This window comes from Rhinatrema bivittatum, chromosome 9, assembly GCF_901001135.1.
Source record: "Rhinatrema bivittatum chromosome 9, aRhiBiv1.1, whole genome shotgun sequence".
Lineage (NCBI taxonomy): Eukaryota > Metazoa > Chordata > Amphibia > Gymnophiona > Rhinatrematidae > Rhinatrema > Rhinatrema bivittatum.
The window spans coordinates 59835927-59980105 of record NC_042623.1 but is presented as its reverse complement, the minus strand read 5'-3'; the positions used below and the strand labels follow the sequence as shown (position 1 = coordinate 59980105).

The following is a 144179-nucleotide window of genomic DNA, read 5'->3' as shown; positions in this document are numbered from 1 at the left end:
CAAATATTCAACACCAATCAGAGGGAAGTGCACTTCCCTCTGTTTGATGGTGAACAAGTCAAACTTTGCCATAATATTATAAGATCAATCTACCTTTGAATAGTTTGTTTTGCTTCCCTTCTTGTTTACACTGTTGTATATCTGGGATTCAGTAGCTCTTCTGTGTTGTTAAGAATTATTTACACCATCTGTATAGGGTATAACATTTGCGGTAGAATGAACATTTTAACTAGATGAATTCTATTCAGCAAGGATATAGGTAGGTTTCTCCAGGATAAGTTCTTTTTTGATATTTCTAAACATGGGAAGCATATTCAGCTTATATAGCTTGTTTACATTACTGGGAATAAGACAAGACTTAAGTATTTAAATGTATGAGGGGTCCATTTCAGTGGAAATCCCTCAGCCAGTCTACCTTTACAGGCTTACTAATAGGACTTCTGATTTAGCCAAGTTAATCTAAAAGCTGAAAAAGTACAAATCTTTGATTATCATCAAGAATACTGAAGATCAATCTTTGGGGGTCATTTATCAAAGTGCTATATGGCGTTTTTCATGCATTAAGGCGAACTCTCTACCTGGGTAACATCAAGCTAGGTTGAGAGAGCATTGCACAAATCTCATCTTTGGGTGAGTTTCCTCATTCCGAAGGTCATCAAATCTTCATAAGAAAGCACTGTTTTATTTGTATGTCTCACTCTGAATGTCAAAGTGGCCCCTAACCCCTACACTACTACCTAAATCTCACCTCGAGTAACAAGGTGGGCCTCATATAGAGGTATAAATACCTTCCTAGTATGAGGGCCTTATAGCTAGTCTCTCTCTCTCTCTCTCTCTCTCTCTCTCTCTCTCCTCTCTCTCTCTCTCTCTCTCTCTCTCTCTCTCTCAATAATTTAAGCTATCTAGTGCAACTTCTGTTATGAGTTATGTTTTCTTCTTCCCAATAGGGATAAAGAAATACTACTATAAGTTACTCTGCTCTGAATATATCACAGTATACAGCCAGCAAAGCTGCAATAGATAAGATATAGAGAAATACAAAATAGTAAAAAATGGCAGATAAAACCCAAAATGGCCCATCCAGTCCTTTTATAGATGTGGATATAAAATTACCAAATGCAGCCCAACACCAACTTTGTCCTTGGGTTTTCCATCCAATCTCTCAACCCTCCTCATACCTTTCCCACACATGACCAAAGGGCATCACACTGTTAGCCTTCCCATGCTTTCTTGGAACCACAGTGCAGTCATACTGTTGTTTAGGCTTTGAACTGTTGCCGAGTGCAAGTTGCTGTCATGTTTTCTTTTTTTAATGCACTTCTACCACTGCTTTCTGAGCTGCAACTGCCACTTTGTGCAGGTTACCCCAATTTACAACATTTTTCATTCTCTTGCCACTATAGATCCTCTGTACTTATCCCATATGTTTTTTAAATCACACTACGGTTTGTTTTCACCACCTCCTACAGATGAGCATTCCAAACATCCCACCACTCTTTCTGTAAAAGCATATTTCCTGACATTCCTGAGTCTTCCTCCTCAGAGCTTCATAACATAACCCCTAGTTCTATAACTTCCCTTCTGTTGAAAAATGTTTGCCTTTTGTGAACCATTTTGTAGGAATTTAAAAGTCCTATCATTTATTTATTTATTTTTATTTTTTTCTATACGACATTCCTGTAAAAAATACAAATCATATCGGTTTACAATGAAACTTCAACATTCGCTCAAGGGCGGTACAAGGAACATTGGTGCCAGTTAAAAGTGAACAGGTCAAAAATTCGTCTAAACATAAACCTGAAAATCATATAACTCATCTTAACATGACTTAAGATAAAGTCCTCTCTAATCATCTCTGAAACAGAAGAGATGGTAGCTGGAGTAAGCAGAAGAACCGAGGAGTGCACTGAGGTGTCAAGCCGGAGTATTCGCTTGAGAGGGTGAGGATGAAGGGAGTCTAGGTGTCTTGAAAGGCTTGGCTAAAAAGCCATGTTTTTAGTCTTTTTTTGAAGACAGAAGGGCAGGGTTCTTGTCTGAGGTCGGGGGGTAACGCATTTCATTGATGTGGTCCAGCTGTCGATAAGGCGCGTTTTGTAAGTGATGTTTTGGCTTGGGGGCATATAAGGTATCTTTGTAGGAAGTCCTGATTGGTCTGGACGAAGTTTGTGGTTTTAGTTGAGTGGAAGTGTTGAGGGCGGTGAGGTTATGGATAGCTTTATGGATAATCGTGAGTACCTTGAAGAGGATCCTAAATTTGATGGGGAACCAATGTAAGTTCTGAAGGGTAGGGGTGATGTGTTCCCTTTTTTTGGTATTGGTAAGTAGCCTGGCTGCGGAGTTCTGAACCATCTGAAGGGGTTTTAGTGAGTTGGCTGGGAGACCGAGTAGAAGGGAATTGCAGTAGTCTAGTTTCGACAATATAATCGATTGAAGTACCAGCCTGAAATCTTGGAAGTGAAGGAGTGGTTTTAGGTTTCTGAGGACTTGGAGTTTGAAGAAGCACTCCTTGGTAGTGGTGTTCATGAACTTCTTAAGGTTCAGTTGGTTATCCAGAGTGACCCCTAGGTCTCTGACGAATTGAGAGGGTTTAAAGGTTGGATTGGCTGGTTGAGAGGCCGGCGGTAAAGTGGGGTGTGTGGCATGGTTGTCTTGGGAGATGACGAGAATCTCCATCTTGTTGGTGTTCAAAACTAGGTTGAGAGAGGAGAGTAGGTGGTTGATTGCTTGAAGGCATTTGTTCCAGTGGTTTAGGGTTTTTTGTAGGGATTCTGTGATAGGGATGATTATTTGGACGCATTTGCTTAAAGATAATGTGATAGCTTTAGTTTTGTAAGTAGGTGGCATAGAGGGAGCAGGTAAATGTTGAAGAGAGTTGGTGAGAGGGAGGATCCCTGGGGAACACCCATGTTGGAGCAGACATCGGGGGATTCTTTGTTGTTAATCCTGACTTTATAACACCTGTTAGACAGGAAGGATCTGAACCAGCTGAGCGCTGATCCCTTGATGCCTATATCTTTTAATCGATCTAAGAGAATAGCATGATAAACCGTATCGAAGGCGGCAGATAAGTCGAGAAGCACGAGTATGTAAGTTTGACCTTTTTCCATGTTTATTAGGATGTTGTCCACAAGGGATATCAGGAGGGTTTCTATGCTTAGTCTTCCGAAATCCATGTTGGGCGGGTGATAGAATGTGATGTCCCTCAAGGTAATCCGATAACTGTTTGACAATTTTTTCCATGATTTTGGCTATCATAGGAAGGTTGGCTATTGGGCGAAAGCTAGCTGGGTCCGTGGGGGACAGGTTGGGCTTTTTTAGTATGGGTTTGAGGATAGCCAGCTTAAGTTGGTCTGGAACTAGGCCTTGGGTTAAGGAGAGGTTGATAATTTCAGAGATTGGCTTTGAAATAGTGTTTGGGATGTTAAGGAGTAGGTTGGACGGAATAGGGTCGGCGGGGTGCATTGCTGGTTTCAGCTTTTTGATGATGTTTTCAATTTCTATCGAAGATGTTGGTTCGAAAGCTTCTAGCGTTGAGTTTAGTTGAAGAGGGGGGTGAGAGTGAGGGAAGAGGGAGATGAGGTATGAGAGGTGAGAGCGTTGGTTAGGTCGGAGATTTTTTTCGCAAAGTAGATTGAAAGCTCTGTGGCTATGTCGAGCACTAAGTCATCTGGGATGATGATGGGGGGGGGGGGGGGGGGTAAGGTTTGGTGAGTGCTGAGACATAAGAGAATAAGGCTTTAGAGTCGAAGATGGAGTGGTGAATTTTCTTAGCGAAGAAGTCTTTCTTCATTCTAAGGATGGTGGTTCTATAGGTGTTAAGCAGATTTTTGTAGTCCACTAATGAAGTGGTGGTCGGTTTTTTCCTCCAAGTATGCTCCTTCTTTCTGAGGTCTTGTTTAAGTGCCTTAAGTTCTGGGGTGAACCATGGTTTCCTGTTGTGTGACGGGTGGCGTAGAATTTAGGTGGAAGTAGGACATGTTTGCTCTGCGACTTTTGTGGAGACGTTGATCCATGAAGTTATGGCTGCATCTGCGTCTGAAAGGTTGAGGTGGGGTAGTTCCTTGACGAGGTGGGAGTTGAGGAGGTCAGAGGAGCAGGGTTTTCTGAATTGTATTGTGGTTTTAGGGAATGAGAGGGGAGAATGATCCTTGACCTGAAGCCTGGTAGAGATGATTCGGTGGTCCGACCATGGGACAGGTGAGCTTGTGGGCTTGGCAGAGAGAGAGATACCATCGTTGATGAAAATGAGGTCTAAGGTGTGTCCGGCTTTGTGAGTCGGGCCATTTACTATTTGAGAGAAACCTAGATAGTTAAGCGAGGATAGTAGAGTTTCGCAGTTATGTGATCGAGGGGAGGCGTCAACGTGCAAGTTAAAGTCGCCTAGTATAATAGTGGGTTTGGCTGCGTTAATGTGTTTCGCTGTGAGTTCTATGATGGGGGAGGGGTTGGATTCCAGGGTTCCGGGCGGGGCGTAGATTAAACAGATTTGGTTAGAATTGAAGAAGGCAGCTTCAATGTTGTGATAGGCGTAGGTAGATTGAAGGGTAAGGCCTAAGCCTTTTTTTGCTGCTAAGAGGAGGCCTCCTCCTCTTTTTTTAGGTCTAGGTATGGAGAAAAAGTCAAAGAGATGTGTAGGAAGTTGATTAGTGATCACCGTGTCCGAGGGTTTCAGCCATGTTTCCGTGATAGTGCATATGTCCGGGCTGGCTTCAGAGAGGTAGTCGTTGAGGATGTCTGTTTTTTTGGTGAGTGATTGGGCATTGAAGAGAGATAGCGTGAAGAGCGAGAGACCAAGCATCTGAGTGAATGGGGAGATAATTATTGGTATTAATCTCTGATGGCGAATGTAGTGAAGAGAGGAAGTACTGGCGTAGTTTTTGTAGGTTCTCGGGTGATATTTGATCACCGGTATGGTGAGGGTTCCCATCTGTGAGGAGGCTGGAGAGCGGGTCTCTTGATAGGGGGCTGAGCTGCTCGGGACTCTGTCACAAGGGAAAGGCAGGTCCTTGCTGGAAAGGCGTAGGAGATTACGGTTCTTGTGCTGTGAAGGGGGTATCGAGGGGCCTGGCTTCGGGGGGTAAGGGCTGCACGAAGGGGCGCACAAAGGGGCGGGCCCCTTTGTCACGCTCCTTCGGCGCGCGGCACTCATATCCCCCTATCTCTCCTCTCCTATCCCCCTATCTCTCCTCTCCTATCCCCCTATCTCTCCTCTCAGGTATACATATTTAGATACTTCAGTCTCACCTCATTCAATCCACACACCATTTTAGTTACCTTTCTTTGAACTGGCCTCCAGAACTGAACACAGTATTCCAAGTGAGGCCTCAATGACGACCTGTACAGAGGAATCACCACGTCTGTTTTACTTTTGGATGTGTCTCTTGCTATACACTCAAGCATCCTCCTGGCTCTTGCCACTACCCTGAAATATCAGTCCGAGGTATGGTCATTGCACATCAGCTGTTCACCTCCGACATGTATCATTACCTCCGATTTCTGCATCCTAAATGCACATGACTGCATTTTTTCACATTGAATGTTAACTGCCAAGCATTTTTAGATCATTTCTATTATGTTTACTCCCTCAGGGTTGTCCACTCTGTTGCAGATCATCCACATAAATACAAACTTTTCCTTCTAACCCCTCTGCAGTGTGCCTTACAAAGATCATTAACAGAAACAGTCCTTGGACCATTTCCTGAAGTAATCCATTAAACACTTTTTTCTCCTTAGTGTGAGTTCCATTTATCACTATCTTCTCCCAGGACAAGCAGGATGGTAGTCTTCACATGTCGGTGACATCATCAATGGAGCCCTATCACAGAACACTTTTGTCAAAGTTTCTAGAACTTTGACTGACACACTGAGCATGCCCAGCATGCCACTAACCATGCATCCAGCAGGTATCCCCCTTCATTCTCTTTTTTTCCACGCAGCAGTAGCTTCGCAGGTTTCAGGAGCTCTGTGAGAATTCCTCAACTTTTTCCTCATGAAAACTTACTTTAAAAATTTCAAAATTTTTCCACATCCCGGGGTCTCTCATCAACCACCGACCTCCATCGACACCGGTAAGTTTACCTCGTCCTTTGCGGTCAGTTCCCGGCGGTGCTTTCATCAGTGCTTGAAGGCCACAGATTGCGCGCCGCCCTTCTTTTTTCAAACAAAATGGTGACCGAGTTCCGAAAATGCCCCGAGTGCCCTAGGACCATTACGGACCCTCATGACATATGTGTTTTGTGCTTGGGGCCCACTCACGACCTCCAACGGTGCACTAGCTGTGCCCAGATGATGCCAAAAGGCCGCAGAGCCCGCTTGGAAAAGATGGAACATATTTTTTTAAGTGAGTGTCTCCATCGACTCCAGCCAAGACTACATCGGGTCAAAAGCCTTTGTCTTCATTGACTCTGTCGCCATCGATGACTCAATGCCCTCGAGACACCATTGATCGTCCTTCACCAGTTTCTTCATGTTCAAGGGCATCGACATCTTCATCCTTGGTGCCAGAGAAGGACCGGACTGAGCACTGCAAAAAACACCATCACCGCCATCGACGTGAGCCTTCTTCCGATGCTGGCACCAGCAAGCCATCAGCATTGACAGAACCACTGGCCAAGAAGTCCTGGGAAGAAGGGGTCCCCATCCCCTTCTGGACCCGGGACACCGAGGCGTTCCCCACCGGCACTGATGCTGGGAGCCGAGACTCCACTAATACATATGGACCCTCCAGCAACGCCTTCTGAGCCTCCAACACTGGTGGCTATGCTGCCAACACTAGCCTTCCAGGAGGAATTGGACTGGATGGTCCAAGAGACAGTACTTCAGGCACTTCGGGGATTCCAATCACCACCGGCACCGGCTCCCATGCCGACACCCGATCCAATGCCTACCATGCTGGCTCCGCCCCTCGAGCACCTGGATACCTTAATCTATGCGTTACCATCAGTGCCCGTTCCTTCTATGCCATCAGCACCTCCAAGACCACCAACACAGATTCCTATTCCATTGTCCTCGGATGAGCAATAGATTTTACCGGAGCCTCTTCCAGGACCATTGGATCTATTGCCACCCCAATGTCCATCAAAAGTCCTGATGCCATCACCATCCTCTGTGCCTGCATCGGTACCTCCATCCTTCCCATTGGTGCCATCTCCAGATCCGGCTGGATTTGGACCCTTACCTCCATCTGAATGCCCGCATGGTGCTGGAGATTCACCATATGATCCCTGGGGTGATGATTCTTATGACACGCAGGACTCGGATGAACTCCTGTCAGAACCTTCACCCTCAGAAGAGTGCCGCCACGACCCTCCTGAAGACCTCACATTTGCCAATTTCATTAAAAAGATGTCTGAAACCATCCATTTACAAATGAAGGAGAATGACAGGCACAAGATGCTTGAGGTATTGCAATTTGTTGATGCTCCTAAGGAAGTGATGGCAGTTCCAGTACATGAAGTGCTCCCTGATTTGTTACAACACACCTGGGAGCAACCTGGCACAGTTCCACCAGTGAACAGAAAAAATGATGCCACCTGTCTGGTCCAGTCAGCTCTGGGGTTTCACAAAAGCCAACTACCCCATCAATCTGTAGTAGTTGAGTCTGCCCAGAAGAAAGCCAAGTGGTCCTGGCCTCATTCTTCTGCCCCTCCAGGTAAAGAACAGAAATCCTTGGATGCCTTCGGATGAAGAGTGTTCCATGGTTCTATGCTAATGGCACGAATAGCAGCCTACTAGCTATACATGACTCGGTACTCAGACTTTGGAAGAAAGTCCAAGAATTATCTGACACCCTATCAGAGGAATATCAAGAAGGACTCACTGCAATCCTTCAAAAAGGACTCGATACTGGAAAGCATGAGGTGAGAGCAGCATACGACATCTTTGAAACTGCCTCAAGAGTATCAGCAATAAAAAAAAAATCCACAAATGGGGATAACTCACCACAAATCACAACAACCAACCCACATCAAATATTATTATTCTTTATTTCTTTTTTATATCTCATAAAACCTGAAAAAAATCCCCCCAAAAGAGGTAATTCATTGATTCTGATTGCAACCAAGAATCCCTTTTCACAAAAAATATTTCATAAAAGATTTATCACAAAAAATTTAATTCGGAGGGGGCTAGTTGTTTCATAAATTTACCAAGGAACCATCCAGGTAATCCTCGTTAAAGTTTTTAATCATGAACAAACCGCCAACCCTACACACCTAAAAAGTCAATCCTTGTCAAGAATGGAAACAGTTCGCCTCCAAAAAATTCCAAAACTGAATCCGTTTCTTATATTTTCATTAACCAGCCGCAAGATACTTAGCTTGGTTCAGACGCTGCGACCTCAGTTCGCAATAGCGTTTTTTTTACCCAACAAAGCCGAATTTCGAATCGATTCTTCATCGGGGGAAACCACTTGACCACCACACATCTCAGCTCTCTCCAGTTGTTCCTTTGTAATCCTGTGCTTGCATTTTTAGAAATTTCAAATCAGCTCACAGCGCACTGCCTATATCTTTCAAGCAAAATGGCGAACCTAAGTTCCCATTCACTGCATCCTCTTTTAAAGGGACCACATCATGTGACACCTAAATGACATCAATAGAAATCAGCCTCTCTTTTAAACAGCGACTCAACTTAAAGCAATGAAAACCAGTCCACTTGTTCATTTAATCCCAACGGGGCTTCTGATTTTAATTTTGAAGATCCAAAATTGCTCCCTGTAATTCAGCAATGATCCCAGATCACTTAATGCTGTAGTACTCTCCACTTTCTCAGTCACAGTCCACTTAAGTGCAAAAAAAGTATGCCCCTGTTCAATGCAGTGTCCCATCAGGGGTGCCGATAATACTCTGTTATTAATTCTGGACCTATGCTCCATTAAACGCACCTTGATGGTTCTTTTTGTTCGTCCCACATAAATTTTCGGACAACCACATATGATTGCATAGACTATATTGTTCATTGTATAATCTGTCATATGCTTGCGTCTTACTGTATATCCTGTATTACCGTCCACCTAAGATGCTCCTTCAATGGTACTGTTGCATAATGAACAAGACCCACATTTATAATGACCCCCTGCTTCTTCAGGCTTGTTGGCTTTATACATCAAACTGGCCCGAACAACCTTGTCCCGAATGTTAGGATCCCTACTGGTTGCAAATATAGGTTTCTCTTGGAATACACTGTGCAATTCCAACACATGCCAGTGTTTCTTTACTGCAGTGATTACCACTGAAGCTGAAGTGCTCTGTTGAAGAACATACACCAAACGGTCCTGTTCCTTACGGGCCCGGTATTGTAAAAGCTGCCCACGTTCACTGTACTTTGCTCTTTTGTACACTTTTCGAATCACTTTAAATGGATACCTCCGATCCTTGAAACATTTCATCAACAACCCTGCTTGAACTTCAAATTCATCCTTTGAGGAACAGATACGTTTAATCCTAAAGAATTGTGAAACAGGCAACCCCTTCTTAAATGCTGTGGAATGATGTATGTGAAACCTCAACAAATTGTTTTTGTCTGTGGCTTTCCTGTTCACTGTAGTGATGATCTGGGATCCCTGGATTTTTACTAATACATCAAAGTATGCAATACTAGAATCACTGTATTGATGGGTAAAACCCAATTCTCATCCAGGGAATTAATCCATCCGAGGAACTGATTCAGTGATTCTGTGGACTCCTTCCAAATTACAAAAATGTCATCTATGTAACGGTACCAGATGGCGATCTGAGACCACCATTGGGACCTATAGATGTATTTCCCTTCAAAATCTGAAACGTATAAATTTGCCACAGAAAGAGCAAGAGATGAACCCATTGGTATTCAATGGTCTTGGTGGTAATGCTGTTCCTTAAAGCTGAAATAGTTGTTGAACAAAACTAACTCTGTTAAAGAGATCAACAATTCGGTCTTGATTCTAATGGGACCTTGATGATGCTCCAACACCACACTGGCAATGTTCAAGGCTGCTGTTGTGGGATACAAGTGAGAGCGAAGCTATGTCCATCGTGACTAAAAGTACCGGATCTTCCCCCAGTTGGATCTCTGCCAAATTGTTCAAAAATTGTATAGTGTCCTTGAGGTATGAAGGCTTAGATTTCACCACCGGCTGAAGAAACTGGTCAACCAATATTGCTGGAGGTTCCAAAACAGAACCCTTCAATAACATGATTGGACAAATTGGTGGATTGCTCAGGTCTTTGTGTATTTTCGGAAGACCACATATTACCGGAATCTTAGGATGATCAACAATTAAAAAATGTTTTTCTTTCTCTGTTAAACATTTGGCAGACTCCACTAGCTCCCTCACTCTATCTCTTAAGTTAATCGTTGGATCACCTTGTATTTTGCTGTACACTGCAGTGTTGTTCAGATGTTCCAACATTACTGATTCATATTTTGATCTGTCTTGGATGACAATCGCCCCCCCCCCTTTATCAGCGGGTTTGATCACCAACTCATCACAATTTGCCAATGAATGTAATGCTTCACGTTGCATAACTGGTAAATTACAAAAAATGTTTTTGTTATTGGAATTTATGTTTGCAACCAATAGGGGTCCTAACATTCGGGACAGGGTTGTTCGGGCCAGTTTGATGTATAAAGCCAACAAGCCTGAAGGAGCAGGGAGTCATTATAAATGTGGGTCTTGTTCATTACTACAATTGTCTCTGCCCCCCACTACAATTGTCTCTGCCCCCCACTCCTTCCTCGCATATCCACTAGATCCACACGTCCTGCCCTCCAAGGAACACTCCGTTCCCCCTCTATCAAACCCTTCAAGCTCATCTATACAATGAACAGAGCTTTCTCCCTTGCCACCCCCACTCTTTGGAACTCTCTCCCTCCAGATCTCCGCACAGAAACATCCACACCAAAATTCAAAAAGAAACTAAAAACTCTGCTCGTTCAACAAGCCTACCCTTCCGCTACTCCATCCACATGATGCATTAAAACCCTTTGTTCCATAGGACTGTTTGATTCTCTTGTAAATATTTCGTACATTTAGTTCATATCTATTATAAAACCTATGTTTTCTGTATTGTTGTATACCATTATCTCTAATTTTATAGTTACTGTTCTATGAAATGCTCTACCTACCATTTGTTTCTTGTAATACCTTTTAATTTTAATTTTATAGTTAATTTTATTTATTTATTTTTATTTATTTAAAACATTTTATATACCGACTTTCACAGACAAAGTCTGACCAAGACTGTTCACAACTTCAAAATATAAGAAATACTAAAAAAGATAATTAAACCAAAAAACTACATAACAAAAAACAGAATCAGTAGATAAAAATAAATAAAGTAAAAAGGTGGAAAAAAAATACAATGTATAATTATAATCCCTAATTCTTTAACATAACTTATACTAAAATTTATAACTAAAACAAGAAAAGTCAGAAAAGGTTAAACCAGAGACCAGTGTTATCACATGGTTAGCAAAAACAAGCTATTAAGCTCTATGTATGTATAATATACATACACTAATATTATAAAGATCTTTGAGGAAAGATATTCGTTTCCTCAATTCCTGCAAAGGCCATTTTAAATAGGTAGGTTTTCAAAACCTTCTTGAATTCATTGTGATCAGTAATTAATCTTAATGTATTTGGAATGTTCCATGTAAAGGCTCTGCCTAACTTTTTTAGTTAAATGTACACCGATACGATGTGCAAACTGTTGTCGGTATATAAAAAACATTAAATAAAATAAATTATGCGACAGTATCATTGAAGGAGCATCTTAGGTGGACGGCAATACAGGATATTTCAATTTTCTATGCATAAACCCACTATTTCTTTTTCAGTATGCAAAGTCACTCACATGATGTCAGCAACATCTAGAATACCTGCTCAGACTTTATTCCTCACACAACCTTATTTGCAAATTCTCTGAAACACTTATTAGCCGAAGTCCCTCAGCAATGAAAGAGGAAAACACCAGCAGTTAAACACTCTAAAACCAGAAAGCTACTTCAGAAATCTCTTGTGGATCAAGATTTAACACAGCAGTGTTTTAAGGAGAGGTGAACTCAAACCTATAGATAAGAAATAGCAAATGTTGCTTACCTGTAACAGGGGTTCTCACAGGGCAGCAGGATGTTAGTCCTCACATATGGGTGACGTCAGTGGACGGAGCCCTGTTACGAAAAACCTTTCTGTCAAAGTTTCTATAAAGCTTTGACTGACACTGGCACACTGAGTGCACTGAGCATGCTCAGCCTACAATTATCCCTGTGACCATAGGTGTCTCCCCTCAGTCTCGTCTTATAGCAAAAAGCGCAAGCGAAACTAAAATAATAAAACGTATGTAGACCCAATTCCGTGGGGTGGCGGGTGGGTTTTGTGAGGACTAACATCCTGTTGTCCTGTGAGAACACCTGTTACAGGTAAGCAACATTTGCTTTCTCACAGGACAAGCAGGATGGTATTCCTCACATATGGGTGAGTACCGAGCTGAGGATGCCCGAGAGTGCACCAAATGCACCCAAAGACGTGCAAAAGGCGCAATGATGGGGGTGGAATTTGGTAAGGAGGGCATCCTGAAACCCTTAACTGGTTGGTGGAAAGATGTTGGGTAGTTAAACCGAAAAGAAGATGAGTAGACGGACTGGCCAAATATGGAAGCATGCCGCCCAGTCTTATCTAAGCGATAATGGGCTGCGAAGGTATGGAGAGAGCTCCAGGTCACAGCCTTACAAATATGTACAAGCGGCACTGGCCGAAGGTGAGCTATTGAGGCTGGTATGGCCCTAACAGAGTGTGGTTACACAGGATGTTGTAGTGAAATGCCTGCTTGTTGGTAGGAAAAAGAGATACAGACCGTCAATTAGGAGGAAAAGGTCTGTTTGCCCACTGGAACTCGCAGCTTGGCTTTTGCCACAGAAGGAAAGAGTTAGGTGTAATTCCTATGGAGTGTAGTGCAGTCTAGATAGAATGCAAGTGCACTTTTACAGTCCAAGGAGTGGAAAACCCTCTCGCCCTGGTAAGAGAGAGGTGTTGGGAAAAAGTGGGCAGAGTCTATTCTGAGTAAGGTGAGATGTTGCGTCTACTTTAAGGATATGAAGTTGAATATGTAAGACCACTCGGTCACGGGGAACGCAGGATCGAGTGAGTATGTAACAAGGTGTGGAACTCACTGACCCTGTTGGCAGAAGTGATGACTACGAGGGAAAGAATTTCCCATGCCAGACTGTAAAGTGAGAGGAATGGAAAGGCTCGAACGGGGAACGTATGAGTCTTGTAAGCACTAAATATAGGCCCCATTCCGTAACCAATAAAAATAGAGGCAGCTTAATCAGTGGACAACCCATGGTAAGATGACTCAGAAGGGGTTGAACCGTTAATCGGGTATCCCCACTCCCAAGTGGTACACCAATTGGAACTGAGGTGTACCCATGTGGAGGATGTCTGGGGAGCAGAATCCAAGGGAGTAAGAGAAGAGTGGTGTAGAAAAAAAAGTGGGTAATACCCTTTTGTATGCGCTATGTGGTAAATCATGCCATTTTGAATGATAAGATTTATGTGTGGAAGGTTTTTGTGACACTACCAGTACCTAAGAACATCAGTGACTCCATGATATGAGATTGACCTGTGAGAAGGCGAATTGGTTACTGGTGTAATAGATTGAGAAGAATGGTAAAGCATACTGGTCTCGGCCAGGACGTGGGTCTGAGAAACAGTGAACCCCGTCCCGGTGCAGCAAAATAAGAGTTTTGGCTATGAGAGGCATCAAAATGGGCATCAAAATGGCAGATGAAATTTAATGTGGATAAGTGCAAGGTGATGCATATAGGGAAAAATAACCCATGCTATAGTTACACAATATTAGGTTCCATATTAGGTACTACAACCCAAGAAAGAGATCTAGGCGTCATAGTGGATAACACATTGAAATTGTCGGTTCAGTGTGCTGCGGCAGTCAAAAAAGCAAACAGAATGTTGGAAATTATTAGAAAGGGAATGGTGAATAAAACGGAAAATGTCATAATGCCTCTGTATCGCTCCATGGTGAGACCACACCTTGAATACTGTGTACAATTCTGGTCGCCGCATTTCAAAAAAGATATAATTGCAATGGAGAAGATACAGAGAAGGGCTACCAAAACGATAAGGGGAATGGAACAGCTCCCCTATGAGGAAAGACTAAAGAGGTTAGGACTTTTCAGCTTGGAGAAGAGATGGCTGAGGGGGGATATTATAGAGGTGTTTAAAATCATGAGAGGTCTAGAACGGGTAGATGTGAATCGGTTATTTACTCTTTCGGATAATAGACTAGGGGGCACTCCATGAAGTTAGCATGTGGCACATTTAAAACTAATCGGAGAAAGTTCTTTTTTACTCAATGCACAATTAAACTCCGGAATTTGTTGCCAGAGGATGTGATTAGTGCAGTTAGTATAGCCGTGTTTAAAAAAGGATTGGATAAGTTCTTGGAGGAGAAGTCCATTACCTGCTATTAATTAAGTTGACTTAGAAAATAGCCACTGCTATTACTAGCAACAGTAACATGGAATAGACTTAGTTTTTGGGTACTTGCCAGGTTCTTATGGCCTGGATTGGCCACTGTTGGAAACAGGATGCTGGGCTTGATGGACCCTTGGTCTGACCCAGTATGGCATGTTCTTATGTTCTTTGTTGCAGCAAAGGCGTCCATGGGAACGCATTTGAGACATGTGTAGGGAGTAGAATCTGTCCACCGTATGGTTCGATTCAGATGCAGAGGGCAAGGTCGGTTGACCTCAGTGCTAGAAGATTTTTCTCGCTACACATGTAGTCCGAGACCATCCAAGAGGATGGAAACCTATATGGAGAAGGTCTGCTAGTGCGTTCAGTAAGTCTGTTAGATAAGTGGCCCCTGGATACATGGAGTGAGCAAGGGCCACGGGTAGAGCTGCACAGCTTCCTAGCAGAGCAGCTAATAGGTTGTGCATGCTTGTGTGTTGGAAATACCACATTGTCACTATGCTGTCTGTCTGTATGCACAAAGGTTTGTTGCAAAGGCAGTATTGTAAGGCATAAAGGTATAATTCATGGCTTGAAGCTCCAGGAAGTTGATGTGAAACTCTGTATGGAGCGGAATAGACGCATATTGGGTTGAGAAGATGTTAGTTCGAACGCTGCGAGCATGAGCAGGACCAGCCTAGGTTTTGGTTCTAGATTTGCAATATGGATCAGGGACGAAAGCGGTTGAACAGCTTAGATCCACTGATAATTGAAATTCACTGAATCTTACTCATAGCAAATCTGGACCTAGTAAAGTGTATGGTGAAAAAATCCCGTGGCTCAGCAATGAAAGAATTGAGGGGCTGAGGTTATGTTGTATGCGCGCAGAGACATATAGGAATTTGTCAGATTGTCTGTGCGGTTGTTGGACAGGAAGTTTGTTGTGACTGTGGTGTCCAGAAGTGTTCTATATGGAATTTATGGTAGTTAACAGCAATCCCAGGTAGTAGATTTATAGTGAGTCGTGAAGAAGATAGAACTCCTTGCTTGGATTGACTGTTGTTATGCAACTGTCCATGCAAGGAAAAGCGTGAATGATGTTTTACTCCGTAGAGAAACAGCAGTCACTGCTAGTGATTTAATGAAATACCCAAGTTGCCGATGCTGGAGCAACCGGCAGAGCTTGGGATTGTAATATTGTTGACTCACCATGAAGCACATAGAAAGATTAGAGGAGAGAGGCAACCTACTTACTGCGGTATGGAAGTATGGTGATGAGAGATACCATTTTCCCTGTCCCTTCTGAAGAAAATTGATATTTCTGAGGTCCAGGATGGGCAGAGAGTAACTACTTTCTGTTGAAAGAAAGAATAGTGAGATTAACCACCGCCCCCCCCCCCCCCCCTGCACTTTGTAGCGTCTGGGGGACTGTACCCTGAACCTTGGTACTGAGTGGGGTGGCCACTCTGATATCCGGCAAGTTGAGAGACCAGGAGGTGTCCAACTGGCGGGGCTGATGTAATCTGGATATCATGTAATCTCCCACAGGAGCATGAGCGGTAAAAGTTTTACCCGCATTTCTGTGTGCTGTACAAGAAAACGTCGAGACCTTTCGCCAGGCCTCAAGATGGATTTGGAATTGAGGCAGTGTTTTCTGGATCTTGTGTTTAGCAGATCAGCAAATGCATCTGGGATTTCGGTCTTTAATTAGGAACCAGAAGCCAGAGTATTAATCAGTACAGAGTCCCGTTGCTGACAACGGGATGATGTCCTGATGCAATCCCAAATGATTGGTAGAGAGGTTCTCTTGGTATTGTGTCTGACATAGCTGGCAATAGCGATATGTGACACTAATATGGTTCTTGGAAGGCCAGACGACCTAGAACCTTTTGAACCATATGGCCCGATTTAGAGAACAGGTCTCAATGGGATTGTCGCTGAAGCGGGATTAGAGTACTTACCATCTGTCGTGGATCGCAGAAAGATGAGCCAGTGAAGATTGATGGCTCCATGGATTTCAGGAGGCATCGAGGGACAGCCTGAAGGACATAAACGTCCGACTCAACTCTATAACCTGGTATGGTAGCGCAGGTACAGAGGAGACAGGCTGAGCATGTCTGGCACTACCACAGTAGTTTGTGGAGGGTCAGAACCCCGCACCGGTGTTGGTGGGGAATGCCTTGGGTACAGGGGCGCCATTATTTATTTATTTATTTATTTAATTAATTTATTTATTTATTTCACTTTATATACCGACTTTCAAGTTCATTTCAAGGCGGTTTACATTAAATTGAGTTGCAGTAGCAACACTCAAATACATATAAAACAATCCTTACACATTTTAGATAACATAAAATTAAACTAAACCATTTTAAATCCCATTCTCAATACAACCATACAGTAGAACCCCCGCTTCTACCCCTTTCCTCATACCGTTAATCGTCCAACCCATCCTCATATCTATTTACTCTTCTCTCTATTGAGCCTCCTTCCCGTCATCACACATCTAATCTTCTCACTATTACCCTACTTCACCCTTCTTGTCTCTCCTCAACCTATAAAATATAATAGGGAAGATCCATTAATTAACATAAGCCTGTTCAAATAGCCAGGTTTTAATTTGCTTCCTGAAACTACTAATATTCTCCTCTAACCGAATCTCAACAGGCAAGGAGTTCCACATCTTTGGGCCTGCTAAGGACAAAGACCTTTCCCTCACTGAGCTCAAATGAGCCAGTTTGGGTGATGGTATAGTCAGCAAGGCCTGCCCCAGAGATCTCAGATTCCGTACTGGGGCATGGATGCGCAGTGAAGCATTTAGCCATTCAGAATTCCTACCATAAATGGCCTTGTGAATTAAAGTTAAGCATTTGTACTGTATACGGGCATGGACCGGCAGCCAATGCAAACCCATCAATACTGGGGAAACATGATCAAATTTCTTAGTATCAGTTAGAAGTCGCGCCGCAGCATTCTGCAACAATTGCAGCTGGCGAATAGTAGATAATGGCACACCTAGCCATAATGCATTACAATAATCCAATTTGGGCAAAATCAATGCCTGAACCACAATTCGAAAATCATTTGAATGTAGTAATGGTTTTAATCTCCTCAGCACTCGTAATTTATAAAAACCATCTTTTATGATGGTCCTCACTGAAGTTTTCATACTGAGCTCTGAGTCAAGAATACATCCTAGATTTCTAACATCCTGTTGAATCTTATATGTGGGAGAACAATTTGCAATATCAATCTCTATTTTCTCTGTTATTTTGTTACTAACCAACAGAATTTCAGTTTTGGAGTTATTTAATGCCAATGACATATGGTTAAGGAGTTGTTTTATTGATTTATAATACACCTCCCATAATTTCAGTGTAGCTGCCAAAGAATCTTTTATAGGCAACAGTATCTGAATATCGTCTGCAAACAAATAATGTACCAATCCCATGCCCGCTAAGAATCGACATAATGGCGCCATATAGACGTTAAACAGTGTTGGTGAAAGGGACGAACCCTGAGGGACTCCGGTATGTAAGTTGACTACATCAGATTCTGCTGTTCCCAACTTAACTACATACGATCTATTGGTAAGAAAAGATCTAAACCAGTCAAGAGTTTTTTCTTGAAGCCCGATTTCACTTAGTCTTAAAATGAGTGCTTCATGACTGACGGTATCAAATGCTGCCGATACGTCCAACAAAATAAGTAGATAAGAAGTATTTTGATCAAAGCCTCTCTGAATAGTGTCAATTAAAGAAATTAACAGGGTCTCGGTATTATGAGATTTCCGAAAGCCATACTGCGATGGAAAAAGCAGTTGATGTTCTTCTAAATGATCCATAAGTTGTCGGTTGACCACTTTTTCAATTAATGTAGCCAAAAAGGGCAAAATAGAGATTGGTCTATAATTTGCAAGAACTTCTGGGTCCAAATTGGCTTTTTTCAAAATGGGCTTTACTACTGCGCGTTTCAAATCGTCTGGAACTATCCCTTCTTCTAATGATAGATTAATCAAATCAGCCAATGGTTTAGCTATGATGTCTTGAACCACCTTCAAACGGTTAATAGGCATTTTATCCATAGGATGGTTAGCAGGTGTCATTTTTTTTATTAGATTTACTATTTCTAGTGATGAGACTAGATCAAAAGTCGCCCAATTAACCGAAGGGTTGCTGGGTAAACTAATATTTTGTGGGTCCAGTGAATTTAAATCTTTTAATACTGCTTGAATTTTATCTTTAAAAAAGGAAGCAAATTCATTACATTTATTCTTTGGATTATTACCCCAGGTAGACAAATTGCCTATAGGATTGGTAAGTTCTGAGACATATTGAAACAGAATTCTTGGGTTGAACTGGAATTTATGAATTCTCTCAGAGTAGAAGTTACGTTTGGTCATATTAATTGATTCTCTATATTCATTTAAGGCTATTCTGTAATTTGCTTGTGATATATCATCCCTAGATTTCCTCCAGTTTCGTTCCGCTTTCCTTACTCCTTTTTTAAGCTCTTTTAAATGAGAGGAAAACCAAGGGGCTCGATATTTACCTTGAAGAGGAATCCATTTTTTAATAATAGGACATAACTTATTTGCTAACTCTGTCATAGCTGAATTCCATGAATTCACTGCATCCAAAACGTTAGATCTATCTAATGATGTAATGGCATCAGGAAAATTAGCAATTAGATCTTCACTAGTACATGTCTTTTTAACTTCAATCTCTATTTTCTGATTTAATATAATTTTAGTCTGGGGCTTTTTTAGAGAAAGAGCTACAGTAATTAAATAATGATCTGACCATGGAACAGGCAGAATGCTAGGTATCACATTAGCCTTAAAGGCCTCATTTATGAACACCAAGTCCAGCGTATGTCCCGCTCTATGGGTGGGAGCATTAATCAGTTGTACAAAGCCTATTGCTTCTAGCATATTTAAAAATAAATCACAACTGACTGAACGTGGCATCGAATCCACATGAACATTGAAATCACCCATTATAATTGTCGGAACCTTGCTATCTATTCTAGATGACAGCAACTCTATAAGTGGGGAACAATTATGTTCTAATAACCCTGGTGGTGTATATACCAAGCAAATTTGTAACAAACTTGATTTGAATATCGCAACTTCATACCGTACAGCAATATCGATCTTTTGCTGAATTACATGATACTTTTTATTAACTAGTAATAGTAGCCCTCCCCCTTTTTTATCTACCCTCGGACAGGAAAAAATGTCATAGACATCATGGGGTAACTGATTAGTAAGCACTATATCCGAAGAACGTAACCACGTCTCAGTAATCCCACAGATATCAGGTTTATAATCTCTAAGATGATCGAGAACAACAGGGATCTTTTTACTAATAGATTGGATATTGACCAGAGACAACGATAACATTGTTAATGTTATAAGCTTCTGATTAGGAATAACAGAAACTTTAGTCAAATAACGCTGCGTAGGTTTTAATCGTTTCTGATCTTGATAAACAGAATCTCGATAACTAATCTTAACTGGGATCGGAAGTCCAGCCATCATACACATTAATACTCAGAGTTATAATAATAACTTCCAGGTATCTATAACAGTTGGCGTCAAGCTCCACTAGCCTACATCTAGGAGGGGGCACCAAAGGGAGTCCCCTTTCGCTCTCACCTTCCGCTCGCAGCACCTAGTTATTCAGCTCTTAAGCCCGCGCTGATTACTCAGGTATCACTCAGGATTCGCGAAGGGGCTCGCAAAGGGGCAAACCCCTTTGTCTCGCTCCTTCGTCGTGCGACGCCTATGGCGCCTAGTGCGATTTAAACCGCGTCTCCTGTTGATGACGTATGAGGTGGGGGCGTGTCCAGCCGAAACCGGAACGCTGTAGTGCAAACAAGGTTCAAGGTTAACCCAATAGAAATTAAAAGTCTAAAATCGCTGTAAAATGTCCTGCGGCTGAACTGTTGCGGAGGACACAGACAAGCTCCAAAACTTGTCCCTCCGGCCCTTTTTGCAGCAGCTTGATGTATCGTGATGCCAGTGCAGAATTCCTCGGAACTCGGTCCGGTCATTCTGAAGCACCGAGGACTGCCAGCACTGTGTGGAACAGTGGCGGTGGCAGTAGTGATGTTGCTTGGCCCGGGCATTCCTCAGCACCGGTCTTGGATGGCGTTGGTGGCGGACGGTCACCGTGCCGGTGACAATGAGTGCCATGGTGCTCGGCCCGTTCTTTCCCCAGCGCCGAGGTGGATGCTCTCGCTGTCTTGGATGGCGAATGATGATGGACTATCAGCATGCCTGCACTGCTCCTGGCACTATGTAGTGTCGTAGCTGATACAGGGCTTTAGTTAAGAATCCAAAGCATGGAGCACTGCGTTTAGGCGAGGGCATTGCGTGTAGGTGCTATATCAGTATTGACAGTATCGATGGCTGCATAGAAGTGACCTCGAGGGTATCGTCAAAAATATAGATAAAAAAACGTCGATGGCCCGGGCAGAGCAACGATAACAGTGATGGAGGCACCGACAGCATCGGCGTAGGTATCGATGGAAACGATGTGGCATCTAAGAATCGAATAGACATCAATGGCATCGGGAAATTGATACCGGCATCGACGGAATCGATGGCCGCATTGATAGGAACGACGAGGACACGATGGAAACGATGTGAGCGTCGACGGCATCGATGGATGGAGATGGGCGCTGACGGCATCGATGGCACCGACCCAGGCGTCGATGGCTCAATGGCATCAACGATGGCATCTATGGCACCGACGACACCAAGGTGTGCATCGATGGCATCCACCCGGGCATTGATGACATCAATGGAAAAATCAGTTCCATGGATGAAAACATTGATGGCACTGAAAGGGTCGATGCGGGGATCGATGGCATCGACGGACTGCGAGGGGAGGGGTGTCGGCATCGAAAAAGGCAGGACGGCCTGGATGGGGGTACCGACGGTAGCGATGGGGGCATTGACTGCATGAAGGTACCTAGGTATGAAGTTGACAGAGGCCCTGGAGGCAACGGTAACCGTGGAAGTCCCTATCCCACTAGCGCTAATAACCAGGCAGAGGGTCACAGGAGGACACTCGCAGGCTATGTGGGGCTAACTGTGAAAATATAGGGAGAGGGAAGGCCGCAATTCGGTTGGTAGGTCGGGGAACCGTAGTGATGTGACATGAACCGACCAAAAAACAGGGCATAGTACTCACCGAGTGTCGATTAAATATACGCGAAGGGAGACCCGTGCAGGGAAAAAGCGTTTGTGAAATAAAAGTTTAAGTGTTTCTGTGTGGAAAAATTGTGAGAATTTCTCACAGAGCTCCTAACCACTATGCTTACTGCAGAGCGGAAAAGAAAAGACTGAGGGGAGACACCTGTGGTCACAGGGATAATTGCAGGCTGAGCATGCTCAGTGCACTCAGTGTGCCAGTGTCAGTCAAAGCTTTATAGAAACTTTGACAGAAAAGTTTTCCGTAACAGGGCTCCGTCCACTGACGTCACCCATATGTGAGGGCTACCATCCTGCTTGTCCTGTGAGAATGATAACTACAGCACAGGTTAGTGGACTACGGACAAGATGGTTCACAGCCAGATAGAAAAGAATGGTAAAACAGACAGACAAATGCAGATTCACTGGAACGGATCTGGAAACTGTTGCACATCTCATTACTGGCTGTGATGTGCTGATGTCAGAAGGCCCGTATACCAAAAAGTACAACAAGGTGGCATGGCTTATTCGTTGGAAACTGTGTAAATGTTATTATATTGATGTACTAAAAAAACACTAGGAACACAATGCTAATAGAATACAAGAGAATAAAGAAGTTGTGATCACCTGGGACATTCCTATTCCAACCCACAGGAAGATTGATGCTAGAAAATTGGACATTGTGGTGAAGGAGAAAAACATAAGAATAGCATTGTTGATAGGTGTCGCAGTACCCAGGGACTATTCTGTAGAGATGTGAATCGGAACCGGAATCGGTTCCGATTCCGATTCTGATTCACATCGTTAATTTTTTTTTTTTGTGCGGCCCGATCGCGGTTTTGTTTATTGGCTGTGCCCGAGCCGATAAACAAAAAACCCCACCCAACCCTTTAAAACTGATCCCTTAGCTTCGCCCACCCTCCCAACCCCCCCAAACCTTTTACAAGTAACTGGTGGTCCAGTGGGAGTCCCGGGAGCGATCTCCCGCTCTCGGGCCTTCGGCTGCCACTAATCAAAATGGCGCCGATGGCCCTTTGCCCTTACCATGTGACAGGGTATCCGTGCCATTGGCCGGCCCCCGTCACATGGTAGGAGCACTGGATGGCCCGCGCCATTTTTAAAGATGGCACCGGCTGTCCATTACTCCTACCATGTGACAGGGGCCGGAGTGGACAGTGGAGTGCCTCAGGGATCTGTATTGGGACCCTTACTGTTCAATATATTTATAAATGATCTGGAAAGAAATACGACGAGTGAGATAATCAAATTTGCAGATGACACAAAATTGTTCAGAGTAGTTAAATCACAAGCAGATTGTGATAAATTGCAGGAAGACCTTGTGAGACTGGAAAATTGGGCATCCAAATGGCAGATGAAATTTAATGTGGATAAGTGCAAGGTGATGCATATAGGGAAAAATAACCCATGCTATAATTACACAATGTTGGGTTCCATATTAGGTGCTACAACCCAAGAAAGAGATCTAGGTGTCATAGTGGACAACACATTGAAATCGTCGGTGCAGTGTGCTGCGGCAGTCAAAAAAGCAAACAGAATGTTGGGAATTATTAGAAAAGGAATGATGAATAAAACGGAAAATGTCATAATGCCTCTGTATCGCTCCATGGTGAGACCGCACCTTGAATACTGTGTACAATTCTGGTCGCCGCATCTCAAAAAAGATATAATTGCGATGGAGAAGGTACAGAGAAGGGCTACCAAAATGATAAAGGGAATGGAACAACTCCCCTATGAGGAAAGACTAAAGAGGTTAGGACTTTTCAGCTTGGAGAAGAGACGACTGAGGGGGGATATGATAGAGGTGTTTAAAATCATGAGAGGTCTAGAACGGGTAGATGTGAATCGGTTATTTACTCTTTCGGATAGTAGAAAGACTAGGGGGCACTCCATGAAGTTAGCATGGGGCACATTTAAAACTAATCGGAGAAAGTTCTTTTTTACTCAACGCACAATTAAACTCTGGATTTGTTGCCAGAGAATGTGGTTCGTGCAGTTAGTATAGCTGTGTTTAAAAAAAGATTGGATAAGTTATTGGAGGAGAAGTCCATTACCTGCTATTAAGTTCCCTTAGAGAATAGCAACTGCCATTAGCAATGGTTACATGGAATAGACTTAGTTTTTGGGTACTTGCCAGGTTCTTGTGTCCTGGATTGGCCACTGTTGGAAACAGGATGCTGGGCTTGATGGACCCTTGGTCTGACCCAGTATGGCATTTTCTTATGTTCTTATGTTCCTACTATCAACAAGGGTGCATGCCACTACTCAAAGGCAACCATGCATCCCCTGAGATTTGATGTAGAGATGAAGAAATGTTTGTTACTGGAGGTGTGTATGTACAGTATGTGCAAGCTTCTTTTCAGCTTTGTATTTGCTGCTTCATGTTGTCTGGCTGGTATCCCGATTTGATATTTTTTTCTTTCAGCCAAACCTCAACATGCTATTGTTCCATCCCTGGGAGCAGCAACAGATGGTGGATTCCATGAAAATGGAAAAAGGATGAGCAAGAGAAGTGATGCCAGAAGACTGGTACTATGTTGTCTGACTACTCCCTGGAATGGAGAATTCTTCATATATATGATTTTTTCAACTCATTTTTTTCTTTGTTCTTTATTTAAAATATATTTTTGGCTGATGTATTGTGCTCTTTATGGTTCTTGTTAAGTCTAGTAGTGTGCAATTGTTTGTATGCTGATGTCTGTGTGGGAATGTAAGTCACTGTGCAAGATGTAAGTCCCAGAAGTGTATACTGGTGATAATGGGCCAGATTTTTAAAAAGTTACGCGTGCTGGGCCTAAAGCCCCGGGATGTGTGTAAGTACCGGGGCTTTACTAAAGGGGTGGGGGCAGGACTAGAGGCCTCTGACAGAGTGGGCATTTGCCGCTGTTGGAGGATAGCATGCCGGAGGCAGGCGCAAAAGGTAAGACAAAGGTCAGGGGGGGTTAGAGTAGGGCTGGGGGGGGGAAGGGAATGGGGGAAGGCAGCTCGGCGCGCGCAAGGTGCACAATTGTGCACCTCCTTGCGTGCACTGATTCCCGATTTTGTAACACGCGTGCGCCTGTGCGTATGTTATAAAATCGGGCATGCATGTGTGCGCACTGGGTAGTGCGCTCACATGTACGCCCGCACGCACCTTTTAAAATCTACCCCAATGTGAGCAACATGTGAGAGGAAAGATGTGTGAATAGTGTTGAGATGATTGTACAGGAGGTAAGGACAGAAGCAAGTGCAGTGATGTTTTGTGGTGATCATGGGGCTGTCTTTCAAATCAGTGAGAAATGGCAAAGAGATGGAGAGATTTTTTTCATATTTTTCTTAAGACTTTTTTGACTTTGATTTCAGTGTTATAAGAGAGTAGACATGAAAAGAGTAAGGGTCTTAATCTGCCAGGGCTTTCTATGGAGGGAAAAGAAAACATTCATTTTTCCTCCCATATGAAACAATGGTAGATACTATCTCCTATTCAGCTTCTTGAGTCCAAAACCGCCAGAGTGACTTGATCCCCCATGTAAATAAAATTAGTCTCCCAAAATGTAATATAGGAATTTGCTATTTCATAATAAAGTCTGTTTTCGGCTAGTATTATTTTTTTCTAGGAAAACAAGTTTATTGATTATTGATACTACTATTAGCAAAACTAAACAGCAAAAAGCATCTGAATGGCTAATCAAGTGGTAGAAATTACATTAAAAAGCAACACATAACTTCTCTTCATTGGATTCTTCAGATCAGAATCCTTAAATCTTTGCAGAGATTCAAAAGTGTTTGTCTAATATAATGCAGACCTGCTTATCAGAAAAATTTGGGAGAATTCAAGATGGAGCGGGAGGGTTTAGCTGCATTTTGCAAAAGCTCCTGCCCATCCACTTTTTTTTTCTTATTATCTTAATATAATTGCCTGTCTGGCATGGTGAGGAAAAGGAATGGGAGGCCCAAAATTTATCCTGTGTTTCTAAGTGCCCAACGGCTGTCCCATTTGACTTTTTGTGGTGCAAATACCAGCACAACCTGGGATGGGTTGCTGAGGAATTTGGTGTGGGGAGGGGGAGAGGAAAACACCCAAGTGTTTCTCTTAGTCTGAAATGGAGAGCTCTTGATGGATTCTGCTTTAGACTGCGCCTCCCGTGTTTCACTCAAGCAGGCACCGGCAGATGACACCATTTGGCCTGAAATTAGTACAGGGAGAGCTGTGGGAGAACAGCATATCTTGACATTAGGCAGTAATATTATCCGAGATCCCAGAATATTGAGAAGAAAGCTGGCAGCAGTTGGAGCACATAGATGGAATGCCATGGTTGAGCATATACTCTTGCATAATGCTGTAACACAGCAAAGGTGGTAGGGGGCTTCGGTTGGAGAGACCTCCTCAGTTCATCGGGGAAGAGACATGAAAGGTAATTATGGGGCTTGGCAGGGTTCTTACTGCCCAGATTGTCTTAGCAGTAAAGAAAAACATGGTTCTGGAAAATAAGGGAACTTTGTATGACAAGTTTAAAGATATTAAGAAGCAAGTAGTAGTTCTAGAGAACAAAGCTGAAAAATTGGTGGGAGTGCAGAAAGCTGCTGTTAAGGACTATGGGGTAGTTCCCTGTACGTACCAGGATCAGTCCAGACGGTGGGTTATGTCCCCCGTCCAGCAGATGGAGTCAGAACAAAAAAGCTAGGGGGGAGGTCCTATATTACTTCACCTCCCTTGCCTCAATCCCCAGTATCTTCTGACTCCAGCAGATGTGAGCAGGGGACTGGCAGTCCCCAGCACAGGAGTTTAGGTTTCTAGGCCTCCTTTTCTGTCTTCTGAGGGATCAAGTTAAAAAAAAAAAAAAAAGGAAATAATAAAAACAAAGTTAAGCTACAGTGGTTTGTGTATGGGTTAGAGCAGGAAGGCCTTGCTGGCAGGTCTGCTCTCTTGCTCCTTTCCTTCTGTTCTCTTTCCCTCTCCTTTGCCGTCAGGTATTGGGGTAAGTGTATGCTTTTGTTTTTAGGGTTTGTTTTCCTCTAGCTGTACTCACCAGCGCTGGAGACCGCACCGGATCGCAGGGGTGCACGTCAGTGGTGCTGATCTCTCTCCCCCCCCTCCTTCCACTCGTTGCTGCCGACCCGCAGCCCTGCAACGTACCATTCCCCGGGGCCGCCAGCCACTGGGAAGTTCGATTCCCCGGCGGCTCCTTCTAGTCGGTGGGGGGGTAATCTGCGAGCCTTGGTCCGGCGGACGCCGGGGTTTTTTGCCGCTCCTCTTGGTTCCTGCCTCCCCCGGGGTCTCATTATGCCGCACGCGGTGGCCTGTGCTTCTTGCGGTCGGCAGGGGAGCCGGCTGTCGTGGGAGGGGCTCTGTGTGAGCTGTCTCCCCGCAGGGGAAGACAGCTCTCTTCAGGGGGACGGCACAGGAGACTGCGGTGAGGACTGCGCGGCTCGGAAGCGGCAGGCCCCGTTCCCGCTGAGCGTGGGAACGGTGGTCATCTTGTTTTCAGACGAGGATGCCGGCATTTCAGAAGAGGAGGCAGGGGACCCGATATCGGCGACGCCTCCAGTTTTAGCTCCATTTGGGGAGCAGGAACAGAGTTTGACGGGTAGGGAGTCTCCGGTTTGCCCCCTCCCGGGGGTGCCCTCATTTTCACCAGAGTTTGTGGTCTTGATGCACAGGGCCTTCCTGCAGAGCAGCAGCCAGGCTCTGGGATTTCCCATGGGACCTCTCCCCCCTAAACTGGCACACACGGCCCCCTCCTTGGGAGGGTCCCACCACAGGGCAGTGCCCAGCCATCAGGGAAAGCGCCGAGTCCCTCCCGTGATCCCGCTGTGCCCTCGCGAGCCTTGCACGCCACTTCGGAGAGGGACCCCCTTCCGGATCCAGCCGGGGATGATCCCACCTTGGCAGCCCAGGTGGAGGGTGACGATCCAAGGGTCCTACGCATTTTTCAGTCCGATGAACTGGATGACCTGATTCCTCATATTCTACAGGAGATGGACATCAATGCCCCTCCGGAGCCTGTCGGACCAGATCCCAAGGTGAGGAAGGGGGACCCTCTCCTGGAGGGCCTCCAGCCCCTGTCTAAAGCTTTTCCGACACATCCCACCTTTTTGCAATTAATTTCCAGGGAGTGGGACGCGCCGGAGGCTACGCTCAGGGTCAGTAGAGCTATGGAGAAGCTCTATCCCCTCCCTGAGGAGTTCCTCGAGCTGCTCAAGGTTCTGGCAGTGGATTCAGCTGTCTCAGCAGTTACGAAGCGTACCACCATCCTGGTCACGGGCGGCATGGCATTAAAGGACCTACAGGACAGGAAGTTGGAGGTATATCTCAAGAGAGTCTTTGAGGTTTCGGCGCTCGGGGTTCGAGCGGACATCTGTAGTTTTTTGGCACAGAGAGTGGGACTCCGTTGGGTGCAACAACTGCTCACCTCACAAGACTTACCGACTGCCGAGGCTCAGCAGGTGGATAGATTGGAGGCCGTGGTGGTCTATGGGGCGGACGCCCTATATGACCTCCTCCGGGTCCTGGCTTGGTCAATGGTGGTGGCGGTCTCGGCCCGTCATCTTCTGTGGCTCCGCAACCCGTCGGCAGATTCCTCGTCTAAGACCCGACTGGGGTCGCTTCCTTTCAAAGGCAAATTCTTATTCGGGGAAGATCTGGACCAAATCATCAAGTCCCTCAATGAGAATGCGGTGCATAGACTTCCGGAGGATAGGCCCCACTCCACAAGATCGTTCAGTTCCTCTAGGAACCGGTCCCGGAACCAGCGCCGGTCTCGGACTGCAAGGCAGCAGCAACCACCCCGGGATCCGTCGTCTTGCCCCCATACCTGGAACCGGTCCTTTCGAGGGCACAGGCCTGGCAAGGAGGGCCAAGGTTCGGGCACCGCCTCGAAATCAGCACAATGATGCCAGGCAGACCCACGAGTTGACACCGCAGGTAGGAGGCCGGCTTGCTCTCTTCTACAAAGAGTGGGTCCGCATCACGTCGGATCAGTGGGTCCTGGATATTCTAAAACACGGCTATGTATTGGATTTTGTCCACGCGCCCAGGGACAGGTTTCTCTTCTCCCCATGCGGGTCTCTACACAAGCAAACGGCTATTTGTCAGACCCTTGATCGCCTACTAGCACTAGGGGCGATAGTGCCGGTTTCCGCCTCCGGGTACTGCGCTTTCACATAGAAACTCTCCGCTCGGTGCTGGCTGCGGTCCATCAAGGGGAATTCCTCACTTCTCTGGATCTCACGGAGGCGTACCTTCATATCCCGATCCATCGGGATTATCAACGCTATCTTCGCTTCAAGATTCTGGGACAACATTTCCAATTCCGAGCCCTTCTCTTCGGCTTGGCAACAGCTCCACGCGTCTTTACGAAGGTGATGGTAGTAGTAGCGGCGGCACTACGTCGGGAAGGGATCCTGGTTCACTCCTACCTGGATGACTAGCTCATTCGGGCGAAGTCTCTGACTCAGGGTCTTCAAGCGGTGGACCGGGTGGTGCGACTGCTTCGGTCTCTGGGCTGGATCATCAACTACGGCAAGAGCAACCTGACTCCATCTCAGTCGTTGAATTTTCTGGGCGCACACTTCGACACAAAGGAGGGCAAGGTGTTCTTGCGGCCGGAGCGGGTGCAAGCGTTGCGCACGCAGATTCTTCGTTTCACGGCACTCCCGACCCCCACAGCGTGGGATTATCTACAGGTTCTGGGTACCATGGCTTCCACTGTCGACTTGGTGCCGTGGGCCTTTGTGCACCTGCGTCCTCTCCAGAAGGCATTGCTGTCCCGGTGGAAGCCGGTGTCACGGGATTTCCAGGCGGTCCTACCGGTCCCAGCACCAGCTCGTCTCAGTCTCCACTGGTGGCTGGAGCCCCATCACTTGGCACAAGGGGTGTCCCTGGAAGTTCCGGACTGGGTGGTGGTCACCATGGACGCCAGCCTCTCCGGCTGGGGAGCGGTCTGTCGGTCGAGCTCCATCCAGGGCCGGTGGACGACGGAACAAACTCAGAGGTCCATCAACCACTTGGAGACCAGAGCGGTTCGCTTAGCATTGAAGGGCTTCCTGCCCCTGGTTCATCATCAGGCGGTCAGGATCCTCTCGGACAATGCGACCACGGTGGCATACATCAATCGCCAGGGAGGCACGAGGAGCCGACACGTCTCGTGGGAGGCAGAAAAGCTGATGCAGTGGGTGGAACTCCATTTGCTCCACCTGGCAGCCTCCCACATCGCAGGCGTGGACAATGTACAGGCGGACTTCCTCAGCCGTCAACATCTAGATCCCGGGGAGTGGGAGCTCTCAGGGGAGGCGATGAGTCTGATCGTACGTCACTGGGGGATTCCTCACATGGATCTCATGGCCACGGCCAGCAATACAAAGGCACCTCGCTTCTTCAGCCGCAGAAGAGAACATGGCACGGAAGGGGTAGATGCTCTGGTTCTTCTGTGGCCCAGACAGTTCCTGTTGTATGTCTTCCCGCCGTGGCCCCTGGTGGGGAAGGTGATTCGGCGGATAGAGTGTCATCAGGGCCCGGTTATCCTGGTGGCACCGGAGTGGCCCTGACGGCCGTGGTTTGTGGACCTTCTCAACCTGGCACAGGAGGGGCCGGTACGTCTCGGTCACTTTCTGTGTCTTCTCCAAGGTCCCATATTTTTCGAGGAGGCAGATCGCTTCTGTCTTGCGGCTTGGCTTTTGAGAGGCGTAAGCTGAGGTGTCGCGGCTATCCGGAGGCGGTGATTTCGACACTCTTGCGGGCACATAAGATGTCCACCTCTGTTACGTATATGAGGGTGTAGAAGGTTTTTGAGACATGGTGTGGGTCGCGGACCATTCCTCCGTCTCACGCCTCGGTGGCTAAGATTCTCTTTTTTCTGCAGGACGGTCTGGACTTGGGCCTCGCATATAACTCCATCAGGGTCCAGGTGGTGGCTTTCCTTCACAACAGAAAGGATTTGTTACTCTCAACCCATCCGGATATACTGCGTTTCCTCAAGGGGGTAAAGCATCTGAAGCCGCCGGCTAGACCACCTTGTCCTTCTTGGAGTCTCAACCTGATCCTCCGCGTTCTCAGCAGTCCACCGGGCCGCTCCGGGCTGCCACACTCAAGGATCTCACGTTCAAGACTATTTTTCTGGTAGCGATCAGTTTGGCGCGTCGCATTTCCGAGCTCCAAGCTCTGTCCTGTCTAGAGCCATACCTCCGTTTCACTGAGGAGGGGGTCTCCTTACGCACGGTACCCTCTTTTCTACCTAAGGTAGTCTCTGCCTTTCATCTCAACCAGTCAGTGGAATTGCCTTCTTTTTCCTCGTCGGACTCCAGAGATCTTCGCAATTTAGATGTCAAGCAATGTCTGATGCAATATTTGGCGTTCACCAATGATTTCTGGCTTTCGGATCATTTGTTTGTTCTCTGGTCAGGACCTAGGAAGGGTTGTATGGCTTCCAAGGCCACCATCGCCCGGTGGCTGAAGGGAGCGATTTCCTCTGCATATCTCAGTGCTGGACGGCACCCGCCGCTGGGGGTTAAGGCACACTCCCTTCGGTCTCAAGCTACGTCTTGGGCGGAAAGCACGTCGGTGTCCTCGCAAGAAATCTGCAGGCGGCCACTTGGAAGTCGCTCTATACTTTTTCAAGGCACTATCATTTGGATGTACGGGCTCCAGTTTTTGGATCCTTCGGGGATAGTGTCATTCGAGCAGGGCTGTCTTCGGCCCACCCAGAGTAGGGAAGCTTTGGTACAACCCACCATCTGGACTGATCCTGGTACGTACAGGGAAAAGAAAATTATTCCTTACCTGCTAATTTTCGTTCCTGTAGTACCATGGATCAGTCCAGACGCCCTCCCTGTTGACTGTTGGGGGGTTTGTGTTGGGGTACGCCTCTGCTCGACTGTCCTTTCTGATTCTCCTTTGAGCTCCCTGGAGACCCAGGGTCTGTTTTTGTCTCATAGTTCTGTTTGCAAGTTCCTTTTGGGGCTGGGTGTTCTGCAGTTATGAATTTATTAAAGTTGCCTTGAGGGCATTTATTTCCTTGATCCCTCCGTCTCTTCTCTTCTTGGCTTTGATAGTCTAGTTACTGAGGATTGAGGCAATGGAGGTGAGGTTATATAGGACCCCCCCCCCCGAGCTTTTTTGTTCTGACTCTATCTGCTGGACGGGGGACATAACCCACCGTCTGGACTGATCCATGGTACTACAGGAACGAAAATTAGCAGGTAAGGAATAATTTTCTTATTTTCAGAGGGTTACGCACATACGTTATGCGCATAACCCCCGAAAACCTACCCCAAACCCCCCCTGCGCGCACCGAGCCTATCTTGCATAGGCTTCCGGAGCGCACAAAACCCCGGGACGTTCGTAAGTCCCGGTGCTTTCCTGGGGGGAGGGGGGGGGCGTGTCGCGACTGTCGTGTCATCTGGGGGCGTTCTGGGGGCGTGGCCGCAACCTCCAGACCAGGCCCCGGACCGGAACATGGCGCGCGGCAGCCGGCCCAGCGCGTGCAATGTTATGCCTGCCTCGAGCAGGCGTAACTTGTTCAACAAAGGTGGGGGGGGGGTGGATGGAAAGTTCCCTGCAAGGCTGCTCCGATTTCGGAGCGGCCTCGGAGGGAATGGAGGCAGGCTGCGCGCCGACCCCGGATTTTAATGGATACGCGCGGCTATGCAAGTATCTATTGAAATCCCACGTACTCTTGTTCGCGCTTGGTGAGCGAACAAATGTACGCGTGTGCACAAATTTATAAAATCTACCCCAATATTTATTTATCATCCAAAGTGGGGAATCTAGAAAACTTGGTGAGATACTTAAATTTAAAGTTTATAAATTTTCCAAACATGCCTACAGTGTCTGCTTCAGAGATGTTTAAAAGAAATTTGGTAGAAATTCTGAATGTCTCAGCACAGGCTATCACTGCAGCCCCCTCCCCACTCCCAATCAAGGATAATTTATCTACCTCCATTTAGGAAGAAAGACTGAAGTGTCTATGACTAATAAATCTCTGATAACTGATTTTTTATTTTTTTTTGGGAAAAGACAGGAATTTGGCAAAGCCTTTAACCTTAAGAGTGTCCCTGGCATTGGATCCTGATATTGGTGGCTACTTAAAGATTTATTTTTTTTTTAGTCACAGGGAAGAGTTATTTCTCCAAATGAAAGTCAAGAGTATTTCCTGATGTAGCTAAGGCTACTTAGAAAAGGTGAAGGCCTAGGGCAATCTAATTAGGAATATTGTTATTCTTAAAATTTCCCTGTAAATATTTAGTTAAATATAATAACGTCTATTTATTATTTGAACCAGATCAATTAACTAATTTTCTAAGTGATAAAATGGTGCAGTAGAGGCAGCTTTTGGCCCCTTCACCCATGGTTTTACCTAAGTCTCAATCTCTTCCTTTACACTTTTAAGAACATTTGTTTTTTCTGCTCCTCTGGTTTTCTATTTCTTTTTTAGCTTTAGCTAATTATTTTTTGAAGTGTGGAACACTGACAGGAGAGGATCACCTTGCTGGTGGCTGAAAAGAATCAGTAAGTTTTTGCTTGGGACATTGTCTTTCTTAATAGTATTGGGGCAAAGTTAACTATTTGGGAATATTATTTAGTGTGTGTGTGTTTGTGCTTTTAATAGTCAGTAAGTCAGTGAATAAACAAGTTAGACTGTTTGTATTTTTAAACAGTCAATAAGGCAGCTAGAAAGCAGTAGGTAGTGTGTTTATTTTTAAAAGTCTGTAAGGCAGCTAGTAAGCAGAACTGAGTGTTTGTATTAAAAAAAACAACAACAAAAAAGTAGCCAGGAGCTATGTATACCTAAGTAAAAAGGTTGAAAAGTTCAGTCCAGTTACTCACCTTTGAAAAGTGTTGAGGTAGTGTGACTTGGTTTGAATAGGTACCAACATTTGTTAATCAAGAGAGCAGTGAGTCAGTCTGGCTGACTAACTGAAGTTAGAGGCATTCCAGTGGGAACACTGAGAGGAGAGGATCACCTTGCTGGTGGCTGAAAAGAATCAGTAAGTTTTTGCTTGGGACATTGTCTTTCTTAATAGTACTGGGACAAATTTAACTATTTATTTATTTATTTTATTTATTTAACAGCTTTTAATATACCGGTGTTCGTGCAAGCACATCACGCCGGTTTACAATAAACTTGAGAAAGGAGGAAATTACAAAAAACAGGGAGTGGGGGAATGGAGCAGGAGCGAAAAAAGGGGGGGGGGAGAGGGGGGAGAGAGGTAAAGGAGGAAAGACAGCAGCTGAGAAAGGTACAAGGAACGTATCAGTATTTACAAAAAAGGTTGCTTAACGAGGTTAGAACATGGTTGGTTATTACAGCGGTTAATGCAGGATAAATAGATTATATAATGATATATATTAAAGCTTAATTACAGCAGTTATGGTGGATTATATTGATAACTTATTAAACAATTAAACACATATATATAAAATATTAGCTTATTTACAGCAGTTATAGCAGGTAATAACGGTATCTTGATTTAAAACATAAAGGTTGTAAGTTTTAACTGGGGTTACAGAGGAGCACGGTAGATAGGTGGGGATGGGGTGAGAGGTGGGCGGGGGTATAGGGAAAGGGTGAGGGGAGGGAGGGTGGGTAAGGGTGGGTTGAAGGGTGAGACTAGGGTGGTTTCAGGGTGGTGAGACAGGGGGGAGCGACTAGGGGGGTTTCAGGGGGGTAGACTACAAGGGGCTGGAACAGTGGTAAGCCTGTCTGAAAAGCCAGGTCTTAATGCCTTTTTTGAAGATGGTTAGGGAGGGTTCAAGACGGAGGTGTGTGGGGAGGGAATTCCAGAGGGCGGGGCCTGCGATGGTGAAGGCTCTTTCTCTGGTGGTGGATAGGCGGGCAGTTTTGAGGGGGGGAGTGTGGAGGGTGCCTGTGGAGGTGGATCTAGTCTGTCGGGTTGAGAGGTGGAAGTGGGGCATTTCTTTAAGCCAGGGGGAGTTGTTTTTGTAGAGGGTGTTGTGAAGAATAGTAAGGGTTTTGTATTGGGAGCGGAACTGGATGGGCAGCCAATGTAGGTCTACTAAGATGGGTGTGATATGCTCTCTTTTACGTGTGTTAGTAAGAATACGAGCCATGGTGTTTTGAAGAGTTTGTAGGGGTTTGATGGTGGAGAATGGGAGGCCTAGTAGGAGGGCGTTGCAGTAGTCCACTTTGGAGAAAATGGTGGACTGTAGGATTAATCTGAAGTCTTGAGTATGGAGTAAGGGCTTAAGCTTTTTGAGGATCTGGAGTTTGTAGAAACCTGCTTTGAGGAGGGACTTGATGTGTGGCTTGAAATTCAGGTGTTGGTCAAGAGTGACTCCCAGGTCTCTCACGGAGGGGGGTAGTGTAGGGGAGATGTAGGGGTGCGGTGGTGTGGTGGATGTGTCGTGTTCAGGTTGCTTGGATATAAAGAGTAGTTCGGTTTTGGTTGTGTTGAGAGCAAGGTGTAGGTCGGTTAGTAGGGAGTTGATGGAGACTAGGCAGGATTCCCTGAAAAGGATGGTTTCATTGAGGGTTTTTTGAATGGGTATGAGTATTTGTACGTCATCGGCGTATAGGAAGAAGTCCAGGCCTAGGTTTGAGAGTAAGTTGCAGAGGGGGAGGAGGTATATATTGAAGAGGGTGGAGGAAAGGGATGATCCTTGCTACAGGATCCTTTCCTCCTACACCAGGTTGAAGCTTTCCAATCATGGGAATATTATTTAGTGTGTGTGTGTGTGTGTGTGTGTGTGTGTGTGTTTGTCTTTTAATGGTCAGTAAGACAGTGAATAAAAAAGTCAGACTGTTTGTATTTTTAAATAGTCGGTCAATAAGGCAGCTAGAAAGCAGTAGGTAGTGTGTTTATTTTTAAAAGTATGTAAGGCAGCTAGTAAGCAGAACTGAGTGTTTGTATTTAAAAAACAACAACAAAAAAAAAGTAGCCAGGAGCAGTGTATACCTAAGTAAAAAGGTTGAAAAGTTCAGTCCAGTTACTCACCTTTGAAAGGTGTTGAGGTAGTGTGACTTGGTTTGAATAGGTACCAACATTTGTTAATCAAGAGAGCAGTGAGTCACTCTGACTAACTGAAGTTAGACTGTTTGTATTTCCCAACTCGCCCACCCACCCCTAGCTCATCCTTTAATTTATAGGCAGGTGCCACTTTCATAAAAAAAAACCCAACCCAACAACAACAACAAAAACTTTATTGAGAATTTGATCAGACCCCTGAAGGTCACTACCAGACATATAGTGAATTCACTAATGCATTTGAAGAACATTAATTAGACACATTCCTACTCCCATAGCAACCTAAAACTTAACTAGGAACTGATTAAAATTGAGATGAAGGCAGCAGTCCAGCAGCAAGACGGGGGCTTCCCAGTCTTTTGCATTGAGTGTCACATGTATGAATTTTTACTCACCGGTGAGAAGTTGTATATGTGCATGCAATGCAAAGAGCTCTTGGCTCTCAGAGAAAGAGTCTGATCTCTGGAGGCTAGAGTGGCAGACCTGGAGGAGCTGAGGCAGACAGAGAGGTATATAGATGAGACCTTCAGGGACATAGTAGCCAAGTCCTAACTTCAGACTGGCAGCCCTGGTGCTGCCTTGGAGGAAGAAGGTCTCATGATTGGAAAGCTTCAACCTGGTGTAGCAGGAAAGGATCCTGTAGCAAGGACCTGCTCTCCAGGTGATGCACTATCCTTTCGTACCGAGGATATCTCCCCAAGGCCTACTGCCCAGGAGGGAAGGGTTAGGTCGGCCATCATAGTTGGTGATTCGATTATTAGGAATGTAGATAGCTGGGTGGCTGGTGGGCGTGAGGATCGCCTGGTAACATGCCTACCTGGTGCGAAGGTGGTGGACCTCACGCATCACCTAGATAGGATTTTAGACAGTGCTGGGGAGGAGCCGGCTGTTGTGGTACATGTGGGCACCAACGACATAGGAAAATGTGGGAGGGAGGTTCTGGAAGCCAAATTTAGGCTCTTAGGTAGAAAGCTTAAATCCAGAACTTCCAGGGTAGCATTCTCTGAAATCCTCCCTGTTCCACGCGCAGATCACCAGAGGCAGGCAGAGCTCTGGAGTCTCAATGCGGGGATGAGACGATGGTGCAAGGAAGAGGGATTCAGTTTTGTTAGGAACTGGGGAACTTTTTGGGGAAGGGGGAGTCTCTTCCGAAGGGATGGGCTCCACCTTAACCAGGGTGGAACCAGGCTGCTGGCGCTAACCTTTAAAAAGGAGATAGAGCAGCTTTTAAACTAGAACAAAGGGGAAAGCCGACAGTCGCTCAGCAGCGCATGGTTCGGAGAGAGGTATCTTCAAAGGATACTAATGATGCATTAGAATTAGGGCATCCCAACAGTGAGGTTCCAATAATAAGAAAAGTAGTCCAAGTGCCTACTTGATTGATTGATAAACTGAAGAGTAGTAAATCACCTGGACCAGATGGTATACACCCCAGAGTTCTTAAGGAACTAAAAAATGAAATTTCAGACCTATTAGTAAAAATTTGTAACCTATCATTAAAATTATCCATTGTACCTGAAGATTGGAGGATAGCTAATGTAACCCCCATATTTAAAAACAGCTCCAAGGGAGATCTGGGAAATTACAGACCGGTTAGCCTGACATCAGTGCCAGGAAAAATAATAGAAAGTGTTCTAAACATCAAAATCACAGAACATATAGAAAGACATGGTTTAATGGAACAAAGTCAGCATGGCTTTACCCAAGGGAAGTCTTGCCTCACAAATCTGCTTCACTTTTTTGAAGGAGTTAATAAACAGGTGGATAAAGGTGAACCGGTAGATATAGTATACTTGGATTTTCAGAAGGCATTTGACAAAGTTCCTCATGAGAGGCTTCTAGGCAAAGGAAAAAGTCATGGGATAGGTGGCGATGTCCTTTCTTGGATTACAAACTGGCTAAAAGACAGGAAACAGAGAGTAGAATTAAATGGACAATTTTCTCAGTGGAAGGGAGTGGGCAGTGGAGTGCCTTAGGGATCTGTACTGGAACCCTTACTTTTCAATATATCTATAAATGACCTGGAAAGAAATACGACGAGTGAGGTAATCAAATTTGCAGATACAAAATTGTTCAGAGTAGTTAAATCACAAGCAGATTGTGATAAATTGTAGGAAGACCTTGTGAGGCTGGAAAATTGGGCATCTAAATGGCAGATGAAATTTAATGTGGACAAGTGCAAGGTGATGAATATAGGGAAAAATAACCCATGCTATCGTTACACAATGTTGGGTTCCATATTAGGTGCTACAACCCAAGAAAGAGATCTAGGCGTCATAGTGGATAACACATTGAAATCGTCGGTTCAGTGTGCTGCGGCAGTCAAAAAAGCAAACAGAATGTTGGGAACTATTAGAAAGGGAATGGTGAATAAAATGGAAAATGTCATAATGCCTCTGTATCGCTCCATGGTGAGACCGCACCTTGAATACTGTGTACAATTCTGGTTGCCGCATCTCAAAAAAACATATAATTGCGATGGAGAAGGTACAGTGAAGGGCTACCAAAATGATAAAGGGAATGGAACAGCTCCCCTATGAGGAAAGACTAAAGAGGTTAGGACTTTTCAGCTTGGAGAAGAGACCGCTGAGGGGGGATATGATAGAGGTGTTTAAAATCATGAGAGGTCTAGAACGGGTAGATGTGAATCGGTTTTATATTCTTTCAGATAATAGAAAGACTAGGTGGCACTCCATGAAGTTAGCATGTGGCACATTTAAAACTAATTGGAGAAAGTTCTTTTTCACTCAATGCACAATTAAACTCTGGAATTTGTTGCCAGAGGATGTGGTTAGTGCAGTTAGTATAGCTGTGTTTAAAAAAGGATTGGATAAGTTCTTGGACGAGAAGTCCATTACCTGCTATTAATTAAGTTGACTTACATAATAACCACCGCTATTATTAGCAACGGTAACATGGAATAGACTTAGTTTTTGGGTACTTGCCAGATTCTTATGGCCTGGATTGGCCACTGTTGGAAACAGGATGCTGGGCTTGATGGACCCTTGGTCTGATCCAGTATGGCATATTCTTATGTTCTTATATTGGGGGACTCGAATGAGTTACTGTTTTTAAAAATTTTTATTTTTTTGCTGTAATTTTGCTGCTTTTCTTCATAACGTGTACTTCCTTCTCAAGATGTTCATAAAGTTTTATTAAAAATGTTATAAAATAAAATTCGAAACCCTAAATATGGTACTTGCATACCTATGTCTGTACCTCCTTAGCCTAATAAATAAAGCTTAAATCAGCCAGTCAGGTTCATCTATTTATGACTTAAACATTTTTGGATCTGCTCAAGTGGTAAGTTGTTTTTTGAATAAATCACTAATGAAAGAAAACTAGTCATATTCTTTCATGACATCCCTGAATTAGAAAACAAATGAATTGGGGGAGTAGGCTTTAAATTTAATCTCATACAATATTTGATTTTCTTTAAGATTCCTATTGCAGAAGAGGAAATCCGAGATTCTGAAATGCATTTAGAGGTTTCAAAGAAAACCAATTGTGAGTATTCACATTTCACAGAATTTATCAAATGCAAATATTAATTTTATCTATAGGTTTAGGTTCTTTTTTTATAGTGTATTTTTCTGAATAAAATTAGTTTAGGGTATTGTAATGCAGGAGATGAGTTTGAATTTCCTATTTATTATGGCCAGCATGGCTAGGTGATGCACTTATCTAGGGAGAAGGGGAAGGGATGACTGCCTCTCAAGTATTGACCCCTGCTAATCAAAGGAGGCATTGTGAGTTAAGTCTCCAAGGAGACTTGCCTGTAGCCCCCAAGGCTGGTGAAATGTTCCTTTGCATCTGGGGTAGGGGAATTATAAAGAGTAAAAAAAAAAAAAACCAGGGAGGATGAAATTAGTTATGTTCTGATCATTATTAAGGCAGTGGCATTTCATTATATTCCACATATCAGAATGATTCAGTGGTTGCACAACTGATAAAAAAAAATAATTCCAGAAAGTAATAAAGGTCTTCAATCCAGGATGGACAGGAATATATAACCCAAAGCTTAACCCATTAAACAACATATCTGAACTTTGGCTGTAACATACTGCTACCAGTTATCAAAATAAGGGGTTTCTCCCCTCAAATTAGCACAGAATTAGAAATGTAGCTTAGCTGACATCCAATGTTTTTACAAATGAGAATGTTATACAGGATTATAGAAACATTGAGAACACTTCTGCTGCATCTTTAATTTAGTAATCATTTCTGCAGTAAGTTCAGAGTTCTAGATGATAATCACAGACTTGTGAAATTGCTATCTCTGTAACTAATCCAGTTTTCTCTTGTAAAAGTCACTAATAAAGAAAAATGACATTGAACGCCTTAAGCTGCAAAAATGAGAAGACATTTTATTGCATTCTAGTCACATTCAAAATTGTTATAGTAGTTTTATTTATTTATTTATATTATAGTATATGTAGTTTAATAAATGGAAAGGACTTTTTTTCAGGTTTGGTGTTCCTGAAATTTTAGGGACACCACTGATTTGTTTTTATACCGCTTGCATGTATACCATTTTAATTTTGATGCTCCAAGCCAGGAATGAGCAAACATTTCGGGCTGCGCCTTGCTTCCATCCATACAATTGGTTGGGTCCTCCCACCTCAAATTTAATCCAAAATTTGTTTTATTTATTATTTTTCTTATTCATCTATTTCAGAGATTTATATGCTGTTTCTTCACAACCCTAGGTGACATATAATGCTTAATTACAAAGAAGATAAAAACATTAAATAAAACAGCAATCATGCTAACAGACATGATACTGTCCCATCAAATCAGGGCTTTCCAAACTTGTCCTGGGGTCTTCACAGCTAGTCGGGTTTTCAGGATATCCACAATGAATATGTATGAGATAAGTTTGAATATACTGAGTCGATGAGATGCAAATCAATCTCATGCATATTCACTGTGGATATTCTGAAAACTCAACTGATTGTGGTGTCCCCATGACAAATTTGGGAAGCCCTAATCTCTTAACCATCAAATAACTGACAAGATAGTTGTCATATACCATGAAATCAAACCATCTATATACATCGAATATCAGTACATAAGAACATAAGATCATAAGAAATTGCCATGCTGGGTCAGACCAAGGGTCCATCAAGCCCAGCATCCTGTTTCCAACAGAGGCCAAAACCAGGCCACAAGAACCTGGCAATTACCCAAACACTAAGAAGATCCCATGCTACTGATGCAATTAATAGCAGTGGCTATTCCCTAAGTAAAATTGATTAATAGCCATTAACCTTTTAGATCCCAACGTTCCACAAGTGGAACATTTTTTTAAATGATTTTAATTACTCCAAACCTAAAGAAAATCAAATTTTCAACCATTTAGCTTGAGAGTATAGAACTTGAACAGTCTAAATCCAAAAATGTGATGTTCCTAGATGAATACTCTTAAAGATATGAATATGCAAAGTAGGTCAAAAACTGAAGTTTTGACATAGTTTGACCTTTTCTCCTTTTGGTATGATACTGAGTGTCAATAAAGGACTTGTGTGATATATTCAAGTTCCCAAGGGTTTTCTGATCATGTTGGCATAAATCTTTCTTTTGTAGGTAAGATACAAATTGATCAGCACCAATTTATGTTTGCATGTTCCACATGTGGAACGTTGGGATCTTTGTGGTTCAAAATATACACATTTTTGAAAAATGAATAAAATGCAAAAAAACGGTTCACAAATATTTTAAAAAATGGTAAATTACATATAATCCCATGCTCTCTCTCATGCATAAACATACACACAGACTTCTCATTCTCATGCTGTCTCTCAAGCACATACACAGGCTTCACTCCCATGCTCTCTCTCTCTCTCAAACATACATACACACAGGCTTATCACTCCCATACACCATATGAGGAATCTTACTGTCTCCTGGGCCTCCATCTCAGGATGCAAGGACTGAGCAAGGTCCTCTTCTCGGGCCGCGGGAGACTAGCTCCGCGACAGCGTCTTCTTCTCGGGCCCCGCGAGACTAGCTCCGCACGAGCGAGACTAGCTCCGAGACGCCGTCCTCTTCTCGGGCCCCGCGAGACTAGCTCCGCACGAGCGAGACTAGCTCCGAGACGCCGTCCTCTTCTCGGGCCCCGCGAGACTAGCTCCGCACGAGCGAGACTAGCTCCGAGACGCCGTCCTCTTCTCGGGCCGCGCAAGACTAGCTCCGAGACGCCGTCCTCTTTTCGGGCCGCGCGAGCGAGACTAGCTCCGCGACGGTCCTGTTCATTTCCTAATTTGGAATACAATGAAAACTCAGAAGTACTTGACTGTTGAAGAAGCAGTTGAACAAGTTTTGGGCGATTCTGAAGCTACAGAAGCTGATATTGTGATTTTACCACCATCAGATAATTTAGAAGACTCAGATATCGAAGATATCAATGACGAAGACCTAGCACCAGAAGTACCAGCAGATGTGTGTGGTGAAGTGGAAGTTGCAGTTGAGTCACACGATGAGGAAGTGGATGAGGATGACAAATTGCTATCAACCTATTGTCAAGAATCAGGAGATACCAAAAGAAAACGAAACTCAGAGAAGCCAAAGCCAAGATGGATCAAGACAGATGATTTCACGACCACAATGGAAGAGCATGCCCCAACAAAGTTGGCTGATATTCGTCCAGATCTTCTTCAAAACACACCATTTGAACTTTTCATAGAAATTATGGGTGAAGATTATTTAGAAGAATTAGCATACATGACAAATATATATGCCAGGCAGAAATTGGCAAGCATTGACACAAATGCTGACGAAATCACTCGTTTCTTCGGAATACTCTTGCACAGTGGCTATCACCATGTTCCAAAAGAAAAGCATTACTGGTCAACTGCAGAAGATTTGAGCAACCAAATTGTGCCAAAAACCATGTCAAGAAAACGCTTTGAGGACCTGAAAATCTATTTTCATATTGTTGACAATTTGCAACTACCACCTGGAAAAGCTGCAAAAGTTGAGCCATTTTATACCCATTTATCTGCTCAGTTTTTGAAGATTGGAGGTGTTTTTAGTGAAAGCCTGAGCATTGATGAATCAATGGTACCATATTATGGTCATCATAGCTGCAAAATGTTCATTCGAGGAAAACCAATTCGATTTGGATACAAAATATGGATGATGTGCAGTCCAGATGGTTTTCCATTTTCAATGCAGATTTATACAAGTGCCAAATATCAGCCAGAAGAATCAGGCACTGATAAAACTGAAAAAGTTCCACTTGGTACAAGAGTAATTTCGGATTTGATTTCAGTCATTCAAGAGCCAAGAAATCATTGCCTTTTCTTTGATAATTTCTTCACATCACACAACTTGATGGTGGAACTGAAAGAAAAGGGATTTCGAGCAATTGGCACTGTCAGAGAAAACAGAACTGGGAAATGTCCCCTAATGGCACCTAAAGAACTGCGCAAGAAAGATCGTGGGGAATTTGATTATCGTGGTGATGGAGACATCATCTGTGTCCGCTGGAATGACAGCAGTGTGGTCACAGTCATGTCCAACTGGATGAAGCCATTTCCACTTCAAAAAGCCAGCCGCTATTCTCTCAAAGAAAAGAAAAAAGTTCTAATAAAGCAACCAAAAATAATTGGTGCTTACAATCAAGGCATGGGTGGTGTTGATCTACTTGACCGGATTTTATCAGCTTACCGCCCAACACTTCGCTCCAAAAAGTGGTGGTGGAATTTATTTTCAAATGGCTTGAACATGGCTGTTGTGGCAGCTTGGAAAATTCACTGCCATCTGCTTGGAAAAGAAGCAATGAGCCACTTGGACTTCCTACGTGAAGTATCTACCGTAGCAATGAAATGTGGCCTTTCAAGCTACCGCATCTGGAAAGGAGGTCCTACAGCATCCATAAGTGCTGATGTAAAGGCATCACAGCCTCACTTCTTGTCCACAACTTCCCAAGGCCGATGTGCTGTCTGCTCCAAAAATACTAAAAAGTGGTGTAAATTTTGTGGTAAACGTTTACATGAAAAATGTTTTCCAGATTATCATGCTTGATTTTTTTGACTAATTTTCATTCTTATGTATGATATCAGCTGTAGTATTGCAGTATGTTACAAGAATTACCTAAAATAAAGAAATGTTACAAGAATTACCTAAAATAAAGAATTTTTGAAAAAGTACTTTTTGACTCCTGAAGATCCCAACGTTCCACTAGTGGACATGCGTTTTTCTCAAAAACCCATAGTCCGATTTCCTTGAAAATTGTTTTATACCATATTTGGGTCTAGTTAACTAAGATATGTAAAAAGGGGCATCAGGAAATAAGTCCTTCAATGAGCGGGATCTAAAAGGTTAATGGCCTTCTCCTCCAAGAACTTATCCAAACCTTTTTTGAACCCAGCTACACTAACTGCACTAACCACATCCTCTGGCAACAAATTCCAGAGCTTTATTGTGCGTTGAGTGAAAAAGAATTTTCTCTGATTAGTCTTAAATGTGCTACTTGCTAACTTCATGGAATGCCCCCTAGTCCTTCTATTATTCAAAAGTGAAAATAATCAAGTCACATCTACTCGTTCAAGACCTCTCATGATCTTAAAGACCTCTATCATATTCCCCCTCAGCCATCTCTTCTCCAAGCTGAACAGCCCTAATCTCTTCAGCCTATCCTCATAGGGGAGCTGTTCCATCCCCTTTATCATTTTGGTTGCCCTTCTCTGTACCTTCTCCATCGCAACTATATCTTTTTTGAGATGCAGCGACCAGAATTGTACACAGTATTCCAGGTGCGGTCTCACCATGGAGCGATACAGAGGCATTATGACATTTTCCGTTCTATTAACCATTCCCTTCCTAATAATTCTTAACATTCTATTTGCTTTTTTGACTGCTGCAGCACACTGAGCCGACGATTTTAAAGTATTATCCACTATGATGCCTAGATCTTTTTCCTGGGTGGTAGCTCCTAATATGGAACCTAACATCGTGTAACTACAGCAAGGGTTATTTTTCCCTATATGCAACACCTTGCACTTGTCCACATTAAATTTCATCTGCCATTTGGATGTCCAATCTTCCAGTCTTGCAAGGTCCTCCTGTAATGTATCACAGTCTGCTTGTGATTTAACTACTCTGAATAATTTTGTATCATCCGCAAATTTGATAACCTCACTCGTCGTATTCCTTTCCAGATCATTTATATATATATATTGAAAAGCACCAGTCCAAGTACAGATCCCTGAGGTACTCCACTATTTACCCTTTTCCACTGAGAAAATTGACCATTTAATCCTTCTCTCTGTTTCCTGTCTTTTAACCAGTTTGTAATCCACGAAAGAACATCGCCTCTTATCCCATGACTTTTTAGTTTTTGTAGAAGCCTCTCATGAGGGACTTTGTCGAACGCCTTATGAAAATCCAAATACACATCTACCGGTTCATCTTTATCCACATGTTTATTAACCCCTTCAAAAAAATGAAGCAGATTTGTTAGGCAAGACTTCCCTTGGGTAAATCCATATTGACTGTGTTCCATTAAACCATGTCTTTCTATATGCTCTACGATTTTGATCTTGAGAATAGTTTCCACTATTTTTCCCGGCACTGAAGTCAGGCTCACTGGTCTATAGTTACCCGGATCGCCCTTGGAGCCTTTTTTAAATATTGGGGTTACATTGGCCACCCTCCAGTCTTCAGGTACAATGGATGATTTTAATGATAGGTTACACATTTTAACTAATAGATCAGAAATTTAATTGTTTAGTTCCTTCGGAACCCTAGGATGCATAGCATCCGGTCCAGGTGATTTGCTACTCTTTAGTTTGTCAATCTGGCCTACCTCATCTTCCAGGTTCACAGTGATTTTGTTCAGTTCGTCTGACTCATCACCCCTGAAAACCATCTCCAGAACTGGTATCTCCCCAACATCCTCATTAGTAAACACGGAGGCAAAGAATTAATTTAGTCTTTTTGCAATTGCCTTATCTTCCCTAAGAGCCCCTTTAACCCCTCTGTCATCTAATGGTCCAACCGACTCCCTCACAGGTTTCTTGCTTTGGATATATTTAAAAAAGTTTTTATTATGAGTTTTTACCTCTATGGCCAACTTCATTTCAAATTCTCTCTTCGCCTGTCTTATCAATGTTTTACATTTACCTTGACAATGCTTATGTTTTATGCAATTTTCTTCAGATGGATCCTTCTTCCAATTTTTGAAGGATGTTTTTTTGGCTAAAATAGCCTCTTTCACCTCACCTTTTAACCATGATGGTAATCGTTTTGCCTTCCTTCCACCTTTCTTAATGCGTGGAATACATATGGACTGCGCCTCTAGGATTGTATTTTTAAACGATGTCCAAGCCTGTTGAACACTTTTAACCTTTGCAGCTGCACCTTTCATTTTTTTCTAACTATTTTCCTCATTTTATCAAAGTTTCCCTTTTTAAAATTTAGTGTTGGAGCTGCAGATTTACTTATTGTCCCCCTTCCAGTTATTAGTTTAAATTTGATCATGTTATGATCACTGTTGCCAAGTGGCCCCACCACCGTTACTTCTCTCATCAAATCTTTGAAGTAGACATAAATGTGTTTTCAGCATCTTTTTAAAAATCTGCGTACATTCGGTCATTTGTAAAGCCAAAGGTAATGAGTTCCATAATGTAGGGCCAGTGACCAAAAAGTCTCTCTTAATTCAATAAGGTGTGCCTGTTGAATCGAAGACTGGAAATTTGATTGGGTATGAGTGTGTTTTTTTGTTAGATTGATTGACAGCTCTAATTTTAGAGTGGGGTATTTAAATAGTGGATATCCGGCGTCCTATACCGGTTGAGGAGACGTTGAACCTCGGCGGTATGAAGATATGTTGAGTGATGGCGATGTGAGGAGAAGTCGAACCATGGTTGCAATAGGAAATAGTGAGTTGTTTCGCTTTCTGAATTATATTTTTTTTATATAGGTGGGACGGGTTTTCCGTTCCTCAATTGCTTTAAGTCTGTGGATAACAGGGGATATATATTAGTTGAATTTTGGGATATGGTGTTGGGCTTAGGATAAAGCTATATGCCGTTGCAAAAAATTTGTTTCTTTGATGGTAATTCTGGTTTTGTGTTTAGGACAATAATACATGCCGTTGGAGAAAGATCCTGGTTGACGGAGTTTATACCATGGTGTAGCCATGTTGGAGATTAGTGCTTAATGATTTTATTTGAAACATCTGTGAAAATTCTCCTTGTATAACGTAAGTTATGTCTGGTGACACTAAAAAAAATGGTGTTGATGGTAAGGTGGTGTTAGTAGTAATGCTTTCTTTAAATTATCATACATTCACTTATACATCAAATAGGTAATCCCCGACAAGGACCTTGTTTCGCACATTAGCTTCTTCAGGGGTTGTCCTTCACACTATTATTCATATATCTTGCAACCCTCATAAGGGGAACTTAGTATCCCGTAGTACCGAATCTTCCAACAGTTGTAATGGTATCCACACCAACCTATAATATAGATGCTATTAATAACAAATATTAAAGTATAAACAAGCCCATTAACTATTTAACATAATTACTTACAATCAACCTTCCCATGACTATTCAATCATCTCATATATATGAACAATATCTTCAACCGGCTTCACATTAATTCTAAAAAACAACAATAATAATATTTCCCGCTTAGTGCGGGGTGATAATTAAAAAGTTGATATTGAAAATATCTTGCATGTAAAAACAGTATCTCAGTATCCCTGTGTGCTGAACTTGTGTTTGTTACATCAGGTTGTAATTTATGGTTTTGGGATAAGTGCAATATTGTGGGGAATTTTAGGTAATAGGGTGAATGTGTGAATGAATGTTAGTATATTTTAAATTTGGGGTACTTATTGTTATATTATGTGAGAAATTGGGTAGTTTGGGTATCCACATATGTTAAGAAAAATTATACATATGTTTTAATAATATTGTTCTTGAAATTATTGATGCTATATTTAAATTTTGTATGTGCCTAGATTGTGGAAACAATGTATGCTTGAGAATAAAAAATTCATGTACTATATAAAAAAATATTATTCATGTAGTTAAGTGTTTGAAATATATGTTTATATAAAAAAATATTATTCATGTAGTTAAGTGTTTGAAATATATGTTTCACATAATATTTGATGAATAAGTATATATACTCATGTCCTTTTGATGATATATGAATCGAAGATATAGCCAGCAAGCCCTTTTGTGCTGAGCGAAGTGAGTATATGAAATTATATAGGATGAAAACCCTGCTCAGCATCAACAGTTTAATATACTGTTAATTACACAGAAAAACATGCACATATATTGGACACATGGTAACAGACACAAAAAAGGGGTAACTGGGAGATGCAAGAATCACTAACAGATTTCATCCACCCCCCCCCCCCCCGCGTCTCACTCCCCCTTTTCTTCCTCCCACTTCGTTGCTTTTGTCTTCCCCATAGAATACACGGACATCTTGTTTGGGTAATAAAAAGGCCGCAGTTTATTATAAAGACCCGAGCCCTCAAACCTTTGATACAATACAACAATTCCCCCCTTTTCTTCTGGTCACCTATTGATGCTCCCCACCTCTTCCAGTGGTAGAGCTCCAGGTGCCTTAACCTCTGAGCATCAGCCCCCCTCTTGCTCATTGTCCATCTTGTGCAACAGCCCCCCCGCGCTGCACGAGATCCCCCCTCTTTTCCGATTTTACTAGTACAATCAAATGCAATAACATTTCTGGGCTCGGGTTTCCCCCTCTGCGACAAATACACACAACTTGTAAACATATAACCTCAACATTCGTAGGGCGGGAGGGCGGGCAATCTTCACTTTCTGCCTCAGCCGTTCCTCACCCACTGACCGCCAAACGGTCCCCCAGCAACTCTCCATAACTTCATCCACCAATCCCCGTGCTTATTTTAAATATCTCCTCTCCTATTGGCTGACCTATCCCTCACCTCTCTGCCCTTCTTTTCCCTCCCCCCCACAGCCAATCTCCCGTTCCCTTGTCTCTAGTTATCCTTGCAGCGCGAGACAAGCTCACACTGCTTCCACTAACTGGGAGATGCAAGAATCACTAACAGGTTTCTTCCTCCCACTTCGTTGCTTTTGTCTTCCCCATAGAATACACGGACATCTTGTTTTGGTAATAAAAAGGCCGCAGTTTATTATAAAGACCCGAGCCCTCAAACCTTTGATACAATACAACAATTCCCCCCTTTTCTTCTGGTCACCTATTGATGCTCCCCACCTCTTCTAATGGTAGAGCTCCAGGTGCCTTAACCTCTGAGCATCAGCCCCCCTCTTGCTCATTGTCCATCTTGTGCAACAGCCCCCCCGCGCTGCACGAGATCCCCCCTCTTTTCCGATTTTACCAGTACAATCAAATGCAATAACATTTCTGGGCTCGGGTTTCCCGCCATAGAACAATAACAACTCCGTTGTCATTGTTCCCCCCCACTGCGGCCCTTAACCTGAACGATTACTCGTTCCAAACCTTCCTGAATTGTGTTATTGAACAAGTCAATACCCACATCAGATAAATGTATTCCATCTGATCTGAAGTATCCTGGAATGACCTCCCAAGCCCACTCACGTTGCACCCAAAACCCTCCTTGTTTCACCAACCACTTTCCTATTTGCTTATTTAACTTTTTCACCCCTTTATACCATATCGGCCATCCCAGAAATTTTAACCTTATTATGATATCGGACCACCCCAACCGAGTGACTGGTATCACGTTCAGCAGTCTGCTAAAATCCTTCTTGATTTTAACCAATAACTCCTTACAAGAGCCATCTCCCACATCGTTCCCACCCAAGTGAATCAGCAAAACTGCTGGGAGATCGTATTGCAAAACGCATGTCTGCAAGAAAGGTAACAGTCCGTCCCATTTCATTCCACGATGACTCAGCCATCTGATGGTCCAATTCTGTTTGTCCAACTCCAGATTCGATCCATACGGCCTTCTCTCCGCTCTAATTGCAGCCCAGTGTATGAACGAATGGCCCACAACCCAGACACATTCTCGTTCCCCCTGCAACTTTCGTCTTTCTGTAAAAACAAACAACAATTAATATCTGTTCCCCAACTCAAACTCCCCTAAACAGGAACCGCTACCTATCTCCTCCCATCCTTTTTGCAAAGAATCTTTTTTTTTTTTTTTTATCGCCTCACATAAGACGTAAATGCCTTGGACTTCCAACGTCCTATATATTGTATCTCTCCACTCGACAGACCGCTCTCCGCTGCCGAAGTCGCGGCCCCAATCCGAAAAGAATGTGAAGTAAAGCGATTTGTATCCCAACCCAATAATCGTACAGCTTTCTTCAAAACTTGCACAAACTGAAACACCGTCAATGGCGACCCATCCCTATGCAACAAAAATAAACCTCTTAGCTTAGGTCTCCGTTCCGCAAAATGTTGCACATTCAGCACATTCAGCTATCCAAAGAACTCTCCAACCTAGACCTAGCTAATCCTGACTCAGCTCTATCCTCTTGGCAAAAGATTACAGAAACAGTCGCAAACAAATGGTGTCCAATAATCTCCAAATCAATCAACCCAACAAAAAAGGGAAACCAACCTTGGTTCTGCTCAGAACTGAAACAAATGAAACAGGACTTACGCCAGAAAGAAAATAGATGGCGCAAAACCCCAAACAAAACAACCCTCTCATCATACAAGGGACTCTTAAATCACTACAGGACCACCATTCTACAGAAAAAGAAGGAATACTATGCAAACAAAATACACCATTTTCAATATGATGCTCAGGCCCTTTTCGCTTACGTATCACAAATCACTAAATCAACCTCACCACCTATTCCAGATGAACAAGCTCTCTCAAAAGCTATCGAACTCGCTTCCTACTTCCAACAGAAGATCTTAAATTCCCTCGCCCTCCTTCCTACTAATACAACTCCCATCAAGTCAGGTGAGAAATCCAATTCTCTAAATAGACCCAGATTTGACTGTTTCGAATCAATCTCCACCAAAGAGATTGAATCCCTTCTAAAAAAACTGAAACCTGCTAGCCATCCAGCTGACAATATCCCATCGAGATTCCTGCTTCTCATCCCAAACTTGATCTCAGGACCTCTGACCAGCATAATAAACAGCCTCCTATCCCAAGGAAGCTACCCAGACATCTTAAAAACCGCTTCACTCAAGCCCCTCCTCAAGAAACACAATTTGGACCCAAATGTACCAGCAAATTTCAGACCCATCTCTAACCTCCCTTTCGTCACTAAACTAACGGAGAAACTGGTAAACACACAGCTTTCTGACTACCTGGAAGACCACAAGATCTTATACCCTTCGCAATATGGTTTCCGTAAATCACGCAACACTGAAACCCTCCTCATCTCACTAACAGACCATATTATTATGGGGTTAGATAAAGGACACTCCTTCTTACTAGTCTTGTTAGATATTTCGGCGGCTTTCGACACCGTCAATCACACCATCCTGTTGGATCGCCTAGCAGATATCGGCATCTCTGGATCTGCGTACAATTGGTTCAAGTCCTTCCTCAGCAATAGGACTTACAAAGTCAAAATCAATAATAAAGAGTCACCCCTAACAAAATCTAATCTTGGCGTACCACAAGGATCTTCTTTATCCCCAACCCTCTTCAACATATACCTCCTCCCCCTCTGCCAAATGTTAACAGATCTCAACCTAATTCATTATCTGTACGCAGACGACGTACAGATTCTAATCCCCATAACAGAATCAATCTCAAAAGCGCTCACCCATTGGAATAACTGCCTACTTTCCATCACCAATCTACTCAACAGTTTAAACTTGGTCCTTAACGCTTCTAAGACAGAGCTTCTCCTCATCTCCTCAAATGACAACAATATCCACCAACCTACACCACTCAACTCTCACATCACATGTAAGCAGGTTAGAGATCTTGGGGTGATTCTAGATAACCGACTAAACCTAAGGAAAATGGTCAATACTACAACGAAAGACTGCTTTTACAGATTACAGGTTCTAAAACGACTTAAACCTCTCTTATTCTTCCACGACTTCAGGACAGTCCTCCAAGCGCTACTGTTCGCCAAAATAGACTACTGCAGCGCACTTCTACTAAGACTTCCCAAATCCTCTACTAAACCTCTGCAGATGATTCAAAATGTGGCAGCAAGATTGTTAACCAGTACCAGCCGCTACGATCACATATCACCAATTCTCAGGAAACTACACTGGTTACCAGTAAATTACAGAATTCTATACAAATCGATTACCTTAATCCATAAAACCATCCATCATCAACTTCAACTTGACCTGGAAATACCTTTCAAACTCTACTCTTCTATCAGACCAACTAGAGACATTTACAAAGGCACTCTTAATGTTCCCCCTACTAAAGCCACACGCCTCGCTATAACCAAAGACAGAGCCTTTTCGATAGCAGGCCCATCGATCTGGAACAGTATCCCATCAAACCTCAGACTGGAGCCATGCCTTTTATCTTTCAGAAAAAGTCTTAAAACCTGGCTCTTTCAACAAGCCTTCCCTGAACCACCAGACAATCACTAGTTGGCCTTCATTCCTACCCGGTCTGGCACTCCGTTTCTCAAAGAAAAAATAAATGGACTCTGAGACATTCAGGTTAAAGCACCGTCCTTAAGTTTTTAACTTGTACACTCTATGGTAAAATTTTTTACCGGCCTATCTTCTTTCCAGCTTGTTACAAGCTTCCAAGTTCTCTCCCCCTTGTTGATTGTAACTTTGACTTATTACTACTTATTGTTATCTTTCGTTTACGTGAATCTGTTACTCTAGTTTTTTCCCTTTGTTAAATTGTAAACCGATCTGATATGGTAAATTTATTATGAAGGTCGGTATAAAAAACTGTTAAATAAATAAATAAATAAATACTGGACACACCTCCGGGTCCACCGCGGGCACTAAAGTAACAAAATGTCCTTTACCCTGCTGATCAGTCTTGGAGCGATGTATACAAATCGTCACCACGCTGCTGCAAACCTGTATGTTTTCAGCTTTCAAACCTGAACTCTCAGTATTTATTCTAGAAGAAGCAACAAGCTCTCTCACCCTCATTGCCCTGAAAAATGCCAGCACAAACGCAGTCTGAAACAAAACCGCTTCATACTCGGACCAGCATACCCTCTGCAAACAACTTACTATCCTCCGCAGGTCCTCATACCGTATCGGTAACCTCCTATCCTGTAATAAACCATTATCCCTTCTCCATCCTCCTAGAATTTGTTTAACTACAAAACTCGATACCGAAGACCCCCATCCCTTCAGTTTCTGGAAGAAGGAAAACCCCGCCAAATAAGAACGCACCGCGGTTAACGAATATCCCGTACCCTTTGCCCACAAAATGAAGCGCACTATACCGTCGACATTTGTATCACCCCCCGTCCAACCTTCACCCTCCAAATACTGAACTACCACTTTGTAACCTCTAATGTAAGAGTTCCAAGTGGATGGAGCCAACGATTTTAATCAGCGACCATGCTTCGCCCAACCCAGCTGCCACAGATGCTTCGGAAACCGCTCTCCTTCCAAATTCGCTTCCGGCGCCAAGTCTCGAAATTCCTGCCACTTGAAACAAGAAAGTGCATCAGCTATTACATTCAATTCCCCTGGCACATGTCTCGCTCTAATGGTTACATTCAACTCCAAACACCTAAAAACCAATTCCCTCAACAACTCGGACACTCGTGCACATTTAGCGGATAGTTTGTTAATAACCTGCACTACCCCCAAGTTGTCGCACCAAAACAATACTTTCTTATTCTCTAACTGTCTCCCCCATAAACACAACGCCACCACTATTGGGAATAGTTCCAAAAAGTTAATATTCTTAGTTAATCCTTCCGCTTCCCACTCTTCTGGCCACCGTTCGGCGCACCACCTTCCTTGCAAATACGCTCCGAAACGAATCCCCCCTGCCGCATCCGTATATAATTCCAACTCTCTATTTGATACTTCTGCTGTTTGCATGACGCACACTCCATTAAAAGACTCCAAAAATGCCTCCCACAGTCCCAGCTCTTCTTTTACTCTATATGTCACTCTAATGAAGTGATGCCCTGCCCGAACTCCCACCGTCGTACTAGACAACCTTCGAATGAAAGCCCGCCCCATTGGGATCACCCTACACGCAAAGTTCAGGGCCCCTATGAGGGACTGCATCTGCCTCAATGTCATTTTCACAGCTCTTCTCACTGCCCTCACCAATTCTTTCAACCAACCGACCTTGTCTTCTGGTAGACGCGCCTCCATTGTCACCGAATCGAGTTCTATACCCAAGAATACTAAGCAGGGTGCCGGGCCTTCCGTCTTCTGACCTGCCACCGATACTCCAAATTCGGCTGCCACCTGCAAAAATCCATCTAATTGCCTTTGACATAAATCTGACCTAGCAGGCCCTACAAACAAAAAATCATCCAAATAATGTAAAACCCCTCTGCCTCCCGTCTTTTGCTCAACATCCCAATGCAAAAATGTGCTAAACGTCTCAAAAAAGGTGCACGACACCGCACAGCCCATCGGCAAACACTTGTCAAAATAAAACCCTCCTTCGAAAGAGAAATCTAACAAAGGGAAACAATTCGGATGGATGGGCAATAACCGAAAAGCAGATTCAATATCTGCTTTCGCTAACAATGCCCCCCACCCTGCTGACTGCACTAGACTAACTGCCTCATCAAATGAAGCATAACGAACTGAACAGAATTCTCGGGGAATGTAGTCGTTCACCGACCTGCCTCTCGAGTGCGACAGGTTGAGAATAAAACGGAACTTGCTCGCCTCCTTTTTAGGAATAACGGCAACTGGGGACAAATGCATGTTTCCAAACGGTTGAAACCCGAATGGCCCTGCTACCCTGCCTAATCGAACTTCAGCCCCTATTTTTTCCCTTGCGATATCTGCATAATCCCTGGCTGAATGTGCATTTCGTCCTTTCACACTACCCTTTGGTCCCTCATAAGGGATGACAAAACCCTCCTTAAACCCTTCAAATAAAAATTTGGCTGCAGCTCTCATAGGATAACGTTCTAACCAATAACTCATTGCCCCGAGAGACACTGGCGACTCTGCTAACCTAAACCACTCACTGTGACTTTCCCCCTCTACCTTGGTTTCCACTAACTCCTTGCACGCATTTGAGGGCTGCGTGTGCTCCTCCACATATCGCGCAGGCATGTCTGAATTTGCAGTCTGGAAACAGACAAACCGCTTTATTGAATCGCCAACAGGTATTGTTTCCTCCCCCTCTAGACTTTCCACCCTGTATGACCTTAGCTTGCCCTCCCGTCCGAAAGGAATATCCCGCCCCACCATTGCTACCCTGCCCCACACCCACTCCTGAACCGCTACTCCCCCCTCCCGTCCCTTTCACCCCGCTAAATCCTTTATATGTCATTTGAGTTAACCACAAATTAATGTCCTGCCCTCCCCAAGACATCGCTTTATTCCCCTCCATCTTGTCTCGGAATTTCTCATCATAGTTGAGCCAAGCCCAACCTTCGTAATCCCGAAATGCACCCAGTATGCTATCCGCATAGGACAATAAAACCCCGTATTGGGAGGAATCGTAGTGCCCGACCACACTAGCTAACCTTAGAAATCCCCTAACCCAATTAACAATATTCTTAGCTACCTTAACCTTCCCTGACTTATTATGCTTCTTCTTATCCTTCTTCTTGCCCTTCTTAATCCTTCTCCTTCCCTCCAATAAGCTGAAAATATTCACGTACTTCCTCTTACGTATTTTTCTACGGATCTTCCTTGGCACTCCTTCCCACAACTCTGCTAAGGTAGCACTAGCTGAATGTCCCGCCTCATGTAATGGACCGTCCCCTACCGCAGATTTATATCTAGGGCCTGACTCGGATGAATCCTCCGATGAATCCGATCCACTAGATGAAGAACTAGAAGATGTATCCCTCTTCCTCTTCCCTACTTTCTTTTTGCCACCCTGCCTCTCCATCACTTTCTCACCTGGGCCAATCGACACTTTGATCCCCTGATCCACAGCAACCTTCCGTCCTCCTTCTTCCCTTCCGCCGCTCTCCTGCTGAATTAACTCGCTCATGAAATTTCTCTCTCTCCAAGCATCTTGCGCTGACGTACCTGGACCATCATCATCCTCATCCCCATCTGCAAGAAAAGAAATCGCCCTGCCTCTGCTATCATACAAAATCCCACCCCCACTACCTGTATACTTACCGCCTGTATGCGAGCCCCCGCTAAAATAATCTCTCTTACTCCTGCTACCTTGATAATATGAAGCTGACACCTGTCATGTGCTAGGACCTGCGACAGCTGACCCCGTATCAATGCCCTGTCGGATAGGCCAGCCTCCAAAACCATGCCCCTCCCCCCAACCACTTCCCTCACTTGCTGTCCCCGCCTGCCGCCGCTGTACTTCCATATATACCTCCTTTATGCCCCCCCGAACTGGCCCCCCCCCGCTACAGCACGCGATGGGGCGCCACTGGAGGCAACCTTGGCCGGCCTGGGTCGCTTGGCCCTAGTTCCCCTAGTGCCTGTGGGAAAAGTCGTCTCAAAAGAACCAGAGGCCCCCCTCACTTCCGGGGAAAAAGTATGGAATTTCTTAAAAACCCCGGGGAGGCCAGAAGCAGCAAGCGCACCAAACATAACCCTCCCGCGGGCAGGCGCACGGGAAATCCGGGTCCCCCTGCGGCTAGGGAAGCTGGCCAACTGAATGCTCTCACCGCAGGCCGGCGCGGCGCTAACCGCTGGAAGTACCGGCTTAATTTTACTAATGCTCCGGGCCCCCCGCTGGGTGGGGGCCGCGCGCACATGACCGGGGGAGCTGGATAAAAGGGGGGCCCTCGGGGGGGGAGGGCGCACTCTCAGGGAGGAAGCTAAACTCAAGCGCAAACGCGTTGAGGGAGACCTCAGCGACGTCTGACTGCTGATCGCCGGAGCTGCCTGAGGGGGAAAGAGGGGGCGGAGCCCCCACGTCAGCCGACTCGGGGCCGCTCTCGCCCGAGTCTACTTGAATGCGGTCCGAGTGAGACGGACCCAGGGGCTGAGCCGGGACATCACGGGGTGGGGGAGCCTGCGGGAGGAGAACAGAGGAGACGGACCCCGGCACGGAAAAGCGCTTCGGTAGGTGAGGCGAGGCGGAGGCAGCAGCGGGAGGGGAACGGCGAGGCGAGGCCATCGCTGGCTTAACAAGGCCGGCCGAGGAGCGAGAGCGCTCCCTAACTTTTTTAGGCATGCCCAGCGCCGGCAGGGCTGGCTGGCGTAATTATAATTCAAAGGATATATATTTGTTATTCTTACTATAATATATGTATCTATATTATTATTTTTACTTATTTATTTAATTTTTTGTATACAATAAATAGCCACCAGTACCCTGCCGATACTGAATTATATAGTGCCAGGCAAGCAGCCCACCACAATTAGCATCAAATGAAATTAACTAATCCTTGCACTACTCCCTTACCGGAGTCCCCTTCAATCTTCACTTTCTGCCTCAGCCGTTCCTCACCCACTGACCGCCAAACGGTCCCCCAGCAACTCTCCATAACTTCATCCACCAATCCCCGTGCTTATTTTAAATATCTCCTCTCCTATTGGCTGACCTCTCTGCCCTTATTTTCCCTCCCCCCACAGCCAATCTCCCGTTCCCTTGTCTCCAGTTATCCTCGCAGCGCGAGACAAGCTCACGCTGCTTCCACATGAATTAGTTAAAGTTTGAAACTTGTGAACAGTAGTGCTAGCCATCAAGGTTTCTATGAACTGAAAGTAATGCTTGCTGTGGGCCACCAACAGTTTCAGATTTCTAAAACAAGTCTTTGCAACTGGTGACTGGTCAGTCATATATGCAGGTGCAAGATCCTTTATATAAAGGCGTCCCTTTAGAAGAATTTAATCTCCCCATCCAGAAATTATATCAAAATCATCTTTAGTTTGATTTAAGAGATTTTTAAGGGATCAAACGTTGACTGTTTTCTAGGCCCATTCTAACCTTACCTCCTGTTCCTGTCAGGGGAGTAGGGCTGAATTAGGGAGCAGAGTGCCTCTTTTCTTTTCTGCTCAAGTCCCAGCTTCCCATTCCAAGGGGAGAAGCTGGAGTAGGAAGCTGAGGCTGAAGGCAGGCACCCTGTTGTTTTCTTCAGATGATTGAATTAAGAGGTAGGGGAGCTGCAGGTTTGTTGATTGTGTAGCAGGTTGTAAATTGTGGTAACAGGCTAATCTGCCACAGGATCACAGGAACCTGGGGGGAACTGAGTTTAATGCCACCACAAGGCAATATAGGAAATTTAAGGAAATATGTGAAAAAATGAACTCATTTTTTTCTTCTAAGATCATTTTGGCATGAGTTATATATTCTGAATTGCATTTCACATATAAAACGTTTTTTGAAAAATGACTTTCATTGAGGTGTAATATTTTGGAGCTCATAATTCATGTCAAAGCTTTAGAAACATGACATTTTATCATGTATCTTATTCATGCTATTGCTACAATTTCATGTTTTAAGTGATAGGTATTAAACTTTTCAAGAAAAAAAGGATTTTGAATAAAGCTTGCTGAATAATTTTGAAACATCCAAAATAGATTTCAGTTTGCATAACTCATATCAGAATTACCTTGATCCATGGTAGTGAGTTAATCTATTGCATTTTGTGAATGAGTAAAGCCACCTTAAATAGAATGCGTTCAAGAACTGGTAGCCAGTGAAGCTCGCAAAGAACAGCAGAAATATGAGCCTTTCTAGTCAAGCCAGAATAAGTCTAGCAGTAGAGTTCTGAAGTACCTGGAGGATTCGTAAAGCATTCTTGGGTAAACCCAGGAGCAAACCATTACAATAGTCCAAAGTTGGAAGTACCATTGCTTGTAGTACAAATCAAAACTCAGTTGCTCTGTGTATAGAACGCAATGGTTTTACTAATGTAATGTATTGTATTGTATTTAATGTACTAATGTAATGTATTGTATTTACTAATGTAATGTATTCACAGTTGTTTTGAGTTGGGAGAGCATGTTTAAATTAGAATCTAGCATAACACCTGAACTCTTAACATGGGTAACAATTGGGATCAGCTGATTTTGAAACAGAAATGAAAGAGGTACAGTCAACTTGTCACTTCTTTGCAATAACATGACCTCAATTTTTTTCAAATTTATTGCTAACATACTGCATATCAGAGACGCACAGGAGATAAACAAATAGAAATCATTTCAAATGTATCAGACCAGGTTGCAGACACAGGGATGAAAAACTGAATATCATCAGCATAAAGATGGTATCCTGAAGAGAGAGCCCAGCTAGAAGTTTGCACAATGGAACCATGTACTGATATTATTAAAAAGAATGTCTGATAATGCCAAGCCCTACGGGACACCTTTTTTAATGCCAAGAGTGTTTGGATGGCAAGTAGACTCTTTGGGGCGGATTTTCAAAGGGTTACAAACCCGCTCCTGCACGCGCTGAGCCTATTTTGCATAGGCTCGGTGACACGTGCAAGCCCCGAGACATACGTATGTCCCGGGGCTTGAAAAAAGGGGCAGGGTGTGGGCGGTCCCGGGTGGGGTGGGGCATGGCCAGACGCCTCCGAAGGCCTGCTAGGCCGGGGAATCGCGCGCCAGCACTTGGCCGGCGCGTGCAACTTACGCCTGCCCAGAGACAGGCACAACTTAAATAATAAAGGTAAAGGGGGATTTAGGTAGGGCTGGGGGACAGGTTAGATAGGGGAAGGTGTGTGTGTGTGGGGGAGGGGGGGGCGAAAGGAAAGTTCCCTCCGAGTCCGCACCGAAAACGGGGAAAGCCATCGGGGCTCCCCTAGGGCTCGGCGCGCACAAGGTGCACAAATGTGCACCCCCCTTGCCCGCACAGACCCCGGATTTTCTAACATGCGCACGGCTGCGTGCGCATGTTAGAAAATCGGGCGTAGATTAGAAACAGGAAGAAAACCAGTCAAGGACCATACCACAATCCTTCAGCCAATCACATAAAATGGCATGATTAATATCAAATGCTGCTGAGACATCCAAACCCACCATCACATAACTTAGACTGTTGTCAAAGCCTTCTAAAGCCAAACTGAAATTGGTTAAGTATTATTATTTTTTTTTTTTTTAAGGAAGTCAAGTTGACGCAAATCAGCAGATTCAATCATTTTGAACATGAAGGACAGCGATGCAATTAGACTTGATGTGCCCATACTATTTTTGCTTGTTTTTTCTAATAATAACAAAAAAGAAATAGCAGTTCTTGCCTGCCCAATACAAAATTTGCAAAATATTTGCAGTTAAATGTCATTACTGTCAAATCTCCACCCCCCACTAGCCCATCTGTCTCTTTCTTGCTTCCCCCCTCATCTTCCGGCCTGCCCAGGCTACCTTTGCTCACACTTTCCAGCATGATTCATTCATGTCCTCCCCTAGGGCATCCATCCCTGATTTTTAAGACTAGGTTCAGAAGTTCCTAATTTTAGGGTTAACAGTGGTCCCAAAATTTTAAACAAGACACCTATATAATGGGGTAGATGTACTAAAGTGTTTTTAATTCTAGTAAATTACTGTGGGTGATTAACCAAAATTAACAAAGGGTAAAAAAGAGCAATATTATGTCATGTATGAAGTAGGGATGTAAAATATTAAATGATTATGTAGTTAACTGATAAATATAACATAATATATGATGGCAGATAAAGACCAAAATGGTCCATCCACTCTGCCCAGTAAGTTGCTTTGAGTAGTGACTCCCACTCCATGCAGGTAACCTCCTTATGGATGTACTGTTTTGTTTTAAGCATTATTAAGACAAAAAAAACAAAAAATGAGGTGCAAATAGTGTGTTCACATACAATCTCACATAGCATACTATTGACACTAAAAAAAATAAATGTCTAAATATTTGAAATTCACAGGAGAGTGGTATGAGGACGATGAGATGCTAAATTTTCTAATCCATTGTCTCCTGCCCACAATGGGCTTCAGACAGTATCAGTGTACAGCGCATGTATTCAAATCATCTACCAAACTCCTTATATTCAATCAAAATTCCTAAACTACAAAAAAACATATATTGGCTATTGCAAAAACTAGTGTTAAGCCTTGCCATTTGACTGTTTAATATATTAACTCCCTTAGAACAGGAGAAAGGCCCCAAAGGAGAACGTTGCAGGGCATGGAAGGAAGGGGCCTTGTGGCTAGCAAGAGTGGGATAGCATGTCATTGCTTGATCCGTGTAGGGTGAGCTGGGGGAGGGGCTTGATCTCTCTCTCCATTGTTTGGCTGGTGAGAGTAAGGCAACAGACTTATGACATCGCAAAGGCCGCAACCCATTTGTAGCTTTGACTCTTTTCTCCTATATTTCTTTCTAAGGTAACTAAGAAGAAGGGGGGGGGGGACGGACAGGAGAGTTACAATTTATGTAATGCATTTCCTATTACTAAGGAGGCAGCAAGAAAGCTGCAAAATTTGCACTTTGGAGGATTGGGCCACACAGCTGGTGGACAGAACAAAACGAATATCCATTGTATCTGTATGCAATTTGTTGTACTGTGCTATATTAAAAAAAATGAAAAAATAAACAAGGTAACAGGAAAGAACCCTGAACATGGTCAGAGATTCGCAGTGTTTGATGTCAGGCTGGACCATGAGAATCATAAGAAAAACTAAAATAGTTCCCAGCGGAAGTGGTTAAGGAAAACAGCACCACTTCCAGAAAAATAGGAGGGAAAACCAGAAAGTTCTTTGATGCTGAATTGAATCAATGCTGTCAATTTTAAGCAGAAAAGCATATTTTAGCTACTGAATAAAATGGCAGAGATGCTTGTTAAGATTTTTGTAATTGTCATAAACTCTGTTCTTGGGGTAAGTCAGCAAAGCCAAGTTCAAAACAAGCAAGCCTTTTTGTTTGTTTTAAAGTTCTGGCAGTATTCACAGTAATTAGTAGCCTGGGGTTAAGAATGAAAACAAAACCGAAAAAGTGGCATGCTGTCTCTGATCTGTCCTATCACTACATTTGCATTCCAAAGCACTTACTGAACTTATATACATGAACAAATATATTTCCTGGAAGTTTAATGATTACTAAAATTAAGGTTTTATATGATGATTGCTGAACGCATGCATGTTGATATAGCATTAATAGATTTATCAATATTTATAAACTTAGCTACATTTTTTTTAGATGTTGAGTCTCCAATGAGCAGCCAATCTCCTAGTTATTCTCCAAGAGAAACTGAAAGCTGTTTCAGTGCTAGCTCTGAAATGGTAAGCCATATAGTTATTATTACATGTTTGAATCGCATACGCACCATAGAAAAATATATTTGCTTTTAGCAGTCTTGGAAAAATGTTCTTATATTATTAATTCTCACAGGACAAGCAGGATGGTAGTCCTCACATATGGGTGACATCATCAGGCTGGAGCCCAATCACGGAAAACTTTTGTCAAAGTTTCCAGAACTTTGACTGGCCCCTACTGGGCATGCCCAGCATGGCACTAACCCTGCAGCCAGCAGGGGTCCCCCTTCAGTCTTCTTTTTTTCGCGCAGCAGTAGCCTCGCGGTTTAGGAGCTCTGAACACATTCCTGATAGGAATTTTTCCTCACGGACTTATTTAAAATATCTTTGCCCCACAGGGGTCCCTCCTCTAACTTTCTCTGGCCGCAGTACTCCGGTAAGTTTTTTGCCGTTTTTCGTCGATTACCGTCGGGTTTGGCCCTCGCGGCCTACTGGCCTTAGACCGTACCGCGGCTCGATTTTTTTCTATGGCCATGGTGTCAGGTTTTCGTCTGTGCCCGGATTGTACTCGCACCATGTCGATCACAGACCCTCATAGAGTCTGTGTAATGTGCTTAGGCCGTGAGCCTGATGTCCTGACTTGCACCAAATGTGCCCTCATGACACCAAAAGGTCGCAAAGCCAGAATGGAGAAGATGGGACTCCTTTGTGCTCACACCCCGACGCCGTCCATCGCATCGACGTCATCGGAACCGGCACCATCGAAGTTGCACCAACATCAACAACCGTCCGGTGACCGCCTGCCATCGACGTCTTCACGGCCATCGACTCCCGTTTCTCCCCCTCAAGATCGAGGGGATCGAAGGGAGAAACTTCGCCATCGGCTTCGTAAGTCTCGGACCGTCGAGGGAGCGAAATCATCGATTGAGCCACCGTCCGAGCCACCATCGAAGAAGCCCCGTCCAGGAACGGCACCGACCACTCCTGCGACCGGGACATCGAGGCAACCCTCACCCGATCGGGGTTTGGGAGTCGCGATTCCGTCTGTAAAGGTGGTTCCTCCGACTGTGCCTCAGCCTCCCTCTTCCGTCACGGAGCCGGAGCTGATTGCCCCAGGTCTCCGGGAAGAACTGGACCGGCTGGTCCAGGAGGCCATCGACAAGGCGATGCAACAGCTCCAGGTCCCTCCGGCACCGACATCGGTACAGAGAGTGGAACCGGTCACCGACCCGATTCCAGCAGCGCTGGCACCGCTGCTATCCCGGATGTAGGCGCTCATGACTGCCCTTCTACCAGTGATTCCCGGGTCTCCGATGGCTCTGGTGCGCTCCCCGATGACAGCCTCATCGGGAGTAGAAACACCGTTTCGCATCCCTCCTTCGGGAGTTCTGCCTCAGCCATCGATTCCATGTCGTCCCTCGCCACCGATTCATTCATCGGGAGCGATACACACATCGGCGCCATCGATGACTTAGATACTGGCACCGATGCCTTGCAGGCCATCCACAGTGCCCCCGGCGATTCCTTTGATTTTCTCAGAGCCTCAGCCGGGGCCTTCGGGTATCCAAACCCCTTCTCATCCTACAGGTCAGCCTACTGATCCTTATGACACCTGGGGTGATGATACTTCCTCAGACACCAATGACTTACCTTCACCTCCCTCTCCTACTGAAAGTAGAAAGCGTTCTCCTCCAGAGGACCTCTCTTTTATTAATTTTGTTAAGGAAATGTCAGAATAGGTCCCTTTCCAGCTTCAGATGGAGCAAGATGATAGGCACCAGATGATGGAGCTTCTCCAATTCCTGGATGCCCCTAAGGTGATCACTTCTATTCCCATTCATCAAGTTCTTCTTGACCTCCTCAAAAAGAACTGGGAAAATCCTGGATCCATTGCCCCAGTACACAGAAAGGCTGACACTACTTATCTGGTACAGTCAGCTCCTGGCTTTCAAAAATCTCAGCTTGACCACCACTCAGTCGTGGTGGAATCAGCTCAAAAGAAAGCAAAAAGGACAAAACCACACTCTTCTACCCCTCCTGTCAAAGAACACAAGTTCCTCGACAATGTTGGTTGTCGAGTGTTCCAAGGGGCCATGCTTATCTCCAGGATTGCTTCTTACCAGCTGTATATGACCCAATACAACAGGGTCATTTTCAAGTAAATACAGGACTTCTCTGAAACTCTGCCTGACCAATTACAAGAACATCTTCAAATTCTTGTTCACAAGGGGTTTGAAGCAGGAAAGCATGAGATATGAACAGCTTATGATATCTTCGACACCTCCACTAGAGTGTCTGCAGCTGCCATTTCGGCAAGACGCTGGGCCTGGCTCAAGTCTTCTGACCTTCGCCCAGAAGTACAAGACAGGCTCTCTGACCTGTCCTGTATAGGAGATAATCTGTTCAGTGAACAGATTCAGCAAATAGTGGCTGAATTAAAGGACCACCATGAGACCCTTAAACAGCTCTCATCGATACCTTCTGACTTCCCTTCTAGACAGCCCTTCAAGAAGGACTCTAAGAAGTCATTCTTCCGACCAAGGAAGTACTATCCTCCACCAACAAGGTCCCGAGTTACAAGGCCTTATCTGAAATCTCAGCTCCGCCAGCCCCAGAAAAAAAAGCCACAAGCAGCTCCCCAGCTGGGGCCTGCTTCAGGTTTTTGACGTTCCCTTGGAGAGCAGCAGCCTGATCCCTCTGCCAGCCATACCAGTGGGAGGTCGATTGTGCCATTTTTACAGCATGTGGCAATCAATCACAACCGACCAATGTGTGCTAGCAATCATTGCTCAGGGTTACCATCTGAACTTTCTTGCTCTTCCACCGGATTCACCACCTCTACAAGCGTGGAGAGTAAACGACCACTCTCTCCCTCTGGAGCAGGAGGTTTCCCTTCTTCTCCAGTTAAGAGCAATAGTACCCGTCCCTCTTTCACAACAAGGCCTAGGGTTCTATTCCCTGTACTTTTTGATCCCCAAAAAATCCGGGGGGCTTCGTCCAATTCTACGTGCCCTCAACAAGTACCTCCAGTGGGAAAAGTTCAAGATGGTAACCTTGGGCTCGCTTCTACCTCTTCTACAAAGAGGAGACTGGCTCTGCTCTCTGGACCTCCAGGACACGTACACCCACATTGCGATAGCTTCAGCTTTTTAGTAGGCCCAAAGCACTATCAATACCGAGTGCTTCCATTCGGCCTAGCATCGGCACCACGAGTCTTTACCAAATATCTCGTAGTTGTCACAGCCTTTCTCAGGAAAGAAGGTGTTCACGTCTACCCCTATGTAGACGACTGGTTAATCAGGGTCCCAACCCAGCAAGCCGCTCGATCGTCCCTGGATTTGACCCTACACACTCTAATTTCTCTAGGATTTCTCGTCAATTACGAGAAATCCTATTTAGTCCCATCTCAAACCTTGTCGTTCATTGGGGCAGACTTGGACACTTACAGGGAAAAGCCTTTCTACCTCATCAATGAGTGCAAACCCTCGTTTCTCTCGCTCACCAGTTGCAGTCTCAGCACACAGCAACAGCTCAACAATTCCTTGTCCTTCTTGGACACATGGCGTCCTCAGTCCATCTCACACCAATGGCCCGCCTGGCCATGAGAGTCACGCATTGGACTCTGAGGTCACAATGGATTCAAGCGACTCAGCCTCTGTCAACCATTGTTCACATCACCGACGCACTCCGTCTGTCTCTCACCTGGTGGAAAGATCAGAACCATCTCCTCCAGGGACTGCCTTTTCATCTGCCAGATCCTCAACTCATTCTCACCACCGATGCTTCCAACCTCGGCTGGGGAGCTCATGTGAACTATCTGCAGTCACAAGGATTTTGGTCTCCAGAGGAAGCCAAACACCAGATAAATTTCCTGGAGCTTCGAGCGATGCGATATGCTCTCAGAGCTTTTCAGGATTCTCTATCAAATCATGTTATCCTGATTCAGACGGACAACCAGGTGGCCATGTGGTACATCAACAAGCAGGGAGGCACAGGCTCCTTCCTTCTGTGTCAGGAAGCAGCACAGATTTGGGCAGAAGCGCTCTCCCACTCGATGTACCTCAGGGAGACCTACTTGCCGGGAGTACACAATGTCTTGGCAGACAAACTGAGTCGTGTCTTCCAATCACACGAGTGGTCGCTCAACCCCTCGGTAGTGACCTCTCTTTTCCAACAATGGGTTTTCCCCAAATATACCTCTTTGCGTCCCCTCAGAAGCACAGAGTGGACAATTACTGCTCCCTCATTCGGAGCGAGCGCTCTCAGCCCAGAGATGCATTCTCCCTCTCGTGGGCAACCGGTCTGCTTTATGCATTCCCTCCACTTCCTCTTCTCTCGAAGACTCTCATGAAGCTCCGTCAGGACAAGGGAACCATGATCCTGATAGCACCTCACTGGCCACGCCAAGTGTAGTTTCCCATACTCCAGGATCTCTCCATCCGTAGGCACATTTCCTTGGGAACGCACCCGCTTCTGATCACTCAGAACGACGGCTGTCTATGCTATCCCAATCTTCAGGCCTTGTCCCTGATGGCATGGATGTTGAAAGGTTAATACTTCAACCACTTAACCTTTCAGATTTGGTTTCTCTTGTCCTGATTGCTTCACAGAAGCCTTCCACAAGAAAGTCTTATTCCTATAAATGGAAAAGGTATACATCATGGTGTTCTTCGCAATCCCATGATCCTTTTTCCTGTCCAATCACAAGGTTTTTGGACTATCTCTGGCATTTATCGGAATCAGGTCTAAAGACCTCTTCCATCAGAATGCATGTCAGTGCGGTAGCCGCCTTCCATAAAGGTGTCGGGTATGTCCCTATATCAGTACAACCCCTCGTAACTCGTTTTCTTAAAGGCTTACTCCATATCAAGCCACCTTTACGTTCTCCGGCCCCTTCTTGGGACCTTAATCTGGTTCTCGGGCGGCTCATGAAACCACCCTTCGAACCTCTTCACTCCTGTGACCTAAAATATCTCACATGGAAAGTGATTTTCCTTTTAGCTATCACTTCAGCTCGCAGGGTTAGTGAGTTACAGGCCCTAGTTACCTATCCGCCTTACACTAAACTCCTGCAGGACCAGACGGTACTCCGCACTCACCCTAAGTTTTTGCCTAAGGTAGTTTCGGAGTTTCACATTAATCAATCCATCATACTACCTATCTTCTTTCCTAGGCCCCACTCCAACCCAGGGGAACAGGCTCTGCATACCCTTGACTGTAAACGGGCTCTAGCGTTCTACCTAGACCGTACAGTTGCCCACAGGAAGAGCACTCAGTTAGTCGTCTCTTTCCAACAAACTAGGGCAACCTGTAGGTAAGCAGACTCTCTCCTCCTGGTTGGCGGACTGCATATCTTTTGCTATCAGCAAGCAGGCATTCCTTTCCAAGACCGTGTTAAAGCATACTCTGTGAGGGCCATGGCGACTTCAGTAGCACACCTACGATCGGTGCCGCTTCCTGACATTTGTAGGGCTGCCACCTGGAGTTCTCTCCACACTTTCGCAGCCCACTATTGCCTAGACAAAGCCGGAAGACAAGATTCCATCTTCGGCCAATCTGTCCTGCGTAACCTATTTCCAACGTGACGTACCAACACCCTTCCGCCTGCCCGGGTGGGGTTCAGGATGCCCTCTACCAAATTCCACCCCAGTTGTTGTGCCTGTTGCATGCCGTTGGGGACATTTGGTGCATGTTCGGACATCCTTAGCTCGGTACTCACCCATATGTGAGTACTACCATCCTGCTTGTCCTGTGAGAAAGCAAATATTGCTTACCTGTAACAAGTGTTCTCACAGGACAGCAGGATGTTAGTCCTCACAAAACCCACCCGCTGCCCCGCGGTGTTGGGTTCGTAACGTTTTGTTGTTTTATTTTTTCGGCACTACCTGTAGCTATCAAATAAGACTGAAGGGGGACCCCTGCTGGCTGCAGGGTTAGTGCCATGCTGGGCATGCCCAGTAGGGGCCAGTCAAAGTTCTGGAAACTTTGACAGAAGTTTTCCGTGATTGGGCTCCATCCTGATGATGTCACCCATATGTGAGGACTAACATCCTGCTGTCCTGTGAGAATACCTGTTACAGGTAAGCAACATTTGCTATATTCAGAATCGAATAGCAAGCATAAGAGCTAAATACACTAAAGAAAAAAATGAATAAAATAACTGTTTTTGTAGCATCTACTTTGCTGCAGTGTATCTAGTCACCTGATTTGCTTAGCAGCATTTATAGCAGTAGCAGATGTTGATGGATGAAGCTTTAATAATAAAGGAAGTGTAAGGACAGAGGTTTCCTTCTAGGCTTAGAATGCTGAATGGAATAGTGACCCACTGTGCAGACTTGAAGTGAAAATGACCTCTTCCTTTAAAGGGACTGTGACCTTTCCCAAACCACAGAGAAGAAAGTGTTTTTTCTAACTCCTCTCTTGCATGTTCTCTGCTTCATGTTTACATATTATGCTAAGGCAGTATTTCCCAACTTTTTCAAGCTCAAAGCACATCTACATTAACAAAAATGCTGTGTGGTACACTAACCTCAATGAAGCAGGTAGTGCAGACATTGAGAAAACTCATATGGTCAAAAAACGAGCAAAGGAAGCACTGAAAGCCCCACCACCTTCACAAATTTTAAAAGAAGGGGAGAGGGAGTGGAGGCACACATGATCCCAGTGGGTCAGTTCCCTTTTATATAGAAGTGAAAGTAAACGGAGAACAAAGCAGACCTCTCAATGCAGGCAGCCAGCTTGGATAGTTATCTTGGCTGCTTCATGAGGCTGTCAGAGCTCCTCCACTGTTGTTGCTCCCACCAATAAGAATGAGTCACACTGAGTGCTCAGTGTACATGCTTCCTGACTTACTCAGCCTTCAGATGACAGAGGCTGGAAAAATGCAAAGCAATAAGCACAGGAAGGGAAAAATGAGGAGGTGTTGTGTGCCGAATAAAGCAGGACCTAGCTATCAATGCCCTACATGCTGCCCATTGATTACCACACTCTGGGACTCATGCCATAGCTAGGAAGAAGCTTGCATGATTACATGCTTTCAGAGAGAAGCGCCTACGTGTTTAAGAGCCATTTTTCTTAAAAAAAAAAAAAAAATGAGCAAGAAGGTGGGTGAGTGAGTGTGTGAGATTTTAGCATTAGACTCGACAGTAATGAAAGAGAATGGAGACCAAAAGCAATAAACTCTTTGGGGCCGATGCAATAAATCAGTGCAGAAAATAGGCGCTGTGTTGAGCACCCGCTTTCCTAATGTGACCCCAGCACAACTCCCTGGCCCAAGATCGAATATTTAAAGGAGGGGTTGCGCTGCCAAGGAGGCACTAGGGACAAATGTGTGTTTCTAGCACCTCCTTGGCAGCAGGTGCCCAGGAGAGGTGGCTGTCAGTGGGTTAAGAAAATGGACGCTCAATTTTATGACTGTCCGTTTTCCTAACCTGTGCACAGCCACAGATTAGGAAAATGGACGCTCGTTAGTTGAGCGTCCCTTTTCCTAACCTGACTATCAGCAACCTTTTGGTTCCTCTGATTCAATATTGCTATGATATTAAGTCAGAGGATGTACAGAAAAAACAGTATTTTCTGCTTTTCTGTACACTTTTTTGGGCTGCTCAAAAATTAATGCCTGCCCTTCTGATTGTAAAAATGTGCAGGTCAGGAGCACACTTTTTTTTTTTTTGGATCTGGGGTGAATAGCGAATAGCCTGATCAACATGCATTTACATGGGATGAGCGCTATTAGTTTCGCGGGGGGTTGGATGTATGTTTTGGATGCGCTTAATCCCCTTATAACATAAAGGGATTGTGGATGTGCATCCAAAACATGTGTCCAACCACTGGTTAAAGTGTGAGCTCAGTTGAGCAGACTGTTTTGCATCCGCCCTCTGAGTGAAATTTAAAAACCACAGAAAAAGACTTTTACAAAATTGCCCACCAGATATGAGTGCACTTTTATCTGCAGTGAGCAGAGGTATTCAAGGGAGTAGAGCTGGGAAGGGGTTTGCACTTATTTATATTCTTTTGCATTTTCAAAAGTATGCGCATATTTTTCTTTAAACTTCCCCCCCCCCAACTATGCACACATTAATAAGTGTAAATTTGTGGGGGTAATTTTAGTTGGATAGTTTTCAATGGGAAAATATGCATTTACTTTCCCTTTGTAAACTGGGGAGAAGTATGCACATAATAAACTAAATCTATGCAGGCAGTTACACAATTATCCCCAGTATGGAGAGAGTGAGAGACTGAATAAATACGTTGGGGGGGGGGTGGGGAGCAAGATTGACTGGTTGAAATTAGGGATGCGAAATTCAAGAAGCATCAGGAGAAATATGTTAAAGAGAATGAAAATTAACAAGGGAAATAACTAAAGCTTTAAATTAAAGTAGTCAGGAGAGACTGAGGAGGATAAATTCAATGAATATCTGAGACCAAAGAGGGAAAAGAGAGACTGCAGAAGTGAAACAAGATAGAGATATTGGGATAAAAAAGTGGGTGAGAGCTTTATGACTTTGGGGCAGAGATTAAACTAAAGAAATGGGCTGCAAGAAATATTGGGGAGAAGAACTGGAACAATAGTGTGATATTGCAGAGAGAAACCAGGAAAGCAAGGTGATATTGTAGCTGGACATACAGCGAGTAAATTTCAAAGGCATTTTTGCAGGTTACAGTGTTTTACATGCATAAAAGGGTCTTTGAAAATTGCCTGTCTAAAAGAATGCAACTAGGGGTTAGCATTTATGCATGAGCATACATGTAATTTTGCTGGAAAAATGTTCCTGCACAAATAGATGCAGATTTGTGAGCACACTTTTTCCAACTCAGTTTTGAAAGTTTCCCTTTGAAAATTGATGGTCTTCGAGTAAAATATACCCACAGACTTTACACTTCTGCACAGAATTTGAAAGTCCCCTTACTTAGATAATTTTAAAGGAGTTACATGAGTAAATGTAACATACTATCGTAGCAATTTTCAAAGCCATTTGTGCATGTAAAATGCATTTCCCGTGTATAACCTATGGACAATTTAATGGCATATATTATAGCAATTTTCAAAAGCCCACTTACATGGATAAAGTGCATTTACACACGTAAAACCCATTTTTACATGTGTAAATCCTTTTGAAAATTACCTCTGGGTGTAAAGCTTTATTTTAGATATTTCTAAAAGTTCTGGCACTCCTAAAAAAAAAAAGTAAGTGAGAAATGGCCAGAAGTGGGAAAACACCTGATTAGAGGGATTCTTTAAAATATCAGGAAGAATGTGAAAATAAGAATGTTATATACGAGAGAAATGGGACATTAGGCCAAGAGAAAGATAATGGGAAAATCAAGTAAAGAGTATGCCCAAAACAACTCTTTGAAATGATTGAAATAGAATTTTAACAGTGGCTGTTTATGCATGAGGCTTCTAAGAGATGTGGGTGAATCCATCCAATGAAGTAGCATGATGGGTGGAATTGACAGTGGCTAAGGAGTATCTAAGTAGACTATAACTCCACACAGTCTATTTTTTGCAGGTTTCTCAGCAAATATCTGAAGTTTTCAGGTGATTATTTTTGTGACAATTGATATTGGGCAAAATTTGAATAACCAAAAAAGCATACAAAACACACAGGAGGTGGAGGACCAAACATAGGAAAGGAGGATGGTCAAACATTTATAGTCAATTATATATTCCCTGTACGTACCCGGAGCAGTCCAGACTCCTGGGTTTTGCCTCCCCTCCAGCAGATGAAGACAGAGAAATTTTGATGGACTCTGCCATAAATACCAGAATGCCACCTACAGTCCGTCAGTATTACTCTGTCTCCAGCAGATGGCGGATGCAAAACCTGTGGAGTGATTCAGGGTTGGCATTAGTTTAGTGCTAGTATAAGTAGTTTTATTTGTTTGAATGTTTTATTTGTTTGAATATTTCTTTCCAGTAAAAAAAAAAAAGTATAATATACAAGATCAGGACAGGAGACAGTCTTCCGCCTCCCAGAGAGTTGGTAGGTCCTGAGGGGACCATCCCCTCTGGTTTTAGAGGCCGCTGATGTTCAGGGTTGAGAACACTATTTCCAGCCACTCACTATACTGGGGGTGATACCGGGGAGCCCGGCTCACTCACTGTACTGGGGGTGATACCGGGGAGCCCGGCTCACTCCCCCAAGTAGGATCTGGACCCGGAGGTGCTGCAGCAAGTAAAAAAAATAATAAATTCTTCTTTTTGGCTGGTTGTCTCGTTGTGGGCTCTCCTTTCCCTCTGTTCCCCTCGGGTTTCCTTGAGCCGAGCCGTTTTTTGGGGGGAGGTGCTGAAGGAAAGTTTGGGGCTTACTTTTTCCAGTCATGCCGCGCAAGGCTGTGTAAGGCGCGCGGCGCCACGCGCGCCCGGATTTCTGCCGACAGCCTCTGTTCCTTTTGCCTCTCTGGAGGAGAGCGAGCCTCCGCGACCCTCCCGAGGGTCGTCATGCGGGTCCAGACTGTCTCCGGAGCGTTTGGATCCCTGACGGCGCCGGATTTTGGTTCGTTCCCACTGAGCGCGGGAATGGGCGCCATTTTGGATTTGCTCGCGTCGGCGAGTGCGGCAGCGTCGGCAGCGGTGGGGGAAGGGAATCTCCTGCTGCAATTGTCCCCCCCAAAGTTAGCCCCCGAGGGGGCAATTCTGGAGTGTTTGATCCACATGTTGCAGGGGGGGGGGGGGGTCCCGGCAGTGGATACTGGGGATTCTTCTTCGGATTCATCTTTTAATTCTGACTTTGTGCTCCTGATGCACAAAGATTTTAAAGCTCAGCGGTCAGGCAAAAAGAGGGCTTGAGAGTCCACAGGATTGGTGGACCCTGTCCCCAGACCCCCCTAAGCAGGCCAGGCCCGCAGAGGGGTCGGGGCGCCCACAGGGGCAGAGACCTCGGCGGTTCGAGGCCCCTCAGGAGGTCTCGTCTACATCCTCGGAGTCAGAGGATCAGGAGGATCCACAGTTAAATTCCCCACCCCAAAGGGGGGTTGAAGGGGAGACGGATCCTGCACGAGAGGGTCTCCACGGTGCCCACGTTCTGGATGGCGACGATCCTAAAATTGTCAGGCTTTTTCGCTGGGATGAGTTGGGACCTCTCATCCCTGTCATATTGCAAGAACTGGCAATTGAGACCCCCCCAAGCAGAGTCTCGGCTGGGGGCTATGGATCCTGTTGTGTTGGGCTTGTGGGGGCCACCTTCCTCGTTTCCTTTTCAGCTTCGGATTTATTCTTTTGGGAGTGGGATACTCCGGATTTAGGGCTTAAGGTAGCCAAAGCTATGGATAAGTTGTATCCTCTGCTGGAAGAGGCCTTGGAACTTCTCAGACTTCCTAAAGTGGATTCGGCGGTCACAAAAAGGACCACCATTCCGGTTACTGGAGCAACGGCCCTTAAGGACTTGCAGGATAGAAAGCTGGAAATTCAGCTCAAGAAAATTTTTGAAGTCTCAGCACAGCTGCGGTGTGTAACAACTTTGCCTTGCGAGCTGGGATTCGCTGGGTTCAGCAGTTACTGGCAAACGAGGCATTGTCGGAGGAAGAGGCCCTATAGGCGGGGCGTCTGGAGGCTGTTATTGCCTGTAGTGCTGATGCTTTCCATGACTTACTCCGCACTTCAGCCAGGTCCATGGTTTCTACTGTGTCGGCTCGTCGTTTGCTGTGGTTGCGAAACTGGTCAGCAGACGTTTTTTCCAAGTCCCAGTTGGGTTCTCTGCCTTTTAAGGGCAAGCTGCTCTTTGGCAAGGAGCTGGGGGTCATGATTCAGTCTCTCGGGGAGAATAAGGTACACAGTTTGCCTGAGGACAGGCCGCGGTCTAGAGGATCGTTTGGATCTAGGTCTCGGTTTCGCGGGGGTCGAAGGCCTTGGTCGACCCGACCGCCTGTTTCCTCGTTTCGGCAAAACTCTAATCGACAACTGTCGTGGTCCCAGTCCTTTCGAGGGTGCAGTTTTGGTAGACCCGGTGCTACCCAGACTGCTCCGGGGGGGCAAACCTTCCCAATGATGGTGGCCGGCCTGCTCCTCGGTGCCAGTGGTCGGAGGCAGGCTGTCTCTGTATTACGAGGAGTGGGTCAGCGTCACGTCAGACCAGTGGGTTCTCTCAGTGATAAGACACGGTTTCGCTTTAGATTTTGCACGGCGGCCCCTCCAGCAATTTTTTGTTTCTCCCTTGTGGGTACACCACCAAGCACCAGATGGTCAGAGAGACTTTTCAGCGCCTTCTAGATCTCGGGGCAATTATTCCTGTTCCTCCGGCGGAGCTTCAGCGGGGTCACTACTCCATTTACTTTGTGGTTCCCAAAAAGGAGGGAACTTTTCGACCCATTCTCGATCTCAAACAGGTCAACCGGTGTCTCCGAATTCCCCGGTTTCGCATGGAAACATTGCGGTCAGTCATTGCTTCCGTACGGCAGGGAGAATTTTTAGCATCCCTGTATCTGACAGGCGTATCTGCACATCGGGATCGGGGCCGATCACCAGCAGTTTCTCCGGTTCTCCGTACTGGGAAAACATTACCAGTTTCAGGCCCTGCCTTTCGGTCTGACCACTGCTCCCAGAACATTTACCAAGATCATGGTATGGTGGCTGCTCAACTGCGCAGGGAAGGATTTTTGGTGCATCCATATCTGGAGGATTGGCTGAATCGGGCAAAGTCGGAAGTCCTTTGCCAGGCAGCAATCACCAGGGTACTTCAGCTCCTGTGTACACTTGGATGGGTTGTCAATCTATCCAAGAGCCACCTGGTTCCTACCCTGGAGTTTTTGGGGGCTTTGTTCGACACTTGGCTAGGCAGAGTTTTTCTCACGTCAGAACATATTACCAAATTGCAAGGACAGGTGAGAGCCTTTTTGTCCAAGCGTCCGCTGACGGCCTGGGATTATTTACAGGTTCTGGGGTCTATGGCCTCGACCCTGGAGCTTGTTCCTTGGGCCTTCACCCACATGCGGCCCTTGCAATCCGCTTTGCTATCTCGTTGGAGTCCGGGTTCTGAGCAATTCCACCTGCAGTTACCTTTACCAGGCATGGCACGGGTCAGTTCCCTGTACGTACCAGGATCAGTCTAGGACACCTGGGTTGTGACTCCGCACCAGTAGATGGAGACAGACTAAAACTTGTGGGCGGAGCCATATATAAGCCCCTGTGCCAGTCACAGCCCCTCAGTCTTACTCTGTCTCCAGTAGATGGTGCAGGTCCAGTCACAGCCCTTCCTGACCTGATTCTGGTGGTTTGTCAGGTTTGATTTTTGAGTTAGTTTTTGTTAGGTCTGATTGTTCTGAGCTAAATTGGGTTTTCTTTTTAATTCTTTCCCGGTTGCCCTGCCTCCCAGGGGAGTTGAGAGGTCCTGAGGGGACTACCCTCCCCCGGTCGAGGCCGCTGCCAGGGTTGAGGACCCGGCTGAGCTAGTGGCAGCGTCAGGGGTGACACCAGGGAGCCTGGTTCACTCACCCCTGCAGGAAATAGGGCTTTCAGAACCAGGGACAGCGCGTTTTTTTGTAAAAAAAAAAAAAAGTTTTACTTTTATTTCTCGCGGCTCTCCGTTGCCTGGCGTTGCCGCTCCGTTTTGGTCGGTGGGGGGGCGTCGCTAGCAGGGGGGAAGTCGCCGAATTGCGCCGTTTTTAATTGTTTTTCAATTTTGAATTTTTTCCTCTGTGGTAATTTTTTCCTCAGCGCGCCTCGTTTTTCCCGCGTTCGCCGGCATGCCTCGGGGTTCGCAGTGCAGGGCCTGCGGCTCGGCACGCGCGCGTTTGTCCCGGGACAGCCTTTGTTCGGCTTGTGTCCTGGGTGATGAGGGTTCCTCGGCAGCTCCTCGGGGGGCTAGGTCCCGGGTCACGCGTTCGCCGCCGCGAGCTGGGGGCGCCTCTGTTTCTCCTCAGGAGCTGTTCCCGCTTAGCGCGGGAGTGGCGGCCATTTTGGCCACAGGCCGGGAAATTTCTAGGGAAACAGTGGGGGCTTCGTCTTTGCCCCCAGCGCTTTCCCCGCAGCGTGACAAGGCGGGGGAAGTCCCCTCGGAAGGGATTCGTTCCCGGGGGGATTCCGGTTCTGATTCAGAAGATTCAGGAGAATTTTCTGAGGATTTTGCGCTATTGCTGCGCAAAGTTCTCAGGTATAAGCGCAGCAAGCGCGTACGGGGGGATGTCTCGCGTACGGCTGTCCGCAAACCCCCACCACGAAAAGGGAAGGCCAGGAAGGGTGCGGAGATCGCCCAGAGCTCTTCCCGGGGGAAGCGGCTTCCCCGGGGGCTGCCGCAGGAATCGGATTCCGAGGTTTCTCCCGGAACGGATACTGAGGACTCTGAAGAGCCCCTGATGGGGGCCGGGACGGCTGCACCGGATGAAACGGCACAGCCCAGTGCAGGGAAAGGTGCACAGGCCTTAGACGGGGATGACCCCAAGGTGGTGCGGCTATTCCGTAGGGAGGAACTGTCACCTCTCATCCCAGCCATTCTCCAGGAGCTGGGGATTGAGGCTCCCCCGGTGGTTGTCCGCCAGGAGGCAAATATGGATCCTGTTCTGCTCGGCCTCACAGGGCCGGCGGTCGCTTTTCCTTTTCATTTCTCATCCACTGATATCCTCTTCAAAGAATGGGATACTCCGGAGCTGGGTTTGAAAGTCAGTAAGGCCATGGATAAGCTCTACCCTTTACCGGAAGAGACGCTGGAGCTCCTCAGACTCCCGAAGGTGGATTCGGCGGTGTCCGCCGTCACGAAGAGGTCTACCATCCTGGTCACGGGAGCAACAGCCCTCCGGGATATTCAAGACCGAAAGTTGGAGGTTCAACTCAAAAAGATTTTTGAGGTTTCTGCCCTAGGAGTGCGAGCCGCCATTTGCACGAACTTTGCTATGCGTGCTAGTCTGCGCTGGGCCCAGGTTCTACAGGCTAATGCGGGTCTCTCTTCGGAGGAGGCTTCCCAAGCAGACAGATTGGAAGCGGCTATTGCATATGGGGCTGATGCGCTCCATGATCTTTTACGCACTTCAGCTAGGTCCATGGTAGCAGCGGTGTCGGCACGCTGTCTCCTTTGGCTACGCAACTGAGCAGCGGATGGTTCGTCCAAGGCTCACCTCGGAGCATTACCCTTCAAAGGGAAATTGCTGTTCGGAAAGGAGTTAGATGACTTGATGATTTCACTAGGTGAGAACCGAGCGTTTAAGCTGCCAGAAGATAGGGCCCGGGCGCGCTCTTCGTTTTCCAGCAGAGCTCGTTTCCGGGGACCCCGAAAGCCCAGGCCGCAAAGATCCACCGGGCCCTCTTATAGACCGTCCTCTTCTCGAAACACTCACTGGCAGCAGTCCTTTCGAGGCAAACGCTTTGGCAGGCAAGGAGGGACCCCGTCGGGTACGGGGTCCAAGCCTTCGCAATGAAGTTCGACCGGCCCATCCCTCGTTGCGTCCTCTGCACGTTGTCCCAAACGTGGGGGCGCGTCTATCCTTGTTCTTCGAGGAATGGGCCAGCATTACGTCGGATCAGTGGGTCCTCAACGTGATAAGACACGGCTACGAGTTAGATTTTGCTCACATCCCAGCGGACAAGTTCCTGGTCTCACCCTGCAAAGATCCCAAGAAGAAGGCGGCGGTGCTAGACACCATTCGAAGACTAGAAAGCTTGGGGGCCATCTCTCCGGTTCCGACCGATCAGCACGGCAAGGGCCGTTATTCCATTTACTTCATAGTCCCCAAGAAAGACGGCACTTTCCGACCCATAGTGGATCTGAAAGGAGTCAACAGATGCCTTCGGGTTCCTCACTTCAAGATGAAGACCATTCGTTCGGTGATCGCGTCAGTGAGGCCAGGCGAATTCCTGGCGTCACTAGATCTCACGGAAGCATACCTTCATGTGGGCATCCAACCAGCGTTCCAGCGGTTCCTGCGTTTTTGCATTCTGGGAAGACACTTCCAGTTCCGGGCTCTGCCGTTCGGCCTGGCGACAGCTCCTCGGACATTCACGAAAGTGATGGTGGTGGCGGCGGCGCAGTTGCGTCGCGAAGGCCTCCTGGTTCACCCTTACCTCGACGATTGGCTGATTCGAGCGAAGTCAGAGAAGTTGTGTCGGCAGGCGGTAGCCAGGGTGCTATAATTCTTGCAGTCCCTGGGCTGGGTGGTCAACTACAACAAGAGTCATCTAGAGCCCACTCAGTCCTTGGAGTATCTTGGAGCCGTTTTCAATACGAAACGGGGCAGAGTGATTCTCTCTCAGGAACGGATCTGCAAACTACAGTCTCAAGTACGACGTCTTTTGTCTCAGCACCGTCCACGAGTCTGCGATTACCTGAAGGTTCTCGGATCCATGGCTTCCACGCTGGCGTTAGTCCCTTGGGCGTTTCCTCATCTGCGGCCGCTGCAGTATTCATTGCTTTCCCGCTGGAAACTGGTTTCAGAGGAATTTTACCTTCCTCTGCTTCTCGAGAGTCAGGCACGCTCCAGCCTGAGCTGGTGGCTGGATTCCAAACATCTCTCTTGTGGAGTGTCTCTTCTTCTACCCAACTGGACGGTGGTGACCACGGATGCCAGTCTTTCCGGTTGGGGTGCAGTTTGCCAAGGGAAATCGGTTCAGGTTGTGTGGTCAGAAGATCAGACCCGGTGGTCCATCAACCGCCTGGAGTCCAGGGCGGTCCGTCTGGCCTTGCAAGCTTTTCTACCCCTCGTACGAGGAAAGGCGATCCGGGTATTGTCGGACAATGCTACCACCGTGGCTTACATCAATCGCGAGGGCGGAACGAAAAGCCCTCAAGTAGCGGAGGAAGCGCGTTCCTTGATGGCCTGGGCAGAGCGACATCTCAGCGATCTTGCTGCGTCTCACATAGCAGGAGTCGACAATGTCCAGGCAGACTTCCTCAGTCGACACCACCTGGATCCTGGAGAGTGGGAGCTGGCGGACGAAGCGTTTCTTCTCATTTGCAGGACTTGGGGAACGCCCCACATGGACCTAATGGCCACGTGGAACAACTCAAAGGCTCCGAGATTTTACAGTCGACGCCGAGAAAGGGGAGCAGAAGGGGTCGACGCGTTGGCTCTTCCCTGGCCAGCGGAGGTGCTACTGTATGTGTTCCCACCGTGGCCCATGATCGGCAAAATCCTGTGGCGCATAGAATTGCATCCGTTCAACGTGATCCTCGTGGCGCCGGAGTGGCCGCGCCGTCCGTGGTTTGCGGACCTGATCCAGTTGTCAGTGACGGCGCCCCTTCGTCTACAGGGGTTTCCGGGGCTCCTTCGTCAGGGCCCCGTCTGTTTAGAGGATGCGGATCACTTCTGTCTTGCGGCATGGCTTTTGAGAGGAATCGATTGAAGCGCAAAGGTTACTCTGATGCGGTAGTTGCCACGTTGCTAAGATCCAGGAAACAGTCTACGTCTCTGGCTTACGTTAGAGTCTGGGTAGTTTTTGAAGATTGGTGCGTAGAGCGGGGTCTGGATCCCACTTCCGCTTCTATTCCTGATATTTTGGCTTTTCTCCAGGCTGGGCTGGCCAAAGGTTTAGCGTGCAGTTCCCTTCGGGTCCAAGTCGCGGCGCTTGGTTGTTTGCGTGGTAAAATCCGGGGAGTCTCCCTGGCTCTCCACTCGGATATCTCCCGTTTTCTTAGGGGAGTGAAGCACCTCCATCCTCCTTTACGGCTCCCTTGTCCATCTTGGAACCTCAACTGGGTGCTCTCGGCCCTATGCTCAGCTCCGTTTGAGCCTTTGAAGCGTTCTACGTTCAAAGATCTCACGTTGAAGACTGTATTCCTGGTAGCGATTGCGTCCGCTCGTCGGGTTTCCGAGTTGCAGGCTCTGTCCTGTAGAGAGCCCTTCTTGCGCATTTCTGATTCAGGGGTTTCCTTGCGGACCGTTCCCTCTTTCCTGCCTAAGGTCGTATCGCCTTTTCATTTGAATCAATCGATTGAACTTCCCGCTTTCGCGGTTGGGGAATCTTCCGACCCGAAGTTGAGGGACTTGAGAAAACTAGATGTGCGGAGGTCTCTTCTTCGCTATCTAGAGGTCTCAAATTCTTTTCGATTGACGGATCATCTGTTTGTGTTGACGTCGGGTCCGAAGAAAGGTTCTGCGGCATCCCGCACGACGATCGCCCGTTGGCTCAAGGAGGCCATTGGTTCTGCGTACATTCTGTGCGGTAAATCTCCGCCGGTGGGTCTTCAAGCTCATTCGACGAGATCTCATGATGCGTCTTGGGCGGAATCTTCTCAGGTGTCGCCTCAAGAGATTTGCAGGGCGGCTACCTGGAAATCGTTGCATACCTTCATTAAACATTACCGATTGGATGTTCAGGCTACTGATACTGGGGGTTTTGGAGAGAGGGTACTCCGAGCGGGACTCTCTGCTTCCCACCCTCGATAACTTAGCTCTGGTACATCCCGGGTGTCCTGGACTGATCCTGGTACGTACAGGGAAAGGAAAATTAGTTTCTTACCTGATAATTTTCGTTCCTGTAGTACCAAGGATCAGTCCAGGATCCCGCCCGCAGTGTTACGCTATAGTAACGGAGAGTCCGCTCATTGTTGTTTTTTAATACGCTGACCCCTTGTTTTGTTCGCTCTTCCGGTTGGGGAGTCTGTTTTCCTGTAGGGGTGTTGGAGTTATTTTCGTTTACTTAGTAAGTTTTTATGGTTAGCTATGTTGGCTTTTGGATTTTTCTACTTTGACATTACGTATGACTGAGGGGCTGTGACTGGCACAGGGGCTTATATATGGCTCCGCCCACAAGTTTTAGTCTGTCTCCATCTACTGGTGCGGAGTCACAACCCAGGTGTCCTGGACTGATCCTTGGTACTACAGGAACGAAAATTATCAGGTAAGAAACTAATTTTCCTTTTGGACTGGTGGCTCCTTTCGGACAACCTGAGCCGTGGGGTTCCCTTGGTTGTGCCGGAATGGACGGTCGTGACTACGGATGCCAGTCTCTCCAGCTGGGGAGCGGTCTGTCTGAGACAGTCTGTTCAGGAACAGTGGGCCCAGGAGGAGTCCCAGTGGTCCATCAATTGCTTGGAAACCAGGGCAGTTCATCTGGCGTTGCAGGCCTTTCTTCCGCTTATCCAGGGGAAATCAGTCCGGGTCCTTTCCGACAATGTGATCACGGTGGCCTACATCAGTCGCCAGGGTGGAACCAAGAGTCAGCCGGTGGCGTTGGAAGCTTGGCTCCTGATCAGCTGGGCGGAGCAATACCTTGTCATTCTTGCAGCATCCCACATTACGGGAGTCGACAACGTTCCAACGCGGACTTTCTCAGTCAAAATCGCCTCGATCCCAGCGAGTGGGAGCTGGCCGGGGGAGCCTTTCAAGCCATATGTGACAGATGGGGCACACCCTGCATGGATCTGATGGAAACATTCCGGAACTCCAAGGCTCTGCGCTCCTTTGCTCGCCGCAGAGAACCGGGGGGCGGAGCGAGTAGACACTCTGGCGCTTCCCTGGCCAACAGATCTGTTGCTGTATGTTCTCCCGCCTTGGCCCCTGATCGGACGGGTGCTCAGAAGAATAGAGCTTTACCCGTCCGAAGTGATCCTGGTGGCTCCCGAGTGGCCGCGACGCCCTTGGTTTGCGGATCTGGTCAGTCTCGCGGTACAAGGTCCTCTGAGGTTCCCCAATCTCCCAGATCTCCTTCATCAAGGACCTGTTTGTTTTGACCAGGTCAATTGCTTTTATCTAGCGGCATGGCTTTTGAGAGGCGACGTTTGAAGGGCAAAGGTTATTCGGATGCGGTGGTCTCTACGCTGTTGAGATCGCGTAAGACATCCACGTCCCTGTCTTATGTGCGCGTCTGGAAGGTCTTTGAGACTTAGTATGTAGACAGGGGGATTCTCCCTACTTGGGCATCTGTGCCAGAGATTTTGGGGTTTCTTCAAGATGGTCTCGCGAAGGGGCTCTCGTGTAGTTCTTGAGGATGCAAGTCGCGGGGTGGGGGGCCGTTCAGGGAATCCCATTGGCAACACATCCGGATGTGTCTCGTTTTCTTCTAGGAGCAAAGCATCTTCGTCCCCAGTGCACCACCCTTGTCCATCTTGGAATCTAAATTTAGTGCTTTCAGCCTTGTGTGGGGCACCGTTTGATCCATTAAAGAGAGCAATGTTGAAGGATCTCACTTTGAAAGTGGTGTTCTTGGTGGCCATCTCCTCAGCTCGGAGGATTTTTGAACTTCAGGCTTTGTCGTGCAGAGAGCCATTCCTGCGGATTTCGGATTCGGGGATATCCTTACGGACGCTTCCTTCCTTTCTCCCAAAGGTGGTCTCATCCTTTCATTTGAATCAATCGGTGGAGCTTCCTATCTTTGTAGATGTGGACTGTTCTGATCCTCTCACGCGAGACTTACGGAAACTGGATGTCCGTAGGGCATTGTTGCGCTATCTTGAGGTTAGCGATGGTTTTCGGGTGTCGGATCATCTTTTTGTCCTTTGGAGTGGTCCTAAACGCAGTAATTTAGCTTCAAAGACTACTATTGCCCGATGGTTGAAAGAGGCGATCAATTCATCTTATTTGTTGAAGGCCAAGTCCCTGCCTCAAGGGCTATGGGCGCATTCTACTCATGCTCAGGCGGCATCGTGGGCGGAATGTCAGCATATCTCGCCACAGGAGATTTGCCGGGCGGCCACCTGGAAGTCGTTACATACCTTCGCCAGGCACTACCGACTGGACGTACAGGACCCAGGTGCAGAAGGATTTGGAGCAGGTGTGCTGAGAGTGGGCCTCTCCAGATCCCAGCTCAGGTAAGAGAGCTCTGGTACATCCCAGGAGTCTGGACTGATCCGGGTACGTATAGGGAAAAGAAAATTGGTTCTTACCTGATAATTTTCGTTCCTGTAGTACCACGGATCAATCCAGAGTCCCGCCCAATTGGAGTGCGCAGGTAATTGAGAGTCCACTCATTCAGCTTTTCTTAGTTTTAATCGGCAGATTTTTGTTTACCGTATCTCATGAGTTCTGTTCCCACTTGGGGGTTAGTGAACCAGTTTTCAGTTGTTAGGTTACTGTATATAGTTAGTTTGGTTTAGTACCATTCTGCTTTGTGACAGAGCAATACTGACGGACTGTATATGGCATCCTAGTATTTATGGCAGAGTCCATCAAAATTTCTCTGTCTCCATCTGCTGGAGGGGAGGCAAAACCCAGGAGTCTGGACTGATCCGTGGTACTACAGGAACGAAAATTATCAGGTAAGAACCAATTTTCTTTTGTCCAATAATAAAGTGTGTAATTTATTGAAACTTAAGAATGTCAATAGTGTATTTGTAATTTGACATCATTTGGAGTGAGGAAAGTCACACAAAGATGGACTCTCTACCAGGGTTCTATCAAGCCGGGGCAAGAGAATATTGAAGAAATCTCATCTTTATGTGACTTCCCTCACTCCAAATGATGTAAAATCTTCACTGAGGTCTACTGTGCTTTTCGTTCGTCTCACTCTGCATGTAAAACTGGCCCCAAAACCCTACATCACCACCAAAACTTCACCTCGAGTTACTAGCTTGCCCTACTACAGCAGTATAAATAGATGGCTACTAGGTGTGCCACCCTAGAGGCTCTCTCTACTCCACTCCACTCTCCTCTCCCTCTCCTCTAGCCCAAAATGCAGTTTGCAATGTTTTTGCAAATTGTGTTACGGCCGTTTCGAGCATTTCACACAACTTAATGCCAGGAAAAAATGTGTAGTTATTTCTGGCATTAAAAGCATGCAATACGCTATCACACAGTGCGATAATGCCCCTCATTTTCATTAATCCTGCCCAAAACCCTCCCCAATCCCACCCCTTTGAAAAATTTGCATTTGTGCCACACGTTACCATACCTATCTTGTGTGTTATGGCGTTAACGCATATGTTACGACATTATCGCAGAAGTTATCGCCATAACACATTTTGATGAATGACCCTGTTAGAATGGCACATCAAAGTGGAACTTCTGGTGTAGGGATTTATATCACAAAAAGTGCACCAAAATGATGAGTGTTGAACAGAAATGGCAAAATATATATTAAAAAAATACTTAAAATAGTAAATTATGCGAAGGGATGACAAAAAACTATGAAATCAGGAGAAGTAAAATGGGATTGTAAAACTGGGCTTACTGTATATACTTGTGTATAAAACAAGAAATTTATGCCAGAAACTAAGCCCAAAAAAGCTGGCTCGACTTATACATGCATAGTATACAGTAGTTGTGCAGTTTTTTTTTGTCAAAATTTCGTTACAAAAACAAACCCGCACCACCTTCATTAAATATAAAGCCCCTCCCACAAGACTCACCCTGGTGGTCCAGCAGGGGGCCCGGGAGCGATCTCCAACTCCCGGGCCGTCAGCTGCCAGTAATCAAAATGGCGCCAGAGGCCCGTTGCCCTTACCATGTGACAGGGGCTACCATCCATGGACCCCCACTGGACCACCAAGAACTTTGGGCGAGTCTTGGGGTCAGGAGGGTGGGGGGCTTTATATTTAATGAAGTTTAAAGGGTTGGGGCGGGATTGTGGGTGGTTTTTTTAAATGAAATTTTGATGAAAAAAAAATCTGATTGTTCCTGGACAACCAGGGTCAGGAGGGGCAGACATGGGGAAGGGAAGGAAGGATTCAAGCAGGGAGGACAGATATGAGGGAGGGAAGGATTCTGACAACAGGGACAGACATGAAGGAGGGAGGAAAGGATTCTGACAGGGACAGACATTAGGGGGGAAAGGATTCTGATAGCAGGGACAGACGTGAGGGAGGGAAGGATTCTGACAGCAGGGACAGATATGAGGTAGGGAAGGATTCTGACAGCAGGGACAGACATGAGGGAGGGAAGGAAGGATTCTGCCAGTGGGGACAGACATGAAGGAGACAGGAAAGAATTCTGACAGGGACAGACGTGAGGGAGGAAAGGATTCTGACAGCAGGGACAGACATGAGAGAGGGAGGAAAGAATTCTGACAGGGACAGACATGAAGGAGAGAGGAAAGAATTCTGACAGGGACAGACATGAGGGAGAGAGGAAATAATTCTGACAGCCCCCTAAGTTTTACCCTCGACTTATCCACGGGTGACAGAGAAAGCTTGATTTTTGAGGCCCAAAAAATACCCTTGACATACATAAGATTGATTTATCCACGAGTGTATATGGTAATACTTTTAAGCGGCGAAAAAACTGCTACAGTAATGAAAATCAATTAAACAGATGTGAAAAAAGAAAGTAAATCAAATATACAGAGATATAAACAAAATGACAATGGAGAATGGTAAAAACATTGAATATGACATTAAATGGCAAATAATACATAAATAGAAACAGCATAGAACAAAATTATTGAAAAAAGACAAAGCAGCTATGTTAAAAAAGCAGTATATAGAGAAATGGTAAATTTATAAAATTTTAAAACAAATTTGTTAGAAAAAATAGACCATTCAAAATTAACATTCAAACCATGGGGGATAACAGTATTGAGAATATGTATCCACCTATGCTCGTGTTATGTTAAAATATGGGAAAAATCCCCGCCATGTGAAGGGTGGGCAACGATGTCTAAAACATAAAAATGGAGTTGTGCAAGGGAATGCTGTAGTTCTGACCAATGAGCTGACAATGGCAAATTGTCTCGGGAGGTCCGTATGCAGGAACGTATACAACGTGAAATTTTGCCTACATAGACCAGAGGGGACAGGCAGAGAATTGCATAGACAATGCCTTGTGGAGAGGAATCAGAAGAGAAGTGGAGAGCAAAAGAAGTGCCAGTAGAGGGATTTATGAATGTCTGCAATGTAAGAGAAAAACTACAAGCCTTACAATGGCCACAAGGGCTATGGCCAGTGTGTGGAAGTGCAGGATTACGAGTGATACTGTATTCTGAGGAAATTAACATCTCATAAATTGTGGCTCTGACAAAATGCAAAACAGAGGTGTTTATTGAAAATAGGGTGAGGAGCTAGATTTTGCCAGTATTTCCGAATAATAGAACAGATGAAATGGCTAGCCAGATTGTAGGGAAGTAAACAGGTGACTAAATCATCAGGGTCACGACGCGTTTTTGTGAATAATAAACCTTGGTTAATATATACAGCTCATTTGAAAGCAAGCTTAATAATTTTGGAGGGGTATCCACATTGTAAAAATTGGTCTTACATGATTGATACTTGATTCAAAATTTTATCTCGAGAAGAACATAGCCAACGTAGAAGAAAAAACTGTCCAGTCAGGATATTGTCACGAAGGCTGCGGGGGTGACAGTTGAAATAGGACAAGAGAGTATTTTTATTTGTTGGTTTACAAAATATTGTAGTGGAAAAAAGCATGGGTTCTGTGGATATAATGTCTAGAAATGAAATTTGGGAATCATGTACAGTAAACAAAAATTGGAGATGACTATTACAGCAATTTAATCAGTCAATAAACATTAAGAATTGAACATGGGAACCTGCCAAATCAAAATTTCCTAGCACCTAGACAGAGGTGTTCAGGACCAGTGGGTTATGCATCTCTATCAGCAGATGGAGATGTAGCAAACTGACATCACAGCATCTATACTCCTGCAGAGACATCAGCCTCCCAGTATTCTCTGTCTCCAGTAGATGGTGGATGTGCATTTCCTTACTGGGGATTGCTTTAGATTTTGGAAGGAGAAATAAAAGGAAATTTAATTCACCCCACTCTCCTGTGGTGATACCAAATGGTCCCGCCCCCAGTTGAGAATTTCTGAGGTGATTTCCGTGGTCCCTCAGATGAGTGCCTTGGGCCAGTACCTGGTTTTTCAGCTGGCGAGGACTTAGCTGCTTGGACAGCTGAAAGGCAGCAGGTGCAGGAAGCCGGTGCGGCAATGATGGCATATGCTCTTTCCCTCTGCAGCCGGATACCATCTCTGTACTTAGCTGGGAAAGGCTGATCTCAGGTAAGATTCATAAATAAATAAATATACATTAAAAAAATGCATAAGGAAGGTTTTTGTGTAGGGCTTCCTCACTACCTGGTTTCTGTGCTCGGTGCGCTGTTCCGATGTTTGTCTCAATCCGAGGGAAGTTTAAGGGACATGAGCAGCCTTTTTTTGTTAGACCCCACTTTGAGGCTTTTCTTCTGGGTGCTGCTTGGTAGGCCGCGGTGGTGTTTCGTGTGTTTTGCCTGTGCACTCTGCTGCCCTGTTCAGGAGCATCAGTTCAGGCAGTGCATTTGGTTGTGCATCCAGGTTGGGTGTCCAGTTTTTGGATACTTAGATGGGTATCAGTTCGAGCATCTAGATTAAGCGGCGTCCGAGCTAGATGAGCACTTAATTGCGTGCTTAGCTTGGGTGTGTCGTGTGTTTATTTTTGGGACAACTAGGCTTTGGATGCCTAAAATTTTGGAAGCATTAAAAAAAAAAAAAAGGCAGAATAGCATCTATAGCTAAGAAATCTAAGCACTTTTCCCTATGCACTGCCTGCCATATTCGGGCATCTCAGCTTGGTGTGCTCTCTAACTTGTACCAGTGCTGATTGTAGACTCAAGGAGAAACATTTCTATGTTTCTAGTTATGTTTCTCTGATTTTACTAAGCCTGGTTCTTCCTAGTGTGATGAAGGACTAGGTAAAGACATGTTAGGAGGAACACCTGATCTTGGAACACCCTCAACTGGTTTGCCAGTGGGGAAGGGTACTCAATGGGCACAGTACTGGTGCCTCCTGGTTTGGATCCTTTTGCCTTTTCTTGAGTAGAATTTTTTCAAGGGTTGCAATCCTTCCTTCAGGTGCAGTCCTCAGCCCAGCCCAGTCCTGCCAGGGCAGAGCCACAGCTTGTTACTGCTATTAAGCGTCAGCATACACCTAGATTAGCAGGAGGACGTCCCATTTGGGAACCAGATGCCATGGATGACGAGGCTGATCCTGACTTTCTGGAGTGGAGGAGTGGCCTAGTGGTTAGAGCAGTGGGTTATGAGCCAGGAGACCAGCGTTTGAATCCTGCTGTTGCTCCTTGTGACCTTAGGCAAGTCACTTTACCCTCCATTGCCTCAGGTACATACTTAGATTATAAGCCCTCTGGGGATAGGGAAATACCTACAGTACCTGAATGTAATCCACTTTGAAGTGCTGAAAAAAGTGTGAAAAGCAGAATATAAATCTAAATTAAATAAATAAATAAAAAAGATGGGAAAATTCCTCCAGGACTATGTTGTGGTTCTTTCATAGGGATGAGTTGCCAGCTGTGATTTCCTAGATATTGAAAATGCTGGGAGTTCCTGGAACGGATTCCAATTCTGAGCTAAAGAAAAATCCCATTTTGGCTTCCTTGCATAAAGCCTCTTGTTTTTTCCCTGTCATGGAGGCCATTCAAGAATTGAGTGATCTTGAGTGGGGTGCCCCGGAGGCTAATTTCAAAATGGGCTGAGTTTTGGAAGTTTTATATCCCTTGGATCCAGTGGTAAGAGAGTGTTTGCATTTTACGAAGATGGATGCACTTGTTTGTGCAGTCTCCAAAAGGAAGGCTCTGGAGAGAATTCCAGGGCAGTTATAGAACCAGTAGCCGCCTTTTTGGCAGATGTGGGCTGCGATTTGGTCTGCACTTCAGCCAAAGGGATGGCTTCAATTATAGTAGTCAGGCGTCAGTTTTGGCTGAGAAATTGGTTGGCCGATGCAATCTCTAAAGCTAACCTTACCAAATTGCCCTTTGAAGGCTTGCTCTTATTTGGAAGGAGTTTGAGAAACTGGCCAGTAAATGGGGCGAATCCCTGGTTCCTCAGTTGCCGGAGGATAAGAATCAGTTGTCGCACTCCTTTACTTTGAGAGTGTGTCCTAGAGGATCCATGCATTTTCGACCCTACAGAGGAGTGGCTTTTCAGAGGACTTGGCCTTTTGGTAGGTCTCAATCTTTTCATCCCAGACAGCCCAGGCAGGGCGCAGGCTCAGGCAGTGGAACTTCCTGAGCCTACCAGTCAAGGTTTTCCGACCCACCCCTGGGAACATGTGATAGTGGGATGCTTCTCTTTTATCAGAGGTGGGTCGAGATCACATTGGATCAATGGGTCCTGGAGGTGATACATGAAGGATATGCGCTGGAGTTTTGGAGTGTTCCTTGGAACATCTTCATGGTATCTCCCTACCACTCCCCACAGAAGAAGCGGGCAGTGGAATCTACACTGTTAAGGCTCCTTAGTCTGAGTGCTGTGGTTCCAGTACCCACTTCTGAAGAAAATATGGGGTGATATTTCATTTATTTCATTGTGCCCAAGGAGGGTTCCTTTTGTCCCATTCTGTATCTCAAAGGATTTAACAGTCATTTGCGGGTGACTCATTTTCGCATGGAAACCTTGCACTCAGTGATAATGGCCATGCAGTTGGGGGAATTTCTGACCTCCTTGGATCTATCCAAGGCATACCTCCATATTACTATCCATTTGGAGCATCACTTTCTGCATTTTGCGGTGTTGGAGTGCCATTATTAGTTTTGGGCGCTGCCTTTTGGTCTGGTCACCGCTCCCAGAACTTTTTCCAAGGTTATGGTGGTGGTGGCAGCAGAGTTGAGAAAGGATGGATCCTAGTACACCCATATTTGGATGACTGGCTGATTCGGGCCAAGTCTCTGGGACTCGCAAAGTGATCTCCTTGTTGCAAGAGCTCGATTGGGTGGTGAACCTAGCCAAGAGCAGTCTTCAGCCATCTCAGTCATTGTAGTATCTGGGTGTTTGTTTCGACATGAGACAGGGCAAAGTTTTCCTGCCAGAGGCTCGTATTCAGGAGTTGATGGCACAGCTGTGTCTCTTGGTGAATACTATTCGCCCGGCAGTGTGGTCCTATCTACAGGTACTCTGTTTAATGGTGGCAACCCTGGAAGTGGTGCCATGGGCGAGGGCGCACATGCGTCGTTTTCAGCGCTCCTTGCTGTCTCTTTGGAGCCTGCAGTCTCAGGACTACTCGATTTGGGTCCACCTGCTGATGGAAGTCTGCTTTCACCTCCAGTGGTGGTTGCAAGCAGATCTGAGAGAGGGAGTTCCCCTGACATCGCTGGATTGGTTGATACTCATGACAGATGTGAGCCTCCAGAGTTGGAGAGCTCACTGTAAGGAACTATCGGCATAAGCACACTGGAATTCAGAGGAGTTTCTCTTGAACATCAATTGGCTGGAAGCTCGAGCAGTCCAGTTGGCATGCTTGTAGTTTAGTGGCAGGCTGCAGGGTCGCTCAGTCCGAGATAATGTCGGACAATGCAATGACGGTGGCTTATATCAGTTGACAGGGAGGAACCAAGAGCCAGCAAGTGTCGCAGGAAATAGACCAACTTATGGAATGGGCGAAAGTGCATCTCCAGGAGATCTCTGTCTTGAACATTGCAGGAAAAAAAAAATGTAAGAGCAGACTTTCTCAGCAGGGAGGGTCTGGACCCAAGAGAATGAGTATTGTTGGCTGAGGCATTTCAGCTGATACTGGATCGCTGGGCCTTCTGTTCCTAGACCTGCTTGTGACTTCTCACAATGTGAAGGCTCCTTGATTCTTCAGTTACAGGAGATACCTGATGCCCTCGTGCAGGTCTGGCCGGAAACAAAGCTGCTAAATGCCTTTCCTCCATGGCCCATGTTGAGCAGAATAATTTGGAGAATCGAAGGCCACAGGGGGATGGTGCTTTTGGTGGCACCGGATTGGCCCAGGAGACCATGGTATGCAGATCAGCAAAGACTCCTGGTAGACTCCCCACTTCATCTTCTGGCACATAGGAATCTATTGAGGCAGGGACTGGTCCTTCACGAAGATCCGACTTAGTTTTGTCTTACGGTATGGCCTTTGAGAGGGCTCGCTTGTTGAAGCATGGATGTTCTATTGCAGTGATTGCCACCTTGCTATGCACATGAAAATTCTCCACTTCCTTAGCCTATGTACACGTTTGACGAGTGTTTGAGGCTTGATGTGAGGTTCGATGAGTGTTTCCTTGTTCAGTTAGGATCCCACTCTTTTTGGAATTTTTGCAGGATGGGTTTAATAAAGGGTTGGCCCTTAATTCCTTGACTGTACAAGTAGCAACTCTTGCCCGTTTCAGGGGTCAAGTAAATCCTTATCGTCTCATCCTGATGTGGCCTGATTCTTGAAGGGAGTGAAACATCTTCATTCTCCCTTGCGATTACCAGTACCTTTGTGGAGTCTTAATCTGGTTTTGGATTTTTTGGCGGTCCTACGTTTTGACCGATAAAATCCCTTTTCCTTGCACTTACTGACCTTGAAAACAATGTTTCTGGTGGCGATAAGATCTGATTCATCAAATTTTTGAGCTGCAGGCCTTGTCTTGTTGGGAACAGTTCCTTTGGGTGACTCCAGGAGTGATTCAACTGCATACTGTTCCTTCTTTCTTGCCTAAAGTGGTCTCAGATTTTCACTTTAATCTGTCCATTTCCTTGCTGTCTCTGGATAAGGAAAGATATGCAGAGGAATATCACCTGTTGCATCCCTTGGATGTAAAGGGACATATTCTAAGGTATCTGGAGATTTCTAAGCCTTTCCGAAAGATGGATCGCCTGTTTGTCCTTCATGGTGGAGATAAACAGATTGAACCGGCTTCATGGGCTACAATATCTTGCTGGATTAAGGAAGTAGTCACGGCCGCATATGTGGCTGCTGAAAAGCCATTGCCTACTCAGGTTAGGGCTCATTCTACTAGGGTTCAGGCAGTGTCTCGAGAGGAGATTAGATTGTTTGCTGAACTGCGACGTTGTCCTCCTTACACATCTTTTTCAGGTATTATTGTCTGAATGTGCAGGCCCAGGATGATGCAGCCTTTGCACGTGTGGTTTTACTGGACCGCAAGCAGCCTCCCACCCTATTCAGGAGTAGCTTTGGTACATCCCACTAGTCCTGACCTTCCCATCTGTCTAGGTGCTAGGAAATGAGAAATTATTACTTACCTGATTTTCACTTTAATCCGTCCATTTCCTTGCTGTCTCTGGATAAGGAAAGAGATGCAGAGGAATATCACCTGTTGCATCCCTTACTTACCTGATAATTTCCTTTTCCATAATCTAGACAGATGGATTCAGCTTCCCACCCTTGGTTGCTGTATGATTTTATTATAGTCCTCCTGGGTGGCTAAGTATTCCGGGGGTTACTGGTAAGTGTTACTCCAGTCCCTAAGCTGCTGTTAATATATTTTTTGTGTGAGCACAGTCTTTCATGTTGACTAGGTATTGAAATGGTTGTCTGTTTTTAATTGTTTTTTGCTATTCTGTCCACAGTTGCTTTCAAGAGAATACTGGTGGGCTGATGTCACTGCAGGGCTAGAAATACTGTGACGTCAGTTTGCTCCATCTCCATCTGCTGGCAGAGGTGCATAACCCGCTGGTCCTGAACCCATCTCTCTAGATTAAGGAAAAGGAAACTATCAGGTAAGTATTAATTTCTCAATATATCGTCAATATAATGAAGCCAGGTACTACAAAAAGAACAAAACTCTGAAGGGTATAAATGTGTAGCTTCAAAATGTGACACATAAAGACATGCTATGATGGCCCTTGATTTGTTGCAGTGCCCTTGATTTGTTGAAAAAATTTGTTTTTAAACATGAAGAAATGATGTGTTCGGATGAGTGCTTTGCTTTATGTATAACCATGCTTTGTCTTTGATATTTGTCTGTCCACTTTCTGATTATATTTTTGCTTATTTTTATTTTTAGTTCAAGGTCCGTCCTGACACAGTTATTTGAAACATAGTACTGTGTTGGGGGACCGTGTAAAATGGATTACAAATGCACTATTGACATCCTTTAAGTTTCAGTATATTACACACTATGGGGTAGATTTTATAATTTTGCGCAAGTGCGTACTTTTGTTCGCGCACCAGGCGCGAACAAAAGTACGCTGGATTTTATAAGATACATGCGTAGCCGCGCGTATCTTATAAAATCCGGGGTCGGCGCGCGCAAGGGGGTGCACATTTGTGCAACCTGTGCGCGCCAAGCCCAGCGCGAGCTGCCTGTTCCCTCCGAGGCCGCTCCGATTTCGGAGCGGCCTCGGAGGGAACTTTCCTTCGCCCTCCCCCCACCTTCCCCTCCCTTCCCCTACCTAACCCCCCCCCCCCTGGCCCTATCTAAACCCCCCCTTACCTTTGTTGCACGATTTACGCCTGCTAAAAGCAGACTAAATCTGCGCGCACCAGCGGGCTGCTGGCGCTCCATCACCTGACCCGGGGGCTGGTCCGGAGGCCTCGACCACGCCCCCGGGCTGGCACCACGCCCCCGCAACGCCGCGTCACGCCCCTGAAACGCAGCGTCATTTTAGGACACGCCCCCGACACGCAACTTTTACAAAGCCCCGGGACTTACGCGCGTCCCGGGGCTCTGTGTGTGCCGGCGGCCTATGCAAAATAGGCGCGCTGGTGCGCGAGGGCCCTGCGCGCGTAAATCCGGCTGGATTTACGCGCGCAGGGCATTTAAAATCCGGCCCTTTATGTTACGGTTCTGGCCGCGAGCACCGCGACCAGACCCTTACCTCCGTGCTCCTGGACCTGTTCCCGCTTCTGGAGGCCTGGTTCGCGGCTGTTTGGTGGTGTCCCCTTGGGGGCTGCGCCACCAGGAAGCCTCCCAAGGACGCCCTGCTTCTAGGCGCGCGCGTGCGCCACTCAGGCGCTTTTCTAGGCCGTTTCCCGCCAGTGGTGACTCCGCTCACTTCCTGACATCAGACGCCGCGGCCTTGATAAGCCAGCCGCGGACACTCAGTCTTTGCCTTGCAACAGGTTTACCTCCTGGTTCCCTGTTGCTTCGTGCCCCGGAGTGAGTTGCCTTGGTACTCGCTCCGTTCCTGCTTGCCTGCTACAGTACCTGCTTGGTTCCTGCTTGCCTGCTACAGTTCCTGCCTGGTTCCAGTACCCGAGTCCTGCTACAGTTTCTGCCTGGTTCCAGTACCCGAGTCCTGCTACAGTTTCTGCCTGGTTCCAGTACCCAAGCTTGCTACAGTTCCTGCCTGCCTGGTTCCAGAACCCGAGCCCTGCTATAGTTCTCAGTCCTGATTATCAACCCGCCTAAGACCCAGCGGCCGGGCCCCTACGGGCTCCTCCCGGGGGGGGTTTCGGCTTCCAGGGTGAAGAGCACCTCTGCGTCCTGCCTGAACATCTGCCTCCCGGCCTGCCACATACTAGAGACATTGAACACCTATCCCGGTCTCCTGCAGGTCGGCCCAAGGGTCCACTAAATTGAGACTCCATAACAGTTTGCAAGGCCATGGACTCGGCGGATGCACCTGTCCCCTTGGACCTGCCAGGGTTGGCCCAGCAGCTGCAGTATCAACAACAGTACCTCGAGGTCCTTACTGGTTCGGTAGGGGAATTAATGGCCCGATTGGATGCTAGGGCCTCGTCCGCCTCAAAACCAGTACCCGAGGGTCAAGACTCTTCGGTGACTCAGCTGCCGGCACCCTCTTTTTACGCTGGTGATTCAAGGACCTGCCACGGCTTTCTGAACCAATGTTTTATAGGGTTCTCCCTGTTGCCTCGGCGGTTCCCCTCGGATGCAGTGAAAGTGGCGTATATCCTGTCCCTGCTTGATGGGAAAGCCTTAATATGGGCTTCTCCCCTTTGGGAAAACAATGATCCCTCGCTAATGAACTTACAACAGTTCATCTCGAACTTCCGACAGGCCTTTGATGAGCCCACCCGAGTAGCTACGGCTACATCGGATCTGCTGCAACTCCGTCAGGGGGCTCGCTCCTTGGCAGATTATGCTATGGAATTCCGGACTTTAGCCCAAGAAGTAGGTTGGCAGGATGGTAGTCTTAAGGCCATCTTCTTGGAGGGCCTCTCTGGACGCATAAAGGGTGAGATTGCTGCCCGAGATCTGCCGGAGGACCTCAACACCTTGATAGAGATGGCTGCCCACATTGACCGCCGCCTACAACGGGCCAAGGAGCAGAACTCCTCTCGCCACAGTTCTGCTTCTGTGTCAGCGAGATCTGCGTCTTCTTCTAAGACTTCTCGTCCAGACGCTCCCACCTGCGAACCCATGCAGCTGGGACGGGCCCCGCTCTCTGCTGAAGAGAGGCAACGTCGCCGTTCGTTGAAATTGTGCTTGTATTGTGGCCAGAAGGGCCACTTTTTGGCACGCTGCCAGGAGCGTGCGGAAAACGCCAAAGCCTAGGAGGTCGGGAGGAGCTCCTCCTAGGCCGTGCTACAGCTCCTCAATGTACCATGCCTGTTACCCTGGAATACCCTGGAGGGTCCATTTAGACAATTGCGTTCCTGGATTCTGGAGCCGGAGGTAATTTCATCCTGCAGGACTTAGTCTCCCAGTTGCGAATTCCTACGCATAGATGGGAGGTCCCGTTGCGAATTACCTCCATCCAGGGGCGCTCCTTCCAGGACCTGTCCTGATGTCCACGGCACCCATTACTGTCCTCACCGGGGCGATCCATTCGGAGGAGATAGCCTTCCTAGTGTTGGATAAGGCTGTCCACCCCGTGGTGCTAGGGTTGCCGTGGTTACAGAAGCACTCGTCCACGATTCAGTGGGATACTCTACAGATTGTCAAGTGGAGCCCTTTCTGCCTAGCTAACTGTATGAAAGTGCCTAGGGCTTCCGCACTCCCGTTGATGCACTCTGCTCTAGGTCCTCCTGCACCTTATGAGGACTTCACGGATGTTTTTTCCAAGACCAAGGCGGAGATCCTTCCGCAACATCGTCCATATGACTGCGCTATAGACCTGTTACCTGGAACTATGCCCCCCCGAGGAAGGGTATATCCCTTATCGTTACCTGAAACCCAGGCCATGTCCGAGTATATTTCGGAGAATCTGGCCAAGGGGTTTATTCGCCCGTCCAAGTCGCCTGCAGGGGCAGGCTTCTTCTTTGTCAGCAAGAAGGACGGCTCGCTGAGACAGTGTATAGACTATCGAGGCCTAAATTCCATTACCAAGCGGGATCGTTACCCACTCCCGCTAATCCCGGAGCTTCTCGATAGGCTCCAGGGAGCGAAGATTTTCACAAAGTTGGACTTACGAGGTGCTTACAACTTAGTCAGAATTCGTCTCTGAGACGAGTGGAAAACCGCTTTTAATACCAGAGACGGGCATTACGAATATCTTGTGATGCCTTTCGGGTTATGTAATGCTCCGGTGGTGTTCCAGCACCTTATGAATGATGTGTTACGGGACCTTCTGAACACCTGGGTAATCGTCTATCTCGACGATGTGCTAGTCTACTCCCAGGACCTGCCTTCACACCGTCAGCATGTCCGTCAAGTGCTCCAAATACTTAGGGAGCATGGTCTGTACGCGAAACTTGAAAAATGTAGTTTCGAGAAGAAGTCCCTGCCTTTCCTGGGCTACATAATCTCTGCAACAGGCTTTCAAATGGATCCTGAGAAAGTGGCAGCCATTAAGAATTGGCCCCAGCCGAGGGGCCTTAAAGCGTTGCAACACTTCCTCGGCTTTTCCAATTTCTACCGTCACTTTATTCCCAACTATTCCCATATTGAGGCCCCGTTGACTGCCGTCACCCGAAAGGGGGCCAACGCGATGGATTGGCCTGTTCCCGCCAGCCAAGCTTTCGAGGCCCTCAAGGAAGTGTTCTTGTTAGACACCTGCCTTCGTCATCCGGATCCCAGCCGGCCCTTTGTGGTGGAAGTCGATGCCTCCAATGTGGCCGTGGGGGCCGTGCTGAGCCAGTACTCTGATTCTGGACAATTGTTACCTTGTTCATATTTCTCGAAGAAATTCTCGCTGGCAGAGAGCAACTACTGTGTTGGTGATAAAGAGTTGCTAGCCGTGAAACTTGCCCTGGAGGAATTTACACCAACCACAAAAACTTAGCATTCTTGAAGCAAGCCCAATGCCTGAATCCAAGGCAAGCTCGGTGGTCGCTGTTTTTTGATCGGTTTAACTTTACTCTACGCTACCGACCCGGCTCTAAGAATGTTCGAGCCGACACGCTCTCGCGCTCTTCTGAGGTCGAAGAGACTCCTGACACTCCCCAGTACATCTTGGATCCCGTGAAAGTGAGCCTCGCAGCAACCTTGGTGTCCTCCCAAGGAAAGACCGTTGTTCCACGTTGCTCCCGGAGAGCAGTCCTCACTTGGGCCCATGACTCCCTCACTGGGGTCCATGCTGGCTGTAGAGGGACCTTGGACTTGTTGAACCGATTCTACTGGTGGCCGACGGTGAGACAGGACATCCAAGCCTTTGTAGGCTCTTGCCCTACCTGCGCCGTTCAGAAGCCGTTCATCGGGAGGCCCAGGGGCCTGTTACAACCATTACCCATCCCGATGGAGCCTTGGACACACATCTCCACCGACTTTGCCGTGGAGCTTCCCGTCTCAGGAGGTAATTCGGTCATTTGGGTGACCGTAGACCGATTCTCCAAGATGGCACACTTTGTCCCCTTGCCAAAGCTGCCTTCTGCACCTGACCTAGCCAATCTCTTCGCTCAGCATGTCTTTAGACTTCATGGTCTTCCACAGGATATAGTCGCCGATCGAGGACCACAGTTTACTGCTCGATATTGGAAAGCACTGTGCAAACGCTTTAGTGTGCAACTTAGTCTTTCGTCTGCGTTCCATCCCCAGACTAATGGGCAAACGGAACGGACTAACCGAACCTTAAAGACTTTTCTCCGTTCGTTCATGAATGAACGACAAGATAATTGGGCCAAGTTACTCCCGTGGGCGGAGTTCTCATATAATAATCACACGCATGCTGCTACTGGAAGTTCACCTTTCCTCTTTGTCTATGGGAAGCAACTTCGACCACCCTTGCCTTCGCCTGAACCTAGTGCACTCCCGGCAATGCAACTTTCAGCCCACCAGCTTTTTTCCTTATGGACTTCTATCCAGGGAAAGCTCCGTAAAGCCGCCCAGTCCGCCAAGAAATGGGCGGATAGGCATCGTCAGCCAGCGCCTATATTCCTTCCTGGAGACCGCGTCTGGCTTAGTACTAAAAATCTACAGTTACGAATCCCGTCTCGAAGACTAGCTCCGAGATTCTGTGGGCCTTTTCGAGTCGCCGAACGAATGGGAGCAGTCTCATACCGACTATGCCTACCCTCCTCCATGCGCATACATGACGTGTTCCATGTGTCATTGCTGAAGCCTCTTGTTTTATCCAGATACCACTCCCGGGCTCCTGAACCATCGGATCCTTCAGTATCGGACGATGTTACGTATCAAGTACGTGAGATCTTGGATATCCGGTTCCATCAACGACGCTGGGAGTACTTGCTTGCCTGGGAGGGTTGCGGACCCGAGGATAATTCTTGGGAACCAGCCCATAACATCCTTGACAAGGACTTATTACAGAAGTTCCATCTGGACCACCCAAGTAAACCCGGACCGGCTAAGAGGGGGCGTAAGAGGGGAGGTACTGTTACGGTTCTGGCCGCGAGCGCCGCGACCAGTCCCTTACCTCCGTGCTCCTGGACCTGTTCCCGCTTCTGGAGGCCTGGTTCGCGGTCTGTTTGGTGGCATCCCCGCGGGGGCCGTGCTTCCGGGAAGCCTCCCATGGATGTCCTGCTTCTAGGTGCGCTCGCACCAGTTGGGCGCTTTTCTAGGCCGTTTCCCGCCAGTGGTGACTCCGCCCACTTCCTGACATCAGATGCCGCGGCCTTGATAAGCCGGCCGCGGACACTCAGTCTTTGCCTTGCAACAGGTTTATCTCCTGGTTCCCTGTTGCTTCGTGCCCTGGAGTGAGTTGCCTTGGTACTTGCTCCGTTCCTGCTTGCCTGTTACAGTACCTGCTTGGTTCCTGCTTGCCTGCTACAGTTCCTGCCTGGTTCCAGTACCCGAGTCCTGCTACAGTTTCTGCCTGGTTCCAGTACCAGAGTCTTGCTACAGTTCCTGCCTGCCTGGTTCCAGAACCCGAGCCCTGCTACGGTTCCTGCCTGGTTCCAGTACCCGAGTCTTGCTACAGTTCCTGTCTACTGTTCTAGTCTGGTTCCAATTCTCAGTCCTGATCATCAACCTGCCTAAGACCCAGCAGCCGGGCCCCTATGGGCTCCTCCCGGGGGGGGGGCTTTGGCTTCCAAGGGTGAAGCTGCCTAAGTCTTGGCGGCTGGGCTCCTTCGGGCTCCTCCTGGGGGAGCACCAGCTTCCAGGGTGAAGAGCACCTCTATGTCCTGCCTGAACATCTGCCTCCCGGCCTGCCACATACTAAAGACATTGAACACTTATCCCAGTCTCCTGCAGGTCGGCCCAAGGGTCCACTAAATTGAGACTCCATAACACTTTATTATTGGACAATACATAGTGGACTCTATGAATATTTGACCATTTGCCTTTCCTATGGGCAAAATCTGAATAATCCTTGATATCTGCCCTCTTCAGGCCAAAAATAATTTGGGTGAGTCATGCCATTTGTGAATAAATGGTCTGGGGTTTTAGCTATGTTTCTTTCAGTGCTTTCATGTTTTAAATTTGCATTTCAAATTAAATTTACAGCTCAGTAAACAAAGGAAAACATTCTAATTACAGTACTTAAAAATTACAAATGAAAACTTTTCCAGAAAAGAAACTTTCTAGCCATGGAATATGGCAAGTCCACAATAAAAAAAAAAAGAAAACCAGGGTAGGAAGGGTAAGAAAAGGAAGAAAAATATATGCAAAGAAAATCTAGAATTGAACCTCACAATACAATAATATGGACAATACATCTGCTACAGTACATTCATTTTTAAGCTTGGAAAGAGAGAGAAATAATTGACTGAAGTGCTAGGATTTTCCTTAATATAACTCTGAAGTGATTCTCTTATATTTCCTATTATGTAACCTAAGGGTGTGTAAACTGGTGTTTATCACAATTCTGTTTCCACAGTCTGAAAATGAACAGCCAACAGAATTACATTTCAGCGATGTGAAAGGAAAAAATAAACTCAACTACGAGAAGCCTTTTGGAGCACATATCAATGAAATCATACCTTCAATGAGAAAGGATGCACAAAGTATTTTTCATGGAAAGGATATACCTACAGATAACATCCTCTGTCCTTTCCAAAATGAGCATCATTTTCAAACAGAGAATGAAAATGTTATATCTACTCCACCAAAATATGATTCATTAGGTCCATCAGTCAGTAAAGTGAAAACTGATTATATCGAGAAGAAAGAAAGCTGTAATGCATGGACACAGACTGAGAACTGCATCTTAAGTATAGAAAAATTAGATGTGAGCACACAGTGTGATGAGATACAAGCATGCAAATGCACAAGCAATTTTTCTTCTGCCCGTAGAGATGAAATCTTCACTCCAAAGGCAGAAAGCAATATCAGCAGATCACACACCACTGGAGGGCAGAAAACGCCAGCAGATGAAGCATTTGGATTTAAAAATGCAGGCAAGGCAACAAGTATCCCTATAAATCAAAGTGAAACAGAATATCTTACTTTAGATGAGAAGATGACTGCAGAAGTGATTACATACAAGAATGGAGAACTACAGCAGTAACAGAAAATCGTATCTTTTATGCCCATTGTAGTATTTCACAAATATACATACAAAATAATGCTTACCCTACCGTGTTTCCCCGAAAATAAGACAGTGTCTTATATTAATTTTTGCTACCACAGATGCACTAGGCCTTATTTTCAGGGGATGTCTTATTTTTCCATGAAGAAGAATTCACATATATTGTTGAACAAAAAAATGAACATTTATTATATTCTGAATAGTTGTCTGCTTATGCTGGTTTGTGATGACAACTAACTGTGAATCCTGCAGGATAAAAAAATCACAGCTGCATGCTCTGGTGTTCTGTGCGACGGGCATGCTCCCAAATAAAAACTTTGCTAGGTCTTACTTTCGGGGGAGGTCTTATTTTCAGGGAAACAGGGTAGTTCAATGGCAAACTTTATTAAGCTATTTATTAAATCCTTTAAATAACTTCAACACATTTTCAGCATACCTGACAGCAGCTGGATTAGTAAGAGTTAATAACATGATATTCAGTAGTCTTGAATGGTTCATACTTGCTATGATATCAAAGGCACACTGCATTAATGAATCAGTTCCTGAACATACCCAGATCAGTCCAGACCAGTGGGTTTATGCATTCCTATCAGCAGATGGAGGCAGAGAACAAAACTTTGAGGCACTGCAACATAACTGAAAGTGCCACTTGCAGTCCCCTCAGTATTTCTCTGTCTCCAGCAGATGGTAAAAGTGCATACCTGCAGTCCTGACTGAGAGTGGAGACTTTGAAATTTAGAGTGGATTTCTGCTCCCTGAGGTGCTAGGGCTCCATTCTATGGGACATCCCTTGGGTTGAGCTGGGTGACTGAGGGGTTGGAGACCCCTGGCTGCTGTGGCCCGCTATTCGGGGACCTAGATAGCCAGGGGACTGGCTCCGTCTGGGTACCCTGAAGACCTCTCCTGAGTTCCGCTGGCTCCATCCAGTAAAGTACTTTTTCTTGTTCTTTGGTCTTTCTGTGAGCTGCTTTAAGTTAAAAAAAACCAAACAAACATGTAAGAGGCAGTGAGAGGAAAGGGGCAGGAAACTGTACTCGGAAAGCAGTGCCAAGGCAGTCAGTCAGGAAGGGTCCTCAGCGACTCGCCAGTGCAGGAGAGAGTGAACGGCAGGTGGAAGCTTGTGCAGCGGCCTTTCGGCGCGATTGCGTGTCCTGCTGGCAGTGGTCACGTGGGTGGCAACTCTTTGCAGTGCAGCGCTAGGCCCATTTTCAATGCGGGCCTCATGGCAGAAAAGCCGCGAATGGAGGCCTGTAAGGCCTGTGGGTTTGTTCAGCCCGACTGAATGCGCGCTCCCTCTGCACTGGTCATGCATCGGGAGGGGAGGGGCCCTCCCTCAAGCCTTCAAGGTCCAGAAAGGCTGCAAATTTAAAAGGGTTTCTTCGGGGCCCCCTCTCTAGGGGGATGACAAGCATGAAGCTCAGACCAGCGGAGACTCCGATGGGCCTCCCCCACTGCTTTCTCCTGTGGGGCAGGAGTCGGAACAGGTCCAGAAGGAAGGGGGTCTGTAGTCAGGGCTCTCTAATCCAGCGCTTGAGGGCCTGAGGGGGTTTTCCCCTGAGTTCATCCTGTTGATGGACGAGGCCTTTTTGGCTCAGCAGAATGCGGTAGAGCGGGCTTCCTTGGAGAGGAGACCAGGGCCTGTTATGAGACATAGATTGGCTCTGGAGACTCCTGGACGTGGGCGCATGTCCCTGGGTCCCATGTGGGGTGTGACCCCAGGGATCTTGAGGACTCAGAGGATGATGTTGCGTCGCAGATTCGGATGGGGACTGGACCCCAGATCAGGAACTGAAGAGGGCCGATTCGGACCTTGTGGAGACCGGCACCGAGGGAAATGACCCTCAGGTAGTCCGACTGTTTAAGAAGGAAGAACTTCGACCCCCTCATCCCACAGGTCTTGGGAGAGTTGGAGGTGAAGCTGACTCAGGAAGAGTTTGATAGTGAGGGCATCAATCCAGTCCTGGATGGACTATGGGGCCCACCCAGCGTCTTCCCTGTGCCTAAAAAGATTCAGAAGCTGATCAGCCGAGAATGAGATTCCCTGGAAGCAGGTTTAAAGGTCAGCAGGGTGATGGAGAAACTTTATCCCTTGTTGGAGGAATATTTGGACTGCCTGAAGACTTCGAAGGTAAATGCAGCGGTCTCGGCAGTCACTAAAAAGACTACGATTCCAGTGGCGGGGTCTGCCACACTGAAGGACATTTAGGATCGCCAAACTGGAGATGCAGCTGAAGTGCATGTTCGAAGTGTCAGCCCTGAGTTTGTGAGCAGCGGTGTGAGGCATGTTGCAGTACACTTGCTTGTGCTGGATTTAGAAACCTCAGGAGCAGGCCTCGTCGGGGGTGCTCTCTCTAGCTCAGGCGGTCGGGGTGGCCCATGTGGCGGATGCCTTGTATGACCTGGTGTGTACATCGGCCAGAAATATGGCCTCTGCGGTAGCTGCGCGCTGTCTTCTGTGGCTGCGCAACTGATTGGCGGTCATGTGGTCCAAGGCTCAGCTATGCATTCTTCCTTTCAAGGGGAAGCTGCTTTTTGGGGAGGATCAAGACCAGTTGATGAAGTACCTAGGAGAGTCCAAGGGAAGCAGGCTGCCAGAGGACAAAAAGCCCAGTAAGAAGGTCTTCCCATCTCGATCCCATTTTCAGGATGTCAGGAGAATTCATTCCAGCAGGGGATCTACCTCTTCAGCATCTAAGCAGTCCTCCGGTAGGCAGCAGTCCTTTCAGGGCTCTGGCAGGTTCTCAAGCAGTGGCTACGGTTAGGGGACTGGAGGCAGTGAGTCCTCCCAATGAAGCCAACATTGTCTGCTCCTTGATTCTCAGACCAATGGGTTCTAGAGGTTGTAAGACTGTTAAGCCTTAGAATTTTCATGCCCAGTCAGGGAGCCATTTCTGGAGTCCTACTGCATTTCTTAAAGCAAAAAGGAGGCGGTGGAGGGGATTCTACAAAAGTTAATACACCTACAGGCTTTAGTTTTGGTGCCGCCAAGTGAGCAGGGGCAGGGAAGGTACTCCCATCTATTTTGTGGTACCAAAGAAGGAGGGTACCTTCCGCCCTATCTTGAATTTACAGAAGGTGAATTTAAGTTTGCGAGTGCCGCGTTTCCGGATGGAGACATTACAGATAGTAATTGCGGCGGTCTGCAAGACAAATTCCTAGTTTCTTTGGATCTCATCGAAGCCTATCTGCATATTCCCATTCAAAAGGATCATCAGAAGTTCCTGCGCTTCAAGGTGTTGGGTCAGCATTTTCAGTTTTGGGTTCTTCCTTTAGGTTTGGCCACGGAGCCCTGGACCTTCACGAAAGTGATGGTGGTGGTGGTGGCAGCGTCCTTATGCCGGGAAGACATTTTGATACATCCGTATCTGGACTACTGGCTGATCCAGGTGAAGACTGAGGAGGAGTGTGAGCATTCCATCCAGTGCGTAATGACCACTCTAGAAGCCCACTTCGATGCCCAGGTCGGCCGAGTGATTCTGATGAGATAGGCTGTCGAAACTTCAGTCGCAGGTGAGTCGGATTTATACCCTCTGGTTCCCAGAGTCTGGGATTACTTACAGGTTTTGGGGTCCATGGCCTTCACGTTGTATCTGGTTCCATGAGCCTTTTCTCACATGTGACCGCTTCAGAAGGCGCTGTTATCCAGATGGAATCCGTTGTTAGAGCAGTTTTATCTTCTGCTGCCTCTCCTTTTGGAGTCCAGATCCAATCTGTCGTGGTGGCTGTCGAGGAGCAACCTGGAGAAGGGAGTGGATTTGGAAACGCCAGATTGGGTGGTGGTGACCACGGATGCCAGTCTCAAGGGCTGGGGAGCAGTGTGCTGGGGTCACTCTGCCCAAGGACATTTGTCGGTGGCAGAGGCCACCTTGCCCATCAATCATCTGGAGATGAGGGCTGTTCGCAGAGCCTTGATGAAGTTTCTGCCTCTGGTTCAGGGTCGCATGGTTCAAGTATTTTCGGACAATGCGACGATGGCAGCATACATCAAACCACCAAGGCGGCATAAAGAGTCACGCTGTGGCTCGGGGAAGCTCAGCTGTTGTTTCTTTGGGCAGAGCGCCACCTCGAGGGCCTGGAGGTGTCCCACATAGTGGACATAGACAATGTACAGCAACTCAGCAGACAGCAACTCGATCCTGGGGAGTGGGAACTGTCGCCGGAAGCCTGGAATCACATTTGTGCCAGATGGGAGGTTCCCAGCTGGATCTCATGGCAATGCGGGTGAATGCAAAAACAATGAGGTTTTTCAGCAGCAGGAGGGAAGCTGGCTCAGTAGGGCTAGATGCTCTGGTGTGTCTGTGGCTGAGGGGGACCCTTCTGTATGTATTTTCACCGTGGCCTCTCATAGGAAGAGTATTGCAACGGATAGAAGAACATGTGGTACTTGTGGCATCAGAATGGCCACACCGTCCTTGGTTCGTGGATCTAGTGTATCTGGCGGTAGACGGTCCTCTTCATCTGGCTTATCTGCCGGGGCTGCTGTGACAGGGCCCATCTTTTCGGATCGGGAGGATCACTTTTGTCTCGCAGCTTGGCTATTGAGAGGTGGCACTTGCGAATGAAGGGGTATTCAGAGCCAGTCATTACCACCCTTCTTCAGACTAGATGACCTGCTTCTTCCATGGCCTATATCAGGGCATGGAAGGTTTTTGAATCCTGGTGCTTTGCGGCAAGGTCTGGATCCTCTGTCTGCAACGGTTCCCCATATTTTGTCCTTTTTTCAACTGGGCTAGTCCAAGGGGTTGGCCTACAACTCGCTCCATGTACAGGTCTCGGCTTTGGGTTGCCTCAGGGGCCGGGGCTGGGGGTAAGTCTTTGGCTACCCACCCGAATGTCATCCGCTTCCTAAAGGGGGTAAAGCATGTTTGACCTCTGGTGCGGAAAACATGCCCGTATTGGAACCTAAATTTAGTCTTCTGGGTTCTTTGTGAGACACCCTTTAGGCCTTTGGGAAGAGCGTTTTTGAAGGATTTGATGTTGAAGTGGTTTTCTTGGTCGCTATCTGTTCAGCCAGGTGGATTTTGGAGCTTCAGGCTTTATCTTGTCATGATCCTTTTTTGCGTATTTCCAATGACGGGGTGTCCTTGCACATGGTACCCTCCTTTTTGCCAAAAGTGGTTTCTGCCTTTCATGTGAATCAGACAGTGGAATTACTGGGTTTTCTGGACTGGTCTAGAGATTCAACGGAGTGTAGAGACCTCCATCGTTTGTATGTCCGTTGCGCTCTGTTACATTATCTGAAGATCACCAATTCATTTTGTTGCTTGGACTACCTATTTGTGTTGTTATGGTGGATCCAGGAAGAAAGATAAAACTTCTAAAGCTACTTTGGCTCGTTGGTTGAAGAAGGCTATTTGCTTGGCCTATATTTGTAAGGGCTAGCCCATTCAGATGGGTTTGAAAGCTACTTTTGACAAAAGTGTATTGAGAGCGGGTCTTTTGGGTTCCCGCCCGGTATAGGGTGGCATTGGTAATCTCACTGGTCTGGGCTGATCTGGGTATGTTCAGGAAAGGAAAATTGGTTCTTACCTGCTAATTTTAGTTCCTGTAATACTACAGATCAGTCCAGAGGCCCGCCCCGGAATTGCTGCCGAAAGACGAAGGTTCCTGTTACCTCTCTGGATATTTTTGAAAAGTTTTTTAATTCCAATTAATCAGTTCTCTTGTTGTTCAATTAAGCGGTTGCTTGTGGGAGCAGGATGGCCTCCAGCTTTGGGGTATCCAACTCTAAGGGGGTTTGTGATTCACCCTAGCATAAAGAATATTAGTTAATCTTGGCTTGGGTACAGGTCAATACTGAGGGGACTGCAGGTGGCACTCTAAGTTATGTAGCAGTGCATCAAAGTTTTGTTCTATGCCTCCATCTGCTGATAGGGATGCATAAACCCACTGGTCTTGACTGATATGTAGCATTACAGGAACAAAAATTAGCAGGTAAGAACCAATTTTCCTATATAATTTAGTATGAAATAATTTATGACATCATTACAAACATGGTTGCGCTCAGTTGTTCGAATTGTAGTAGTTTAACGTATTCTAAAAGTTAATAACTTAGCAGTAAAATTTGTGATTGTAGCAGTGCATATTACCACTTTTAGTGGCTATATTATATAGCTTTCTTTATATTCATGCATTCAGAATATTTCTATGCCTTTGAAATGTTATTGCAATTTGAAAAGTAATCCAGTTACTTCTTGGATATCATTTATTTATTTATTTATTTATTTATTTTTGCTTCACTGTTTTCTCCTGTTCCTCCTGACCTGATTACTGTACTATGAGCAAATAAAAGTAGGTAGACAGTAGGGATGAGCAATTGTTTAGGATGAATTAGGCAATTTCGTTGAAATTGCCTAATTCATCCTGGTTTGGGGAACCCGAAAACCGAACTAAATTTTCCTGAAATTTCAGGAAATTTCAGTTATCGTGTTAGTGCGCACTAACTCCTGACGGTGCGCGCCGCTAAAATGTTAGCGCGCATTAACAGGGATTTAGCGCGTACTAACTTGAAATTTGGGTCCCCTGAATTACAAAGGCCTGAACCGAAAGGTTCGGGCTTTGCACATCTCTAGTAGACAGTGCAGGTGAAAGTTAAACAAAAATGTGTAAAAACACTTTCCCAGAATTGTTCAGGATTTCTCTAGTTTCTGCCTCGTACTTCGGATTGTAGTTGATGGATTACCCTAATTCTTTTTTCGTTGAAAATCCAGCAAATAAAGAAGGTGCAGTTTCTGTCATATATTCTCTTGCAGTTGAGGGCTATGTCATTGTCAAACATCATAAGAAGTAATCAGATTCTTGCAGCCTCAGCAATATGTTTAACTAGGTGAAAGACTACAGCACCTAAAAACAAACTGTTCATAATGTAAATTTTATGAATATTATTACATTGACAAAGTATTCAAAACATTTTCACTATTTTAAATATTATTGACCACTTTTTATTTAGGGGACAGTGTACTAATGCTTTCAACAACATTAATGCATGTGAAATGCACTAACTCACAATCTAATTTATGTGTATTGGCAGCACAATTAATGCACGCAAATTAGCTTGTGAATGTTTTAATGCAAAAACTGTTAATGAGGTAATGAGATATGAAACAGCTTTTTACTTATTTATTAACACTAAAAAACTTAATAGTACCTCAGGAAAGTGTAGTTGCTATTATGTTTGTAGGTAAAGTATTCATGCACGTTGCTATCTGCCTCAGTTCCATGAATTAACAAAGGCACCTTAGCCTCTTCCAAAAGCAGTTTGCTTCTGTTCTGATTCTAGATTGTAAAGAAAAAAAGTGAGTGCTGAAATAGTATATAAGCTGCAAATAAATACAGCTATAAACAGAAAACTAGGGCCAGGGGTTGTTTTTCCTGTATAAGCAATGCCATTAAGGCATTGCTTATACAGGAATAAGCAATGCCATTAAGGCTTATGAGAATAGCAATTGCTTTTCAGATGTAAGGACCCTTATTAAACTTTTGTCTAGTTTTATAATTACCATATTTTTAGTTGTTTTTTTCTCTTACAAATTATGCCTCCCATTACCTTAAAAAGGCATTAATAGTTCTTAGATGGCAGCAGAGGGACCTCTTAGACAAGAGATTGACTTCAGTTTTTTAGTAACTTCCATTTTAGAAATATCTCTTTAAATATTGTTAATTATATTCCATGTGTTCTGTTTTTTTGTGGATTAATATTTTTATACCTGGTTTATCCCTTGATTTGAGATAGAGTGTATTTTTATTAACTATATCAAATAAAACTGCTTATTTGTTTGATCAAAAATTATTTATCCCAGTTTGGGAAAAGCAAGGCATTGTGTGACGTAATGACTAGAGCGGGACACCAGGATATATGAAATGAAAAAAATGTAACAAGCTGATCTTACTGAAAAGGCAATGGTTGCCTCTAAAAGGACTAGGGATCGAGTCATCCAGGTGGGGAGATATGTTAATCTGACTGAAAAATACATCTGTAATTTGGAGACAAAAGCTCTCCTTTATTTTATTTACATACTTTTATATCTCGTAATTCCAGCTATTGGTCAATGCACCTTACAATATCCCATTTGCAAATCAAAGAGTAACTGTGCTGCATTAATCTCCACATACACTTTTCAAGTACTGGAACCACAAAATTCCATTTTTCCAAAACCGAACAAACTCATATTGCTAATGACTGGCCAAAGTGTGTATAAAAACACAGAAAAGCAAATGTTGCCAACCAGTATGGTTTGTTCCATTATGACTGTGCAGTTATAAATACCCATTCAGTAAAGTGAGTTACATGAATCTAAATGAATAATAATAGTATCATTCATTCTGTCAGAATCAAGTCTTTTATAATTACAGTACTTCACAAATTTGCAGCTACCTCTAGAGGGCTTAGCTTTACCCTACATTTTTGTCTCATGCATTGCGTGGCAGGTACCAAAATTGAGAACAAATTTGGTTAAATTTTTTCCTCATCATTTTACAGATTAATTGGTTTGGCAAGGGGCAGTTCCATAGTCCTCACAACACCTGATGAGGATTACCATATTCTCATTACAAAGTTTTGCTAGAAAATGGATTATGATTTTACATATTTGTGAAAATTACAATAGGAATAGATTCCTGTTGGGTTATGAGAATGCGTGGGTTACGTTCTTTATATATAACATTGGAAACCACAAAACAATTCCAAAATGACATGCAAGCAATACAAAGGGATAGTTAATCGATACTCTACTTAAGTAATGCCATGAAAAATACATACTCAATGTTGAAAAGCAGAGGTGACCCATAAGAAAATGTGTATTCTACTCACTTGCTATGGGGAGTATATTGCGAACGTTGGCTGAAACACTGACTGCACATTGGTTCAGTAATTATTTGCTCCCCCCACAAAAAATTATACATCTAATCCCAGAAAATTTTTTTTGAAATGTCCAAAAAACTAATAAAAGCAGAGAACTCTACTAAAATGTGCCGTTTCTTTCTTTATAACATTGTCAACTCTGTCCTTTCCTTTCTGAACACACTAATAGATCCCTTATCCACTCTCTCGTCAAAGTTGCTATGCTTACATAACCCCTCTTCTGAAGTCACTGCATTAGCTCCCTATCTGCTCCCACATACAGTTCAAGCTCCTCTTACTCACCTACTTCACTCTGCAGCTCCTCGCTACCTTTCCTCTCACCCCTCTCTACACCTTTCCTTGTGCACACCACTCATCAGACAAGTCACTCCTATCTATGCCCTTCTCTTCTACTGCCAGTTTCCAACTCCATGCTTTCCACCTGGGTGTGATGTGTGCTTGGAATAGACTTCCTGAGCTGGTGCATCATGCTCCCTCTCTCACAAGTTCAAATACCATTTAAAGAGCCACCTTTTTAAGGCTTTTAAATCTTAGGCCTGATTGTCTCCTTTTAGTCTCACTAACATTTTTTTTCTTTTTTTAACCATTGCCTTGCTTTATAAAATGCCCCAAATATTTTGTCTTGTATGTTTGACTTACTAGACTGTAAACTCTACAGAGCAGGAACTGTCTTTTTGCACGTTTGGACAGCACTGCGTGTGTTGCGTAGCGCTATAGAAATGTTTAGTAGTTAAAGAAAAAAAATCAGTATCACTAGCAAAAGAGCTGGACAGAAACCATTTTTTCAGAGCTAAAGCCCCTGTTCTCAGGTGACAAACATCTGTTGGTGTGGTCGTCTAGATTCATTTCTGTTTAGCATTAAATTGAAAATGGATTTTAAAAAATGGGCAAGCAGTCACACACACACAGGGACAATAACTATGAAATGGGCATGCAGATGCATTTGTGTGTTGGCGCATGCCAAGGACGTGGCCATTTTATAACATATGCGCGTATGTTATAAAATAGACATAGATGGTAGCTTTTAAAGAGGCACGCGGGCGCACATGCATGCATCTGCTGGCTTGCAGCTATTTTATAACATACATGCCTATATGTATGCATGTTATAAAATAGGCTGAGCGTGCGCAATATGCATGTGATTTTAAGTGGGTGTGCCAATGTGCGCACAAATCCCGCTTCCATCCCTTAAGTGGGATTTTAAAAGGGGCGCATGTCCACACCATTGCCAGTTTACCCAGGCAAGGGATAGGACTTCCAAAATCCCTTGTTTAATAGCCTCCCTTTCTCTCTGATAGCACCAACCCTTAAAACCCTGCTAACTAGCCTAGATTTTAACAGTAGTAAAGTTACGTGGCAGGGGACCCTGGTGCGTGCCTGTGCCCACACCCCGCCCCGCTTTAAAAACGTTGACTTATGCACATGATGGGAGATACACACGTACAAGGGTGGCTTATAAAGTCTGCTTGGTGCGCGCCGGCCTGATGTATGCGCATATCTCCCAGCTTTGGCATAAGCGCGTATATGTGTGCACCCAATTTTGCAAGTGGGTGCGAACAGCCACATAAAGTTGGGTTTGAGCCGCACAAATGGGGGAATTTTATAACAGGCGTGTGTCCATGCCATGACCAGTTTTACCAGTTTGTCCACCAGTTCGCCCAGTCTAGTGCTAGGTTATTCAACCCCCCCCCCCTCCCCGGTTCTTTAGTCTGCACTCCCCCCAGTTATCCAAGACCCTTTAAACCCCTGTATTTATTTATTTTTTTTACTTACACCTCCTCCATAGCAGAAGTAAACTTACGCAGCAGTGGACCTGGGCACATGCCCAGGTGCATAGGTACTTGTGTGCACATCTCTTGGCCCCACCCTGGAATTCCACACCATACCCCTTTTTTTCATTCGAAATGAGACATTTGTGTGTCAGGAAATGTGTGCGTACATAGGCATCTTTTAAAATCAGGTGGACATGCGCATGTCCTACATGCGCACACATCTGATTTTGGCATGTGCCTGGCTTTTAAAATCCACTTCTTAGATTTTTAGGCGTATGAATTATATTCTTTCAACATTCTATGTTGAGAGTACAAAGATGCCAGTGTCACAGTGGTAATGATTTTATAATACAACTTTAAAAAATTGCATGGGAACAAGGTGCTTCATTAAGTTTGGGGGGGTCCCTAGATAATAGAGTTCCTGTATATTGGATCCTGGATGTGTTGTGTGCATTTAAGCTCCTGCATAAGCAATTAAGACTTGAGGTCTCAGTTCAAACTCTGCAACATTTCTGCAGGAGGGTTTAAGAGACTTTTTTGTGTGAGTTCCAGTATTGTGGAAGATTCAGACTTCACAATCTACTGGGTATGTTCCCTAAGAGGATTATGCAGTACATCTATGAGATTTTCTGCCAGCAGCCACTGCTTGTAGAGAACTGTAATTTCTCACAGGACAAGCAGGATGGTAGTCCTCACAAATGGGTGACATCACAGGATGGAGCCCTGTATGGAAAACTTTTCTGTCAAAGTTTCTACAAAGCTTTGACTGACACTGGCACACTGAGCATGCTCCACCTGCAATTATCCCTGCGAGCCACAGGTGTCTCCTTCAGTCTTCTTTTTTCCGCTCTGTGAGGAATTTTTAACTTTTTTCCTCATGGAAACACTTAACTTTTTACCTCAAAAGACACTTTTCCCTGCACGGGTCTCCCTCCGCGTACATTTTTACGACGCTCGGTGAGTACTTTGATTTATTTTTTCGGTTGGTTCCTGTCACCTTCTGGCCTGCTAACTGACTGAGGCCTTCTCTCTCCCTATTTTTCAGTTAGCTACACACAGCCTGCAAGTGTCCTTCTGTGACACTCTGCTTGGTTATTAGCGCTAGTGGGACATGGACTTCAACGGTTTCCATTGCTGCCAGGGCCCCTGTAGTTTTGGGTCCTTCGTTCCCCGGTACCCTCGCGCAGTCGATGCCCCATCGCTACCGAAGGTACCCCTCCTCAGACCGCCCTGGATTTTTAGGTGCCATCAGTACCCCTTCCCCCGCGGTACCTTGATGCCATTCTCCCTGCATCGTTTTCATCAGTGCTGCCAGGTTTTTTCCTCCTTCGTGCTTTTTTTTCCTTGGGCTCCTTTGGTGCCGCCTTACCCATGTGAATGCCCTCGATGCACATACTCGGGTCGATGCCACCGTTGCCCGAGACACTTCCATCGATGCCAGGGTCACTTTCCTTGATACCATCCCTTAAATTATGGATGCCATCGATGTTCACAGCCTTTCCATCGAGATCCAGAGCCTTTCCATCGATGGGCATCAATGGGCAACCATGCCAGATCAATTCCATCGATGGACATCGATGCCAGGGCCCATTCCATCGATGGACATCGATGCCAGGTGGTTCCCATTGAGGGATATCGATGCCCAGATGTTTTCCATTGATGGGCATCGATGTCAGATCGATTCCATTGATGGCCATCGATGCCAGGTCGATCCCATCAATGGGCATCCATGCCTATACCTTTTCCATGGATGCTGTCGATGCCAAAATGGATTCCATCGATGTCAATGTCACTTCCATCCATGGGGTCCTTGCCAACATCGATTCCATCGGTGCCCGGGTCAGTGCCATCGACACCCCTATCCATGGCGCTGATTCCACACATATACATTGCTACCCGAGTCGATCCAATCGATATCGTCAACGTCCGTGGCCATATTGTCGATGCCCGTGGCTTTGCCACCGAGGATGTCGGCGCCCGCCCCCATACATCGATGCCCTCGACATCCACGTCGTTCCCATCAGTGTCTTCGATGTTCCTATCGATGTGGTCATCAACTCCGTCGATCTCGGTATCTCTTTTCGATAACGACGATGTTTTTCTCAACTATTCGATGCCACATCGTTCCCATAGATACCTATGCCGATGCTATCAGTGCTCCGCCACTGGCATCATTACTCTGGCCGAGTCATCGACGTTTTTTCATATCCAGTTTTGACGATACCTTCGAGGCCGCTTCGACCGCCATCGATACTGTCAATACAGACATAGCACCGCCATGTAATGCCCTCACCTGCACACAATGCCCCATGCTTTGGGTTCTTTTTAAAGCCCCGTATTAGCAGAGCAGGCGTGCTGACAGTCCGTCATCGATCGCCATCCAGACAGCGAGGGCTTCCATTTCAGCGCTGGGGAAAGACCGGGCCGAGCACCGTGGCACCCATCATCACCGACACAGGGATCGTCTGCCACTGACGCCATCCAGCACATCGGTGCTTTCCTTCTCGAGGCTGGACAATGCTCGGGCAGAGCCACATCACCACTGCCATCAGCACTGTTCCGTACAGTTTTGGCAATCCTTGGTGATCCAGAAACACCGGATCAAGGTCCGACGGATTCTGCATTGGCATCACGACACATCGAGCCGCTGCGACGAGGGTGGGATCACGAGCTCGTTAATCGGCTCCCCTGTTCCCGGCGTACCCCACCGTCATAGGTGCGGGATTGTGGCCCTCTGTTTTCAATAGCAGTTGAAATGCCACTCACGCCCAGCCCGTCTCCTCTGTACCTGTGCCACCATACCGGGTATCAGAGTTGAGAGGACGTTTACAACCACGGGCTACCCCTCGAGGACTCTGGAGATCAACGGAGACAGCAACCTTCAGCGGCTATCCTGCGGCGATCCACGTCGGACGGTAAGTACTCGCTTCTGCGGCATTCCCATTGAGATGTGTTCTCTAATTCGGGCCACATGGTTCGAAAAGTTCTGGGTCATGTGCCTTTCAAGAACTGTATTGGTGTCACATATCGCTATGCTAGTTATGTCAGCCACAATACCAGGAGAACCCCTCTATCATTTCTTTGGGATTGCGTCAGGGCTTCCTCCCTTTTCAGCAATGAGGCTCTGTACTGATTAATGCTCTGTCCTCTGGTTCCTACTCAAAACCAAGGTTCAGGTGCGTTCGCTGATCTGCTAAACACGAGCTTCAGCAAATATTGCCTCAAGTACAAGTCCACCTTGAAGCCTGACGTCAGGTCTCAGTGTCGCCTTGTACAGCACACAGAAATGCGGGTATGACTTTACCGCTCACACTCCCATGGGAGCTTATATGATATCCTGATTACTTGGTCTCCCATCTGGCCGGATATCAGAGCGGTCACCCGCCCCTTGTAGCAAAGTTCCCGGTACACTCCCCCAGCCGCTACGAAGCACAGAGGGGGGTTGGGGAGTTTTAATTGCACTATTCTTTCTTTCCACAGAAAGTAGTCACTCTCCGCACATCCTGGACCTCAGAAATACCAATTTTCTTCAGAAGTCACAGGTACAATTGTAACTCTTGTTTCCATGCTTCCAGATTGCAGTAAGTACAATTCTTTAATCTTTCCATGTGCTTTATGGTGAGTCAACAATATTACAAACCCAAGCTCTGCCGCTGGCATCAGCTTCAGCAACAGGAGTATTACATTCAATCACTATTAGTGAATGCTGTTTCTCTGCGGAGTGCAACATCATTCACTCTTTTCCTTGCATGAACATCTGCACAACCGTAGTCAGTCCATGCAAGAAGCTCTCACTTCTTCCTGACTCACTATACATTTCCTAACAGGGATTATTGTCACTGCCATAAATCCCTTATACAACACTTCTGGACACCACAGTCATAAAGACCTTCCTGTCCAGCATGCGCACAGACATTCTAATAAATTCTTACATGTCCCTGTGTGCTTTTTCCATTACCTCAGACCCTCAATTCCTCATTGTTGGGCTAGGAGGTTTTTCACTATGCACTTTCCTCATAGAAAACTGCTATGGGTTACATTCAGTGAAATTCCGTTATTAGTGAGTCTAAGCTCTGCAACCGCTTACGTCCCTCATCCATATTCCAGATCTAGAACCACAACCTAGTCTGATTCTGCTCATGCTCGCATTTACTCAGGGTTGCAAAGTTTGGCCTAAAACCTTCTCAACCCAATATGCGTCTATCCACTCCAGGCACAGTTTCTCTTAAACTTCCTGGAGCTTGTAGCCATGAGTTCTACCCTTATGCCTTCCAATACTGCCTCTGCAACAAATCTTTGTGCATACAGACAGACAGCATAGGGACAATGTGCTTTCCAACACACAAGCACACATTACCTTAGCTGCCCTGCTGGGCAGCCTTTGCTCCCTTCATGCATCCTCGGGCCACTTATCTAAGAGATTTCCTGAACGCACTAGCAGACCTTCTCCATGTAGGTTTCTATCCTCTTGAATGGTCTCGGACTACATGTGTAGAGGGCAAAAACTTCTAATGCTAGGGTCAACTGAGCTTGCCCTCTGCGTCTGAATCGAACCATATGGTGCACAGATTCTACTCCCTTCACATGTTTCCAATGCGTTCCCTTAGACGCCTTTCTTCCATCAAGGGCCTCTTAAATGTATCTCTTCTGCTGCCTCTCATAGCCAGCACTCTTCTAATATTGAATCGGGACGTGATTCACTATTCCTCTAATCCACGCCCTGACTGAGACCAGTATGCTTCACATACTTCTCATTCTATCACACCAGTAACCACTTTACCTTCTCACCAGACAGTCCCAAATCGTAGACTAACTGATGTTCTCAGGTTCTGGTTGCGTCACAAAACCTTCCACACATAAATCCTACCATTCAAAATGGCATGATTTACCACATGACGCATGCAAAAGGGTATTCCCCTTTCTTCTATACCACTCTTTTCTCTTTCTCCCTCGGATTCTGCTCCCCAGACATCCTCCACATAGATACACCTCTGTTCCAATCGGTATATCGTTTGGGAGTGGGGATATCCGTTTTATGGTAAATCCCTTCTGAGTCAGCTTACCATGGATTATCCACTGATCAAGCCACCTCTATTTTCACTAGTCATGGAATGGAACCTATATCTCATGCTTATAAGTCTCATACGTTCTCCGTTCTAGCCTTTCCATTCCTCTCATTTCATAGTTTGGCATGGGAAATTCTTCCCTCGTAAATGTAACTTCTGCCAGCAGTGTCAATGAGTTACACTCTTGTAGTTACATACTCATTTGACCTTGCGTTCCTCCGTCACAGAGTGGTTTTTACATATTCAACTATCTTTTTTTAAGGTAGACGTTGCATCTCACCTTACTCAAAATATATTCTGCCCATTTTTTCCAACGCCTCTCTCTCACCAGAGCGAGAGGGTTTTTTCCATTTCTTGGACAGAAAGGCTACGCTTGCATTCTATCTAGCTTGCTCTACATTCCATAGGAATTCCACCTAACTCTTTCCCTCTGTGGCAAGAGTAAACCTGTGAGTTCCAGTTGGCAAACAGACCTTTTCCTCCTAATAGACGGTCTGTATCTCTTTTCCTACCAACCAGCAGGCATTTCACTACAACACTGTGTGTAACCACACTCTGTTGCATCCGCCTCAGCCTTAATAGCTTCCCTTCGGCTGCTGCTGCTTGTACACATATTATCAGGCTGCAACCTAGAGTTCTCTCCATACCTTCGCAGCCCATTATTGCTTACATATGGCTAGCCGGCATGCTCCATGTTTGGCCAGTCCGTCTACTCCTATTCCTTTCGGGTTAACTACCCAACATCCTTCCACCAACCCTTTAAGGGTTTCAGGATGCCCTCCGTTCCAAACGCCACCCACATCATTGCGCCCTTTGCACGTCTTGGGTGCATTTGGTGCACTCTCGGGCATCCTCAGCTCGGTACTCACCCATTTGTGAGGACTACCATCCTGCTTGTCCTGTGAGAAAGCAAATGTTGCTTACCTGCAACAGGTGTTCTCACAGGACAGCAGGATGTTAGTCCTCACGAAACCCACCCACCACCCCGCGGAGTTGGGTCTGTATACGTTTTCACTTTTATTTTAGTTTCGCTTGTGCTTTTAGCTATAAGACGAGACTGAGGGAGACACCTGTGGCTCGCAGAGATAATTGCAGGCTGAGCATGCTCAGTGCACTCAGTGTGCCAGTGTCAGTCAAAGCTTTGTAGAAACTTTGACAAAAAAGTTTTCTGTACAGGGCTCCATCCTGTGATGTCACCCATTTGTGAGGACTAACATCCTGCTGTCCTGTGAGAACACCTGTTACAGGTAAGCAACATTTGCTAACTGTGCTGTGGGAAATGGGATGATTCAGACCCTGAAACCAGAACATTAATATCTGTGGCAGATTGTGTTTCAAGAATCTAGCAAGATAAACCATCAGCTAGAGAATCTCATTTACCCTTAAATGTTCACATCCTTAGAGAAATAAACTTTTTTTTAAAAAGGACCATATGAATCAGTTGAATAAGAATTCAATTTAATCAAAGACAAATTACCATTTCATGACGTAGCTCATTGTTATCACATTTATTCATATTCGTCCTCTAATAAACATGATTAATTTTTTCTATGGCACAAATGAAAACAAGAGTACAGGAGGTTTTAATTAACTTTTTATTTTATATCATTTACAGTTCTTGACCTGATAATTTATTGAAGATATATTTTATGTAAAGATAAAGATAAAGTTCAATAAACAATCAGAACATAAAATCATTTACTTAAGACATCACTTAAATTTCATAAAATATACAACACTTTCATGTGGACCTGATCAAATGCAAAAGAAAAGTGCACAGGTTCAGTGTTGATTGTTTGGAGAATGCAAATGGTCCCAGGACAGCAGCAGAAATATTCACATCAGATGTTTCCTGTGTATTATATTTTGGTAATTTATTACAGGTGTTAAAGATCATTAGGTAAAAATAAAATACATTTTATAGTCAACCAAGTTTTATTGGAATTTACAGAACTTGTTTTATTTTTCTTAAAAAAACCAAACCAAAACCATTCTGTCCAATTCTAGGTTATTTCAGAATTCTTCTCTGCTCCATGAGAACAAATTTCAAACGTTTTACTGATTTATCCGGGTGTAAGGGCTCCAAAACTGCCCACCATTAACCTGGCTAGAAGTAAGGTCGGGGTTCCACAATGCACTTACTTTTAGCCACATTAGGAACTGGTATTCCCAGGCACGTTTAGGACAGGGGAAGGAAAATAATGCTCATAGAGAGTAATTTGCAAAAAGATTTACGTGCTGAAAAGTATCATATTGCAGCAATTTTCAAAGCCCATTTATACACTTAAAAGTGTATTTACTTGCATAACACCTATTGACAATTCAATATCTTAGCAATTTTCAAAAGCTCACGCGTGTAAAACCCAATTTTAAGCATGTAAATCCTTTTGAAACCCTCACAGTTTGCATTTTCAAATCTACATACGTTATTTTGCATGGAAAAAGTTACCCACATGGCAATTTACTAAGTGAAAGTGTGCATGCACTGTCAGTTAGAGAACTGGTGCAAAGACCCAGTGACTGCAGCATTGCATGCAGATCGAAAACTGCCTCCCATAGGCACACTTTTCTTAATGTGTCACTCTCCTTTAGCTGGGCTCCTTTACAAAAAGGCAAGAGACCCATGGACTGCCAAAACTAGGCCATTCTATTCTATGTCTGTGTTAAGTTTATTTTAATTTTTAAATTTTCTTTGAAACTTTTGTGTACCTCTCCCTCCAGCAGCATGTTTACATACCCATTGTTGTACCCCTTCTGGTGGTTCACAAACACTGTCAGAGGAAATCAGATTTTACAAAATTAAACCTCTTTTTAATAGCCCTGTCTGGACAGCCATGGCCTTTCCCCCCTAATTTACAGCCAAGCTCTCAGTGGGAAAGTGACACTTTAAAAGTAGCCACCACAAGCTGAGTTTTGTTAAAAAATCAATCCGAACTGAGTTTCAAAAAAACTATCACCTGCAAATATAGGCACAGGTATATAACAGACAAAACCAGAAACTTTTAATTCCTATAACTTTTTTTAAAGTGACATCTATATATACTGTAAGTACTTAGCTTTTGGAACAGGAAAGGAAAAGGTATGAAAAATAGGACAAAATATAAATATTAATTTCATGGGTATGTGCTGATATTGCTGATCCCTATAATATTACAATATCATTTTGAGAGACATTATAGTATATTGTGTTATTGCATCACATCCAGACCAAAAGCTTTTATACAGAAAAATTTGCTCAGTGACAGTTTAATTTTTTTTTCTGTCTCTACTTGTACTGCATCTCCCATAAACAGAAGCAGGATGAAACGATGATAAATGTACTTGTATTTTTAAAATACATAATCACAAACACGTAAATCTTTACTTAACATTTTGCACTGATAAACATACGAAGGAATCCAGCATTAAAGTACCCTAAACCAAGTTTTGAACAAAATTGTTTTATAAAATAAAGTACAGTGGAACTGAACCATAGTTAATGCATCAAAGCTGCACATGCCCAATGACTTAAATGTGGCACATTATATAATAAAATAAAGGTTTATAGGAATTCTAGGTTCTTCTTTGACACCAAGAGGCCCCTATGGCTAATATACTTTCAGAAATTTTTGCGCACCATGAACACTCTTACATAACACCACAGCAGTGATTATTAATATATAAAACACTCTTCTCAAAGTGAAAATGTACAGTATGAGAGAAATAGTTACTAGTTGCTCTGAAGTTTACAATTATGACTATCCTTTAGGCGTTTCCTGCTGCAGTTCTTAGACAATTTTTTTTTTCCACGATGTACAATACACCTAGGAGAAGTGTTTACTGTGCTGACATTTTTACACTGCCACAAGCTATATAACTCTGAGGATTATGATTACTTACTGTACAAAAGGCTACGAAGATTTATTATAAAACAACTAGTATCTCTTGTACAGAAAATGTGACATTAGTGGGAGAACAATTTGGATTAATTTTTCTAGGCAGCAGCTACATGTAAGCTGAAATTATTACCCGCAATTTAACATATTTTTGCCATAAAGCACATAGTGTGAATTGTCTGCTTCTGGCCTGGTATATGTTCTTGTTTTCAACTGTATTCTCCTCTGGTTGAAGATAAATAACATGTGGTCAGCTTAGATCTGTTAGAAAAAGTGCAGAAATATTCATGGTTTAGTGTCTTTTCTTAAAAAACAAAAAACGGTTTGATCTTTGTGTAGGATAGTAATTGGAAAATATTGCAATGTTTTATAATATGGAATGTCACTTGTTTTATTTATTATGTTGATTAGAAAGATATTGAATTTCTGAGAATTATACAATTTTCTCTGTTAGCGTAATAAGCGTTAATAAAATACACGCAAAGCAACTGCTGGTCTTGTAATTTAAAAGTAGTGCTTACTGTATGTGCACTAATGTATAAACCCTAAACTAGGGTGGCCAACTCCCATCCATGACAGCCATGAATGAGCCTGGTTTTCAGGATATCCACAACGAATATGCAAGAGATAGATTTGCATGCACTACCTCTATTGTATTCAAATGCATCTCCTGCATATTCGTTGTGGATATCCTGAAAAACGTAGCCTGTTTGTGGCTTGCCAGGACTGAAGTTCACCACTCCCGCCCTGAACACTGAAGTGGCATTAAATGTATTGCACCTAGTTAAGTGACACAAGAGCGTTGTAGAGGTAACGCACAGGAGGGGACTTAACTCTTGCAGCTTGCTCTTGTGATTATACTCACGTTTCACTTTTGATTTTCCCAAGAATTTCAGAGTTCATTTCCAATATGCATAAATGGACACTCGGGTGGATTTTCAAAAACTTTATCTGGCTAACTTCTGAAGTTAACTGGATAAATCTAAGCAGTTAAAATTCTCTCCCCCACCACCACTTCCAACCAGCTACATTTGTCCATATAAAATTCACAAGATGCCCCAGTTTGGATGGCTAGAAAAGGAGCAGCTCTGGATTTGTTCCTGGTGCAGGTTTTCAACGCAAACCGGCTAAATTTACCTGTACAACCAGAGTCACACGCACACAGCTGGCCCCCTGGGTCCTGGCTAGCTAGGTTTAGGAGATTTTTTATTGAAAATTTGGTTCTAGATAATGGGGTAAATTTATCCGGTGATCTTAGTTGCTCATGGGGGTCTTTGAAAACTGACCCACCTTTGTCTACATCAACTTCAAAATCAATTCTTTTTATTTTGATCTGTAGTAGGGATGGCCCCTTTCAGGTGGAGCCTATTTCCTGCTTGACCGGAAAAATATTGTGGTGGTTGTGTGCACTTGACTATATAGAAATAAAGGTCAGAAAACAAGTTGTAATTGACAGCTGTATTTAGTTTGTCTAACAAAAAGCTATCCCTTATAACTTGTTCGATGAAGTGATTTTTGTGTAACCAGTAAATCCCTCGGGGCCAGCCGGTCTACTAATGCTCACCTTTCACCTTAGCCAAAGAAGCAATCACAAGGAAGATTGTGATTGAATTAGGGAAACGTTACCAGCCACAATAATGTATTACCACTGTCAAACAAACAGCAGTGGCCTTAATGTGTGTAGCTTCTGGGTACAGTGCAATATTTTAAAAGTACACACGGGAAGTACTAACAGGGGTACACACAGGAAGTATTTGACAGGGTGAAAAATTTTGAGGTCTATATTTGGATGCTGGCCAGTTAGCAAAGTTAGCCAGATAAACCTATCTGGCTGGGGGCCAGTCAGCACGACAGCTGGACAAATGGAGGGGATTTGAGAATCCTAAGTACAAACATAGCCAAGGAAATGGCGCTGAATATGGACCTCTAAATCTTTTTCTTTTCTCTAAACTGCTTGCCTACAACTCCCCTTTACTTGCACAACAGTCTTGTTTGTAAGATGAGCGTGCATGAGTTCATTAGGATCCAGCGTGTTTCAGGTAATTTATGACTGCTCTTAGAGGCTTGGGCCCCAGCCCAAGCTACCTAACAGGTAAGAGGACATTTTGAAAGCTGTTTATTAACCATGTAAAACTGTCCTTTCTCTGCCCGGTTAAGAGCAGGTGCCAATCTTCGTGGTGCATGTACTTTAAGCCGAGTCAGAAAAAAGCCTTCCTTTGGAAGTGTTTAGGACAAGAACATAAGAAATTGCCATGCTGGGTCAGACCAAGGGTTCATCAAGCCCAGCATCCTGTTTCCAACAGAGGCCAAACCAGGCCACAAGAACCTGGCAATTACCCAAACACTAAGAAGATCCCATGCTACTGATGCAAATAATAGCAGTGGCTATTCCCTAAGTAAATTTGATTAATAGCCGTTAATGGACTTCTCCTCCAAGAACTTATCCAAACCTTTTTTGAACCCAGCTACACTAACTGCACTAACCACATCCTCTGGCAACAAATTCCAGAGCTTTATTGTGCGTTGAATGAAAAAGAATTTTCTCTGATTAGTCTTAAATGTGCTACTTGCTAACTTCATGGAATGCCCCCTAGTCCTTCTATTATTCAAAAGTGTTAATAACCGAGTCACATCCACTCGTTCAAGACCTCTATTGATCTTAAAGACCTCTATCATATCCCCCCTCAGCCATCTCTTCTCCAAGTTGAACAGCTCTACCTCTTCAGCCTTTCCTCATAGGGGAGCTGTTCCATCCCCTTTATCATTTTGGTTGCCCTTCTCTGAACCTTCTCCATCTCAACTATATCTTTTTTGAGATGCGGCGACCAAAATTGTACACAGTATTCAAGGTGCGGTCTCACCATGGAGCGTTATAGAGGCATTATGACATTTTCCGTTTTATTAACCATTCCCTTCCTAATAATTCCTTACATTCTGTTTGCTTTTTTGACTGCTGCAGCACACTGAGCACACATAGTATTATCCACTATGATGCCTAGATCTTTTTCCTGGGTGGTAGCTCCTAATATGGAACCTAAAATCGTGTAACTACAGCAAGGGTTATTTTTCCCTATATGCAACACCTTGCACTTGTCCACATTAAATTTCATCTGCCATTTGGATGCCCAATCTTCCAGTCTTGCAAGGTCCTCCTGTAATGTATCACAGTCCACTTGTGATTTAACTACTCTGAATAATTTTGTATCATCTGCAAATTTGACAACCTCACTCGTCGTATTCCTTTCCAGATCATTAATATATATATTGAAAAGCACCGGTCCAATGCAGATCCCTGAGGCACTCCACTGTTTACCCTTTTCACTGAGAAAATTGACCATTTAATCCTACTCTCTATTTCCTGTCTTTTAACCAGCTTGCAATCCACAAAAGGACATCGCCTCCTATCCCATGACTTTTTAGTTTTCGTAGAAGCCTCTCATGAGGGACTTTGTCAAATGCCTTCTGAAAATCCAAATACACTACATCTATCCACATGTTTATTAACCCCTTCAAAAAAATGAAGCAGATTTGTTAGGCAAGACTTCCCTTGGGTAAATCCATGTTGACTGTGTTCCATTAAACCATGTCTTTCTATGTGCTCTACGATTTTGATCTTGAGAATAGTTTCCACTATTTTTCCCGGCACTGAAGTCAGGCTCACTGGTCTATAGTTACCCGGATCGCCCCTGGAGCCTTTTTTAAATATTGGGGTTACATTGGCCAACCTCCAGTCTTCAGGTACAATGGATGATTTTAATGATAGGTTACAAATTTTAACTAATGGGTCAGAAATTTCATTTTTTAGTTCCTTCAGTACCCTAGGATGCACACCATCCGGTCCAGGTGATTTGCTACTCTTTAGTTTGTCAATCTGGCCTACTACATCTTCCAGGTTCACAGTGATTTCATTCAGTTCGTCTGACTCATCACCCCTGAAAACCATCTCCGGAACTGGTATCTCCCCAACATCCTCATTAGTAAACACAGAAGTAAATAATTCATTTAGTCTTTCTGCAATGGCCTTATCTTCCCTAAGAGCCCCTTTAACCCCTTGGTCATCTAATAGTCCAACAGACTCCCTCACAGGTTTCTTGCTTTGGATACATTTTAAAAAGTTTTTATTATGAGTTTTTGTCTCTATGGCCAACTTCATTTCAGTGGAGCGAAACAGCGTGCACCCATAGCATTTTCAGAAGTACATCCGGACTGTTTACCCTCCCCCAGCCGCCTGCATAAATAGCAGTTGCAAAGCATGCAGATGTCTATAGCACATGGACTTTGGAGCTCTTAATTTTCAAAGAGGTTTCCCTTTGGAAAAACATTAAATAGAGGTGGGCTAGAAGTGCTTAGGTACACTGCAAATTACACAGGCTATTCTAAATTATCCTCTATGGGGCGGATTTTAAAAGGAGCGCGAATAGCATACTTTTGTTTGCGCTCCAGGCGCAAATAAAAGTACGCTGGATTTTAGTAGATATGCGCGGAGCCGCACGTATCTGCTAAAAACCTGGATCGGCGCGCGCAAGGCTATGGATTTTGTATAGCCGGCGCGCGCCGAGCCGCGCAGCCTACCCCCGTTCCCTCCAAGGCCGCTCCGAAATCAGAGCGGCCTCGGAGGGAACTTTCCTTTGCCCTCCCCTCACCTTCCCCTCCCTTCCCCTCCCTTCCCCTACCTAACCCACCCGCCCGGCCCTGTCTAAACCCCCCCCCCTTACCTTTGTCGGGGGATTTACGCCTCCCAGAGGGAGGCGTAAATCCCCGCGCGCCGGGCCGCGACCTGGGGGCGGGTACGGAGGGCGCGGCCACGCCCCCGGACCGCCCCGGGCCGTAGCCACGCCCCCGTACCCGCCCCCAAAACGCTGCCGACACGCCCCCCTCGGAGAACCCCGGGACTTACGCGAGTCCCGGGGCTCTGCGCGCACCGGTAGGCCTATGTAAAATAGGCTTCCCGGCGCGCAGGGCCCTGCTCGCCTAAATCCGCCCGGTTTTGGGCGGATTTAGGCGAGCAGGGCTCTGAAAATCCGCCCCTATAAGTATACCAGCCTAGGTTTTTGACCCTCTAATTATTTTTGGCTTTTGAAATATTGCAAAGTACACAAAGTAACACAATACTTGTTTAAGTAGGAATGTAGAATAGGAAAGGCCATAATCTGACAGAATTCAGCTAAGTCCTTGCTTTATTGATGTGCGGTTTAACATTATGTCCGGCATGTTTCTCAATTTAATTCCTTGATTTTTCGCAAGGCTAGATCCATTGAAGCAGAACTATTTACTCTGGCATTTGCTTTACACCATATCTTGGCTCACTAACAAGTTTTGTAGTGTCACAGTGATATTGCAGCATGTTTATTACCTATAGTATGTTGCAAATGTAATTTTTTTTTAAAAAGCACAGCTAAACATTTTCAAAAGGCTTAGTTCACCATAAGAACAATAGCTGGCAATTATTTTTTTATCAATACAAAATGTAGTCTACACTGGATGGTAGACATGTCTAAAAGTGGACAGTTTACCATCTCTACAGATCATACCTGGTTTAAATACTGTCTAGGTACACTTAGATTAAATCTGGTTTGATACTTTATATTATGTGCCAGGATTCAAACTGATGTGCCTGGACTAGCAGAGTTGCTTACCTGTAACAGGTGTTCTCCTAGGATACTAGGATGTTAGTCTTCACAGATAGGTGACATCATCAGATGGAGCCCAGCACGGAAAACGTTTGTCAAAGTTTCTAGAACTTTGACTGGCATACTGAGCATGCCCAGCATCCATGCAGGGTCCCTCTTCAGTCTCGTAACATAGAATTCACGAGCGAAAAAAAATAAAATTAATAAAGGCAGGAGAACCTAATTCCATAGGTGGTGGGCGGGTTTCCAGAGGACTAACATCCTGCTGTCCTAGGGGAACACCTGTTACAAGTAAGCAACTCTGCTTTCTCCTAGAACAAGCAGGATGATAGTCCTCACAGATGGGTGAATACCAAGCTACAGGCTGCTCCTGGCAATGAGTGTGACCAACTGGCACCAAACTAGGTGCCAACGGGCATAAAAACAACTGCAGTGCTGTTGGTAAGATAGGGAGGCAGCCTGATCCCAAATTATGGGCTTCAGGTAGGGAGAGTTAGGTTTAAGCCTGGAAGAGGTTGCAAAGGACAGATTGGCTGAAGCTACTGTCTTGCCGCCCCATCCTTGCCCAAGCAGTAGTGGCAGTGAACATGTGAGAGAACTCCATGTCACAGCCCTGCAGCTTTCAGTGATGGGAATCGCCCGTAAGTGGGCTATCGCCGCCGCCGCTTGCAGGCTGTGTTAAAGCTCATAGAGTGAGCTTTAACACAGCCTGCAAGCTGAAGGCCCATTTGTGCATAGCAGAAGGAGATAGAATCCGTCAGCCATTTGGACAGAGTTTGCTTGCCAATCTATTCTTGATGAAAGATATGAAAAGCTGAGTGGACTGTTTGTGGCCTGCTGTGCATTCTATATAGAAAGCTAAGGCCCTCTTGCAATCCAAAGTGTGTAGAGCCGTTTCGCCCTGGTGGGAATGAGGCCTCGGAAAAAACATGGGCAGAACGATGGATTGACTGAGGTGAAAATCAGTCACCACCTTAGGCAGGAACTTGGGATACATATGCAGGATCACCCTATTTTGAAATAATTTTGTGTAGAGCTGATATGTAACCAAGGCCTGAAGCTCACTAAATCTATGAGCCGAAGTAATAGCCACCAAGAAGAGAACCTTCCAGGTGAGGAACTTCAGATAGCAGGAGCGCATAGGCTTAAAAGGATCTCACATGAGCCGCACCAACACCACGTTGAGGTCCCAGGACACAACAGGAGGTTGGGGTGGGGGGGGCTTCAGTTGAAGTTGGCCCCACATAAACCTACCTACTATGGGCTATACAGAGATGGGCATACCAGCAACACCCTGATGGTAGGCACTGATAGCACTCAGGTGGACCCTGATTGAGATGGTTTTCAACTCAGCTTCGGTGAGGTGTCACAGATAGTCCAGTAACTTCAGAGTGGGACAGGCGAAGGGATCAAAGCCAAGCCCTTCGCACTAGACTGAGAACCTCCACGATTGGATTGAATACCTATGCAGGTGAGATGAGGCGAAATCAAGTTTTAAAATGACTTGATTTTATTGTTTTTCTTTTATTATTATTGACATTTGACATATTATTTTATTGAATCTATTTTATATTATGTTTTATATTTGCTTATTATTATTGTTTAAGATTATATTTTGTTTTATTTTTCTTTTAACTGTTCCTATTTTTTAATGAATTTATTATGTAAACCGTTGTGATGGTCTATTTCAAATGACTGTCTATAAATTTTTTTAAATAAATAAATAAAATAAACTTCCTCCATTTCAGTCGATAAGATTTCCTGGTGGAAGGCTTCCTGGAAGCTACCAGCACCTGGGACATGATGTCAGAGAAGTCCAGGGGCTGCAAGATTAGGCGCACAACATCCAGGTCGTCAAGGCTAATGCCTGGAGGTTTGGATGGTACAGTCTGTCCTGATCCTGTGTTATCAGATTGGGCAAGATCCCCAGACGAATAGGCTTTCTGATCGACAGATACTGAAGGAACGGGAACCAGACCTGTCTGGGCTAATATGGAGCCTCAAGAAACATGATTCCCCGATCTTACTGGAGCTTCAAGAGAGTCTTCATGACCAGCAGAAGAGAAGGACATGCGCTCAGGAGACCTGTGCGCCAATGCTGGGCAAAGGTGTCCGAAACTGGAAGCCCACATGTCCTGAACAGGGAGCAAAATTGCTCACTTTGCAGTTTCAAGGGGTAGGCAAAGAAATCCACATTTAGCGTTCCCCACTGGCTGAAAATCAGGGCTGCTACTGCTGGATCCAGTGACCACTCGTGTGGCTGGAACGTACGACTCAGACGGTCTGCCAGCACATTCATTGCTCCTACCAGGTATATCGCTCTCAGGAGCATGCCCTGCGATAGAGCTCAGGACCAAATCTGCACCACCTCTTGACAGAGGAAGAACAAACCTGTGCCTCCCTGCTTGTTGAAGTACCGCATTGCCACTTGATTGTCTGTCCGGATCAGGACTGCCTTGTGGGTCAAGCGGTCTCGAAATGCCCAAAGGGCATAACAAATTGCCCGAAGCTCCAGGAAGTTGATCTGATATATAGATTCCTGGGCCGTCCACTGACCCTGGGTGTGGTCGTCCACATGCGCCTCCCCCCAAACATGGGGGGAAGCACCGGTGGTAAGGACCACCTGAGGCAGGGCAAGCTGAAAAGGGATTCCCTGCTCCAGGTTGGAGAGATTCTCCCACCAGGACAGGGAGACCTGCAGAGGTGGCGTGATGTAAACACGTGCCTTGAGGTCCTGGGATACCTGTTGCCATTGCAACTGCAATGACCACTGCGCTCCGTGCATGCAGAGGTGGGCCAATGTGGTGATATGGACAGACGCAGCCATGTGGCCCAAAAGACGAAGCAGCAGACCTTCAGGAACCAGTTGATGGCTGCGAACCAAGCTCGCCAGCTATGACAGGGCAAGTGCCCGATCTCATGGCAGAAATGCCTTGGCCTGAATCGTGTCCAGTCTGGCACCTGTGAAGTCCAGATGGGGCGACAGGGCAATTGATAATAAACCTCAGAGATTGTAGCACTTGGATGGTCAGACTTAAAGAGTGAAACACCCTCTGTTGGGAGTCGCTTTTGACCAGCCAGTCGTCCAAGTTTGGGAACACATGTAGCCCCTGACACCTGAGGTGCACCCCCACCACTGCCACGCACTTGGTGAAGACTCGAGGAGCTGAGGACAGGCCAAACGGCAGCACTCGATACTGGAAGTGTGCTTCCCCCACCACAAAGCGAAACTACTTCCTGTGACCCGGGAAGATCGCAATGTGGTTGTAGGCATCTTTCAGGTCGAGTGAGCAGAGCCAGTCTCCTGAGGAATGGGATCAGGGTGCCCAGAGAGACCATTTTGAACTTTTCCCTCTGAAGGAATTTATTCAAGGCTCTGAGATCGAGAATAGAGCATAGGCCCCCAGTTCTGTTTGCTATCAGGAAATACCTTGAATAGAACTCTTGGCCCTGCTGGTGGAAGGGAACGGGTTCTACCACTCCTGCCATTAGAAGGACCGAGAGCTCTGTCATAAGTATTTCCTGCGGAGCGGACGAAACCCACAATGGAAATGGAATGACTGCAGGGACGTCCCTAAAATTTAGCTAATACCCTTGGCAAATAATTGTGAGAACCCACCGGTCCAACGTCACGAGGGACCAGTGGTGGGCAAAGTGAAGCAGCCTCCCCCCCAACTGGAGGGCAAGATGCCGGGGGTACGGCGAACTGACTCGCTCCCTCGCTCCCAGTCTAACCCCCATGGTGGGACTTTGCTGGGGGGCTGGCTGAGGCCTGGGGGTTCGCTGCTGGAGGGAATGATTCCTGGAACCAGCGTGGGGTGTGTGAGCCCACAAGGACAGAGAGTAGTATTTCCTCTGATGATAGAAGGATTTCCTAGAGCCTTGTCGTGAGGACTTCCTGACTGAGAATGGTGGATCGGAAGTGCTAGCCGACAACTGTTGAAGGGTCTCATAGTGATCCTTTAATTGGGCTACCGCATCCCTGACCTTATCTCCAGAGATTCTCTCCCATGCAGGGCAGATCAGCCAGCTTTTCCTGGACTTCCGGCTGGAGGTCCGAGGCGTGGAACCAGGTCATCCTGTGGGCGCCAATGCCCACTGCCGCCACTCTCGCTGCTGTCTCAAACATCAGAGGTGGACCTCACCTCATGTTTTCCCGCCTCCAGACCCTGCTGTACTATCACCGAGAATGCATCTTGTTGCTGTTGTGGCAGACATTCCGACATCTCCTGGACCTGCTTCCACAGGTTCCAGTTGTACTGGGTCATATATAATTGTTAGGAGGCAATAGGGGCAATGAGCATAGCTCCCTGATACACCTTTCTACCTAAAGCATCCAGTGTCCTGTGATCCCGGCCTCAAGGGGCAGAGCTGTGGGTATGGGAGTGCTTGGCTTTTTTGAGAGCGGACTTCACCACAACCGATTGGTGAGAGCTGTGGCGCCTCTCAATTCCCAAAGCCTGTTGAATCAGGTAGATGGCATCTGCCTTCCTGTTAACAGGAGGAACTGGTACCAGATGTTCCCAAATCCTAAGGAGATTTTCCTTAAAAATATCATGGACTGGGACAGCCACTATCTCTTTTGGGGCATTGACGAACTGAAGGACTTCCAGCATCTTATGTCGAGCGTCGTCCTCCGTGAGGAGCTGAAATAGGATGGCTTCAGCCATGCCCAGACAGAGCCTGCAAAGGAAAGATCCTCTGAAGGAGACCTATGCCTCGCATCTGGTGGAGAAGGCTCCGAAAGGAGATCACCGGACTCCTCAGAAGAAGACTCCAAGGTATCATCTCCCCAGGGGTCATACAGGGCCTCTCTCTCACTAAGGTCCCTTGGGGGCTCTGCGTAGATGGGCTCTGTCCAAGCTCCTCAGTCTGGGCACCAAGGGCATTGAGGGCACCAGTGGTCTTGAAGGCGGCAAAGGCACAGATTGCACCGAGGTTCCTGACATCCCAGGAATGGGATCAGGGAACTTTAGTTGTGGGACAAGCAGACCCGAAAGTGCTGGTGGCCACAGCAAATCTTCCTCTTCAGAGGACCCAATAATGGGAATCGCTCCAGAGGAGAACTGATAGTCCCCCGGGCACCGGTTGTGTCGGAAGAATGCTGAGTAGTACGTCCAGATGCTCTAACAAGGGCACCAAAAGAGATGACACAGGTTCTGGCAACAGTATGGGGGCTGTTCGATACCTCGCAGGGCTCTGAGCACTGCCATCTGACCCTGCAGTCCAGCTCCTCCTGGAAGTCTGGTGAAGTAAGGACTGATGGAAGAGGAGGAGAAGGAGGCATCACCAGAGCCTCTTTAAACCCCTGAAGAGGCTCAGTGCCTGGCACCGCTATCGGTGGGGAATGCCTAGGACTCCTGGGTCTGATAGAGGATGATGCTCCTCCCCACTGGGTAGCTTTAGTGGTGGCATGCGGCCGCAGATGCCGCGTCAGTTCTAGGGCCATGCATCCATGGCAACCGGTGACTGTTTGCGGCAGTGCTCGGCTTGGTCTTTCCCTGGCGTCGAGGATGTTGAAGAATGCAATGATATTGGAGACTGCTTATTTCTGGCTCCTTTCTCATGAGAGGAGAGTGGAAAGGGATGGTGTATCCAATGGTTCCCTTCGGCCTCTAGGAGTCGACGTCCTCGATGCAGAGGTGGATGGATCAGACTATTTGGATCCAAAAAGTCTGATCCATCTTATCCAGCCGGACACGATGGCCCTTGCAGGTCATCTGATCACACAGATGGCACCCGTGGACATCGTGCGATGCCCCCAGGCAAAGGATACAAACCTTGTGTGGATTAGTAATTGACATGGTCTACGGGCACTAAGGACACCGTAGAAAACCAGACGATGCCATAAAAAACAGCCAGCGAGCAGTTGATGGCTGGCGACCATCGAGGAGCGACACTTCAGGAATCAACCACAACGAAGTGGGAAAAAAATACCTACCATGCTTCTGGATGGTACCAACCGGAGAAGAGGGACCTGGCGCAGGAAAAAAGTTGAAAAACGACCGGGAACACTTTTTAGAAAAAAGGAAGAGCAGAGCTCCAAAACGGCAAGGCAACTACTTCGCGGAAAAAAAAGTCTGAAGGGGGACCCCACGTGGACGCGCTGATAGTGGCAGGCTGGGCATGCTCAGTGTGCAGTCAAAGTTCTAGAAACTTTGACAAAAGTTTTCCGTGCTGGACTACCATCCTGCTTGTCCTAGGAAAACTGCTCAGAGATATTAAATTTTAAAATGACTTATAATGGAAATGCTAACCCAGTATAAACTGTAAGAGCTAATCCTAGTGCCATTGCATCACTATGCAGATTTCCTTGCCTTGTATCAATCTTCTAATTAAATAGCATGCAAAAAATAAAAAGTTCATAACTTCAGCAAAAAGCTCTGGACAGTAAGTATTTTGTGCTTAGATATATTCTTTGTGCAGTTTTAAAAATGTAAATTTTAAGAAGTTATTCTAGTGCAAAAAATTATACTTATATGGAATGTTAAGTTTAACTTGCAAAATTTGTCAAAACTTAAAGTATGCACAATATAAAAAATCTGTTGCAAAATACAAACATGTTTAATTTTCTCTTATATTACAAATTGTTCTAGGTTGTAAAAAATCCTAATTGTATAAGATTAGTTTCAAGTATTCTGTGATCGTGTTATTCTCATTATAAATGGCTGATAGCTAGATATGGAATGTTCCGGTTATCATGATCTAAACCAGCTGTGTAAAGGAAGACTTAAACCCAACACCATTTCGAAAGAACAGGGTAAATGAAAGAAAACAAGCTGTTGGTTTTCTACTGTAGCATCATTAACTGCATTGCGTATGCAGCTGCGAAAGGTTAAGAGTTTTATCAATTAGAGAGCGCCTACGTGCTAATTTGGGAGACTGTCTACATGACAAGCAAAGTCAAAACACCCAGTAAAGCCAAACAATAGCAGAATACCGTGCCATTGTTGAGTGGAATGCTTCATGTGGATCACCCCAAGAGTTTTTATACATACAAACTAAGCTCGCAAATTGTTCTCAAGAAAATGGCGGTTTGGCAAGTTAGCTTATTTGTTTTGCTCCTCAGTTGGTGAAAACCAACAGTACCTTTAATTTTCTTTCACATTAATACTGTTGAAGTATGAAAGAGTTTAGTTAGGCAGAAGAAAGACAAACCAGACCAGAAGCAGGACAGTGAGGTCACCAATAGCTGCCCTCCCCCAGAAGGCTTTTAAACGATTAAATACATCTGTAGTTGAAAGTTATTCCACATCAGACGCATCATTGTCAGAAAGATGATAATTGCTTCCCTTCACCCGAATATATTCTATATACCTCCCCTCATCAGATTCTGAAGCACCGCACGTGCATAGCCGATTTTCAAACAAGGATTCAATTTCTTCTAGCTTTTTTCCTTTAGTTTCTGGAAGGCAGCCGTAAATAAAAATAAGTCCCACAGCAGCAAATCCTGCATAGAGGAAGAATGCCCCTGCAAGATATAAAAATAAACACTTTTTGAGTCAGATGTGCCTTTTCAAACAGATTAACCAGCTACAATTCTATGCACTTTAATACATGGATGCTTTTCTGATAGGATTTTGAGACCATTCATTTTTATGTCTTTTTTTCCCCCCCAATAAAAATGTCATGCATTTATTATCTCTAAGTTAGATTTTGAAGTGTAGCTTGGATCTTAGAGCACATCAATAAGTTAGACATATAAAGCACCAGATTCAGAAGTTGCTATGTGCCAAAATTTAGGAGCCTATAGTTAGTAAACTGTAGGTGCCTAAACGTTTTACTGAATATTGGTGCCTAAATGAAATAATAGGTGTCTAAAGTTAGGCTTTAGGGTAAATTGAATTTCGTAACATACGGCACCCAGCACTGGAATTCAGCACAGAGCACCTAACTACACTCCCCCTCCCTGGCCATGCCCACTTTTAAGGCATCTAAATTTAGGCACTCAGCAGGGGATCTGGGAGGCTGAGGTGTTATTTTCTATTGGCCTGACTAAAGTTAGGCGCTAGATTTTTTTGAATATCGGACTTATTACCCTCAATGACAATCTTCAAAACTTAATTACAAAGGTAAATAAGCTTTTATTTATTTATTTATTTATTTATTTATTTAACAGCTTTTCTATACCGACATTAAAATACACATCATATCGGTTTACATTTTAACGTAAAAAAGGTGGAAATTACAATAAACAGGGAAAGGGGGAACAGGGCAACAAAAGGAAGCACAGAGAGGTGAAATTTAGCAAAATGAAAAATGAAAACTAAAGAGAATACAGTATGCAAAAAGTAAAACATATCTACAAATATACAAGCAGTAGTATGTGGCTACATGGAGTCATCAGAGAGCAACTGAGAGGTGTCATGAAGCGACGGGAGGAGTAAGAGGTGCCGGGGAGGTGGATAGTAGTCGAACGAGGAAAATTAATCAGGGAAAGCTTGGTGAAAGAGCCAGGTTTTTAGCATTTTTCTGAACTTAAGAGGGCATGGCTCCAAACGAAGGTTAAGGGGTAGAGTGTTCCAGTGCATGGGGCCAGCAATCGACTGGGCGAGGTCCCTGGTGGCTGTCAGACGAGCCTTTTTAAGTGGGGGGACTTGTAAGGTGTATTTGCAGTTCGCTCTAGAGGGGCGGGAAGAATGAGTAAGTTGTAAGGGTTCACTGAGCCACAAGGAGTTATGGTTGTGGATGGCTTTGTGAATGATAGTTAGCGTTTTGAACAGAATGCGGTATGTGATGGGGAGCCAGTGTAGGTCCTTGAGGATGGGGATTATATGGTCTGATTTATGAGCATTGCTTATCATCCTTGCCATTGCATTTTGTAAAATCTGGAGAGGTTTGATGTTAGAGAGAGGAAGGCCCAGGTACAAGGAGTTGCAGTAATCTAGCTTGGAGGTTAAAATGGCTTGGATGATTGTTTTGAGGTCTTGTGTGTGGAGAAGGGACTTGAGCTTCTTTATGACCATAAGTTTATAGAAACCTCCTTTAATGACAGAGGAAATATGGTTTTTTAGGTTCAGGTGCGTGTCCACAAAGACGTCTAGGTTCCGTACAGGGTGATGAGAAGTGAGTGTAGCAATCCTGGGGTCATTAGAAGGGGACAGTTTGAGGGTCTGTTGGTTATGGATGAGGAGGAGTTCAGTTTTAGTGGAGTTTAGGGCAAGCTGGAGGGAGGTTAGGAGAGTGTTAATGGAGGTGAGGCATTTCTCCCAGAAGTTTAAAGTAGCAGATAGTGATTCTCGGATGGGGATGATGATTTGAACATCATCAGCGTAAATGTAGAATTTGAGACCAAGATTTGAAAGATAATGACAGAGGGGGAGGAGGTAAATATTAAATAGAGTGGAGGAGAGGGAAGAACCTTGGGGCACCCCTTGTGGAAGAGTAAAGGAGGAGGATTCTGAGGAGCTGAGTTTAACGGAGAAACGTCTGTTTGCTAGGTAGGATCTGAACCACAAGAGGGCTGAGCCATTTATGCTGATGTCAGTAAGGCGAGAGATGAGTAGATTGTGGCTTATCGTGTCAAATGCCGCTGAGATGTCAAGGAATGCTATGAGGAAACTATGACCTTGGTCAAGGCCAGTGAGGAGAAAGTCAGTGAGTGAAAGAAGGAGGGTTTCTGTGCTTAAGTTTTTGCGAAAACCAAACTGTGAGGAATGAAGTATGTCACTGTCATCAAGGTATTCCATGAGTTGGGTGTTAACAACCTTCTCCATGATTTTGGAGATGAAAGGGAGATTGGAAATGGGGCGGTAGTTGGCGGGGTCCTTGGGATCCAGAGTGGGCTTCTTGAGAAGGGGTTTGATTACTGCATGTTTGAGGGGTCCGGAAACTGAGCCAGAGGAAAGGGAGCAATTAATGATCTCTTCTAGAGGATGAGCAATGATATTAGGAATGGAGAGTAGGGATTTAGTAGGTATAGATTCAGATGGGTGGGATGCAGGCTTAGATTTTTTGAGGATGGCCTCAATTTCTTTAGCAGATATGAGCTCTAAGGTATTAAAAGAGTATTTTTTTGAGGGGAAGGGGTTGTGTGCGGGCTGGAGGGAGCTGGGAGGGGGTGTGGTAGAAGGAGGCAGGGTGCGGAGTAGGTTGGCTATTTTGTTGTGGAAGAATTGTGCAAGTTCTTCACACTTTGTGCAAGCTTCATCAACAGTGATGGTTAGAGGGGTGGGACTGGTAAGGGTTGTGACATAGGAGAAGAGGGCTTTGGGGTTAAACGTGTATTGATGGATCTTGGTGGCATAGTAATCACGTTTGGTTTTTTGAATGGCATTACGGTATGAGTGTAGGTGGGATTTGTAGTCGGTAGAGCGCTGTAGGTTTGGGTCTTTGCGCCATGCTCTTTCTTTGAGTCAACCATTTATCCCAGGACAAGCAGGATGCTAGTCCTCACATATGGGTGATGTCACTGACGGAGCCCTATCCCGGAAAACTTTCTGTCAAAGTTTCTAGAAACTTTTGACTGGCATCCTGAGCCTACTGAGCATGCCCAGCATGCCATGATCCCTCAAGCCACAGGGGTCTCCCTTCAGCCTTCTTTTTTCTGCAAAGCCATTAGCCTCGCGGTTCTAGGAGTCCTGTGTGATGAAATTTCACTACAGAGAAAAAAATCGAAAAAACTCGGAAAAACTTAGAACACCGTAGGGGTCTCCCTTTTTTCCATCGCGGTGAGTCCTTAAACTTTTTCCGGTCGGTTCCGCTACTGTCAAACTGTATCCGAAAGTCGACGACTGTCCGACTCTTATTATGGCTACGGGTTTCAAAAAGTGCCCGAATTGTTGCTGCACCATGTCCATCACGGACCCACACATGGAGTGTGTACTCTGCCTCGGCGAGGGACACGATGTTTCGACGTGCCCAAGATGCGCTGAGATGACGCTGAAAGGCAGAAGACTCCGCATGGAGAAGATGGAACACTTATTCCATCTCCAACTAATGCCATCGACCTCAACTTCCACACAGTCGTCTCCGGCTGGAGCGATCAGGAAGGTCATCCTTAAAAAACATAGACCGGATGAAGCTGGGGATTGGCCATCACCGATCCCTTCAAAATCTTCCATAAAATCTTTGTCTGTCATCGAGAAAGGCATCGAGCACAGGCAGAAGCATCGTCATCGACATCTGAGGCCTCACGATCCCGAAATCGATCCGGTAACCGGAGTTCCATCGATGGGTCTCGAATCAGTGCCAAAGAAACCTCACAGAGAGGACGTTCCATGTCCATCGAGGCCTTCCACTCCTAGGCGATCCCCACTGATATCGGTGCTGGGAACCGTACCTCCACAGGGCCCTGCGGAGGTACCGGTATCGCCTTCGCTACCTCCCCCCCATAGCTGCTCTGGTTTCACCAGCTATGAGGGCGGAACTGGACGCCAGGCAGTTCGAGACGCGCTCCTTGACATGCCTCCGATGCCAGCACCGAGTACGATTCTGCCATTGATGCTAGCACCATCGCCGGAACCGGTTCCACTCCCGTCACCGGGGCCCGTTCCGATGCCATCGCCGAATCCATCGCTGGTTCCACTCCAACCCATACCGATGCCGATGCTGGATATGTCCTTTTTTGCACCAATTTTAGCTAAATTGGACACACTCATTGGTGCCATCCTGGTAAAAACACCAGATGTACCGATGCCAACACCGAGGGAAGAAGAAAATATGAAGGAAATACCGATGCCTGAACCTATTCCAGGTCCATTGGGAATCCCACAACCATGTCCATCATTTTCTCCACTATTTCCGTCGAAACCACTGCCATCTCTTCCCATTCCATCGACTCCTCCTCGTCCACATTCACCGGACACTTGGGAGGATCCCAACACTGATTCTTCTTCAGAGGAAGTCCTTTCAGAACCTTCTCCTCCAGAGGAAAGAAGGAAATCCCCTCCAGAGGACCTATCATTCTCAAATTTCATCAAGGATATGGCTGACACAATCCCTTTTCAGCTTGAATCTGAAGAGGACACCAGACAAAAAACTCTGGAGGTGTTAAAATTCGTGGACCCACCTAAAGAAGTCCTGGCAATTCCAGTTCATGAAGTCCTGATTGACTTGCAACACAGGCTATGGGAACATCCCTGCACCATACCACCGGTGAATAAAAGAACTGATGCTATGTATCTTCCAAAAAACTCAACTACCTCTACTGCTACTATCGGTAATAGTTGAGTCAGCTCAAAAGAAGTCAAAAAGAATAAAGCCTCATTCATCCAATCCTCCTGGAAAAGACAACAGGTTTTTGCATACAATAGGCAGGAAAATGTTTCAAGGGTCCATGTTAATTTCCAGAATTGCGTCCTACCAACTATATATGACGCAATATCAGCGTAATTTGTGGAAACAAATTCAAGAACTCTCTGAATCTCTCCCCCAGCAATTCCAAGATTCCTTCACTTCTATAATCCATAAGGGCCTGGAGGCTGGGAAACACGAAGTTCGTGCAGCTTACGATAGCTTCGAGACTTCATCAAGAATGTCTGCCACTGGTATAAGTACCCGCAGATGGGCCTGGCTCAAGGCCTCCGACCTGAGGACAGAAATACAGGAAAAACTTGCTGATCTCCCTTGCGCAGGGGACAATCTCTTTGGAGATAAAGTAAAAGAGGCAGTTTCACAGCTAAAGGAACATTCGGAAACCTTGAGACAGCTTTCCTCTGCTCCTCAGGAGTCTCAGACATCGTCACGAAGACTCCCAAGGAAAGATTCAAAATGGCCATATTATAGGCCACGGCGCTACTATCCACCTCCTGCCCGTGGAAGGTCATCTAGGCCAGCTCAAAGACTGCAGGCCCGACAACCAAGAGCACCTAGAGCTCAACCCCCTCTGCAAACAGGGTCGACTTTGGGATTTTGAAATCTCACCGGGGAACAGAAGCCTGTCTACCAATCCAACCCCAAATTTGCCAGTAGGAGGTCAGATCACTTTCTTCCAGCACAATCGGTCACACATCACCACAGACCAATGGGTACTCTCGATAACATCTCAAGGGTACCACCTGGACTTTCTCACTGTACCAAACGATACTCCACCCACCTCGTCTTGGACAGTAAACAATCAAACCACACACTTACAAAAAGAATTATCCACCCTTCTGAGAGCCAGGGCTGTGGAACCAGTTCCCCGACCTCAGCAGGGCAGAGGATTCTACTCCTGTTATTTCCTCATTCCAAAGAAAACAGGAGGCCTACGTCCCATATTGGACCTCCGGAAACTCAACAAATACCTGAAAAAAGAAAAATTCAGTATGGTGTCATTGGGCACCATGCTACCTCTACTTCAAAAAGGAGATTGGCTCTGTTCTCTGGATCTTCAAGACACTTACGCTCACATTCCAATATTCCCTCCTCATCGCAAGTATCTGCGATTCCTGGTAGGAAGTCAACATTTCCAGTACAGGGTGCTACCATTCAGTCTTGCCTCAGCACCTCGAGTGTTCACAAAGTGCCTAGCAGTGGCAGCTGCCCACTTGCACAAGGAAGGAGTGTATGTGTTTCCTTACCTGGACGATTGGCTCATCAGAAGCCAAACAAGACAAGGAGCTCTCAACTCTCTCAAGCTCACAATAACTCTACTCCATTCGTTGGGATTCCTCATCAAATACCAGAAATCCCACTTCACTCCATCTCACCTGCTACAATTCATCGGAGCAGAATTAAACACCATAACGTCACAGACTTTCCTTCCAAAAAACTGCGCACAGACACTCGCCTCATTAGCAGGCTCTCTTTGCGCACGCACTCAACAGTTCATCAATGCCTCACTCTTCTGGGTCACATGGCCTCCACAGTTCACGTCACTCCTATGGCCAGATTAGCCATGAGAGTCACTCAATGGACACTCAGAAGACAGTGGATACAAGCCATTCAACCACTGTCTTATCCAATTCAAGTAACTGAAAAACTATAGTCCTCGCTCCTATGGTGGACAGATGAGGACAACTTGCTCACAGCCTTCCTTTCCAGCAACCGGTTATGCAAGTAACATTAACTACAGATGCATCCACCTTTGGGTGGGGAGCACACATTGGTCATCTGCAGACTCAAGGTACTTGGACAAAACTCGAAGCTACATTTCAGATAAATTACCTAGAGCTTCGAGCTATATGTTATGCATTGCATGCATTCAAGGACTGCCTTTCCCACAAGACTGTTCTGATACAAACAGACAACACAGTAGCCATGTGGTACATCAACAAACAGGGAGGTACGGGCTCGTATCTCCTTTGTCAAGAAGCAGCACAGATTTGGGACTGGGCCCTAACACACTCAATGTCTCTCCAGGCCACTTATCTAGCAGGCATTCACAACGTAGTGGCGGATCGCCTCGGTCGTCACTTCCAACCTCACGAGTGGTCTCTGGATCCAGAAGTGGCGACCAAGATCTTTCAACGTTGGGGCCATCCAACAGTAGACCTCTTTGCATCACAAATGAATTACAAAGTGGACAATTTTTGCTCCCTGTACAAGCAGAGAAACCGCTTACCCAGGGACGCCTTTGCTCACCACTGGAACTCAGGCCTTCTATATGCGTATTCCCCGATACCGCTAATAACCAAAACTCTAGTGAAGCTACAACAGGACAAAGGGTCCATGATACTCATAGCCCCGTATTGGCCTTGACAACTATGGTTTCCCATACTTCTAGACCTCTTGATCAGAGACCCAATTCGCCTGGGCACAGCACCCACTCTCATAACTCAGGATCAGGGCAGGTTGCGTCATTCCAATCTTTCAAGCCCTATCCCTCACAGCATGGATGTTGAAAGCTTGATTCTACAGCCTCTCAATCTTTCAACTAATGTCTCTCAAGTGCTTGTAGCTTCACGTAAACCCTTCACACGAAAGAACTATCGTGCCAAATGGAAACGGTTTACCACATGGTGCACACAAAACAGTATCGATCCTTTTTCCTGCACTACATCATCTTTATTAGACTATCTATGGCATCTCTCAGACTCTGGTCTCCAGACCTCATCTGTAAGAGTACATTTAAGTGCAATCTCAGCTTATCACAATACCGTCGGAGATGCACCGATATCAGTGCAACCCCTTGTTAGTAGATTTATGAGAGGTTTAATTCAACTTAAACCTCCACACCGACCACCAGTCACAGAATGGGACCATAATGTGGTCTTAACACGGCTCATGCGTTCTCCTTTTGAACCCATGGATTCCTGTGATCTTAAATTTCTCACTTGGAAGACTATCTTCTTAATAGCCATCACATCTGCTAGAAGGGTTAGCGAGTTACAAACACTTGTCACATACTTACCCTACACAAAATTCTTACATGACCAAGTGGTACTCCGTACACACCCAAAATTTCTCCCCAAGGTAGTTACGGAATTCCACTTGAAACAATCCATCATCTTGCCTACTTTCTTCCCAAAACCACACTCTCACCAAGGGGAGAGGGCTTTACACACCTTGGAATGTAAACGTGCACTTGCGTACTACTTAGATCGCACTACGGCCCAAAGGAAATCCACCCAGCTCTTTGTTTCTTTTGATCAAAACAAACTTGGAAAAGCGGTGGGCAAGCAAACTCTATCTAATTGGCTTGCAGATTGCATTCAATTTTGTTATGAAAAAGCAGGCCTTCCTCTTCAGGGGCGAGTAAAGGCTCACTCAGTAAGAGCAATGTCAACCTCAGTAGCACACTATCGTTCAGTGCCAATAGCTGAGATAGGTAAAGCCGCAATATGGAGTTCTCTTCACACCTTTGCGCCTCACTACTGTCTCGACAGGGAAGGACAACAAGATTCAGCCTATGGACAATCTGACTGAAAGAAATTGTTTCCAGCATAATCCAACTCCTTCCACATCCAACCTTTCGTGATTTCAGGCTGCCTCATTTTTCTCAACAGTACACCAGTTGTTGTGCCTGTTGCACAAGTTGTACACTGTTGGTCCAATACAAAGATGACTCAGCCTCTAGCTTGCTAATCACCCATATGTGAGGACTAGCATCCTGCTTGTCCTGGGATAAAGCAAAATTGCTTACCTTGTAATAGGTGTTATCCCAGGACAGCAGGATGTAGTCCTCACGAAACCCACCCGCTACCCCGCGGAGTTGGGTCCGATACGTTTTATTATTTTATTTTTGGCCAACGCTCATTGCTACAAACGAGACTGAAGGGAGACCCCCGTGGCTCGAGGGATCATGGCATGCTGGGCATGCTCAGTAGGCTCAGGATGCCAGTCAAAAGTTTCTAGAAACTTTGACAAAAGGTTTTCCGGGATAGGGCTCTGTCAGTGACGTCACCCATATGTGAGGACTACATCCTGCTGTCCTGGGATAACACCTATTACAAGATAAGCAATTTTGCTTTTTGAAAATTGCCTACCCTATAACACTCGTTCTTTTACCTGCAGAGTGAGTGAAGGCATTCCCAGGGGACAGGAATAAAGGAAGGAGATGCAACAGCATATGTAGTTTTGTATTTTCAAGCATATGCTCATTGATCTGAAGGAAGAAAGTTCCTGCAGGAAAAGCAGGTGCAGATCTGCAGAGGTAATTTTTACTTTGACAATTTTCAAAGGGAAAATGTGTGTGTCCTGGGGCAAAGTTTATGGGGAGAAGTGGCAGTGGACTTTGCAACCTACTTAAACTTTTGAAAATTCCCCTGTTTAAAACTCAGATTTTTTTGGGAATATTTGTTTATAAACTATGTATTGATACTGATGATAAATTTGGAAATGTGCTGAGGCTGAGATAAAATGATTTATCTACATGAAAAATTTCAAATCAGCAATGGTAACTAAGGATTGGAGGGAGGCCAATATAACGCCCATTTTTAAAAAGAACTTCAGGGCTGATCCAGAAAACAATCATTTCTAACATTCTCTTTTCTCTCAACCTCCACCATACATTGAGCTCAGGATTTCAATGTATGGTCCACAAGGACATATTGCAAAGCATTCTGTGACAGGCCACTGCTTGCATTCTGCCCTGGACTGTTGTCAGAAAACCTCAAAGAGCCATCCACCCAGTTCCTTCTTTATATTATGGCTCTTATACCCCTAGGACAGGCGTTACACTCAGGCCTATTCAAACTATTAAGCAATCGCCTTAAATACCCTTCATAGCTGTAGGGTGCTTTTCCTCTGAACCAGCCTGGAGGCACAGGTTTCCCAGGCAAAGCAGAGCTTTTGCTCACCTCATCCTTCCTGCTCCATTCCTTTCCGGTCCTGCCATCTCTCTTTTTCTTTCAGCCTCTGCAGTCTGGCTTTTCTTTCTCTGCCTTGTCACGCCCAAATCAGTGAGAGCTGTTACCAGGTTTTCCCACGAGCCCTGACTGCAAGACCATACTACTTGGGTGCTCACTTGGGCCCTTCCCCTTCCGGAGCTTCACCTGCTGCTCTGGGGTAACAAGTACAGTCTCTCTCTACATGCATCTCAGACTACATTACCCCAAAGTCCTCTGTTTAAAGTTACAGTGTTCTCCTTCCTTTCCCCACGTTTCTCTCTGCAGCGCTCACTATAACTCTGACAAGCTTTTCACCCGGCCTTGCAGGACCAGTGGTGCGTGTGCTGAATACCCATTCTATCTCCAGCTGGCTTGACAGGAAATCAATATGTTCACAGGAAAATCTGGAATCTTTGTAGGCTGAGATACCTTCTGCTGGATCAAAAACAAGATGACATTTATTTGATCCAACAACATCTGGAAAGATACCAATTTTCTCCCAGATCAGTATTGCTTACTAGAACTCTTTATGCAAAACATTGACTTCAGGTCCTCCTAAATCATTACATACTGCAGCAATCTTAACAAATTTGCAATTATCTGTTCTGCAAATGTGGTTGATATGAATGACTTAACAAATAACTTATTTTAAGATGACCAATATGTAGTAATATCTTAAATAATAAACTAAAAAAGGTACAATTACATGTAAGAATGTGTTTTCATACCATAATATGTGAGATATTCTGCTGTATGTAAAAATGTTAGTGAAATCAGAACATTGAATATCCAGTTAATTCCAGATGAACATGCATTCCCAGTACTCCTAGCCCAGAGGGGATATATTTCAGAATTGACAGTCCATGGCATTGGTCCCATTCCTAGAATGACAGAGTATGAAAATTATTTACTGTAAAGACATATTAGTAATTATCAGAACTAGAGATCTCTGGTTGAAGCTGACAAAGGAATTTTATCATCTTGTTGCATTCAAAATATTCTGAGCATCAGCTCTGGTCAGAAGCTAGACTAACACCAGCATTTTAAACTATTAAATGAAACCATTTGAGTTTACCATAGTTGTCAACTGTATGTTTCTTATCTTATTATCAGTTCCAGCTATCACAAAACAGAGCTTGAGAATGGCTTCATAAATACATTCCTCAATGTTCAGTCACAGAAATCACAGGAGGGGCTATGTGACTATGTTATTGGACAGATAAGGAGGAACATGGACTGAAGCATGAAAAACTGAATGCACTATTTGCAGACAGCACACACAATTTTTTTTGCCAGTACTTATATGTAAACAAGGCTGGTAGAAAAACTGGTAGAGGAAATGTTGTAGAAAATAAAAATAAAAACATTTTTTAAGCTAAATTTGACCCATAAGCTCAATTTCATGTGTAGTTAACTATGCAATCATAGTTAATAAGTTGCTTTGTATTACAGTAGCTCAGCCCATTAACTATTAATCTGAATAAAATTTTGCACATGGAAAACTACAAGCAAAATGTATATTTATTGCAAACATGGAAAACTTTGCAACTGGTACTTTGCATGTTAAAATGCCAAATATTGTGTACTCTTGCAATAATGGGCATTGTTTTGGGTTTTAGCATG

At 45.5% G+C, this 144179-nt stretch overlaps 1 protein-coding gene and 1 long non-coding RNA gene across 2 annotated transcripts in view; one reads left to right on the top strand and one right to left on the bottom strand.

The window, feature by feature from the left end:
- The first annotated feature begins 39077 nt into the window (after nucleotides 1-39077).
- On the top strand, nucleotides 39078-99676 carry LOC115099479. The gene is made up of 3 exons (XR_003858789.1): nucleotides 39078-39146; nucleotides 61795-61877; nucleotides 99511-99676. It is a non-coding gene; the product is annotated as an uncharacterized LOC115099479 (long non-coding RNA).
- A 32245-nt stretch (nucleotides 99677-131921) lies between these two features.
- Nucleotides 131922-144179, bottom strand: part of SLC2A13 (solute carrier family 2 member 13) — a 798921-nt gene continuing 786663 nt past the window's right edge. Inside the window, 2 exon segments of the mRNA XM_029615108.1 lie at nucleotides 131922-132835; nucleotides 143285-143437. Of these exon segments, the coding sequence (XP_029470968.1) occupies nucleotides 132609-132835; nucleotides 143285-143437 (380 nt within the window). The 3' untranslated portion in view covers nucleotides 131922-132608.